Source organism: Haliotis rufescens, unplaced genomic scaffold (genome assembly GCF_023055435.1).
Source record: "Haliotis rufescens isolate VD_foot unplaced genomic scaffold, xgHalRufe1.0.p SCAF_2, whole genome shotgun sequence".
Taxonomy (NCBI): Eukaryota; Metazoa; Mollusca; class Gastropoda; order Lepetellida; family Haliotidae; genus Haliotis; species Haliotis rufescens.
Genome location: NW_025963890.1, coordinates 67,072,060 through 67,215,766, shown reverse-complemented (window position 1 = coordinate 67,215,766; position 143,707 = coordinate 67,072,060). Strand labels below are relative to the sequence as shown.

General features: G+C 39.7%; 2 protein-coding genes across 6 annotated transcripts; one reads left to right on the top strand and one right to left on the bottom strand.

Annotated features, from left to right (window-relative positions):
* Positions 1–20,685: 20,685 nt before the first annotated feature.
* On the bottom strand, positions 20,686–53,795 carry LOC124134587 (helicase with zinc finger domain 2-like). Of its 2 annotated transcripts, none has more exons than XM_048400435.1 (19): positions 53,689–53,795; positions 44,407–44,474; positions 43,123–43,341; positions 42,550–42,589; positions 41,987–42,132; positions 41,036–41,230; positions 40,253–40,289; positions 38,934–39,055; positions 37,860–37,991; positions 36,689–36,752; positions 32,135–35,990; positions 31,786–31,874; positions 31,471–31,608; positions 30,033–30,176; positions 28,936–29,531; positions 27,761–27,979; positions 27,222–27,378; positions 25,873–26,040; positions 20,686–25,649 (listed from the first exon to the last, which is right to left on the bottom strand). In XM_048400435.1, exons 2-19 carry the CDS (start codon positions 44,413–44,415, stop codon positions 25,486–25,488), a joined length of 6,495 nt encoding a protein of 2,164 aa, XP_048256392.1. In that variant the 5' UTR covers positions 44,416–44,474; positions 53,689–53,795; the 3' UTR covers positions 20,686–25,485. The 2 variants fall into 2 exon arrangements, with proteins under 2 accessions (XP_048256392.1, XP_048256391.1); XM_048400434.1 differs by lacking the exon at positions 53,689–53,795 and adding an exon at positions 46,386–46,936.
* A 9,893-nt stretch (positions 53,796–63,688) lies between these two features.
* LOC124134584 (tyrosine-protein kinase SRK2-like) lies at positions 63,689–136,143 on the top strand. 4 transcript variants are annotated; one of them, XM_046499493.2, is made up of 11 exons: positions 63,689–63,835; positions 94,423–94,758; positions 118,403–118,505; positions 121,357–121,452; positions 122,351–122,454; positions 123,436–123,585; positions 124,274–124,438; positions 125,869–126,128; positions 127,546–127,699; positions 128,613–128,744; positions 130,111–136,143. In XM_046499493.2, exons 2-11 carry the CDS (start codon positions 94,590–94,592, stop codon positions 130,311–130,313), a joined length of 1,536 nt encoding a protein of 511 aa, XP_046355449.2. In that variant the 5' UTR covers positions 63,689–63,835; positions 94,423–94,589; the 3' UTR covers positions 130,314–136,143. The 4 variants fall into 4 exon arrangements, with proteins under 4 accessions (XP_046355449.2, XP_046355452.2, XP_046355450.2 ...); XM_046499496.2 differs by lacking the exon at positions 63,689–63,835 and adding an exon at positions 71,666–71,687; XM_046499494.2 differs by lacking the exon at positions 63,689–63,835 and adding an exon at positions 81,002–81,148.
* The last annotated feature ends 7,564 nt before the right edge of the window (positions 136,144–143,707 follow it).

The window sequence follows — 143,707 nt, the reverse complement described above, 5'->3', positions numbered from 1 at the left end:
GAGGGTCGCATAATGAGAATTCAAAGCAATATCACGTGACTCCTTGCCTCTAGGAAACAGATTTTGCAACAGTAGGAAGATGATGACATTTTTATTGTGGGAGGTTCGGGTAAACAGTTGAGAGATACGCTTATCTGATGAAAGAACATTGGGCGTTCTGCCCCAGGATCGCACCCATTGACCCGAGTCACGGAGGTATAAGAATGACGTCACGCTAAAAATAGCTTACCAGCGTAGTAGATTACAGGTTGTGTTGCAATCTGGGAAAACCTTGGCTTAAGATAGACCAACGGTTATACATTCAAACATAGCCTAATCAGTATAATTAAAACTAAACAATAGTATTATAAAAATTCCTTTAAAATAGAAAGGGTGCAATGTTGCCAGTTCTTCTATGTTTACATTAGTTGCATAGGTAAAGGAGAATTGTTTTGTTACTGTAAACACGAGGACGAACTAGGTCACATAACAGTCTTCTCCACTGAGGCAAACAGTTGTGTAAACAAACCTTGGAGGAAGGCAGTCCTCTGTATCCACGGGTTAACATAAACACACAAACACATTTGTTATTGAAGGTAACCTAGGCCCGTCTCTGTAGTTATGATAGGCTATGAAGTGGATAAACATATAAGCTCTATTTACATCGTGTAGGCTTCATTTCTCGTGTAAGAATGCCTGCTGACGGATGGAAAGCATATTTGTCTAGTATTTATTTGAATCCCAAACACCCAGCCTCCTTTTCTGGGCCTGCTAAGTTGTATCACATTGTGAAAAAGGAGAGGAAATTTGATATTAGTTTGCATCACATAAAGAAGTGGTTGACATCCCAAGATGCCTATTCGCTTCAGCGACCTTTAAGATACAAGTTCAAGCGGAACAGAGTGGTGGCTTCAGGCCTCAATGCTCGATGGGATATTGACTTGGCTGATGTATGTAATATAGCCTCGGACAATGATGGTGTGAAATACTTACTCATAGCTATAAATGTATTTACACGTTTTCTGTGGGTTGAGCCCCTTAAAAATAACACACTAGATGCGGTCATTAAGGCCTTGAAGAAGATATTTTCCCGTGCTACCCTGCCACAAATTATACGATCAGACAAAGGGCGAGAATTTGAAAATAAGAAAATGAGGTCTTATTTAAGAAACAAGGGCATCACTTACTATGCCACACAGAATGAAACCAAGGCTTCTTATGCCGAGAGAGTGATACGGACCCTCAAGACCACGATGTACAGATATTTCACCTACAAACAAACGTATCATTATTTGGATATTTTACAAGACCTCGTCCGGGATTATAACCACAGACCTCACAGATCATTGAATGAAAGATCACCCTCAGATATTAATCAAACGAATGAAGCTCTGGTATGGAAAGAACAATACATTGACACTTTGACGAGACCAGTCAAATCAAAAGCTGAAATCAAACAGAAGTCAATGAAGAAACCCTTTAAATTTAAAGTGGGCGATCAAGTGAGACTCTCTCATTTGAGACATACATTTCAAATAGACTATCAAGAAAAATGGACTGAGGAAATCTTATTATCAGAAGAAGGTTCTATCGTGATGGTATGCCTATCTATCTGTTGAAAGATATGGCTGATGATCCGGTTCAAGGCAGTTTCTATGCAAATGAACTACAGAGAGTAGACAAGCCTGCAGACACTGTATGGAGAGTGGAGAAGGTTTTAAAGAAACGGAAGCGAGCTGGTGTTAAAGAGATGTTTGTGAAATGGATGGGCTATCCTAAAAAGTTTAACAGTTGGATCCCAGAGACTGACCTGGAAAATATATAAGGGTCTTCCTCTTATTCCAGTGTCAGTTGCATTTCTATCGTCATGGAGTCCACATCGTGTCCTGATTGTGGGAGACAGTTCTCTAGAAATGATAATATGCATAGACATAGGAGACAGATGCATTCATATCCTCCTCCTCCTCCTGGAACCTCACCTCCTCCTCCTCCTCTGGGAACCTCACCTCCTCCTCCTCCTCCTCCTCCTCCCACGTCTCCTCCTCCTCCACCTCCTCCAGCACTAAAAGAACAGTTCTACTTTACCATTCCATCCAATACTGTGTTGGTGGGTCCAAGTGGAAGTGGCAAGACTATGTTTGTGTACAACATTTTACTACAGAATCGCATCCAACCTGTACCCAATAACATTATCTGGTGTTATATGGAGTGGCAGCCTCTGTATCAGATAATCAGTGAACAGCTACCCTATGTGACGTTTGTGAAGGGGATTCCTTACAACCTGCACGAGGATAACTATCTGGATGCACGGAATAACAACATGATTGTACTGGATGACCTCATGTCAGAGGCTAAAGATGATAAACGCATCTCCCAACTGTTCACCCGAACCTCTCACCATAAGAATGTCATTATTTTCTTACTGTTACAAAATCTGTTTCCCAGAGGTAAGGAGTCACGTGACATTGCTTTGAATTCTCATAACGTGACACTGTTTAATTCCCCTGTGGACAGACATCAAGTCAACTTGTTTGCCAGGCGCATCTATCCAAACAATGCTGATCAGTTTATGTCTGTGTATAAAGAAGCTGTTGAAAAACCCTATGGCAATCTGCGATCGATTTGCGTCCTACTACCTTGGAATCAGGAAGACTACAACCTAATGTACTTGAAACAGTCATCACCCCACAGCCCATAAAAGAGGAGCAGGTTGTCAATCAGTATCATTTGAAGCCAGACACCAGAAGAGATCACATCTCAGAAGTAGCCGCTCCAGTGGACAGTGAATCAGAGGACGACACTGCAACTATGCCTTCCTGTGACGAGTGTGGTATTGTGTTTGAAAATAATCATGACCTTCAGCGTCATGTCAGATCATGGTGCCCTGAGAATGGAGGGGGACCCCTAAGGAAACGAGTTAAAATGGAGACAGCTGATGAAAGTGATGTTCTACAGCCTACAATGACCTCTAAATTCAGTGAAGCTGATAAAGAGTGGGAGGTGAAAGGCTTAGAATACATGTGGAAACACACTCTAAAGCACTGTCAAGATGATGTCTTTAAGAAGAAAGAGGAGTATGAAGATCAGGGGAAAAGTGAGAGATGGATTGAAAACAAGCTCAAGAAATGCTGGGAAGCTACCTTTCTAGATCGAATGGCAACAGCTATCCGATATGTGAGTTACTTTGGATATGGACCCCTCTTCAAGCCTATCCTGGAGAAAGTGAGAGCTATGGATCCCGATATTGATTCCAAAGGATTGTCTGCTAAAATCAACAAGTGGAGGAAACCTGTTGTCAAACAGCATTCACAGCAATGTTGACACAGTACATAGTTTTATTGCAACTGGGGAAGGTAACGTTTACTGTACTGAGGGTCTATGGACTTTATGTGATTAAAACATTATGTTGCTTGTTGTACCTTTGAATGACTTATATGTGAATAAATATACACATTAAACGTCGATTGTCTGTTATTTTTGTTGTTGTTGAACACTTGCTGAGGGAATTTCTTACTGCAATGATAATCCTACAGCTATTCTGTATCAGTTTCATCACAAGGATTGATGTAATTACATATGAAAAACAGACAGAAATGTAAAACTGTTAACACACGGTTTATTTCATTAAAACACAAAAATCAAATATTAAGACAATAACAGTAAAAATGTACATGGAGTGATTATTCAGTGTCTGTGTCATCATCATCATCAACATCTAACTGTTCACGCTCTTGATCTTCAGCCTCAGAAAGATCCACATGAGACAGAATGTCTTTGACAACAGGTTTCCTCCACTTGTTGATTTTAGCAGACAATCCTTTGGAATCAATATCGGGATCCATAGCTCTCACTTTCTCCAGGATAGGCTTGAAGAGGGGTCCATATCCAAAGTAACTCACATATCGGATAACTGTTGCCATTCGATCTAGAAAGGTAGCTTCCCAGCATTTCTTGAGCTTGTTTTCAATCCATCTCTCACTTTTCCCCTGATCTTCATACTCCTCTTTCTTCTTAAAGACATCATCTTGACAGTGCTTTAGAGTGTGTTTCCACATGTATTCTAAGCCTTTCACCTCCCACTCTTTATCAGCTTCACTGAATTTAGAGGTCATTGTAGGCTGTAGAACATCACTTTCATCAGCTGTCTCCATTTTAACTCGTTTCCTTAGGGGTCCCCCTCCATTCTCAGGGCACCATGATCTGACATGACGCTGAAGGTCATGATTATTTTCAAACACAATACCACACTCGTCACAGGAAGGCATAGTTGCAGTGTCGTCCTCTGATTCACTGTCCACTGGAGCGGCTACTTCTGAGATGTGATCTCTTCTGGTGTCTGGCTTCAAATGATACTGATTGACAACCTGCTCCTCTTTTATGGGCTGTGGGGTGATGACTGTTTCAAGTACATTAGGTTGTAGTCTTCCTGATTCCAAGGTAGTAGGACGCAAATCGATTGTCAGATTGCCATAGGGTTTTTCAACAGCTTCTTTATACACAGACATAAACTGATCAGCATTGTTTGGATAGATGCGCCTGGCAAACAAGTTGACTTGATGTCTGTCCACAGGGGAATTAAACAGTGTCACGTTATGAGAATTCAAAGCAATGTCACGTGACTCCTTACCTCTGGGAAACAGATTTTGTAACAGTAAGAAAATAATGACATTCTCATGGTGAGAGTTTCGGGTGAACAGTTGGGAGATGCGTTTATCATCTTTAGCCTCTGACATGAGGTCATCCAGTACAATCATGTTGTTATTCCGTGCATCCAGATAGTTATCCTCGTGCAGGTTGTAAGGAATCCCCTTCACAAACGTCACATAGGGTAGCTGTTCACTGATTATCTGATACAGAGGCTGCCACTCCATATAACACCAGATAATGTTATTGGGTACAGGTTGGATGCGATTCTGTAGTAAAATGTTGTACACAAACATAGTCTTGCCACTTCCACTTGGACCCACCAACACAGTATTGGATGGAATGGTAAAGTAGAACTGTTCTTTTAGTGCTGGAGGAGGTGGAGGAGGAGGAGACGTGGGAGGAGGAGGAGGGGGAGGAGGAGGAGGTGAGGTTCCCAGAGGAGGAGGAGGAGGAGGAGGAGGTGAGGTTCCAGGAGGAGGAGGAGGATATGAATGCATCTGTCTCCTATGTCTATGCATATTATCATTTCTAGAGAACTGTCTCCCACAATCAGGACACGATGTGGACTCCATGACGATAGAAATGCAACTGACACTGGAATAAGAGGAAGACCCTTATATATTTTCCAGGTCAGTCTCTGGGATCCAACTGTTAAACTTTTTAGGATAGCCCATCCATTTCACAAACATCTCTTTAACTCCAGCTCGCTTCCGTTTCTTTAAAACCTTCTCCACTCTCCATACAGTGTCTGCAGGCTTGTCTACTCTCTGTAGTTCATTTGCATAGAAACTGCCTTGAACCGGATCATCAGCCATATCTTTCAACAGATAGATAGGCATACCATCACGATAGAACCTTCTTCTGATAATAAAGATTTCCTCAGTCCATTTTTCTTGATAGTCTATTTGAAATGTATGTCTCAAATGAGAGAGTCTCACTTGATCGCCCACTTTAAATTTAAAGGGTTTCTTCATTGACTTCTGTTTGATTTCAGCTTTTGATTTGACCGGTCTCGTCAAAGTGTCAATGTATTGTTCTTTCCATACCAGAGCTTCATTCGTTTGATTAATATCTGAGGGTGATCTTTCATTCAATGATCTGTGAGGTCTGTGGTTATAATCCCGGAGGAGGTCTTGTAAAATATCCAAATAATGATACGTTTGTTTGTAGGTGAAATATCTGTACATCGTGGTCTTGAGGGTCCGTATCACTCTCTCGGCATAAGAAGCCTTGGTTTCATTCAGTGTGGCATAGTAAGTGATGCCCTTGTTTCTTAAATAAGACCTCGTTTTCTTATTTTCAAATTCTCGCCCTTTGTCTGATCGTATAATTTGTGGCAGGGTAGCACGGGAAAATATCTTCTCCAAGGCCTTAATGACCGCATCTAGTGTGTTATTTTTTAGGGGCTCAACCCACAGAAAACGTGTAAATACATTTATAGCTATGAGTAAGTATTTCACACCATCATTGTCCGAGGCTATATTAGATACATCAGCCAAGTCAATATCCCATCGAGCATTGAGGCCTGAAGCCACCACTCTGTTCTGCTTGAACTTGTATCTTAAAGGTCGCTGAAGCGAATAGGCATCTTGGGATGTCAACCACTTCTTTATGTGATGCAAACTAATATCAAATTTCCTCTCCTTTTTCACAATGTGATACAACTTAGCAGGCCCAGAAAAGGAGGCTGGGTGTTTGGGATTCAAATAAATACTAGACAAATATGCTTTCCATCCGTCAGCAGGCATTCTTACACGAGAAATGAAGCCTACACGATGTAAATAGAGCTTATATGTTTATCCACTTCATAGCCTATCATAACTACAGAGACGGGCCTAGGTTACCTTCAATAACAAACGTGCTTGTGTGTTTATGTTAACCCGTGGATACAGAGGACTGCCTTCCTCGAAGGTTTGTTTACACAACTGTTTGCCTTCAGTGGAGAAGACTGTTATGTGACCTAGTTCGTCCTCGTGTTTACAGTAACAAAACAATTCTCCTTTACCTATGCAACTAATGTAAACATAGAAGAACTGGCAACATTGCACCCTTTCTATTTAAAGGAATTTTTATAATACTATTGTTTAGTTTTAATTATACTGATTAGGCTATGTTTGAATGTATAACCGTTGGTCTATCTTAAGCCAAGGTTTTCCCAGATTGCAACACAACCTGTAATGTACTACGCTGGTAAGCTATTTTTAGCGTGACGTCATTCTTATACCTCCGTGACTCGGGTCAATGGGTGCGATCCTGGGGCAGAACGCCCAATGTTCTTTCATCACTTATCATCCTTAGCTTCAGACATCAGATCATCCAGTACAATCATGTTGTTATTACGAACATCCAGATAGTTATCCTCATGCAGGTTGTAAGGAATTCCCTTCACAAACTTCATATAGGGTAACTGTTCACTGATCATCTGATACAGTGGCTGCCACTCCGTATAACACCAGATAATGTTATTGGGTACTGGCTGCATGCGATTCTGCAGTAAACTGTTGAAGACAAACATAGTCTTTCCACTTCCACTTGGACCCACCACCACAGCATTGGAGGGAATGGTACAGTATAACTGTTCGTTTAGTGTTGGAGGAGGAGGAGGCGAGGTTCGCGGAGCAGGGGGAAGAGGGGCAGGAGGAGGAGGATACGAATGCATCTGTCTCCTATGTCTACGCATATTATCATTTCTAGAGAACTGTCTCCCACAATCAGGACATTACGAGTGGAGAGTAAATGAACATTTTCTCAAGAGGAAGATCCTTATATACCCTGAAGATCAGTCTCTGGGATCCAACTGTTAAACTTTTTCGGATAGCCCATCCATTTCACAAACATCTCTTTTACGCCAGCTCGCTTCCGTTTCTTCACAACTTTGTCCACTCTCCACACAGTGTCTGCAGGCTTGTCTACTCTCTGTAGTTCATTTGCATAGAAACTACCTTGAACCGGATCATCTGCCATAGCTTTCAACAGATAGATGGCTATACCATCTCTGAAGTTTCGTCTCCTAATAATAAAGATTTCCTCAGTCCATTTTTCTGATAGTCTATTTGAAATGTATGTCTCAAAGGAGACACTCTAACTTGATCGCCAACTTTAAACTTAAAGGATTTCTTCAATGACTTTTGTGTGGTATCAACTTTCGATTTAACTGTTTTCGTCAAAGTATCAATGTATTGTTCCTTCCATACTAGAGCTTCATTAGTCAGATTAATATCTGAGGGTGATAGTTCATTTAATGATATGTGAGGTCTGTGGTTATAATCCCGGACGAGGTCTTGTAAAATGTTCAGGTAATGATACGTTTGTTTGTATGTGAAATATCTGTACATTGTGGTCTTTAGGGTCCGTATCACTCTCTCGGCATAAGAAGCCTTGGTTTCATTCTGTGTGACATAGTAAATGATGCCCTTGTTTCTAAAATGAGACCTCATTTTCCTATTATCAAATTCACGACCTTTGTCAGATCTTATAATTTGTGGCAGGGTAGCACGGGAAAATATCATCTTCAAGGCCTTGATGACTGCATCTGGTGTTTTCTTTTTAATCGGCTCCACCCACAGAAAACGTGTAAATACATTTATAGCTATATGTAAGTATTTCACACCGTCATTGTCCGAGGCTATATTAGATACATCAGCCAAGTCAATATCCCATCTAGCATTGAGGCCTGAAGCCACCACTCTGTTCCGCTTGAACTTGTATCTTAAAGGTCGCTGAAGCGAATGGGCATCTTGTGATGCCAGCCACTTCTTGATGTGATGTAAACTAATATCAAATTTCCCCTCCACTTTCACAATGTCATGCGTTTTTACATGGCCAGAAATGGAGGCTAGATGTTTGGTATTAAAATAAGTACTAGACAAATATGCTTTCCATCCACCAGTAGGCATGGTTATATGAGAAATGAAGCCTAAACGATGTAAATAGAGCTTAAATATTTATCAACTACATAACCTATCATAACTACAGAGACGGGGCTGGGTTACCTTCAATAACAAACGTGTTTGTGTGTTTATGTTAACCCGTGGATACAGAGGACTGCCTTCCTCAAAGGTTTGTTTACACAACTGATTGCCTTCAGTGGACAAGTCTGTTATATGACCCAGTTCAACACCGTGTTTACAGAAACAAAACAATTCTCCTTTATCTATGCAAATAATGTAAACATAAAAGAACTAACTACATGGCATCCTCACTATTTCAAAGGAATTTCATACAAACTGTTCTACAGATTTCATACTGGTTAGGTCACGTTTGAATGTATAGCCGTTGGTCTATCTTTAGCTCGGGATTTCCCCGATTGCACCACGGGCTGTAATACATGCTTACACTGGTGAGCTATTTTTAGCGCGACGTCATGCTTTAGACCGTTTAACCGATCAGAACCTTCGGATCCTTCGGCTCCTGGGACATAACCGGCCTTCTTATATCATCAATTCGGGAACTGAACCCCCATGCTATGGCACTTAGGGAGTGAGAGGGCGGTCGTGTGTATTCAGTGTATACAAAATGAATACTTTAATCTTTAAAGGATTCTTACAAAAGTTTGCACATCGGTTTTTTCGATTCATACCTCAATGAACCGAGAAAGATATACAGTCAATGCTTATAATTAAATTCGACAACGTAAAACATGTTTTTATCTACAATAGTTTAACCCAAAACAGTTGCATATATCAAAACACAAAAATGACGACATTGATAAACATTCCAGGTGTAGGAATACAAACAGTGGCGTGACATGAATCAGGTGATCGTTTAATTTATGCACATAACTTGACACGCCTACACAGTCAGTAGCCAATCAACGGAGAGTGGGATTAAAACAATATTCATTGGACCTGTCAATTAAGGCAAGAGGCGAAAAGAACTGCAACAGTCAGACTGTAACGAACCGGAAGAAATATGTCCTAGAGAAGGTGGCTGTTTCAAATAACATGGTCATTTACTGCGTGATTCAAACATTACTTCCCTGATTACGTAAAACACAGTTGGAGAAATGCTAGTTAGAAATGAAACCCGAAGACATGAAAGTTGAACCGAGGCGAGCGGGAAAAAAACAGGCGAGCGAGCCTGCACGTTTGCTGTTTCATTCATTCTCGGCCTTCGGTTTCAAAGGGTAGTTTGGACAATGAATATGCATGAAAGTCGCTAAATGTCCTGTGCATGACGATCCACGTAGGCAGAAAGGGAATTCCCTCGACTGTGATATTGGGATTCCCCGACATTCCGCAGTAATAAAAGTAGTCCGCCGCGGTGGGCGTGGCTTAATTTTTTACATTCATTGGGAAATGAATGCAATAACACGTGACCAATTCAGCTAACCAGAATGCAGGATTTTCCATGAACACAACGAAAATTTAATTATAACTACATAAACCACTGATACCACAAAGAAGTCAGCGAGATATGTTAATGTTTATACATGGAAGGTGTGTGTGTGGTGGGGGAGGGACACAACTGTATTTTTGTATTGAGACTAGATATATTGTTCACCTGCAACAATTAAAACAAAAAGCCTTATTATTGTTTGAAAATCAAACATCAAACAACTATTTTTTTTGTGGCTGACAAATTCCCTTTTCGTCAATAGTCTGAAGCATAATTATTTTTATTTTAGCATTTACTGGCACAGTTTATTTCAATGCCACCCTCGAGCTCCCCAGCGCAACCCCCAGCCCAGCACAATCCCCAGCCCTCCTTAGAATATCAAATGGTAGGTCCCTTGGTGATGACAAAAATAAGACGTACCCATAATTGTTACTAAACCTGCTATCCAACTGCTATGTACATGGAGTGATTATTCAGTGTCTGTGTCATCATCATCATCAACATCTAACTGTTCACGCTCTTGATCTTCAGCCTCAGAAAGATCTACATGAGACAGAATGTCTTTGACAACAGGTTTCATCCACTTGTTGATTTTAGCAGACAATCCTTTGGAATCAATATCGGGATCCATAGCTCTCACTTTCTCCAGGATAGGCTTGAAGAGGGGTCCATATCCAAAGTAACTCACATATCGGATAACTGTTGCCATTCGATCTAGAAAGGTAGCTTCCCAGCATTTCTTGAGCTTGTTTTCAATCCATCTCTCACTTTTACCCTGATCTTCATACTCCTCTTTCTTCTTAAAGACATCATCTTGACAGTGCTTTAGAGTGTGTTTCCACATGTATTCTAAGCCTTTCACCTCCCACTCTTTATCAGCTTCACTGAATTTAGAGGTCATTGTAGGCTGTAGAACATCACTTTCATCAGCTGTCTCCATTTTAACTCGTTTCCTTAGGGGTCCCCCTCCATTCTCAGGGCACCATGATCTGACATGACGCTGAAGGTCATGATTATTTTCAAACACAATACCACACTCATCACAGGAAGGCATAGTTGCAGTGTCGTCCTCTGATTCACTGTCCACTGGAGCGGCTACTTCTGAGATGTGATCTCTTCTGGTGTCTGGGTGAACAGTTGGGAGATGCGTTTATCATCTTTAGCCTCTGACATGAGGTCATCCAGTACAATCATGTTGTTATTCCGTGCATCCAGATAGTTATCCTCGTGCAGGTTGTAAGGAATCCCCTTCACAAACGTCACATAGGGTAACTGTTCACTGATTATCTGATACAGAGGCTGCCACTCCATATAACACCAGATAATGTTATTGGGTACAGGTTGGATGCGATTCTGTAGTAAAATGTTGTACACAAACATAGTCTTGCCACTTCCACTTGGACCCACCAACACAGTATTGGATGGAATGGTAAAGTAGAACTGTTCTTTTAGTGCTGGAGGAGGTGGAGGAGGAGGAGACGTGGGAGGAGGAGGAGGAGGAGGAGGAGGAGGAGGTGAGGTTCCCAGAGGAGGAGGAGGAGGAGGAGGAGGAGGTGAGGTTCCAGGAGGAGGAGGAGGATATGAATGCATCTGTCTCCTATGTCTATGCATATTATCATTTCTAGAGAACTGTCTCCCACAATCAGGACACGATGTGGACTCCATGACGATAGAAATGCAACTGACACTGGAATAAGAGGAAGACCCTTATATATTTTCCAGGTCAGTCTCTGGGATCCAACTGTTAAACTTTTTAGGATAGCCCATCCATTTCACAAACATCTCTTTAACACCAGCTCGCTTCCGTTTCTTTAAAACCTTCTCCACTCTCCATACAGTGTCTGCAGGCTTGTCTACTCTCTGTAGTTCATTTGCATAGAAACTGCCTTGAACTGGATCATCAGCCATATCTTTCAACAGATAGATAGGCATACCATCACAATAGAACCTTCTTCTGATAAAAAAGATTTCCTCAGTCCATTTTTCTTGATAGTCTCTTTGAAATGTATGTCTCAAATGAGAGAGTCTCACTTGATCGCCCACTTTAAATTTAAAGGGTTTCTTCATTGACTTCTGTTTGATTTCAGCTTTTGATTTGACTGGTCTCGTCAAAGTGTCAATGTATTGTTCTTTCCATACCAGAGCTTCATTCGTTTGATTAATATCTGAGGGTGATCTTTCATTCAATGATCTGTGAGGTCTGTGGTTATAATCCCGGACGAGGTCTTGTAAAATATCCAAATAATGATACGTTTGTTTGTAGGTGAAATATCTGTACATCGTGGTCTTGAGGGTCCGTATCACTCTCTCGGCATAAGAAGCCTTGGTTTCATTCTGTGTGGCATAGTAAGTGATGCCCTTGTTTCTTAAATAAGACCTCATTTTCTTATTTTCAAATTCTCGCCCTTTGTCTGATCGTATAATTTGTGGCAGGGTAGCACGGGAAAATATCTTCTTCAAGGCCTTAATGACCGCATCTAGTGTTTTATTTTTAAGGGGCTCAACCCACAGAAAACGTGTAAATACATTTATAGCTATGAGTAAGTATTTCACACCATCATTGTCCGAGGCTATATTAGATACATCAGCCAAGTCAATATCCCATCGAGCATTGAGGCCTGAAGCCACCACTCTGTTCCGCTTGAACTTGTATCTTAAAGGTCGCTGAAGCGAATAGGCATCTTGGGATGTCAACCACTTCTTTATGTGATGCAAACTAATATCAAATTTCCTCTCCTTTTTCACAATGTGATACAACTTAGCAGGCCCAGAAAAGGAGGCTGGGTGTTTGGAATTCAAATAAATACTAGACAAATATGCTTTCCATCCGTCAGCAGGCATGGTTACACGAGAAATGAAGCCTACACGATGTAAATAGAGCTTATATGTTTATCCACTTCATAGCCTATCAAAACTACAGAGACGGGCCTATGTTACCTTCAATAACAAATGTGCTTGTGTGTTTATGTTAACCCGTGGATACAGAGGACTGCCTTCCTCGAAGGTTTGTTTACACAACTGTTTGCCTTCAGTGGAGAAGACTGTTATGTGACCTAGTTCGTCCTCGTGTTTACAGAAACAAAACAATTCTCCTTTACCTATGCAACTAATGTAAACATAGAAGAACTGGCAACATTGCACCCTTTCTATTTTAAAGGAATTTTTATAATACTATTGTTTAGTTTTAATTATACTGATTAGGCTATGTTTGAATGTATAACCGTTGGTCTATCTTAAGCCAAGGTTTTCCCAGATTGCAACACAACCTGTAATGTACTACGCTGGTAAGCTATTTTTAGCGTGACGTCATTCTTATACCTCCGTGACTCGGGTCAATGGGTGCAAAACGTCCCTGGGGCAGAACGCCCAATGTTCTTTCATCAGTAAGTGTGTCAGATATAACAGACGTTGATATTTGTATCAGGTAATGCGTTTCCATTTGATAGTGACTCATAAACACAAGCTTATGATACAGTCAGAATCGTTCAAGGGACTTTTATTGTAATTTGTTAAAAGTCATTCCTGGTTGTATCCATCTATAAGGCTTGCATATGAGACAATAGTGTAGGTGTGGTGATGTTAATGTCTGGGCAACCAGTCCGCATATACAGATAAAAATACTTATTGTATCACATATAACTGTACCTTAATACCGGCATGTACAATTAATACTTGTTTGTAAATCAAAGAGTACCTTAATGAAGCGACAGCCATTCTAAAAGTGATCCTGTTTGTAAAAGGAAGTCCTTGTTGACCTTAGCAAAGCGCCTACGTTGTCGCATAAGAGCTATTTTTAGCATAAGAGCTATTTTTAGCCATGACTATATCTGTATCACTTATTTATCTCGTGTTTGGTGTTTCAATAAATTCAAGGCGAGCCATGTACCCTCTGTGCGATCAGGTGATAAGTTGATATTGTTGTCTTGTTGAAACGACATTAGGAACGCGAGCCTTTTGTAAATGAATGTGAGAGGGTGACTTTGAATCAGCTCTTTCTTGCTTAACTGATTCCTGCCATAATGATGATGTACGCCTCTCCGGCGGGCCTAGATGGGGAGGATGTATTCCCCTGAACTAAATGCACATCGCCATGTTTGGGCTGAACGGCGAAACTGGTTCAAAAACTGGGTTACAGAATGCCAAGAAAAAATTCATCTTTCAACTCAGCCCAGTCAGCCTCCCTCCGGTATACTAGAGATGGGACTTGCCCCAGGGAGAGAGAGAGGGTGGGGGGGTGGGGGGGGTGGGGGGGTGGGGGGGCACAGAACCCATCCAAGAATATCATAGACGCAACAACTGAAGTCCATACTTCTTGAGTGTGCGAAAGCAACAGGGTGGCCAGAAATGCACGTGTAAACGGCAAATTGTTCAAGCAGCATTGAGACACAGCCATGCCAATGTATGCATTTCTAACAGTACAAAACATCCGTGACCAGCTCCGGCGCTCAAAATATATATGAACCTGGTGAGCTAACAGCCAACACTCGTCAGGCGCCTGTGCATGAACCATCAGTTCCAACAGTAGCAGGCCCGAAATTGCAGATGAACGTTGCATTATTCTCCCTCAATTGCCTGATGCTGTTGTCACTGACACATAGGCTCACGAAATGAAATTCCTGATGGTGGCCTGGAAGATTTTGAGTTTCTCCCGATTCTGACCTCTCTTCTGGCAGTGATCTGTCTGATGATACCTTGTATATTTTGTTTATGTCATTCTATTATCAAATCTGTGATTTACCGGTTGAGAAACGGAGACCCAGTCGTCCAAGGCTCCGCGATTCGCTGTGCAGAGTTGCATCCCTTGGGCACCACAGAAACCTATGATTGTTGGTTCGAAACCCGGTTCGCCCGGATAATGTTTCTAGGTTTGTCAGCACCTTACCCTTGCTCCTGGGTTTCACCAAATTGGTAAACGTCCGAGGCCTGCATCACTTCAGGCTTTCCTCCCACATTAAGCTGACATGTCGTGATATAACTGGAATACTGTTAAAAGCGACGTAAAACCGAACTCACTCACTCCACAGAATCAACTTGATGAATTAAGTGACATTATTTCTGTCACTATCAATGCGGACTGTTCTTTGCAGGACATTAACTGTTGCGTGTATGCTGCTGCTCGAACATTGGAGGAACTCCACACAGTTCCAAAGACAATGAACCACAAAAGGGTAATAAACAAAATTTTATACCAAATAAACCTTAATGAACCAAGGAAAAGTCAAAGCCACAAATACGTTTGCTTTACCCATCCTTTCGTATTCCTTTAGTGCTGTTGATTGGACGAAACAAGCATTCAGGGTACTGACACCATCACACGAAGAATCATGTCAGACAATAGATCCCACCACCCTCGTTCTTCCCTCAATCGCTTTTCTTTACTAATCGTAATGGGAGGGCGCGGGGGCTCTTCGTGATAGAATTGTAATGTTCACTTTTTCATGCATTTATTTGTCTGATGATCCTCTTGTGAAGCATGTCAAGACTCACGATGAAAACAAGGCATTCCACAGTTTTCTTAAACGAGCCACGGATGTGGGACATAATCTCAATCTCAATGTTAATTTTGTTGATGGTTCTGTACTGCTGGAAGGTACAGAAATGGGTGTCAACCAAACCAATGAAGCGCCAGACCCAGACTCAGTTTTTCAAGGAGAGGCAATCTGAACGACCACTGCATCGAGTTTATGAGCAGTGTGTTGAGAAGGTCAGCAACCCTACAGAGTCCTTCGCTTGGATGTGGTCGGCTGGTCTGCAAAGTGAAACAGAAGGCTTTCTGTTTCCTGCACAGGAACAGTCACTTCCCACTCGAAACCGTCAGTGTGTGATTTTGCATCAAAATGTAAATATGAAATGTAGATTATGTAATGAATTTAATGAGACTGTCCAGCACATTGTCATTGGATGCACAGTTATGGCACAAACACAGTATATTTAGCGACATGATGGAGTGGCTCGATCATTATATTACCGTCTTCGCCATGCTTGTTGTTTTGACACAGAGGTCCATCCATGGTACGACCCAGAATATGTGGAGGGCGTCATGGAAAATGATAAATACAAAATTCTTTGGAATAGGCCCGTATACAGCCTCAGATGTATCCAGGCCAACAAATCTGATCTTGTCCTTTTTGATAAATCCAATGAAATCATTTAAATAATTGAATTTCTGTCCTTTTTTACACCAATGTCATTGACAAGATTCAGACACATGGCAAATAAGCGGACCTCGCTTTCTAAATGCCACGCCAATTGTTGAGAATCGATCCACGCAATTGGCATACGATGACAGGTATCAATTCAGTCAGTGAGCCTGACCACCCGATCCATAAGTCGCCTCTTACGCCAAGCACAGTCGCCTCTATGGCTGGCATGGGTTGCTGAAGACCTATTCTACGCCGGATTTTTCACGGGTTATCCACATACAACCAGGTGCCTCACAACTAGGCTCTACAGCTCAAATATCCCTGGTCGCGATGACTGGGGCTGACACATAACAGTGGATGTCAGAGGACTTGAAGATATATTAGGCAGAGCACATATTCCGTTAGTGTGAAAGACACTTGCCCAATTTCCAGACTCAACTTGATTTTAATCAGCAGCTAGCGACCCCAGTGCCAGTTTACGTCCCATCACGTATTGTGTAGGCCTTAATAGATTATTTCTTGAAATAGTCATGCAATTTTATAGGTTTGTATGCAAAATATCTCACTAGTTATTTCGGAGCGTGACTGCATATTGTAGGGAATGTGTGGTGCGTGCACATATAGGGGTTATCACGCGAGTGTGTTTGGAGATGGTAAATATCCTGCATTAGGGACGTTTATTCCTAATACAGGATATTTACCACCCCCAAACACACAAGCGTGATAACCCCTTTATCATCTAATGTCATCATTCTTTAACTCTGTGCTTCAAAATCGCTTTTCCCCTCTCACAAACATTACCGAAACATTGCGTTTTCCAGGAATGCGCGCATTAATATTTATTACGTCATAGGGTAAGTGATGTGTCAGTCGGACAGTGACAATAGCCAATATAGTTCCAACTGAAATCTATTTCTTATCCACTGGCAAAGCAACTATACGCAAAACAACAATTGCTTTTTATTGCCTTTCGCGACCATCCATCGGTCTGTCCTCTAGAGTAACTGCCCTTTGTCAAAGGGAAGCTACTCTAACCCTAGTCTATGAGACGTCACGGACACAGTCAGACGTTGTTGACAGTCGGTCTGTCCTGTCATAACGTTAAGAAGTGCAATCTGATGTACACACAGCGACAAAACGAAACAAGGTAACAATTCAAATATATTTCGGCCAAATCCAACTATTTTAATTTGTGGAGAAGGTTTCAAGCCGCAGAGGTCTACAAGCACAGATATGGCTACTGATCCCGCTTGGCTAGGCCTAGCGCCCTCGCAAAATTGTTTCGAAATTTATATCTCCAAACTTGCCAAAACTTATAAAATGCCTTATCTACGTCACAGTTAGACACGGATTTTCAGTATATTAGACCGTTCTCTTGATAATGATAGCAAATATCCCTGTAGTTTATCCAGATTCACGATGGTTAATTCTGACTCGATCGCCGAATGACAAGGGCGACGCCATGTTTGTTTATAAACAGTGAAAGTAGTCCCTACTTGACCTTTGATATTTGCATCTCTATCCGCATATGACCCCAACGGGTATCGTTTTTATCCGTTGGCTTTATCCTGCCGAGAAACCTACCCATTATATGATAAAGGTTTGTACGCACAATATCCCACTAGTTATTTAGGAGCATGACTGCATATTGTTGGGAATGTGTGGTACGTGCACATGTAGCTATAGACACCTTGAACTGAACACAGGCGTTTATTATCTTTCTATTTCTGTCAATCAAATCGATACTAGATCATAAATATCAATATGCTAACACGCTGTTATAGGGGCGGTCGGGTAGCCTAGTGGTTAAAGCGTTCGCTCGTCAGGCCGAAGACCCGGTTTCGATTCCCTACATGGGTACAATGTGTGATGCCTATCCGGTGTACCTCGCCGTAACATTGCTTGAATATTGATAAAGCCGGCGTAGAACCATACTCATTCACTCACATACTGTTATACCAACTGCTCACTATTCAACACGACTGCTACGTCATCACAATTGCTGTATGAACACCTACGGTTATAGTTGATATTTTTAAAGATGCACTTTCATTGCTTTTTCTCTACCCAAATTCCAAAATATACTATGTAAACAAAACTAATCTATCAATAACTGATTATCCTCGTTACACAGACAAAATATCATCGTCTCATACAAGGTACTAATTGATGTCTAAGCCAGTATGAACATACCATGGAGAATGTCCCTTTAACAAAAGCCCCAGCTCTCATCTAAGGGTTCACATTGTCAACCGCCTCTGCATGACATGTGTTTGTAAACAGCCATGACGTTAGGGGTAAACATATTGATTATACAATGAGCGTGATATTTTAGATGTCCTGGTACTAGCAGCTGAAGCTATTCCGTGAACCACTATAATTGACTGAGAGTTGAATGACAAATCTATTTATCATTCTTTTGTCAACACAACACCTTTCACAACACGACCAGTTTCTAAAAGTCAGATAATACACGACAGCTTGCAGTGTATTTGGAATGTAGGGTGCGCCAGTCATGCAGGGGTCCAGTCTGCAGAAGGTTCGAATCCCAGGATTTCAGATTTGGTTCATGCTTCTATCTTTGGTTTGTTTGTTGATTAACACCGCACTCAGCTATATTCCTGCTATATGACGGCGGTCTGTAAATAATCGTGTCTGGACCAGACAACAACAAATCAACAAAAGTACATGCACATGAGAACAGTACAAATATTAGACCGTTCTCTTGATAATGATAGCAAATATCCCTGTAGTTTATCCAGATTCACGATGGTTAATTCTGACTCGATCGCCGAATGACAAGGGCGACGCCATGTTTGTTTATAAACAGTGAAAGTAGTCCCTACTTGACCTTTGATATTTGCATCTCTATCCGCATATGACCCCAACGGGTATCGTTTTTATCCGTTGGCTTTATCCTGCCGAGAAACCTACCCATTATATGATAAAGGTTTGTACGCACAATATCCCACTAGTTATTTAGGAGCATGACTGCATATTGTTGGGAATGTGTGGTACGTGCACATGTAGCTATAGACACCTTGAACTGAACACAGGCGTTTATTATCTTTCTATTTCTGTCAATCAAATCGATACTAGATCATAAATATCAATATGCTAACACGCTGTTATAGGGGCGGTCGGGTAGCCTAGTGGTTAAAGCGTTCGCTCGTCAGGCCGAAGACCCGGTTTCGATTCCCTACATGGGTACAATGTGTGATGCCTATCCGGTGTACCTCGCCGTAACATTGCTTGAATATTGATAAAGCCGGCGTAGAACCATACTCATTCACTCACATACTGTTATACCAACTGCTCACTATTCAACACGACTGCTACGTCATCACAATTGCTGTATGAACACCTACGGTTATAGTTGATATTTTTAAAGATGCACTTTCATTGCTTTTTCTCTACCCAAATTCCAAAATATACTATGTAAACAAAACTAATCTATCAATAACTGATTATCCTCGTTACACAGACAAAATATCATCGTCTCATACAAGGTACTAATTGATGTCTAAGCCAGTATGAACATACCATGGAGAATGTCCCTTTAACAAAAGCCCCAGCTCTCATCTAAGGGTTCACATTGTCAACCGCCTCTGCATGACATGTGTTTGTAAACAGCCATGACGTTAGGGGTAAACATATTGATTATACAATGAGCGTGATATTTTAGATGTCCTGGTACTAGCAGCTGAAGCTATTCCGTGAACCACTATAATTGACTGAGAGTTGAATGACAAATCTATTTATCATTCTTTTGTCAACACAACACCTTTCACAACACGACCAGTTTCTAAAAGTCAGATAATACACGACAGCTTGCAGTGTATTTGGAATGTAGGGTGCGCCAGTCATGCAGGGGTCCAGTCTGCAGAAGGTTCGAATCCCAGGATTTCAGATTTGGTTCATGCTTCTATCTTTGGTTTGTTTGTTGATTAACACCGCACTCAGCTATATTCCTGCTATATGACGGCGGTCTGTAAATAATCGTGTCTGGACCAGACAACAACAAATCAACAAAAGTACATGCACATGAGAACAGTACAAACATGTAAGCAATCATTGGATACAGACTTGCTCACACTTGACAGTTTCATTCATTTCAGATACACTTATGTAAATGTCCAAAAACTGCCAATTGCAAGAAAGAACAAAAGCTGCTTGTCATTGAACATTTCTGATTATTTTCGTCTGAACATTTCAGTGTTTTGCAACTTTAAACGTTAACATTTCCAGCAGAATGAAAGACGCCCTCATCCTACACCTACTCACTGAGTGAGTGAGTATAGTTTTCCAGCAATATCACGACTGGGGACACCGGAAAATGAACTTTACACATTGCACCCATGTGGTGAATCAAACTTGGGCGTGACGAGCCAACGCCTTAACCCACTAAAGTCTAGTCTACCCACTGTGAGTTACATGGTTACAGGGTTTCAAAAAACGTCTCAGATCTGCCTCACGATTTAACTGAAATACTGTTCAAGGTCGCATTAAACCAAACACATGTACCCACAACACAGTTATTGAGGTATAGCTGGACCAAGTTTTGAAATGAAACAACATGAAGATGAAAAAACTTTATTTCCCTTTGTGGAAACTGACAAACATATATAAACACATATAAGAATAATTATGGCACATATTTACTTCTCATTAAATAATAAGATCTCAAAGGTCAATGTTTTAAAGTCATAAAAGAAAATTAACTGTTGATTTACCGAATACTTTTCTGTGAAAGCATCGCCAACTGAGTAGTCAAAGCATGGCACAAAAGGTTGTTTCTTTACTTGATATTACAGCAAAGATGATTCACATCAAGGTGCTAAATGAAGGAAAAATCTCTAAAATAAACGGAATTTTTTTTGTTTACATACACAAACAATTCAATAACAAATTTGTTAACCAAACAGTGGAAAGAGTAGAGTTCCTCCAAACAAAAGTAGAGTAAAAGATGTTTGCGTCTTAAAGTTACTGTGAACGATTGTAGTGATACATAAATGTTTATTACCAGTGAGTATATATGAAGGTGCAAGGATGAATTCTTACCTCATATAACAGCTGTCATGTCACCTACATGTGACCACACACAGCCTTACTAACTGCTAATTGGCATAATTGTTTTCACGGAGATAATTATGTAGCTCTAACAAAAGAGTAATAAAAAAATTTAAAAAATAAAAATATTTGTTGAAGTAAACCTGTTACCTTATCTACATATAACAATAATTATTAATCATATAAGAGGATGATGCGGTATATCCCCAGAGAAGATGTGCATGTATGCAATACTACATGAGTCTTTTGTACAAAATATAAATGGACGGGTTCAAACGTGGACAATGCTGTCAATATCGGTGGACGATGACAGGGGATATACATGATGTGTATAATGGAATGTATTGGATGATTAACTATATCTAATCTGGACAAAAGATTCACAACACTTCAGCCCTTCTCTGATTGTTCGTGTCCATTATCACATGGGTGACATGGAGAATGTTTTATTGTTGGAGAAATATAATTTGAAATGTCAAAAGATTTTTGGACCAATTAGATATTTAAATTTACAATGTCTATGATGCATTTTCATGAAACATCCCTGTCAGACATGGTTGATGATGGAAGGAATTCAGATTTGATATACATGTAATGACAACTGAGGGACCGATTTAAGTACGAATAAATATTTTGCATCAAATTTAATTTTTTGGGCAAATTCTGAAACAGGATAAAACAAGAAATACGATTAGTGAAGAATTCCTTCTCCTTTTTTAAGAAATAAACATAGAATCTAAGGCAGTCATTTTCAACACAACAACCATCAAGTTTTTATGGAGCTGAGCTTGATACAGAGTGAGTGAGTTTGGGCTGACGCCACTTTGAACAGTATTCCAGTTATATCACAGCAGGTCAGCTTGATGTGGGAGGGAAGCCTGATGTGATGCAGGCCTCAGACATTTAACACTACCTAATGTAGGAACAAGATTCAACCAGACCTTTCAGTAGTGATAGGATTAACAAAATGGAGAATGGAAAAATCACAGTTTTTGTCATATTACATTATGATATGGTTGCATAACTTGAGTGTGACGAAGGTTAAAATGTAATAGTGAAAAGATGGCAAATTGGTTAATAAGTTTAATACTAATAACAGTAAGTGTATGTTCCTAAACAACATCACAATGATAAAAAACCAATGAGTGAATATGATGAGGGTAAAACTGTAACTAGTGAAAAGATTCAGTTAATAATACTAATAACAGTAAGTGAACAATATCTCAAATAAGAAACCCACGTGCATCCATCCTTATAATATTTTAGATATTTTAGATTTTAGATATTTTGAGTAGAGACAGGCAAGTCGTTTGATGTAATATCCCCAATACAAAGATTCTTCAGACATTAATGAAGATATGAGTCAATTTTCAATGTCAACACATTAAACACAATTGAAGGAATATTGATATTCGACACAACAAATAACAATAAAATACATTTCTACTGAAACATTTCCCATACTCCCAATGAAGATATGGAAGTAAGATTCTACATACTAATAGGAACTCATTTTGGCAATTTAATAGAGTCGTTCAAAAGAACAGAACACATGTTTTCGTACAATCCTTGTTTAACAAAGTAAGTAATGTCATCATAAGATTCTGAGTTTAGGGACAGAGTTCAGGGTCCAACATCAACATAGTTAAAATATAAATGAAAATATATACATATACATGTTGCACATGATAAACTCAGTGAGACACATCTAATATAATACACTGTGAAAGACATGCAAGTTGACAAAGCACACAAACATTATTGGCACATCCGAAGAATACAAACACATGGCACTACAGAAATGATGATTATTTTATGTTGCTTTTAGCAAAAATCCAATCAAAATCCAGCACGGGACACCAAGAATCAGCTTCAAATCCATGGGAATCAAACTCGGACCCAGGCCATATGAGCATTGCTTGACCCATCATCCTACCTTACCGCCTCCACAACAGATGTAAGTGCATCAGCTGCATGTATCAATATTATTAAATATGTATGACACATGTTAAAGACTTTTTACCAGATTGGACTACATAAGGGTCACATGCAATAAAGATCGATATCATAGTTATGGCCTATTGATATTATAGTAAAAAACCCAACATAATCATAAAACTTCATATCAAGACCAGCACTTTTTAAACTACAGCTGTTGGTCTTATAAGACATTTACGTCACACACACAATGGCATACATATGCTTCACTGACATGTTTCTTGCTCCAAATTAGTTGTGGTAGTTTAGAATCTGGTCACACAAACATTTGCTATCTTCAAGCTCATCCAGTGCAACACAGAAATTACCCATATTGAAACCCCATCTCGGTTTCACACTGGACACATAATGCAATGCCTACAAACAAAATTGTTTTTTTTGTCATTCTTTTTATTGGGATGCCAGGAGGAAAGAATGGTATCTGTACTGCGACAAGACTTTTGTCATTGGATATTTTACAAAAAGAGACATTTTTTTTCATCATTTTGTCATGGATTAGAACAAAGAATGAGTCTTGTCTTGCAGTGAAAGCATTATCATACATGGTGATGGACACACTGAATGCTTCACACTCTAAATAATTGTGGCAAGAGTGAGTGAGTGAGTATGGTTTTTGCAATATTCCAGCAATATCACGGCGGGGGACACCAGAAATGGGCTTCATACATTGTACCCATGTGGGGAATCGAAACCAGGTCTTTAACCACCTTTGTGGGAATAGAACCTACACGTTTGATCTGTCAAGTCAACCACTAGGCTATCCCACCACCCCGAGGGATGCTCATTTGGTACAAAATGTCTTTACGTCATGATTGAGATGATCACTTGGTACAGTGTATATATTTACATTTTGAGTGAGATGCTACAAAGATATAGTGAATATATTTTGGTACAAAACTATAGAAAGGCTCTGGAGGAATATACATATCTTTGAGCAAGATTGTTCATAGCAGTGTATGAAAACTATAAAATGTGGCCTTGCTTGAGGGGCTGACCATTCCTCAAGGGAGATTACAAGTAGGGATGTCACGATTCACTGATTGTACCAATGGATTGGTAGATAATTCTCACGATACAATAGGAGATACATGTAAATATATATTGATACAAAATTTTATTGAAATCAGTATCCATTTGTTCGCGTATCGATTGATTTTTCTATTCGAATCGAAATATCATCATATTTTCCGAATTTGACACATACGAAAATTTGTTAGTTTCTGACACTTGTTTGAATAAACAGAATCAACCTTTTCTAAGTATTATTATTTTACAAAATCATCAACTGATAGTGGTTAGAACACATAATTGTGAATGTGATATGTAATTAAAAAGGTTGCTTCTAAATATACGCATATAAAGTCGGTATTGCTGTATTGAGATACGTATCGTATCTTGACCTTAAAGTCCAGATACGTATCGTATCATGGGGTACCTGTATCGTGACAGCCCTAATTACAAGGATGGCAAGAGTCGTAACAAGTACCCACTAAGAACACAGATGGCAAGATCCAGTACAATAAGAAACATATGTCAAAATTATGTACAGTTACATCATCATCAGAGTCAACCAAATATTAAATGGTGTGACATCCATTTTCATTACAAAGGCTTTATGGTGTTATGGTGTTTACAAAAAGTTGGAATACATACATGTGTATATTTATATAAAGAAGTATTTTACAACAAATATTGGCCCCAAATGCATATGAAGATTCAACATGTCTAACAAAAAAACCTCAATCAATCATCCTGACGTAAATATTTCAGTCTAAATGATCAGTCATGCCTTTGAAACATTCTTCGGAATACCACAGAAAATAACTCTGTGTGTGTGTGTGTGTGTGTGCGTGTGTGTGCGTGTGCGTGTGTGCGTGTGTGTGTGCATGTGTGTGTTTTATTCTGGTTGCCAAGATACCTGACATACATGTGTCTACCATGTTCTCTAAATAGGCAAATGGGGCAGGCTTCTACAATACATGAAAGTTTACTCACAAATATACATATTTACACAACAATAATAAAAATTAAAATAAGTAAAATATATATTTTACAAATTGCATTTTGGACCCAAAATTGTCAGATGATATTCAAATCACTTGACATTCACTTGATATTTAAAACACAATAACAGTGCATACAGATGTTTGTATCGGTAATAGAAATAAAACAAATAGCACTAAAATGTTGAATACACTAAGACGAAAATTCGCAGTCATTGATAGCTGATTCACAACACAGCCATGAAATGAATTCTTTTTCATCCCAACAGGACTGTTTGAATGTTCAGTTCTTTCAACAAGTGCAGCACTTAAGCTGTTTTCCACTCCAATCCTGGAATCGGAGGTCGTCGTTTTTGATGATCTCGCCGGTATCTCCGCGGAAAGTCGCTGCAATCTACCAAACATCCCTGTTTCTCATACTTCTCGATCAGTCTCTTGAAGATTTTGTCACTTCGCAGCAAGTTCTCATTACCTGTAAATGAAGAAATCCCATCATTTTCTTTACATCACCTTGTGCATCTACTACATCTACTACAACTACTACTACACCAGCAGTTACATTTACTATTACAACTACAACCATATCCATTGTGTAAGATATAGGCAATATTCTTGTCTCAAAGTATGTGATTCATTCATTGACATTGAGTTCATTATGTCATAACATTCCTTCAAGTTTGAGATTTCATCCTTACCAATGATGATGAGTCCTCTACGAGATCTGGTGAGCGCCACGTTAATCTGGTTGGCATCAGTGATGAAGCCGAGGTTGTGTTTGCTCCAGCCGAGTGTGGGGTTCTTCTCTATCTTGTAATGGGGCAGAGAGCGTACCGTGCTGAAGATCACGTAGTCCCACTCACCTCCTGTGTAACAAATATGGAATGGGTGAGTTGGGCTTAATGCTGTTTCAAACAGTAAGGGATGAGGAAGTCCCCAAATGACGCTGGTCGTAGATATTAACACTTCACTGAAACCCATGAACCAAGTCATGGTACTGGCTTGTGTGTGTGGGGGGTGTCCGTCCATGGAGTCCTGAAACCTCCCTTTCTTTAAAAACAACATATATCTGTGATCTGGTATTTGTAGGCCCATCTTATCACTAAGCCAGTTAGAACATCCGAAAAGATAGACCCAAAGCTAATTCCTTGTCATATGACTTCAGTTCAGAATAATGTTTATGTTTCTGATAGCAGTAACCTTGACCTTGTCAACACCATCACTGTGCGTGTGTGTTTGTGTGTTAGGTACCATGCCACAGTTCAACATGGATACCCCACTCAGACACAGAATACCGACTCCGAGCCGACCAGTTCTTGCATGTATCAGGCAGGGTAACAACAGGGCACCATATGTTTTGCCACTCTATCCACTGGACAACAGAGGTGGCCTTCTTTCATTTAACTAAATATTGCAACTGGAATGGCCATTGATGGATTCATTTGATAGTGATTCAGAAACGCATGCTTATGATATTGTCAGAATCATGCAATGATTCCTATTAAAATCTTATGATTTTGGAAATTTACTAGGGCTGGGACGGGTAGCTCGGGTACTCAGCTCAGGTGCGTCCTGAGTAGTACCAACAGTACTACCCAGACCCATGGTTAGTCATGTGATATAGTATTTAATGACAAAAGTTACCCAGCACTCCATAGTTACATTACAAGTCACTTATGAGACTCTTTCTGATGATGTACACATTATTTGAATATAGACAAAGCTTTAGTCAACTTCACTGTATGCATAACCAGATCGTTTATACATGTATCTGAATACATATCTGAAAACAATACCCAAGCATACACTTTGAACCCAACTCTTGAGACCTACAGCGGGTACCTGGGTAGGGTCAGGTACTAGAGGGTAGGGTACATGGGTAGGGTCAGGTACTAGGGGTAGGGTACACGGGTAGGGTCAGATACTAGGGGGAAGGGTACACAGGTAGATTCAGGTACTAGGGGGTAGGGTACCCGGGTAGTGTCGGATACTAGGGGGTAGGGTACACGGGTAATAAATTTTGACTAGCCCCAGCCCTAGTATTTACCTTGGCTGGCCACAACAGTGTTGACGTTGAGACTCTGATGGTGGTACTTGGACAGAGCCTCGCGTATCTTGGTACACTGGGCGTTGTACTGCGACATGATGTTGATGTAGCGAGGGGAGATTCCACCCTTCTGAACCAGCCAGCTGAACACCTCAACCTGAACAACCAAGACAAATGGTTAAGTAAATAGAAAGTATCACTTCCTAGGTTCTTAGTTTACACATATGTGTAATTATTAAGTCAGAGCAATGACCACTTTCTTTGTCTTAAGTTTACAAATAGTAAGAAATGCACTGAACATTTCCTTTGTCTTAAGTCTACATGTATATAAAAAGGAAGTAATGCACTGAACATTTTTTTTGTCTTAAGTCTACATGTATATAAATTCGAAGTAATGCATAGAACTCTTTCTTTGTCTTAAGTTTACAGGTATATAAATAGTAAGTAATGCAGGCCACACAAGTAATTATGTAATTATTAAGTCAGAGCACTGACCACTTTTTGGACGTTAGTTTTGTCTATGAAATTATTGTACTGACCACTTTGTCCACCTCTGCCTTGTTGGACTTGGACTGTTCATTGCCCTCCTCTGTGGACACACTGAGGCTGTCCTCCACCCCCTCCACATGGCACAGGACATGGGGAACCTCCGGCACCGGCCACACGGCCAGGGGCTCACACTTCCATGTCCAAGATGGACCTGTGGTAAGTTTACCATCGTAGAACTCTTCTGATGGGAAGTCACAGAGGCGAGGGTGCTGTAACAAAACAAACACTCCTTGAGGGCATGTGGACAATATGACATTCTTTGGTTAAATATATATGAATTATGACTGTTTCAGGTTCAAAAAGGGTAGGCCAGATGATTCTGTGGTCAAACTATAAGGGTCCAGCACTATATTTGCTAAGTTCCATTTCTTAATAGGCCACAAAAATATAATAGTCTTGGTTCTCAGGCACCGCCTGCATTAAAACATTCACCGCACGTTTAGTTTTTATTTCCATTTTTTTTTTTTTTTAAACAAAAAAATCCTTAAATATTCCAAGTCTAACAGTGGTCAAATACTGAATTCCAGTAATATACTCATTAAGGAATACATCTATGTAGGGAGGCCCTTTCCCAGTTAATTGTATTTGGTTACACAACTGTCTATTTGGTTACATTAAAGTTGAATAACTAAGAAAAAAAACCAAAAGCACCGCCTGCCCGCAGCATGATTTCAATAGCCATTGCCGAAGAAGCAAGTCTTTTATTTTTTTAAGCCTTATTTCAGGATGTGCTGGTCATTGGTTTAAATCTCCGATGTAAATTGATGTACAGGCATCATTTATGGTTGTGAGTTTCACAAACCTCTACAACCTGACAAGTCATGACATGTACCAGACATAGTTGACACACATCTTTTTATGAGACCGCCCCCGTGGTCTAGTGGTAGAGCGTCCACCCGGAGAGCGGAAGTTCCGGGGTTCGATCCCCGGCCGAGTCATACCAAAAGACGTTAAAAGATGGTACTTGTTGTTACCCTGTCTAACGCTCGGCATTTAGGGGCTAAAACAAGGACTGGTCGTCTCGTAGTCAGTATACTGTGTCTGAGTGGGGTATTGGCTACAATAAAATAAGTTATTCAATTGTTGCCATGATGCAACTGGAATATTGTTCACTGCAGCGTAGATTTAACCATTTCTGACTCACACAGGTAAAATGACAACTTACCATCCTGTACTGAGTGTTGAGGAATGTAGCCTCAGTAGCAAACCTCTCAAACAGCGACTGATCCAGCCCCAATTCTGCAGCCTGCTTGCACTGAACAATTGGCCGCAGCTGCTTGTGATCTCCTATCAGGACAACCTGCTTGGCCTTGGTGGCAATGATAGGAATCATGCTTTGTGGTTCTGGACTCATGGCACTCTCATCGATGATGAGCTGGAAGATGCGTGTTGACTGGACCACCTTCCTATTCCCACCGACTGGGCAGGTACAGAGGATCACATCGCACTTCTTGAGTTCTTCACATGAGGCCATGTACACCAGCTTCCCATACTTCTTGATGTGGCCCGGAGTGACGGCTTCTGGATTGGTCTTGAACAATGCATCATACATCCTTATTTCCTCAGCATGAGGTTTGCCTGACTGTCGTATCATGTGGTGGAGAGACACATCGAAGAGTCTGGGGTCAGATCGCAGGCCTCGCATGCTCCTCTTGGACATGAAGTTGCGTTTGGGCACAGGGTAGTCCTGAGCCACGATGTTGCTGCCGTAGAGGCGGATGATGTTGGGACAAGCATCTCCAAGTCGACATAACAGCAGAACTAGGAATAAATGTTTCAATAAAATACTATTTGCACAGTTAAACAAGATATCAACAAAGAAACAACAAACATTTCCATTGTCATAAGAAATCTCTACTTAAAAGCAGAGTCAACTGTAGAATTGTACGACTATAGATCATAACATGTGTTCAAGATTCACTATCAAGTCATGAAGAGTTTCAAAATCATGAAGCCAAACATGAAAATTTGATATTTGTTTTCAGATGGAAAACTGGCAAGCATACACCTGATTTTCAGTGGTCCATTCATATAATTTTCACAGCTTTTGTGCCCTTAATGCCAAACGGAATCTGTTTTCGGCAGATAATCTAGGCTGGTTATTCTCTTGCATTGACAACTGATATTACCCAACATCAAAAGCATTAACTCAGTGTAAACTTCTCCCAATGCTTCATTAAATGTAATACCAGCATTTCACCTTCCATTAAAGAGTCAGTCTCATTAAGAAACAATAAATATATTTTTAACATTCTGACTTACATGCTACAAGATCCACAGCTTTGTTGGACGGACCACAGAAAAGCACCTGTTTCTTCTGGTCGTCTACACCCTCCAGGTGAAGGAATTTGTTGATCTTGTTGAAGAGGTACACCAGCTTGATCCCAGTGTATGTCTTACCTGTACCTGCAGGATATATAGCAACGCATGATTGGAGAAATCCAATGGTATGATCTGCTTTTTAATATACCAATGGTATGATCTGCTTTTTAATATAATGTGCTGATATAAAAAATATCTCAGAATCCGGTGGCAGATTGAGACAAAGACAGAAGTGACAAATAATGAAAACATGACAGCAAATGATGCAATGTCAGGAAGTGAGACCAGACAGGAAGTGTGACAAGACAGGAAGTGAGACAAGACAGCAAGTGAGACCAGACAGCAAGTGAGACCAGACAGCAAGTGAGACCAGACGGCAAGTGAGACAATAACAGGACGTGAGACCAGACAGCAAGTGAGACCAGACGGCAAGTGAGACAATAACAGCATGTGAGACCAGACAGCAAAAGAGACAATAACAGGACGTGAGACCAGACAGCAAGTGAGACCAGACAGCAAGTGAGACAAGACAGCAAGTGAGACCAGACAGCAAGTGAGACCAGATGGCAAGTGAGACAATAACAGCATGTGAGACCAGACAGCAAAAGAGACAATAACAGGACGTGAGACCAGACAGCAAGTGAGACCAGACAGCAAGTGAGACCAGACAGCAAGTGAGACAATAACAGGACGTGAGACCAGACGGCAAGTGAGACAATAACAGCATGTGAGACCAGACAGCAAAAGAGACAATAACAGGACGTGAGACCAGACAGCAAGTGAGAGCAGCAAGTGAGACCAGACAGCAAGTGAGACAATAACAGGAAGTGAGACCAGACAGCAAGTGAGACCAGACAGCAAGTGAGACCAGTCGGCAAGTGAGACCAGACAGCAAGTGAGACAAGACAGCAGGTGAGACCAGACAGCAAGTGAGACCAGACAGCAGGTGAGACCAGACAGCAAGTGAGACCAGACAGCAAGTGAGACAGCAAGTGAGACAAGACAGCAAGTGAGACAAGACAGAAAGTGAGACCAGACAGCAAGTGAGACAAGACAGCAAGTGAGACAGCAAGTGAGACCAGACAGCAAGTGAGACCAGACGGCAAGTGAGACCAGACAGCAAGTGAGACAGCAAGTGAGACAAGACAGCAAGTGAGACAGCAAGTGAGTCCAGACAGCAAGTGAGAACAGACAGCAAGTGAGAAAAGACGGCAAGTGAGACCAGACAGCAAGTGAGACCAGACAGCAAGTGAGACAATAACAGCAAGTGAGACCAGACAGCAAGTGAGACCAGGCAGAGAGTGAGACCAGACATGAATTGAGACCAGACAGCATAAGTAAGTGAGACAGCGTAAGGATGTGAGACAAAGCCGCCTACCTGGAGGCCCCTGGATGAGGGTGAAGCTGGAACTGAGGGCCCGGTCTATGGCCTCGTGCTGCTTGGTGTTATTGAGAGGCAGACCCTGGACTGGGACCTCTTTCTCCATCTTCTTGCCATAGTCCAGTCTGTCCTTGTCTGTAGTGATAAGAGTTACATATGCATTACCATTGGTTGCAAGAAAGGCAGTTGGAGCCTGATAGCTAATGGGTTACTGGTCAGTACCATCAAGGACAGTTATATCTGTGATATACCAATTGTAATAGTTTTCTTCTGTTTTTTAAAAGAAAATATTTATGTTTAATATTTACTCACCCAGTTTAGGAGGCCTCCTGTGCAATGCAACACAGCTTGCTAAATCTAACTTGTCTCCACTCAAGCTTTGTATCATTCTCATTGTACGTCTGAAACAGAGTTAACATTATTACTGACCATTACAGTCACTTGGTCATATACCTTAACATGCTGTGTGCATGTCACTTGGTGTCACTTGGTCATATATACCTTAACATGCTGTGAACTGAGAAGATTGCTGAGGCAGAGTAAAGCAATAATCACTCACTCATACACCCAAAGGACACTCCTGAAAAAGTCAGATACTGAAATAATTTATTGTGAAAACTAGTTACTGTTACAAATCAGAACAACACAATCATGTTCTTACCTGTCAACTTCTGACTTGAAGATGACCTCTACAGTGCCAGTACTCTTGGGAAAGAGTTCGTCTGGCACAGGACCACTGTTGGCATTTAAGCTGAATGTGACCGTCACATAATCTGATTCCATGTCCTTGTCTTTCTTTCTCCTCACTTTCATGATCTGAGCATGACCGACCCACGTGTAGGTGTCTGCCTGTGAACAGACATCAGCTCCACATCCTTCAGACACCTTCCTCTTCTTCAAGGCACACTCAACAGCCTCTGCTTTCCTCCTAGACCTCCTCCTTTCTGATGACTTACTCCTCTTTGAGGATTTCGTTTGCCTTCCTTCTTTTGTCAGTGGGCAAGGGACTTCAATGACCTTGTTTGAGATCTCCTCATCATAGGTTTCCCGTGACTCAGGTCTATTTTGGTCAATCTTGATTCGTATGCAGAGATAGTCAATTGAGGAGAACTCCCTTCGTCCAAAGTTGTCCCTTTCATCATCATCGTCGTCTCCCTCTTCTTTCAACTTCTCCAAAGGTTTGCCTCCAAACTCAATGCACCTTTCATGCACAAAACTAGAGGGAAAAGTGAATGTCCCTTTGTAGAAGGTTTTTGTTTTACCTTGGTTGCGTTTGAATTCGATGTTGACATTGTTGATGATGATGTTCTCTTCACTACGAACTGCCGATGTCGCAGATTCCATTTCCAGAAGAGGCAGCCATGTTCTCTGATACTCAGATATTGACTCAATGTTCTTTTTGGTCGATTCTGTAGCATACTTACTCAACACACCAACTGGATCTTCCATGTGACTGAGACACAGACTGAGGTTCTTGCAAACCTGAAACAATCTCACTTGTGGAGTGAGTAAACCCTTCTCTGGATTAGCAACCATCTGAACTTTGATGACACGTCCGGGTGTAAAGCAAAGAGTAAACTTGCAGTGGTGGAACTTGATGGAACCATCTCCATGCTCTGAGGTGACCATGTCCCTCACTGGTGCTCCAGTGGGCAAATCTTGTCCTTCTCTGGGTTGAATGTTGACCATTTTCTTCAATGCTTTGTGGTCCTGGCTGAACAATGCATTCAACATCTTTGCCCAGGTCTGTGTGTCCACAAAGTACACATGCTGATTAGGATTCACAATAGACACGACTTGTTTTGGCCGTTGCTTCTGTTTGAATCCTTGCTGCTTTTCCAGCATCTTTGAATACATCAGCTGGCTTGGACATCCAGTACAGTCATACAGCCTTTTCTTCCATTTTCCTGTGACGATTGTCTTTGTTGACCAAGGATCTTGTTTCTCCTCTGGTTTCTTACTGAAGTCCATCAAGTTGAAGGGTAATTCCTTGCTTCTGCTGGACACATGCTTCAAAGAGGGGATACAGAGCTCTGCTCCACTGTCCGAGACCTTGTCCACCACAGCATTAAATACCATTGGCCTCTGCGAAATCTTTGCAGCTCTCTTCAAAGCCTGGCACCCATTGCTGAAGTGTTTCTGTCTGGAAGTGGCATCATTGATATAGGCACAAATGTCAGCTATTTCTGATGATGAGTAGGGACAGGATTTCCCATCAAGAGCTGCATGCACCAGTCTGTGTACAACGAGGTCCACATATCTCCGGATAGGGGATGTGAAATGTGTATACATCTTTGTATTCAGAGAGAAGTGATTCAGCTCTTTTTCAGAGAGCATTGAACATTTGTATTCTGCAGATTCCATGATTTGTCGCCAGTGTTGAAGAGCAATTGCTTGGAAAGGGTGGACCTCATCTTTGCACATATTCCTTACAGCTTTAGTCAGGGTTTCATCATGAACTCCATCAAGAATCTGAAGCCAGATGTTCTTCTGGACTGGCAAAAGCTCTTTTCTCACTGTGTTGCCCTTGGCTACCCAGTTCCCTGATGCCACCGTCCTGCCAGGTAAGACTTCTCGTCCTTGCAGGTTCACAACAAGGTCCAGGAACTTATCCTCACTGTGGACAAACTTTTGGACATCCTCTGTAGATGGTGGAGACTGACATCTGATGGGGATGGAATCTGGGAACTTCTTTCTCAACCACTGAGCAATGGATGTATTGGCTTTGATCATGAACTCTTCAATGAGTGCATGGGCTTCAATATTCTGCTCTATGACTTCAGTCTCAATAAATCTTGGATCTTCAAATGGAACAGCAAACCTAGAATCTTTAAGTCTGTCCTTTCTCAAGTTCTGGGCAATTTCATGAAGCAGTTGGATATTGTCTTTCAGAGTTTGTGAAACATGATCCACTTCCTCATTTTCAATAACTTTCTGAGCATCTTCATATGACAACTTGCAGGAAGATTTAATCTTTGTTTTCATGACTGTTGGTTCCTTTACAAGCTTTCCTGATTTTTCAATGTGAAAGAAAATGGACAATGCAAGTCTTTCTTCATTTGGTAGCAGACTACACATGCCCTCACTCAGTGGTTCAGGCAACATGTTGTGAGTCCTGGACTCGCATGGATAGAAGCTTGTGGCTCTCTTCTGTGCCTCACTGTCAACAGGGTCCCCTTTCTTCACCACTGAGGCCACGTCAGCAATGTGAACTCCAATCAGATAGTGGTCATCCTTGGCAGAGATACTCAAAGCATCATCTAAGTCTTTTGAATGTGCAGGATCTATTGTGAAAACTTCAAGCCCTGTGCAGTCAACTCTGTCATCAGCAAGAACAGTGTCTCGCTTCTTCAGAATTTTACCAATATGAGTAACTGTGTCTTGAGAAAAGTAGGTCGGAACCTGATATTGCATTTCCAGGATCTTGAGACCTCCATTGAAGTCGGTGCCACACTCAATGATGTCTACCACTGCTCCAAGAGGGTACACATGGTGGATGCCCCAGGTGAGATAGACGACCAGGAACACATACCTTCCTCTAAGTCCTGGTTTCACATCAAAATATTTCTTGTATCGGAGTTGTCCATTCTCATTGATTTCATATGTATCAATCCTGTATTTGGACAAGGAAGGGTATTTCTTCTTTGTAACACCATTCAAGGCATGAATCTTTGGCACAGTTTTGCAAAGAGGATGCATCAGAAACCCTTCATCATCATCACACGTACAGGCCATGACTGTATGGCTCTCTTCCCTGAAGTTGCTGTTGAGGACACCAACAACACGTCCATACACCTTGTCATCTTCCTCAGCCCTCTTGTATATCACATGACCAGACACAGGATGGGAGTGAGGCTCTGACAGAACCTCCACACAAACCTCATCATTATTGAACGTCTGGCCACACTTGGACCTCCCGTGAATCTCAATATCAGTGTAGGTTTCCCCTCCTGACAACACTTTACACACAGCCTTGTGAGATGCCTCAAACTGAATCTTACACCGCTTGTACTTCTCAGGCATGGCTGCTATGAGTCGTCTCAACTCAAAGTCGGGTTCCAGGGGCCTATAGAAAGGAGCCCTGGTCTGTTGATACTGCTTGGCCTCGATGCTCTCAGTCTCCACATCCATCCCCATGCCACAAGTAATCTTTGTGTCCACATCACCATTGTCATACATTTCCTTACTTTCTTCAAACCATGTCTTGTCCGACTTTTCAGCCTTGACTTTGGTCACCTCTGGCTCTTTCTCTTCATGTTGAGAAGAGGGTGATCCTCGAAGCTCAAAAGCATCCTCAAGATCTGATCCATCATCCCCACTCGATGTGTCCCAGGCTGTGTACTGAAGAAGAGGGTTGCTGTCAACATTGAGCTGTGAGGGGTCCTTGCCTGCTTGTCCAGCAAAAGGAAGTGACAAGCCATTAGATGTTCGGTATCTTTGTTCACCCTTCTGCATTGGTCCACCTTTGAGCCAGTCAGTGTGACTAACCTGGATGGGTTCCACATGTTCTCGTCTTGCTGTTAAAACAAGAAGCGTAGAGTTATTTGTGAACTAGGGGTGAATCTTGTTCTAGTCTGCAATACTAAAGCTATATCAAGCAGCTTATTACAGTCCTACATAGAAAACAAATCTTGCAGCAGCATCAGTTTTAGTCCTAGCATAGTCTTCAGATAGCATGCAAATAATCAATCCTGGGAAGGCAAACCAGGGGTTGATAACATGAGCAACAATCCACTGAGCTGGGTTAGATGACACACTATCAGACAGGAATTACATTGTCAGCACTTAGTCATCATTAAAGTTGGCTCTAATGTCTCAAAATTCATACACTTCTACATATGTTTGTGATTGTCCTGTTGCCACGACTTTGTGTAAGTGGGCCCTTGTCTAGAACAAGCAAACCAGTGACTCCCAAGCTCCATAACTATACTACTTATAAAGAGTTAAGGAACACCTTACTCATTCATATAACTATAACTAACCTGTAATGACATCACAGATTAACTATAGTTATACGAAAGAATTTGGTGGTCCTTAACTTTTTGTTTGTCATATAGATATAAATCTATCTTCATTGTGCCAATATCTTATGGACAGATTATATGGCCGATATGTCTTCCTTGACAGGTCATAAAATACATAGAAGATACAAGGATAACAGTATGACTCTAAAGTTTCAGTACATATTTAGATCACAAAACAGTTTTAAACTTACGTCTGGAATGCCTTTTCTTCTTGACGTGAGCATTCTTGGCCTGTTGCGCCCGTGCTTGCTGCAACTGTAACACAAATATGTTCTGGTCATGTGACAACAATAATGAATTTGAGGATCCACAGGGGGTGCAGACACATGCAGACACATCATAGGTGAGCAGGTATACCATATTTCCTCCATTAACCAGTCAAGAAAGTTACTGTTTCTATAACATGAAATACTGCAAGGCAGTTTCCACACGACCACAAGGATTACCGACAATAGTGTGAAACACGGAGTATGGCTGCTGAGTATTGACTGACAGAGGAGGGACATCAGGTGGACTGACACCAGTTCATCAGTTCATGGCTCAGCTAGTCATACTGTTGTCGCAATGCTACTCAACGTTTAGTAGGGATATTGAGATGCTTCATACCATTGACAAATATAGTCTTTGATAGGCATTTAAAAGTTGGGAGAACATGAACATTGACAAATATATATAAGCAATCAGTTTAATGTATCAAGCAATATCCTTATCAATAGTTGAATGGTATATATCCAGTACACTACATTCATTATTGCCAAACAAAAACAGAATTACTAATCATATTTGCCCATTCGAACTCATCTTCAGGTATATCTAAGAAGATGTGGTCAATACTTGAGCATCATCCAGGTGAGGACCCATTTTTAGATTCCATATTAAATCATGTGTTTATCATCGCATCACTTGATTGAGTATTTACAGACTGCCGTCAAAAAGCTGGAATGTGCAGCACATTCATTAACATGTAAACATGTTTGTAAACAGCAGGGATGTGAGCAGGTTTTCCCCCACAAAGAGGAAAAGGCTAGGGGGGTCTGTAGTCCAAGTAGTCGTGATAGAAAACGTATGATGTCCGAAAACCTATGCTGCTGAAAGCTCTGATCGAAAACAGGATATTCTGTGCGGTTGTCCGGTTTTCGATCACATATATTCTGTGCGGTGGTCCCGTTTTTGATCATATTTTTTCGGAGAGTTTTTTTTAAAATCTTTGATTATAATTTACGAGGAAGATAATTTTTTTCCGAGGACTACTGTTTTTCAAAAAAGCAATTTTCCACGTTTCCGCATGGAGTTTCCACATCCCTGAAACAGACATGACTACAATCAGATAATTATGTTAAATGTGACGTTTAATATCATTACCTGTGTGGTGCTGATGTTGGTCCCCGTCAACCAATCAGCATCTGGCTCCATCGTCGGCTGCTGCGTAGAGGTGGACATCTCCTGGCGCAGCTGGTCCATGTACTTCTGAAGATGCTGCTTTATTTTCTCCTCCTGAATAAATGTCGACTTGCATTAGTTTTATAAGGAAGACTGAACATGGGTAAAACCTCCATATATCAGAGAACATCCAGAAAATCTAAATTAATCTTAATAAACATTATTTTAAACCTTACTGAGACACATGGTTGGCAAAGTTGTCAAAGGCCCTTCTATTCGCTGTGCAGAGTTGTGTCCCTTTGGTGTGCCAGAAACCTATGATCACGGGTGCGATTCCCAGAAAATGTTTCTAAGTTTGTCATCTCCATACGTATACCCGTACTAATTGGTTTCCCTCCAATATAAAGAAGACATATCATGACATAACTGGAATACTGTTCAATGTGTTTAACACAACTGGCCCACTTACACACTCACTCACTCACTCACTCACTCACCCAAACATCAGTGATTCATATGTAGTTTGAATCTATAAAAACAGAATTTTAGTAGGGATATTGCGATATCTGTCATAGAACTACAACAACAACCTAGGAGTACTTATAGTCACACAAACTTGAGATGAACCTGCTTCACAATGTCAATTTCCTATATATTCTTATGACAACATCGCCAAGCAATAAGTCACTTTCACCTTTACACCGAATATCTCTTTTAAATTTGGAACATATCTGAGTAAGGCTTAAAAAAATAAAAGAATTGGCTCTCAGGCAAGGCTTTTGAAAATATAGTGTGTGGGCAGGTGTAGCTTTTTGTTGTCTTTTGTTGTTATTGTTGTTGTTCAAACTAGTACGTAACCAAATAAACAGCTTGAAAAGAGAAGTAACTGCACGCCAGATTGGATCACATTGTTTTTAAGTATTGTCGCATTTCACTGCCGGGGTCATGTGTTCAAGACATAGTTGAGAATTTTTTATCCTTTTTTATGATGATGCTGGCTGTCCCTGAGAACCAAGACTATTATTTTTTTATACCTAACTTATGATGTAACTATACCTGAATACAGTCCTTAGCACATTCCACTTTGTCGAGTGCCGCTCTGTATTGTCCGTTCTTGTGAAGAGCTCGTGCCCAGAGCTCGTAGGGAATGTAGCTGCCGCAGTCAAAGAGCTCGCAGGCTGGAAACAGAGGACACAGGTGGAATAAACATGATATAACCTGCATTACATTACATAGGGATGCGACACAGCTCGCAGGCTGGTAGCAGAGGACACAGGTGGAATAAACATGATATAGCCTGCATTAGATTACATAGGGATGTGACACAGCTCGCAGGCTGGAAACAGAGGACACAGGTGGAATAAACATGAAATAACCTGCATTAGATTACATAGGGATGCGACACAGCTCGCAGGCTGGTAGCAGAGGACACAGGTGGAATAAACATGATATAGCCTGCATTAGATTACATAGGGATGTGACACAGCTCGCAGGCTGGAAACAGAGGACACAGGTGGAATAAATATGAAATAACCTGCATTAGATTACATAGGGATGTGACACAGCTCGCAGGCTGGTAGCAGAGGACACAGACAGGATGGACAGAGCCCAAACCTATATCCCCCTCCCACACTGTGACATGACATACACCGATACAACCAGCATACCACTGCATCGGTATGTCACACAATGTTGGCTCTGATGCTGGTTCCACCAACACTTATGTTTCCCCTCTCCCTATGAATAGAGACTGGTAGGTCTCAGTAGCAAGCTGCCTGGTACACATATATAGAATAGTATCCTTAAACTTGGTCTCTTATTAGTCAATATCCTTTCTCTTTATGGAGACATTTTTCACACTCAAAACATGAAAAAGCAGAGACAACTAATACTACATATACTATCTTATTTAACTTGCCATACATATTTCTTTGTCTCTGTCTTTTTCTCCAAAACATCATCACAAACAAATTATTTTATGTCTAATGTAAAATCTAAATGTTTTCAACCATTGTCAACTGTATTTCTTCCGAAAAAATTTGGCCTACTGGAATGTCAAAACATATAAAGACAAGTTATCTCCCTTGATCAGTTACAAAGGAACCTAATAAATAGCTGTTCCAGAAAATGTGTATTTGTATTATCAAATGACTGATTTCTGGCAAACTTCAATTTGCTTGTTTCTGTAGTAGATTCATATCCTGATTAAAATCATTTGGCATAAACACACACTACTCTCAGACGACATGTTAACAGCCTTGTTTGAGGTGAAGCTACTCAAATGTACAGAATGTCTTTACAATTTAATATTTTCAAACAGTCGGATTCCTAACAATTACAATTTGTGAAATCAGATTTATTTGAAAGGAACTTACCCTCTTTACAGTATCTGGTGCAAAGTCTGTACTGCCCCTACAACAGGCAAGCCACATAAGTTATTCATCCTATATTTCTCTTATAATAAACAAACATGAATACATGGGGAAAAATAGTTTTTTCATTTCTTTAGTAAACATTACATGATTTTATTAATGGAAATTGGGTTCAAAGTCGCGTCTAAGATTATTGCACTTATATAGCGGCGTTCATGTGTGTGTGAGTGTGTGTGCATGCGTGCGTGAGTGTGGGTGCATGTGTGGCTGCTTGTATAAGTCCGGACTGATGCAGATTTATAGTGCTTGCCCACTGAGATACCATAGCGCAGCATAACATGAATACCCTACTCAGATACAGTATATTAACTCCGAGCCGACCAGTCCTTGTTTTAGCCCCTTAATGCCAGGCACCAGACAGGGTAACAACAAGTATCATCTTTTGATGTCTTTTGGTACGACGCACCCGGATATCGAACCCCGGACCTTCTACTCTCCGGGCGGATGGTCAACCACTAGACCAAAGAGGTGGTCTTATCAGTATCAAAGAATAAACACTTTCAAAGTTTTGCACCTAGCCTAAAATTGGCTACTTGTATGACATCTGCACCGTCACTTAACATCCCCGCAAGCAATACTAAATGATTTATCCCTAAATCAGATTATTTCATCTCAAAAAGCTGCATCAGAGGGACTACAATTATTGATATTAGGATGTAAATATAAGTCTGAGGAAATTTTTTTTTAAATGATGTAACATCAACTTACACAATAGCCGTGACTTACCGCTTGGTAGCAGCACTTGGCCAGCAGGAGAATGAGATCGCCTCTTTTCCTTGTCTTTTCTTTTTGGGAGAACCAGCTTCTAATGAACATGTATGCTCGGAGAAGGTCGAGGCACAGAAAGTAGGAGAATGCTGGATTCACCTTCATGTACTCGAAAGCTAAATCCCTCAAGTCCTGCAGCAGCCCTTGTGTGCTCTGTTCAGTAATAATAATAATAATAACGATGGTGGTTATGATGATGATGATGATGATGATAATGGTGGTGGTGGTGATGATGATGGTGATAGTGGTGATGGTGATGATGACACAACTTATAGCAATATTCCTGATGGGAAACACTATGAATTGACTTCACACATTGACGCATTGACCCTGATCTTATCAAACTTTCTGTATCAAATCATAAAATGTATATCATCGTGACCATATTCAAAAAAATATCAGATATTACACTTCTGGGCTGGGACCAACAATCAAAGGAGCATGGATCGCCTAGGGAATCAACACTAGATCGTGAAAAGCAGCACTTACTACCAGCCCCTAACAATATTAATCATTTTTATAACATGGTAATTATTTAACCTAAATTTGATAAGGAGATAAACATACTGTGTTTTCAATGTAGAGCTAGGTTAGCTGTAGATTTAAACCCGCTAAATTGAATTTGGAACCGAACGCGCAGCGTGAGGTTTCAAATGTTAAATTTAGCGCGGTTATAATTATTTAAATATGCCTACCGACACTGACTGAAAATAGTACTATTCTATGAATATTAGCTTCCGCGGTGGTGCAGCCGTCAAACCAGCTGTTTCAATCAGAGGGGGTTTATTGTGATTAAATAGCCTCTGATTGACCAATCAGAATCGAGTAAATTCCAAATTCATGGTAGAATAATAAATTAATGTTGATTAAGCATGTGATGAAAATGTAAGGTGAAGTATTGTATATTACCGATTGATTAATGCTCCATATCTGGGTGTCAATGAACAGAGTCCTCCATAGCGAGGCTGCAGAATAGGCACAGGCCATGTTTAGAACCAGTTCTCGGCCAGGCTCTGCACCATCCAGGCAAGCAGTGATGTCCAGTAGAATCATGGCTGTAACACAAGGCACACAGGGTTACTGCAGTAGTATCTTAGAGTGCCTGAACTAAATGGACGCATCTGTCCTGTCAACGAACTTGACACTAGAATGTTTTCAAGCCAAGAAATGATGCTGTATACAACAAATAATCACCATTTACTTACATGTACATGCAGTAAATACTAACCAGGAATACATGTATCTAAGCCAAGTGACTAAAATCGGGTTTTATCACCTTCCAGACCAAATAGTTGAGTCAATGTACACAAAAATTAAAGAAACCTCATTTTTAAGCCCATGGGCTAAAAGGTGAAAGGAACCATTTACTTTTATAGTTTTATAATTAAAGTTATAGCAAGGTTAATTTGACAACTAATACATAAAGCAAGATTTAGAAATCTGTGGCTACAGTATTATACAATGTTACTTACTTCTATAGAAATATTGGAAGGCTTGAAACATGTCACACCCCTGAAAAAACACAAATACATTAGTTATCACTAATACCATAAATATGATAAACAAACCACTCAACACTTGCCACAAAGTTATGTACATATGAATATTTCATAAGTTTTGGTTTGGATTGTTGTTTAACGCCGCACTCAGCAATATTCCAGCTATATGACGGCGGTCTGTAAATAATTGAGCCGGACCAGACAATCCAGTGATTAATATCATGAGCATCGATCCACGCAATTGGGATCGATGACATGCTTCAACCAAGTCAGGGAGCCTGACCACCTGATCCTGTTAGTCGCCTCTAATAACAAGCATAGTCGCCTTTTATGGCAAGCATGGGTTACTGAAGATCCATCTACCCCAGAACTTCATGGGTCAGTACATAAGTATCCTAATCAAAGCTGAGAAGTATATAGTCACTTATTTTGAAAATATAATACTAACAACTCTGAGATTGTTTCCCACCCATTAACAAAAACTTTAGTTTTTACTCATAACAAAAGGCATGTCATGTTTTCAAGTCTGTGACCACGGTAACATACCTGTGTCAAGGCAAAGTCGGTGAAGTTGCAGGTGAGTATGATGGCCTGAGTCTGGAGTTCCGGGGATGGTGGAGTTCCTGTTGGACTCAGACAGAGTCTCATGGAGGTCACCAGTGTATTGCATTCTCCCGGGGTGAACTCTGAGTTTATGACCTTCTCTATCCCCTCCTGCAGGAGGGCGTTCATGTCCTTGGTCTCCGACATCATGTGCTGGATAGCCTGGCCAATAGAGGAGTCCAGTTAGTAGATGCCTTAACACTATAGCAGCAGCATCATAGCCGAGAATAACAAGTGTGTGAATGACAACTGTTAACAATATTTCAGTAATATTGGGCAGGGGTCACAACAGTTGGATTCACAAATGGTTCACATGTGGAGAATCAAACCTGGGTCTTTAGCTGGATGAGCAGACACTTGTACCACCAGGCTACCCTATCCCCAGACAAATGACAGGGAGGATCATTGTAACTCAGCTGTGTCACAGTGATAGAGTTCCACTTAGTATGTTCTATATATGACAGATGTGTTTTGATCTTTACCATGTCAACAGCAGCAAAGCACAATCCTTGCAAAATGTAAGTGAACCCTTAGCTGACAATCTTGTGGTTGAAAGCAAGAGCTTGTGTCTTGTCAGAGAGTATGGTTTTACACCACTTTTAGCAATATTCCAGCAATATCATGGCCGGGAACACCAGAAATTGGCTCCACACATAGTACCCATATTGGGAATCAAACCCGGGTCTTCGGTGTGACAAGCGAACGCTTTAACCACTAGGCTACCCCAACTACCCCCGACACACTAAGTCATCCAGAAGTGAGTGAGTGTGTCGTGATTAACGCTGCTTCAAACAGTATTTCACTTATATAGTATTTGATGGCAGTTTAATGTGGGAGGAAAGCCCAAAGTGATGTTCACCAGCACCACAGGTATAGTTGTCGATACCGATAGATCAAAACGGCGTCAGATTTGAGATTTGAACCAATGACTAGCAAACACTAGCATGGCTAAGGGGATGAAACACTTCACAGAAATAGGTGGCACCTGACACCACTGAGCACTTCACGATGCCATCATGTCCAGAAGAAGATGGTCTACAGACTGTTACTATCACTATGACCAACCAATCCACATTCAGTCTCACCTTATGACAAGTATACCAACTTGGTTATACTATAGCTGGGGATCGTATAACTGCAATATAACTGCCAGTGGCATAACGCCATAAACCGTCAACAACCCCTTTTTTTATTGATGTATTTTTGAAGGACAAGAGAAGGACCTACCTGCCCCATGATGCTCCCTTCTGGTGTGGCAAAAAAGGAGTGCAGCTGCTCAAGTAAAAGTAGAGGATCTAAAAAAACAAATTAAATAAAACAATTAGAACTAAGCAAATATTGACAGCAAATAACTAGGAAAGCATGGTCTGATGAGTTAAAATGGGGTTTAACATTGTGTTCAAGATTACTGCACTTACATAGTGACGCGTGTGTGGATGCTGTTAAGCTTGGAATAATGCAGATTTTATACTGTATTTATTAATAGGGCTAGCCCACTAAGATACCATGCCGCAGTTTAACATGGATACCCCACTCAGACACTCATTATAGGACTCCGAGCCGACCAGTCCTTGTTTTATACCCTTAATGCTGAACAGCAGGCAGGGTAACAACAAATACCATCGTTTAATGTCATTTGGGATAATGCAGCCAGGGATCTAACCACGGCCTCCTGCTCTTTGAGTAGACACTCTATTCAGTAGACCACAGAGATAGTCTATTAAATAACTAAACTGCAGAAAAATACAAAGTAATTAAGGGAAACATTAAATTAGAATGTACATATAATGTTCATTTACCAATTAACATGTACACATAAAGGGAAAAAACATTTCCAAAATCACAAGAAATTTCTACTTAACATGCTTACAGCAGAGTCCATTATACTGTTACATGAAGGGGACAATATCATAAGTATGTGTCTATAAATCACTATCTGATGCCAGGTGTTCTCAAAAATGTGGGAAGTCAATTAGACACACTCTATCCACATGATGTATATGCTGGATAATGTTTTATAGCCAAAAGTGCCTTAAATACCTTGATTATCAAAAAGGAGAACCTCTAGTGGACCTCCTTTGTGCTTAAAGGAATATGGGAGAGGGTAGCAATTAACCTGGTGTAGGAGAATGTCTAGTGAGGCACCAGTTCCAGAGAGGGTTGGGCCTTGATTACCCAAACTCACTGCAGGCATCTAACTTCTGGTGTTTCACTAACTTCACTATTTGGTGAAATAATATTCCTTGTGAGGGTAATATCAGGTTAATATAAAGAGCAAGAAAATAGTATCTTGATTTGTTTATTAGGCTTATCACAGCTAATTATTGTTTGTGTAATTAACACAAGAACAGGTCCAGGCCATGACAGAGTTGCACTGTGCATGTCAGTCTGGCTGATAGAATATACTGAAGTATGCGTAATTGCTATCCCAAACACACATAAACCACAAAAGAAGTCATACCAGCGCTTTCCAGCCTTAATTACATCATGTATATATTCTTACAGTTTTCACTTAGGCAGTTTACAAAATGCCTAAATATTTCAGTCATTTTACAAATTTGAATGAAAAATGGCCATTTATTGTATTCCAAATAATTGTATTTTGACGATTAATTTGAGCACACAGTGACTGAAAATGATAGGATTTAAAGAAAACGAAAGTCAATGTATATTTTTCTTCATTTTTTGGCTTTCTAATCTTAGCATTATAAGTCTATAGTTATGATTTATAGCCTGTTTGGCCTTCTCAATACTGTCCTGTCAAACTGTCAAATAAATGGACAGTTTTCTCTGTCGATTTATAAAATGAGAGAAATATTTAGGTATTTTGTAAATTGACAAAGTGAATCACACTTTATACATTAGGAAGAGAATTTATGGATGTCATCTTCTTTATTATGGTGTTCCTCATAATAAAGAAGTTGACGTCCATAAATTCTCTTCCTTATGTGTATCACTTCTAAATGCCTTTCAAAGACTTGACACATTGACTGTAACAGCCATGACATAGACATCTTGTTCATGAAAGGAATGGACCACAGTTCTCCCAGTTAGACGACAATTAGAACCGAAACAATAGACAAACTACAGCCGGAAACAAGTATGATCGTGATAAATAATATTATTATACACAACACTTGCTATTATATCTGAATGCAATCAGGTTCAGGGAATTAACACACATACATCGTTCCTGTCTTACTTACCCATTGCGTGGTGGGTTAATCTAGGCTTTTCATGCAGCTAGTAGTTGATGCTTACAACACATAGGTATCCAACGAATAACCGAACTCTCTCATTCAAACTGTTTAAGTGGCCGCAGTTCAGACGACTTAGCTTATATATACAATGCAAATGACATCGTCGCTATAATTATCTCACGCACCACATACATATAACGTTATTTTGCTTCATCAACAAATCAATGTCTAGTTGAACCAGAGGCAAAAATAGAAATACGGAAACACGGGAAATACCAGGAAACCCATATATTCGATGGACACACAATGCAAGGCTATCAGCTTGCTGGAATTGTGTTCTCCGTCATTTGAATGAAAGCGAAAGTAGGGGCCACTCCTCATCGATTGCTGACAGTATCGACAGGAATGTACAAATTTTCGCCATGTCAACACATGCGGAGGGAATATACGTGGCTTATACTACCTTACTTTGATCGAGCCTAATTTTGAACTGCCATTTTGCATGATATCCATAACAGAATATTTCAAGCTGAATGCACTTCCTGGTATCGCGTAAGAAAGGCATCTGCTGCTGCTATTTGCTTCGCTGCGTATTTTATATATTTTCTGAATCCGCTTCTAGTAATATCTTAGTCAACGTGCATATTGTTACTTGATAATTTAACTAATTTTCCTAGTTCTCTTTTTATAATTTGTAGAAGTATGTACTTATATGTTTTTACCTTTAATCAGACGATAACAGCGTATATATAGTATGTTAGAGATTAGTTGTAGACAAGTAGCACATCAAAAAGGTAAATATTTTGATTGCGTAATGTGTGCGTCTAAAAACGACTTCTTAGAAAGCGTTGTTTATTCATGAGAAATATATCAACACTATTAATACTCGGGTATTCCCGTCAGTTTCCGTCAAGCTACAGTGGAATGCACATGACAGATGATGTAGATCTATGTTTTGTTTGTTTGTTGTTTAACGTCGCACTTTATGTAGATCTACATGTACTAGTAGGTTGGCTGCACAGTGAGTGAAAAGATTTTTTAATACACTGCCAATGCGCAGATCTTCCTTGAAATAGCAGAGATAGATTAAAGGCTGAATTACTATGTAAGCTGTGATTTATTATATGAGTCTTTCATTGACTGATATCAAATTTCGAATTATTGACATGTAATTGTCGCGGCCATAAAATATCCGAGTCCTGTGATGGGAACCACGGACCTTCTGATCCGAGGTCGGATGCTTTGTCCACTTGACCAAAGAGATTAACCCCATCAGCAAGCTGACACGGTAAGGATGTCATCTGTGGGATGACTCCACGCCCTGCTACATAGCAGGCCATGTGGACAAGGCGTCCGACCTCGAATCAGAAGGTCCGTGGTTCGAATATTAAAATGGTTAAACCATTGCAACATAATATATATATTGATATAGCAAAATTATTTTAGAATTCAAAATTTTAAATATATTTAATGGTATCTGTAAGTGAGTCCTATATAGAAAAGGTAAAGTATAGTAAAAACAAGTCTAATTCAGTCAATATTAAAGAGCACGTGTGACTCTGAATCTGAGCTATATAATGACAATCTCTCATTATCGACATAATAATTTTTAGATCGATTAATGATTTAGTGTTATTTTTAACACTTTTTGATAACACCATAACACTTAACCTCAGTTGTAAATGCTCGCTAATTTACACGTCTTCTTTATAGACATTAGTACATGTACATTTGTATCTTTAAAAAAAGCAAGTTGGCATTTAGATGGGGGGGGGGGGGGGGGGGGGGGGGGGACACACATATCAACACACTGAAAATACACAGGGAACTGCAGTAACACAGATCTACTGAAATACCGTTTCATCCAGGGCTCCAGATACCTTTCTTGATGACTGTTAAACCAATAGGCAGACATTTTAAACTAATCCTGCATAAAACCTGTTTCAGATTACTTCTAATTTGCTTTTGTGAAATAAATTATTCACTGTAGTAAAAGATATGCAAAGATTAAAAAGAAAAGAAATATAGGTACGCAAGGTAAAAAAGGCTTATTCGGTCCATTTTCTATACAATTAAACACAGATGTCTTAAGCCACGTAGAATAAACCCCAGAATGATAAATATATGAACATGGCGACATTCTATTTAGCCTAAATTAAGTTTAATAGGTGTATCATTAAACATAATTGGCATTGTTCACCCAACCTAATCATAAATATTGAGGAATATGCAATAATAATGCTAAAATTCTTCCTTTGTCCTTCCTTTTAGTGGACTAAAAAGCGGTTGTTAGAAAGACATTATTATCACGATGAAATATTGTATATACATTCGCAAACCTCCTGGGTTAGTGAGGGAAATTGGTTTAAGATTTTAGCAATATCCCTGGGGGGACACGAAAATTGGCTCCACACATTTTACCCATTACGGAATAGAATATATCGGGTCTTCATGGCGCGCGGATGCAATAACCACGAGGCTACCACGCCAGCGTTTCTGTGAGAAGACTTGTGGATTTGAAATAACCAAATGTAGTTTACTACATGTATACTGTCGGGCAAAAGAAAGTACACACCCATGTGTGATGGTGACTAAAATGACACAAACAAGAAAAGGTTAATCGATGGTGATGTAAAGTAAGAGTCAAAAGAAAGAATACCGTTTAAAGTTTGTTTAAAGTATAGTTTGTTGTTTATGTAATTGCAACAGTTTGAAAAAAAGATAATCCGTCGTTTGGTATAATTTTGTGAAAAAATAAAAAGGTTCAATGTAGACTGGGATAAGAAATGAATTTACCAAGTTTGAAATGTTGATGTTTACCGAAAAACCAAATTGATAAGATAAGATGTCTTAGAAACCCATAAGCAGTTGTGTATTAAGCGAATTTTTGTTTTTAATTTTTAAATGTTTAAAATCAAAACCATTTAGAAGTATTCTTTGAGTGCTGACTATATAAGCGCCAGTGCAGTTCCTTTTAGAATATAATATCGCTAACTTAAGATATTTTCAATTGAACATCACTCATAAAAAATCACCCGAGAGACATAGTTTCCTTAGTTCCTCAGTTTATTTGAAATGGGTATTATTGTTGCGTCTCGGACCTTAACTTTGCAGTTTTTTGTCCGGCAGTTGATGTGTTTAATTGCTCAGTGTCTCACAGTGTCTCACAAAGTACGCGAATCCTGCCCCATGACTGTGGAATATATTTATTTTATGAAAAAACCCCAATTAAGACACATATACAAAAGCAAGTCTAGCCGGCTCTAGCTAGCTCTATTCCACATATGAAATCAGCATAGGGAAAATTTATTATTTTTAAATTTAGAGTCGAGAAGGTGATTTTGTGTAATATAACATTTCATAGACTAAATGTGAGTCTAACTGTTACCACTGCTTCTGTTAATGTACCCCAAGCAAGCAATAGACTTTAAGAAAAGATAGATTGTCATATTACGATGGATGATTTTAATTTTCAAACTAATTTATTCGTAACGGTGACAGGAAGGAAGGAAGGCTATTGAGGATGGCCAATATCTGATTGCTGAGATCACGGTGAAACAGTCCGTCTGTGCATTGTCTGACTATATTTACGTATGATCACTTACACCAGTAGGGTTAAAGTTCACGATGCACGGATGTTACGTGCTATTTATAGACCATTACAGATCTATGTAAGGCCACAACAAACGAATGACGCGTTTGTTAGACTGGTCTGTTAGTGCCACTGCGGTTTCAGGAACCTGTTTAAGTATTCATAGCTGCTTTGACAACACACTTTGATATATTTGCTTTTGTCGTGTTCCAAATAGGGATAACTGTCGTTAAAACACTCGATACAATTACAGTAACGAACTCAAATGGACAACTAAATTTAGTTTGTTATAACCGTAGTTCGTTATAAGCATATATACAGCATTTATACAACAAATGACCGGGACTAATAAAAAAGTTCGTTATATCGGTCAGTTCGTTATAAGCGTGTTCGTTATAAACGTAGTTTACTTTCACAATTTCAATTGTCTAGCTATCCACATGTAAATTGTTGCTGCTCGGATATTAGAGTGAATGTTGTTTTACATTTCAATCATCAATATCACGTACATTATCCACTATAGGACGGACAAACCAGTGGTTGACGACATGACCAACAGTCAATGTCGACAGGTAAGAGTGCGTTTGGTTTAGCGCCTTTTGAACTGTATTCCAGTTATATTACCGCGTGCCAGCTTGACGCAGAAGGAAAGCCTGGAGTGATTCAGGTCTCAGACGTTTACCATTTTGGTGAAACCCACGAGCACGGGTATGGTGCCATCTTCCTGAGGCAAGGGAGTTAACTGACTGTAACAGTCCAGTGGAAATATTCAGCTAACTCCCTTGTCTCGGGAAGATGGTATGGTACTTACAAACTCAGAAACATAATCGGGGCGAACCAGAATTCGGAACAACAATCTTTCCTTTTTTAGTTGAGTCCCGTCCGGGATTCGAACCCACACTGCCTCAGTGGGCTGAGTGGGTTAGATCGCTGACTTCGTGTGCTGGCGATTAGGTGCCTCACTCTGGAAGTGTGGGTTCGAATCCCGGACGGGACTCAACCCAAAAAAAGTACGAGAATCTGTACTAAGAAAGTGTAATCCCAAATGTAACATTTGTTGTATATAGTTTATGCTCATGTAGCACCGATGGTGGTTGTTTTTGAGAATACACCGAATCCGACTCTGATAATGGGTTAGGCTGATAGTGTCACAAAATGTCCTACACGAGAGATGACAAGATTAGTGCTGTTTGCTTGACTTTGACGGGCCATGTTGATAATTATGTTAGGGGGAGATATCACGTTTATACCGAAGCTGTTTTAGTTTCTTTTTAATGTTTGAACTAACTACTAATTTGTTTGTTTTTCAATTGTGTGTGTTCATGAGGTCACTGGCCCCTCTCCGCTGTTGAAACGTGTATGAGGATCAGTTTATACATAACTGGTTCTAGGACAGAATTTGTCTTCTGAGGGTTTTATTCATCTAATAAAACTTAGGACTAGCAGAATATGTTCGCTGGTGATGAGTTTCATAATATATTTGAAAGTGGTAATTTTGTAAATTGGCATTTATGTTATTTAAAGAAATACATGAATGTCAAACCTAATTATCATACGATGCAGCAAATGATTTGTATATACATGTATGAATAACGGCGACAAAATAATTTTCATAAGAAATCACCACTGAAACTGTTGACTGTATGGTTCCGACTGTATCATAAGCATCACCCGTCATAAAGACATGCAAGGGCAAGTCAATCGTTCACCTGGGAAAACATGGGGACATACGGTACAAGTAAAATATTTATAGTTCAGCTGGGTAAATCAGTGGAAGGGAATGGCTATTTGATCATCATTGACATTATCAGATCAACAAATATAGCAGATGTTTAAGCTACACTTCTCAGCCAAATTCCCTTGTATTGGTTTTGCCTATCCGAGCAGTAATTCCAATTCATATGCAGAGAGAAACAGATCGGCAAGAAGGGGAGAGCAATTGGAGCCCACGGAGATGCCTACTTCTTGCTTATATGTCTTATCTTCACAATTTCTCATAGATCTTGTCAAAAATAATAATGGTAGTAGTAGTAGTAGTAGTAGTAGTAGTAGTAGTAGTAGTAGTAGTAGTAGTGTATATATTTAAATATCAAGCAAAGTTACACCCTCCGGACCTCACAGGGCCTAAAAGACACTTTATATTTAGAACCTTTACATAAAAGCATTGAGCATTGAAAAGAAAGAAAGAAAAAAGAAGATTCGTGTACACTTCACACATACACAGGCACACCCATCCATCCACCCAAAAACTACCCCCATCCAACGCTATCCACATTGACACCCCTTTCATCTACGAGAACCAGATGACGTGGGAAATGTCAGTAAATGTATTTCTTGTATTTTCTATGATGTGATGTTTTAGCTATATTGCCTCTGCAGATATGGCGTAGGTGGTCCGTGTACCGCTGTGAGTGGTGTTTTGAACAAATGGAAGCAGGCCGAAGAAGGAGAAGAAGAAAAAAAGAAGGAGGGAAGGATGAGAGAAGGGGGAAGAAAAAGGAGAAGGATAAAGAGAAGGAGGAGAGGAGGAGAAGAAAAAAGGAAGGAGAAGATTTGTGATTTACTTTTTACTAGATATTTCGAGTGGGTATGTACAATGTCCGGCCAATATGCATACGAGCTCGAGGCTGTAGCGTCTTTAAAATTAAAAGGAAACACTAAAAATGTTTTTAAAAATCAATAAAAAATATCTCAATACAAGCACACCTAATCACACAACCCCATGTCCGCACGTCCTCCCATTTATCCTTAGTAATACTTATCAAACTGCAAACTAAAACACCTGCTACAAAAGCCACTAAAAAAATAAAAATCCATCATGAAACCAAAGAAAATCGACAGGGCAATAACCTAATTACAAACAGGCCACACTAAAAAAAAATCACACCTACATCAAAATATAAATCATCAAACTATTAAATGCATATATTGCAACCAAATAGAAACTCCAGAACACGTAATACTACATTGCACACATTACCAACAACATAGAACAACACTAAAGTCCACACTAAACTACAACAACCAAATGGCACTAGCAACACTAAACCCCTTAAAAAACTTACAAACTTATAAAGCGTGAGGCATCTCACCAAAACTGGCCAACTCGACCGTATTTTAAAAAAAAGAACAACAAAAACAACAACCCCAAAACCATAACAGACAAGCTACCAATAAAACATAAATCAAAAATCTATAAAAACACACAACCTCACAAACTCCTTAGGTTCCCCCTACTTATCAGCACAGATAATTTCAAAATTCAAAATTTCCGCCAAAATTGATTAAGCGACCACAAAGCCCCTCCAGGTTGCCTCCCCTTTCGGACATACCCTTTCGACCACATCAATAAATGGCCTGGTTAAAACTCAAACTAAGTAAGTAAGGCCAGGTGTGTGTAAGGTTCAACTAAGCTTCGCCACGCCTAACACAAAGGTATTCAACCATGATTCATAGCCCGTGATTTGTATAATGTGTAATAGAAAAAACCAACCTTCATGGTTATTTAAGGCTTGTCGAGTTAGATTAAACTAGAAACCAGCCTTTTTATACTTTCATGGCATGTAATTTTACTTCCCAGTCGGGATATATTGAAGTAAAAACGCAGCATAATAATCATACTTTATCTCCCCGTGCAACTGATCTCCGAATAACATCACAAAACGCACGCTCGCTAGCCTGATGAGGAGTTGGACAGTGCAGACAGTCTGTACATACCTTCTTTTACAACACCACGGCACGGACTTTCTGTATATGACTGAAGTGTACACGGCACGAAGAATATTTAGCATTCTCTTTAATAAGGTGTATATATATCCACAAAACTAACTCGTTGATTTGAGTAGAATCTTCTTGGCGGTTAACCTGAGTTGTGTTTATTTTTAGTTTCGTGTTATGTTGTGCACAGAAACAAGCATGGTGACTACAATACCGTGTATCTTCTAATAAATAGCTGCCTTGTAAACACACAATACAGCCGGCACTGTTAAGTCCGTGGAAGTTGATACCCTGGGGACAAATGTCTAGTTGCCAGGCTTCAGACTTACAACGAAGTTTGGTTTATCTACATAACTTCGTCCAACATAAAGGATGAATTGAACTGGGAATAACATATATATTATGTAGATAGCTGACAACTGACAAGAAAATATATACAATATATTTAGTACTTATACACCTGAAGAAATGAAATATATATATATTGACGTGGTTTTATGTCATGCGGGTTCGGACAGTCGACTATTGTGTTACAGTATGGTATGTGTAGCCTAATTCGGAGTGTTATATCAAATAATCAATATGGTCGTTTCTGTAATAACTACAGTATCAGTACTGCTTCTATGACGCTTCTAATGAGCTGTTTCGTGGTACTGTGAAGGATTCACTTTCGGAATATTGACACGTTTCTCGGAAATTATGTCAGCGAACTATATAAATATAGACCTGACTGCAATTTGTGGTTGGAACAAAGAAAAGCGATAAAAACGCAAAGTCAGGGTCCATTGTACGATTCCGACCCTTTCATTACATATGTCTTCGAATCACTATATAATAGTGATTATACCAGGTGTTTGCGAAAATGTGGGCATACCCTGCCTCACCGGTGACACCTAACACAAACATGCAAAGGCAAGTCAAGTAATGTATACGCGGCTTCTGATCATTTATACTACAGTTGACCCCTGTTAATCCGGACAGCACCGTTTCCAGTGTAAACGTATTAACAAGTGTACGGATTAACGTGTCCTGGTACGGAGTCATTTCCTTATAAGTGTAGACGTACCTAACAGTAAATGTACGGAATGCTGGGTTTCCGGAATAACAGGGTCCAGATTTACAGGTTACACTGAGCGTGTTTAAGATAATAGAATATCAACAATTTATACGGAAATTAGTTTACAGGGCAATATACACGATGTGTCGTGTCATCTTGTATTTGTATATCTCAATGGTATCCAACACAACCCCACAATTATACTTGGCAAATATCTTTGGCCCCAGGAAAATACGATAACAACCTAAAACTGTCAATACTTAACATGAGTGAAACTTTGTTGTTGACTATTATGTCATTAATTCGGCTATACACCGGGACACAATAAACTATATATTGCCATGTGAAATGACAGTTTAAAAAATCGTACCCTGTATATATTTTGTTGCGAAATACATATGTTGCTGGTTACAAAGTGACATGCACATATTGAAATAAAGAAACAGAAATAGCTTATTTTCTATCTATTCCTCTTTTGTGGACATCTTCTTCAAGGACATCTGAATACGTTGCGCCCTATAAATCAATAATTAATATTATTTTCTTATTCTACCTCGCCCTCTACTTTTCCGCATCATATAATATGATACGGTTGGTTTGTTGTTTTACGCCACACTCACCAACAATGAATATACACACATCTGTGGACACACACGATGATGCTGTGATGCATGTGGACATACTCCCATGAGATAAGACTATATACTTCCCAGGGAGCTGAAAACGCAATTTGAATGCTTTGTTTTTTGGTTTGTTTGTTGTTTAACGCCACACTCAGCAATATTCCAGCTATATGACGGTGGTCTATAAATAATCGAGTCTGGACCAGACAATCCAGTGATTAATATATTATGAGCATCGATCCACGCAATTGGGATCGATGACATGGATCAACCAAGTCAGCGAGCCTGACCACCCGATCCCGTTAGTCGCCTCTTACGACAAGCACAGACGCCTTTTCAAGAATGGGTTGCTGAAGACCTTTTCTACGCCGGATCTTCACGGGTGTCATCTGAGCGAGTCTTTGCAATGACATGGGGATAGTACGGCGTTCTTATACATATTGTCACCAAGTATTCTGTGGTATCTTAAACATCAACAAAAGTGAGGTCAAAGTCAAGAAATGTAGATACAATGAAGTTCGGGAAATATGGAACTAAAAGAGTGGTGCTTAACGTTTTTCAAGGTGTATATATTTGAAACCTACTTATCAAACTGTCGCAATAATATGCAGGATTCTTATCTTCATCAAATAGTATGGTGCAGACTTCGTAACTGCTATGTATAGTTGACGTCACTCTGTCACTCAAACATCATGCCTGTGTGAAATGGCCGGATTGTGTGGGCGGCCGATGTCTCCGTCGCTTACGTCAGTGGGAAACATATTAACACGTGATCAGTTACGCAAGTAGGGGTAAAGTTCACGAATGCTGAGTGTTTATTTAAAGACTGTTACAAACAGATCTATCTAAGGCCACAACAAACGAACGACGCGTTCCTTAAGGGGCCTTTACACAGAATGGCGACCTTTGTGCCTCCCGTGTGCGACCATAGATTTTGCCAGGTCGTCGTTGGAGACTCAAAGGAGGCAGAATGGTTGCCTAGGTCGTTCCAGTGTGGTACACAGGAGGTTCAGACATCGCCATGGACGCCATGGTCGCCCTGAAGTTTTTAACATGTTCAAAACAGTCGCACAAAGATCGCCGAGGAGGTTGGTTGCTCAAAGGTGGTTAAAATTAGGCAGAAGGGAGGCACAAACATTGCCGTTGTTGCAGAATGAAGGCACAGTGGTCGCCCAATGGTCGTCAGGTAATAGATGCGTTCTGCTGAAATATTGTCCTGTAAATCTGGGCGATGCTTCTGCCTCCCTTGTGCCTTCTTTGGGCGACCAACAGCGTGCTTTGAACGATGAGTATGGCGACCGCCGTGACTCCATTCGGCGACCACGGCAACACTTGAGACACCATGGCAATGCTTCTGCCTCTTTTCAACCTCCTACCTCTTGAGCTACCTGTACTGTCCCCTCAGCCTGCCCGTGAATATAGGGCGTGTTCCTGCAGTGTTTCATTGTGGTTGCAGACGCTGAACAACTCGAGCAGTTACTGCTGAACAACTGCTGGAGCAGTTACATAGAAACATGATTTTCTGGGTTTAGGCGACCATTGAGCGTCCTGGACAGTTTTTGATCGCTCGATGGTGGCACAAAGCTCGCAGCCCTGTGTAATGGGGGCTTTAGACTGTCTGTTCGTTCCCCTGCAGTCACAGGAACCTGTTGAAGTATTCAAAGCTGATGCATTTCCTACCTTGCTAAAACACCCTGGGAAATAAAAAGAAGGGCAAACCCATTACAGCTACTCCTTAAGAAGGAACTCCTACTATATTAACCAAAAACCTAAGTTTAAATATCATATATATTTGATATTTTATGCATTTAAATGAGAAATGACAAAAGTAGAGAGTTCAAAGGAAGTCCTATTGTCATTTCAGATAAAAACATCTGAAAATTCCTCAGTGGTGATCACATTTATTGCTGCCTAATGTTGATATCCTTATGATTAGGTGGCGTTGTGTGAGTCGATGTCACATTTTGTCATTATACTTAATGGGTATCCTATTTCTTCAAAGGCACGTGTTTGTGTTTTTACAAAGGCGGCGATTTCGACGAACAAATAAATAGAGGTTATCACGCTTGTGTGTTTGGGGGCGGTAAATATCCTGCATTAGGAATAAACATTGTATTTAGCGAGCCTTGGCGAGCTAAATACATAGTGTTTATTCCTAATACAGGATATTTACCATCCCCAAACACACAAGCGTGATAACCTCTTTATCATATAATGTCATTTTATAATTCTGTGCTTGAAAATCGCTTAACCTCTCTCACAAACATGACCTAAACATTGCGAGTTTTCCTGGAAAGGAAAGGTAACAATTCATACATATTTCGCCTAAATCCAACTATTTTTATTTGTGGAAAAGGTTTCAAACCGCCGAGGTCTACAAGCACAGATATGGCTACTGATCCCGCTTGGCTAGGACTAGTGCCCTCGCAAAATTGTTTCGAAATTTATACCTCCAAAGTTGCCAAAATTTATAAAATGCCTTAGTTACGTCGCAGTTCGACACTGATTTTCAGTGTATAAGACTGGGTTTTTTTAGTAATTGTAGCAATTATCCCTGTAGTTTATACAGATTCACGATGGTTAATTCTGACTCGATCGCCGAATGACGAGGGCGACGCCATGTTTGTTTATAAACAGTGAAAGTAGTCCCTACTTGAACTTTTGATATTTGCATCTCTATCCGCATATGACCCCAACGGGTATCGTTTTTATCCGTAGGCTTTATCCTGCCGAGAAACCTACCCATTATATGATAAACATTATTGTGGCTGGATTAGTGTTGACTGAGGTGTGCACCAGCATTCTTTCTCTGTTGTTTAACGCCACACTCAGCAATAGTCCAGCTGTATAACGACTGTCTGTAAATAACCGAATCTGGACCCGACGATCTAGTGATCGACATCATGAGCATCGATCTACGTAATCAGGATTGCTGAAGACTAATTGTAAGCCAGATCTTCACGGGACAAATGTGTATGTGATTATGAGAAGAATGTCTCCACTAACACAGCGGATCACCAAATGGTAATATCTATCACTCGTGTTTCGCCCTACGAGATAAACAGCACGTCACGACAGACTTACAAGGCTAATAATAGACAACGGTGTGGTAATGGGATTGGCAATTGTGAAGAAATAGTATAAGAATAAATCGCAATTACTAGTGTTACTTGATCACGAAAATTATATTTAAATATTTCAAATTCAGCTGCTGAAAAACACAAGTTTGAACATGCCTCTAAATTCATTGATATTTAGTATCAAGTGATGGGTATAAATCACCGCATTTAATAATATAAATGTGACCTAGATAAATGACATAATAAAAAGAAACTGTGGTTATGACTATATTTGAAGTAGTAGTCATGACGTGAATAATATGGAATTTATGAACGTCTTATGCTAGAAAATTCTTTGAAAAAGTCCTACCTTCTTCTCCGAAGCAACTGCATGTAATGTGCCACAACAGAAAACACAGAAAAGTAAATTTTACGTGCGCTTCATCATATACCTTCGCCGCCTAAATACATATCCAAGGGCAAAGGTTACTGTGGCATATGCTATTTTCTAACTAAGGTCGACACTGTGGAATGCAAAGTGAAGACAGAATTGGTTGATGATGCAGTTTTAGTAATATCGAAGATGCGTATCCCCTTTTATCTATTTGTCCATTTTATGGCGATACCAAAAACAACAATTAAAAAATGATTCTTTTTCAGCCATCTTCACTTGTATAATTTTGTATTACTCATTGAGGCTAAAAATACTGTCACAATTGAAAATGCGCAATGTTAATTTTCCAGGCTTTGAATCTAAGAAAGCATGCATTTACTCAACGACTAGATGTAATTTAACAGTTACCATGGTTATTGGTGTATATTCTATTGTACCCTGACCTACTTTGCATACAGGTACTATGTCCTAGGGCCTTCTCTATATTAAGAGTGAGTGAGTTTGGTTTAACGCCGCTTTTAAAAGTATTCCAGTTATATCACGGCGTGTCGGCTTATTGTGGGAGGAAAGCCCGAAGTGATGCAGGTCTCAGACGTTTACCACTTCGGTGAAACACACGAGCACGGGTATAGTGCTGACAAACCTAGACACAAAATCGGGGCGAACCGGGATTCGAACCTTCAATCAAAGGATTCTGGCGTGCCAAAGGCACGCAACTCTGCACAGCGATTCGCGGCGCCTTATACGACTGGGCCACCCGTGCCCCTCTCTGTATTAAGAAGTAAAGATTGATTGAACTGAGGGTTGATACAATTACTATGCTATGGACATACCGTAGTAATGCCTACCGAAGTAAACAATTAAATCTTACGGCTGTACAGATCACACAATTAGGCACAATTATATAACTTTTAAGTTTCTTTGAATTTCTTTCTTTAATTATTTATCTTTTAAATAAAAAAAAGTATATTTAAAGTTTAGATATCTATCAGTTGGTGGCAAAAGAAATATTCGGAGGAACGGAAAAGAACCAGATTAAAAAAGATAACTTTTGAATTGAATAGTAGGCAACACCTCTTATTGCCTACACCTATTTCTTTGTCAAAACTCTTAACTGTTATCAAAACACAATACTTAGTAAATATTTTAATTTTTATAACATACTAATTTTAGAGTTGCTCTTATTCTTGTTCAATCTTTTCCGTAACTGGCTTGTTCACTAGCAGTTCATGTGACTTAGATAGCAATAGCTTCACTGTGAACGCAACTATTTTTTCAAAGGATAAATAACTTATGAAAACGCACATTGAAGTTCCCCTTTCATCTACTGGGTGTTGATATATATGAAATATATATGAAATATATAAACAACAACAACATGATTCAAAGCATCTCACAGGCTTGTCCACAGAGAGTAAATTAATAATAGCATGCAAAATATTTTGACTAGTCTACAATTATTGTAAGGAGTGTATTTTTCATAGTGTTAGCAAAGAGCACTAAAACCATCTTAACCGGTCTACAGTTATTACTGGTACAGGCGAATAGAGATGGAACCGAATAGTAAATCATGGATCAAGATTCTGTCAGGTTATACACTCCCGTCTCAGGCTTGGCTGCAGTGATCTTAACGCCGACAAATTTGCCAAATTTATATCCGACAGCCCGAGATGTTGTTGTGGCTATCACACAGAAGATGCGCTTCATTTTATTCTTACATGTAACTTAAACAGTACATTAAGGCAAAATATGTATTATTTCGTAAAGGCTACGATTTAAATTCAATTCTAAATGGTAATTCACATTTAACGACTGTAACAAATCTTGAAATTTTTATTCTATGTTCTTGCCGATTTAGATATTTTGTCTGAGATGTTGTCTTCGCTATATGATGCTGAGTTGTTGTGCTGGATGAAAATAATAACGTAGCTGTAGTTACGAAAGACAATCCAGTCATAAAACACTTACAGAACAATAATTATCTTTAATGTCAATAATATAATATATGCTATTTCTCATATCACTTTCAATACATTGTAATTTGTATGTGTATCATGTTTGGGAGAGGCATTCAGATAAGCAAAATGTGCTTGTTTGCCAATCCCTCCACTTTATGGAAATACACATGTTTATATCAAGAATAGTATATTTGCAAATTCATAAATGTGGTCATGATCGAAGTCTTTATGGGCATTTACAATTTGGGAGAACATGATTACATGGCACGTTTTTTTATGGATAGCAACTTCTTTCATTCTTTGTAAGACGTTTCAGAGCTACTGCGTGCTCCTTCATCAAATGTTGGTTCACCTGACGAAGGAGCAGGGAGTAGCTCTGAAACGTCGTACAAAGAATAAGAGAAGTTGCTATCCCTAAACAGTGTCGTGTATTCGTGGTAATGCTCATATAGACGGGCCTGTATATAATTATGTACTATTAATGTGGTACAGTCTTCGTGCAATATGTGCCATTAAAACATTGCTCGCCTGTTAGTTTTCCTCTATTACATACTATACATTAAATAGTTTTGTTTTTCGTAGTATTTTTAAATCAGTCTAAACATTCAAACTTTCAAAACTGCCTAAAAAAACACAAGCTTGGACATTACTTTAGAGAGTTAATACCAGCAGTGAGTGGACTGGACTGTTGAACAAGTATATGTTGTCTCAGCTAATCCCTTATTGATCCTTTCTTCACAGTGTAACAAATGGGTGTGGAAGAAATGGCACATGACACAAATAGTAGATAACAATACAACTTCCATCTGATGGTCTAACTGACCTAAGTTTGCTACTATACTATACTGTTAAGCAATACAAAACATTGGCTCGTCCATCTGTATGGGTGTGGGTGTGGGTGTGGGTGTGGGTGTGGGTGTAGTAATATACAAAGTTACAACTAATTTTTCTTTTCTTTTTTTTAATATATTTTAAATGTACCATTATGTAATTAGTGTCTCGTAGGCCAACTGGCCGGGTGCTGTTTTTTAATGAAATGTCTATATGTCCATATATTTTGTACTGCAGCATGTGACACTCCAATAAAACAATTTTCTTCTTCTTCTTCTTCTTCTTCTTCTTCTTCTTCTTCTTCTTCTTCTTCTGTATGATATTGCATTCAAGATTGGAGGGACGGAGTTCGTCCCAGTTATATCCATGGGTGGTTGAAAAGGGTTTATCTAGCAATGTTCAGGTATATTCTGTCGGGGGAACTAAGAACTGACTTCACACATTGAACCTATCAAGGGCGGATCCAGCTTTTGTAAAAGGGAGGGGTCCAAAATATAAAAATCCTCTCTCTAGATTCTTTTACTGCCTAAAACATACTACATTTTGGTTTTAAAAAGGGTGTTGGAGTCCGGACCCCTGGGCCCCCTTCTGGATCCGCTTATGCCTGTGTTGGGGATGGAACTCGGGTCTACAGTGTGACGAGCAAACGCTTGAACTACCATACTACCCAATCACCTGTACAACACTCACAGACAGCGACTCTCACAATAAAGATGAAAACTTTAAAGATGAAACTGTTTTCACTGTATTGTTAATATATTGTGGTCCCAGTTTCATGAATGACATCTGCAAAAGAACCTTGCAATTATGTAATAATATCACTGTTTTAAAATTGACCATTATAAAATCGATAACAGTATGACGTATAAATGGAAGGAATAAAACAGAAATTAAAACAAAAGTAGCTACACCTTGCACACACGGAGTATGTCTCCCGATGTCATTTGCATCAGTAACCAGCAAAATAGTGAATAAATGTAGAAAAGCGAAATCACAAGTAGTAATCACCCAAAGCATATATGCACAACACACATATTATTACGATACTGTTTCACTTCTTTAGCTATCGACACGAATAGTAAATATATGTTAAAATGTTAATGCCAGCATATTAGGGGGGAAAATGTGGTTTTCTCGTCAACCTACGGGATCGGGTGGTCAGGCTCTTTTATGATGATTGGATGAACCATGTCATCGTATCCCAATTGCGTAGATCGATGCTCATGATGTCAATCACCGGTCTGTATGGCAATATAGCTGGAATATTGCTGAGTGCTGCGTTAAACAACAAACACACAATGTTTCTATGCTTCATGCTGTGTTCTAAAGGGAAGAAATACAAACTCTTTAATGTTTATCATAATATCCCCATCTCTAACAAGTATCACTCACTGGATTGTCTGGTCCAGACTCGATTAATTACAGGCCGCCGTCATATACCTGGAATATTGCTGAGTGCGGCGTTAAACAACAAACAATTAATGTTGTTTTACACAGTCATCACTATTATCACGACGGCATGTGTAAAATCAAACCTAGGACAGGCAAACCAGTGGTTGACGACATGAGCAACGATTTACGTCGTCGAGTAGGATAGAACGCAATCAGCCATGTCACATATTGAACAGCCCGATCCTCATAAGTGGTTTCTGAATTTCAAATGTGCGCCTTAATAAATAACAATCTAATGCAGCTGAAGTTGAAATGTACAACTGTTTCAATGTTTCATGCTATGTTATAAAGGAGGAAATTCAAACTCTTTAATTTTTATCACAACTTTCCCATCTCTCACAAGTATCAATCAGTGGAATGTCTGATCCACACTCAATTATTTACAGACTGCCGTTATATAGCTCGAAGTAAAAACACAGGAATTAAATGTTATTGTGTAATCTGATGGTAATTGTTTCAATTCCCAAAATTAATAATGCATTTTACAAATTTTAAATTAAATCGGGGTCATAAAATGAAAAATAAAACGTGAATCGAACGCAATATTCCGCAAAATGTAATATATTACTAAAACGCCTCCTAGTGACTCATTAGAGTTACTCCCCTTTGGATCAGTACCGGCTAGATGTCGCTTCTGCATGTCAATTTCACGTTCAGCCGCATGAGGTCAAAACAGAATCTACTTCCTGCTTTGAACGTTCGTATCGAGTTTCTGTCAGTATGTAACCATATCATTGGACATCTTCCCGATTGAATCGGACATAGATTGAGAGGTAAGAGCACTGATTTTATGCATTTCCTCGGTGTAGAAGTCGTCAGGAAACTTTTTACCACTGACGTATCTTTCAAAAACAAACACAGAAAATAAACAAAGACAGCGAAAAGTTTTTCCTAACTTTCAACATCCCTGTGCTAACACTAACACGGTGAGATGGCCCTTTTCGACCTGTCTCGGAGGCGTTGTGTTTGACTTCCTTGTTGTGTTGTCTCACACAGATATTAACAAACAGGGACAAATATTGGGATATCGGGGCTTCTCAAAACCCGTAGCAGTCACAACTGGGTTGATCATTGAATCAATAATCTTATTTTATTTTGAGTCTGTCGTCAGATGCCTGTCTGCCTCGGAGAGACTTTTCAGAACGGTTAATGGTGTAGTTATGGAGGTGTAGTATGGTCACAAGGAGGTAGAAAACGAAAGAGCCGATCTCTATATGGACCTACTGTTAAACAGGATTACCCAGATCGCAAGGCTCTTGATGGATGAATTGTTGGTAGCAGTGGTGTTTGTTTACCATGGTAGATTCAACATGGTATGTATAATAATGCATGCTCAGGAATCACAAGGTTCATAATTGAAGAGTTGGAAAGCAAAACAGCCCAAGTCATACTTCGGCTGTTTTTGTATAATGACAAAAATAGAAAGTATTCTTTAAGCTCTATTACCTAAATATAACATTTTTTCGGATTTAAATGACAAAAATAGAAAGTATTCTGTTAAGCTCTATTACCTAAATATAACATTTTTTCGGATTTAAATGCTTTTTAGCCTGAAACAGATAATTATTATCTCTTTCAGGTTATTTTTATTGCAGTAAACTATGGTTATGACAAACTCAAAGAGACCACTAATCTTAGTTTGTTATTTCCGTAGTTCGTTCTAAGCATATATATCGTCTAATGATACATTTTCAGATGGCAGTGTTTTATACTGATTATTTGCGCTATGACAAGGGGTGGGGCATCACACAGACATTGTAAATACCCAGACAATGGCTTGTTTTTTAGATAAGGTTTTCTTTTATGACTGAGTTAAATGTTTTACAGTTCTTGTTAGTGAGAAAACTATGAATGATTCATCATGTTCATATATAGGTACAGCAAATGTCTGGGACGAAAAAACAAGTTATTATGAGTGTGTTTGTGATAAAAATAGTTTACAGTACATATTTGTTTATCGTTAGCAGCACAATTTGCCACAATGTCATAGACATAGAACAAATAACCAATATATTGAACATTATGTCAGTATTTGGGTGTTTAAAACTGACAGTACTAGTTGCTGACACTAGTTAGTCCCATGACACCAAACATTGCATGTGAAAGAGAGAAGTAGGAGAAGATTTTGTTGAATGTATCTTCATGATCATTATTATTATGGACTTTCTGATGATTCAGTGAAAGTATTAAATTTTATGAATGACTTTTTTACACATATTCATTATAAACATGGTATTTAATTGAAAGGGACATGATGAAATATATTAGATTTAAGTTTGTTTAATGTTTGTCCTTGCAACCTTTGTTTATGTGTACCAGGGAACCTCAGAATGTTGTATTCTCATGGATTAAACTGTTTAGAAAGTCTGTTGTGGGCTGACATTGACAATTTGTCATTTTGTAATGGCAACCCTAATCAGTTAATAAATGCTCAACTCATCCTGTGTGTGTCCCTGGTCTCCTGTGTTTGATGCTTGATGAGGACTCACCTGTGAGGAATGCTAGGTGTGGATGTCTATTACCATGATTACACACAGGTGTTAATGGCAGACATCACACAAGCATGCATTACTGACCATGCAGTTGCACTTTTGTTGCAGCCAACTAAGGAATACTGCAGAATAATCACGGCAAGGTTTATTTAGATCTGCTCAGAGGCCGATATTCGGCCCCAAAGTATGCCGCAAATGTCAGTCAAAATTCCCAATTTTGAATTAAAAATTTACTAATTCATGTTAAGAGCGAGTAAGTGAGTATGGTTTTAGGCCACTTTTAACAATATTCCAGCAGTATCACGACAGGGGCACCAGAAATGGGCTTGACACATTGTACCCACGTCGGGAATCTAACCAGGGTCTTTGGTGTCATGAGCGAACGCTTTAACCACTAGGCTACCCGACCACCCCTCATGTTAAGATGGTTATAGCTAATGGTATGAGTTTGTAGAGGTGACTTGTATTTCACTGATAACAGGACCAATAAAATCTGGGCTTTAACACTTAGACTTACATTATTGCGCTGAATTCAATATTAATTATTAATAATGATTTTTTCCCAATTTGCCTGCAAGGGCACATAGTTTGGAATCCTAGATAATCCCTAGATGTGTATTGACAGTTAGTTGTTGATGTGGTTATACATAACACAGAGTATATTTATGTTAAGTGCTATCAATGTCAAACTGTGTGCCCAGTTTTTATTTTTTTTATTTTTTTGTGTGCAGGCCTTGCATCACAAAGTCACAAATTGTTTAGTTGTCCTAAGTATATGTTTGAAGAAACTGATTGGGTTTGTATGTGGTGTTGACAAAGTGCATGTGTTTTAAGGTCAAACTTTCAAGGATTGTCTTTCCCGGCATGTTTCTCCATATTAGCTGAGTGTTGCATTGATTATTGTCCTCTGAATGTTGATGTTGACACTTGAACATGAATGTCTAGAGGAGTTCTTGAAGCCTGTTAAACTTTCACACCTCGACTGTAGCACTTGTGGGGACACACCTACCTCAAACACCCAATCAACTTCCTTGTTCGCTGTGCAGTGTCTGCTTTATGGTAGCTCCTCAGTATCAAGGTTATGTCTTATTCTTGTACAAGTGTTGGGGATTGAGTATCCCCACTGACTGTCAAGATGGGGATTGGGTGTCCACAACCACTGTCAAGATGGGGAATAGGTGTCCACAATCACTGTCATTATGGGGATTGGGTGTCCACAATGACTGCCAAGATGGGGAATAGGTGTCCACAATGACTGTCAAGATGGGGAATAGGTGTCCACAATGACTGTCAAGAAGGGGATTGGGTGTCCACAATGACTGCCAAGATGGGGATTAGGTGTCCACAATGACTGTCAAGAAGGGGACTGGGTGTCCACAATGACTGTCAAGAAGGGTGTCACCACAGTGTGCTATGTTGCTGCTATGTCATTGTGACATTTATTGGAAGTTACTGTGTTGTTTATGCTCATTTAGATGCTGTTGTGTCTGTGTGTATTGTCTTGTGTGGCAGGGTCTTGAATAATCGGAATGATAATAACATAGATCTTATTATAATAATTATTGTTTGACTAAAGTGACTTATTAACAATGTCAATGTTGACTTTTCTAATCACGTCCCTTTTATTCTGCAACACAGATTCTGAAATGGATTTACTTCAGAATTAACATGTTTAGGTTTTACTGCATCAAAATATCTGTTTCACACAGTTTCAGAGTGATTGGCAGCGATAGAAAGTAACATTTTCAGTCCTTTAGTCCTTATGATGATAACATATAGCAAAACCCTTAAAGTAGCATATTTCTACTTGTCCTTATGATACCTTAACAACTGGGCAGTTTGGCAAGGACTAGAGGACTAGTGCCATTTTCTAACGCTGATTGGATAGTTCGATTATTTAGAAGATAAACAAACGGGATTTTTAGTCTACAGCATGTAGAACAAGGCTACCTGAAGATTTCACTCCCCCTAAATTAAATTTGGAACCACATGTCAGTTTCTGCATGTTTATTTATCAAGATCTTGACACTATGGTATAGGTATAGAAAACTAAACAATTCTGAAAATCCTAGAAATTTAATGAGAGAAATAAAAAAACAACAATGTCCTTATCGTCAAAATTCATATGTTTGCATAAAGTAACTGCAGTCTTGAATAAAACGAAAGTGTGCTTACAACTTCTAAATCATACCACTGTCAGTCAAACTAACAGCAACAGTGCTACAATTCCCATCGATCTTTTTTTCTGTTGTTTTGCGGATCCGCAACTGCAGAATTCTAGGAAAATGAAAAAAAATAGAAATCATTTTTTCTAGAATCTTGCAACACAGTTTGACAGTAACAAAATGACTTTGCCATCAAAATCTATAATTTAATCTGAAGTTAAGAGTAATATCCAGTACAGAAAGAATAAATGTGTTATTTTATTTAGTCACAGTTTAAAATAGCAAGTTCCATTGTCAGTCTTTAAGGGGCAAAGTCAAAATACAGGTATATGTCATGTCAGAATTCCACCACCTATTGCCAACTAAAACAAGGTGTCATGTGAAATTTATATTTTATTTCCCCTTGCCAAACTGATTTTTCTGATTTGAAAAACATTAAGTCTCAAGAGGTATTTCTAAACATATCAGACAATGCTCAACTCAAAACATCCCCCATGAAAAAAGAACTTCGTCACTTTCCATGTTAATCTGCTATTTATACCACTAGTTATACCTCTATCAATATACTAATAACCTGCTGTGCATACTGAGATTGTTTTTTGGAGTAAAAAAATACAACACTTCCTACTCCCATACTTACATACATTGCACATGTTTGCAGAATAAAAAAAAACATGATATAAGACAAGGATAGCTGTCTTCTTCCTCTTTGTGGGTGAAACCGAGGTTGAAGTCCAAACTAGAGGATGCACAAAAGCTGATGTTACAAGTTGACATCCTGCTATCATGGCTATTTTCGAGGAGTTGCTGCAGAATGTGTAGGTGGTTGCAGGGTTTCATGTTTTTGTCCAGGAAGTTGACTAGTTGTCAACCGTATTCATGTCATGTCTTATAGGCATTTTTTCATCTTAAGTAGGGCAGTCGGGTAGCCTTGTGGTTAAAGCGTTCGCTCGTCACGCCGAAGACCCGGGTTCGATTCCCGACATGGGTACAATGTGTGAAGCCCATTTCTGGTGTCCCCCGCCATGATATTGCTGGAATATTGCTAAAAGCGGGGTAAAACCATACTCACTCACTCACTCATCTTAAGTAATCATATGGAAGAATGTCCTTTCCCAAAGTGATAAAATCGTGAGAATGTCTAAATACCATTTGTTTCCTGCAAATGGTTGTTGGCAATCTTCTGAAGATTAACATCTAGTCTCAAAAGAAAACTAATTATACAAAAAACAAACAAACAGTTGTTAAATTATCTTCATAAAATATAATAAAAAGGAGTCGCGAGACTTTCTTCATTTTCAGCCTGGTACTGTCGTAATCTAGACTTGCCAACTATTATAGACTTGAATGATCTGTATGTGGTATATCTAAGTTTCAGGGTCTGTATGACAGACTAAGTCTTCTGCAGCCAGTCTGTCTATTGTTCTGATGGATATCTTCAGTGCAAGTTATAACACACATGATTATGTATCTACTGTTTGTATCTTGTTGAAAAACATTTTTGTTGAAAGGCAAAATAAGGCATGATAAGCATGATAAGCTTCAGAATAATCAAATTTAGTAATTATAATTGCAGATGCTGCATTTTGATTCATTCTTAGTCTTTAATCTTTGATTCATGGATACTTCATTCTCAGTATGTCAGTGTTAATGCAAAGAATGCAACATTTTATCCTAAGTTTTACTAATTTATGTTGGGAATGATTAGGAGTAAGGATTGATTCTATTTCTATTCCAACATTCCTACGATGACCCACCCTCCACTGTGGCTGGTATAAGGGGCGGGGGAGAGGGACATCTGTTCCTATAGTTAAGCACACATCCATCTCCGGTGTGATTAGTTCCTGCTCCAGGCTCTGCAGCCTCCATCTAGACTTGCTCTCTCTGTTTCACAAGTACTCCATCGCTTTCACTTCATTTCATCTGTCCACTCATCACTCATTTCCATGGACATGATGGAGAATTGTTTTACCTTTCTCAGCATGCTCAGGAAAAACACTTGTCTGAATAATGACATGTAGGCAAACTAATAAAAGCAGCAAATACTACTTCCCCTTGTACTACCTTCAACATGGGACTGTTTTTTGTTTGTTTGTTGTTAACGCCGCACACAGCAATATTCCTGCTATATGACGGCGGTCTGTAAATAATCGAGTCTGGACAAGACAATCCAGTGGTTAATATCATGAGCATCGATCCACGCAATTGGGACCGATGACATGCATCAACCAAGTCGGCGAGCCTGACCACCCGATCCTGTTAGTCGCCTTTTACGACAAGCAGAGTCACCATGTTCTTGGGCATGTTGGAAGAAATTGTTGAAATGAAAAATTCATCATTGTTGTGGCCATGGTGATATGTGATATTATTTATGTCTGTATTCATTGATCTATATGTTTGTATGGGTTGTTGTTTAATGCCACACTCAGCAATATTCCAGCTAAATGACGATAGATTTGGTCCAGACAATCCAGTGATTGACATCATGAACATCGATCAACGCAATTGGGATACAATGACATGCAAGCCTGACCACCCGATCCGTATGTCGCCTCTTACAACAAGCATAGTTGCCTATTACAGCAAGCATGGTTTGCTGATGACCTGTTCTTCCCCAGAAATTCAGGGTTTTGATCTTTATTTAGAAATATATTTGTGGTGAATATAGGTGAAATGTTACAGTCAACAGTAAAATGTTCTCTAAATATTTATTCAAATTTGGGAATAATGTCCTATCAACATTTTAATGATAATAATCATAATGGTTTAATGTCATTTGTTCGTAGCAGAGTCAGTGTACAATGTGATATAAACAAGTTTCATAAGGAAAATCTTTGTGAATAAATTTCAGTTAATGTTATGATTGTGAACAAGGTGCTTTTGTTATTTCATGTTGTAGTCTGGTTGCTTTTCTTGTCAGAATTATCACTATAGTAGCCATGGAGTTAACTGTTTATTTAGTTTGTGCAAAAACCCATGTACATATAATTATATACAGCTGTACCCGTGAAGATCCATGTAGAATAGGTCTTCAACAACACTTTCTTGTCGTAAAAGGCAACAATGCTTGTCCAGAGGCGATTACGGCATTGGGTGGTCAGGCTCGCCGACTTGGTTAATGCATGTCATCGTATTCCAACTGTGTGGATCAGTGCTCATGATGTCAATCACTGGATTGTCTGCTTCAGACTCGATTATTATTCAGACTGCCGTAGCTGGAATATTGCTGAGTGCGGCATTAAACAACAAACAAACAAACAAAAACAAACAAGCTGTAGCCACGAGGTCGTCGTCGTCGTCGTGGATGGTTGATCTGGCTAACTGTGTGTCACTGTACCCCAGTGTTGTGGATTGTTGATCCTGCTATCAACCACTGGTTTGTCTCGCCCAGACTTAATTTCCATGCTGTCATGAGTCTCGATGTTGTGTTCCCCTCATGTTGCGAGTTGGACTGATCTGATCACGAAAGCTGATGGTGGAACTACTAAATATAGCATCACTGACACCATGACACAGGAGGAGTAAAAATTACACAGAAGTGGAACGAAATAATTAAAGGTTTATTTGTTTCTTGAACTCATACGATTATGAATGTTCCAGGAAGATCGGCCATGTGTCAGTAATGCTTAGTGCGTCGCTCTGCTGAGTTGATGCCTTGCATCCTATTGATGTTCTTGTTCCTGGTGTCACACAATTCTAGGAAGAGATCAGCCCCAGTGACGCTGACACTCAGGAAGCAAGGATGTGACGAGGGTTTTAAAGTGCGAGCCATATGCGTATGCAAGTTTCAAGTTGGAGAAGACCTTAGTATGAGGATGTCTTATTACTGAAGGTGTTTTGTGCCCATCCATGTGTGGTGGAATAGTCTTGTGATCATTGTTTGTTGTGGAATACAGTTTTACCTGGAGTCGTTTCCGGAGAGTTGATGATAGTGGACAGTAGTACCTTGGTCATACAAGTTCCATAAGGTAATCAACCTTTACGCGATGAAGACACATGAAGCATCTCGTTATGGTTATATTCTATCAAGGTGTCATTTTGTCATTTATAATTTGTAACTAATATTTGGTGCTTTTTTCCAGAATTTGCCTTGTTTTCATTTGATTTGGTGATTCTTTAATGAAAATGCTTGATCCCATGATTCAGTGATTTCAAGAGTTTAGTTATGAGTGTGTTATGTGTAATTATGTGTTTGTTTTGAATGGAAGGACAATTAAAACAAACAGTTGTGATTAAAGTCTCATTTAAACCCGGAAAAAAATATCTCCAAAAGATCCTGTGCAATAATAGTTTGGCAAGAATGGATTTCTTCAATTTTAGTAATGAACAGATTCAGCAGTCCTTTCTAACATAAATTAAAAGACAATTAATGAAACCTCAAAATCTTGACTTGACCAATCCAGTTCACTTTTTGTGAATGAAATATGTTTATGAAAACCACAAAACTCCACAAAAACCTTTGTGTATTTCCATATAAGAGACCCAGTCATTAATAAACACATGTTAGTCTAGATAAGACTGTTGTTTAAAGTCTTTGGGAGAAGCATGTCAGTATATATCATGCCAGAATCCTTTGTTGTGAAACGTCGCTATATAAGTGCAATAATCTTGGACGCAACGTTAAACCCAATTTCACCTCACCTTTGTTGTGAAAATGTGAAGATCCGGGGTAGAATAGGTCTTCAGCAACCCATGCTTGCCGTAAAAGGCGACTAACGGGATCGGGTGGTCAGGCTCGGTGGCTTGGTTGATGCATGTCATTGGTCCCAATTGCATTGATCGATGCTCATGTTGTCAATCACTGGATTGTCTGGTCCAGGCTTGATTATTTACAGACCGCCATCTTATAGCTTGAATATTGCTGAGTGCGGCATTAAACAACAAACCAAACCAAACCACTCGTTGTGATGCTTTGTGAATCATAACATACCTTACTATTCAGGTAGCATTAAACACGTTTTCAACTGTTACACTAACTCGTGATGAGTGGATCGGCCAGCCTTGAAATAGTCCACTAGCACATGCTTTTGTTCTCAGATCTGGTTGATACAAGGATCGGATGGTTACAATGTGAGACCCCCATTTGACAAAACTATGGAATCATTTTAACTGACATTAGTCTATATCAAAGTATTGGAGTTATGATCATCGTAGGGCAATGAATGCTTTGAGGAGTGGGGAATGGCTGATTACGCAAACTTATGCCAAGTTTGTTTGTTGCTCATGCTATCAACCACTTGTTTGTGTGACAAGGACTTGATTGTTTACACCTGGGTCAGTGACTTGACTGATTGCTTTTCACTGGTCCCCAGTGTTGTTGACCTTTGTTCATGTGTTCCCTGGCCTGACCAAGACTGGATGGTTATCAGGTGACTGTTATGTAGCTGGAATATTGCTGACTGTAGGTTTAGGCAACAATCAACCATCTCATGGTGACAGGAAGGTGTGTGTGTTGTGATATGCTGGAATATTGTTGACTGTAGGTTTAGGCAACAATCAACCATCTCATGGTGACAGGAAGGTGTATGTGTTGTGATATGCTGGGCTGCTGTTCCTCAGAAACACCAAGTAGCCATGACTCAACATCCCTGACAGGTCGGTTGTCCAAACTGCCACAATCAAGTTGCGTCCTTAAGTGTGCCAGCACCCTACGCATGTATATGGTTGTGGGTTTGAAAATCGGTCTGTCCTCTTTATGTTTCTATGTTTGTCAGCACCATAAGCACCGGGAAGAGTCCAGATTTACTACCTGGATACACAACCCCCTATTCCCCGACCCTACCCGGGTACCGACTGTAGGTTGGGTTCAAAGTGTACGATTGGTAATTGTTTTACCATAGCCCTGGCAAAAACTTTTTAGATGCATGTGTCAAACGATCAGATCATGCATACGCTGAAGTTGTTAGACGCTTTATCCTTACTCGAACAGATAAATGTCAGAACGAATGCTTGCATAGTCAGAAAGAAATGGAAGCATTAGCTATACTCGACGTCGTAATGTAACCATGGAGTTTTATTGTTAATTTCATTAACCACGGGTCTGGGTAGTTGTGTGGGTACCCGAGTCCTACTCAGGACACATCAGGACACATCCAATCAGAAAAAACCTGGGTTTTTTTCGACCTCAGATCTTAAATAAATGCAGTTAATATACAAAATATGTAAAAATTCAAACAACTAAATTAGTACTAATTGGGCCGTGGCACAAATACAGCGTACAGAGTACTTTAGAGTTACCCATCCAGAACCCTAATAAGCATTATCAGGCGTTTCACCTAAGTGGCAGCTTCACTTGCTGACATTCTGTTAAAAATGTTGTCCTTTACCAATGGTGTTGCATGTGACGAGATGAGACAAGGCGTGACACCAGGAATCCCTCACATAAAGCTCTCAACTTCAAAAGGAACCGAAATATCAGAAATGTCACACGGGACTTTATGACTCAATATTTTCCTGAGGTCAGAGATCAGTGTTTCCTTAGTAGGAGAGGGTCAGTTTGCTTTGCATGCTCAAACACTGTTGATATGGTATAGCCTGGTGCAACAATCAAACCTCCTACAGGATTTATCAGAAATATGATTTTGTTTGATATGGGGAAAAACTGTTTCCCTTGCTATCCAGCAATGCTTGTTTGATGTCTTGGCTGTTTGATGACATGGTGGCGTGGGCAGCCTCTCATCCCTGGTGAAGTACAAGCTCCTGGTTTGGAGACATGTTTCGTAAATAATGTTTTGTACATTTTGAACACCATGGTTATACAATATCTATACATCATGATACATTGTTTGACTCGGATTTTAGAGGTTATTCAAAATAGTTTATCACCTGCAGCAGAGCTCCAGATAAGCTGCGTATCTGCGTAAAATACGCATCAGAAATTGAGAAATAGGCAGTAAAATAAAATCCAAGCGTATCAAATACGCAACGAACATTACAGATGCGCTACAAAAATAAAACTTGTGCGTATCATCAAAATATTGTGAAGTAACCCTGCGTATTCGATTAGCAAATCAGCAACTTATTTTGAAATTATAAACGGGCATTCCGTCAACCTTGTCAAACTCCACGGTGACAGTTACATCATGATCATTTGCCAACACACTTTCTTGTGGAAGTTTCGTGGTATTTTTTAGTCCAATAAAGCTCTCGAACCCACACGACACCAGTTTGCAGGGACTAGATGAATAGTGTTTTTAAATATTTAACTTAAATACCCACATGTGTAAAAACTAGTGGGTAACAGAAATTTGAATACCCAGATAGAAATACTGATACCCAATGATTTTAAAATGTATGGGTAAAATACCCACAACACCAAAAACTTATCTGGAGTTCTGCTGCAGGTTTTCTTATTAAGCAAATTGTAAACTTTAATAAGAATGAGTGGTTGTTTATTGAGAGATGGTTGGAATTGGGGTGTGGAAATGTTTAGGATCCTAATAGTTTTGTCAGTATGACCTGATGGAATTATGATCGAAGTGTAAACATACCGACGTATTTAACAAACTGTATTTTTTGTCCCGTCCATAAGCTGTGTATGTTATATGTAATTTATGGAGATGGAGATGGAGATAAACTTATAATGACATAACAGATATAGCAAACTCACTTTGTGGTCACTTCTTTACTCTGTCAATGACAATGTTTATGTTTATAACAGACTGTTAATCTCTGAGCTCCTCCGGTGACACAATCAGACATATTGATGCCTTGAAACCCTCCTGTCTTACAGTTTTGAGAATTTGGATGAAAGTGTTATGAGTTATTGTGTCCTATCTGTTTGACACATGTTTGACACATGTTTGACTTCATGTTGGCACAGTGGGTTATTTCACTGTATAGTTGTAAGTGACCACTGACTACCATATTTTCTTGAGTATAGTGCGCACCCATGTATAATGCGCACCCCCCTCTAGCGGATTCAGTATTTTTGAGAAAAAAAATAATTCGCTTATCAAGCGCAGAAAATAATTACATTGTACCCCTTCAGCGAAGTCCGGTAAACGAATGGGTGCTGAGGAACTTGGTCAGTACAAAATCGAAATTGGAGATAAAAAATCACCAGACATGTTGATTTACCGTTTAAATTGTATTTTTTGTTCTGCTAGGCATTGTTTTCCATCCAGGGATTAAGATTACCTTGTGTATTTTCTCGTAAACTAAGCCGGAAACAGCAATCAGCTGTACAAACGTTTTCTTGGAATCTACCGGTGATTCGGTCAAGACACACCAAATGATATATTGATGAATAAGCAGTGTTAGAAATTAGCTGGAGTCCTTTATTTGTTTAAACCTTCAAATTGGAGCTGTTCCAAATTCTTCATTATGAGACAAATTGAATGCACCATACACACATTTACTTTTGTTTGAAAAGTTAAGCCTTAATGTAAACAATAAAAATCTAAAGGAGATCTTATCAACTAGTGGGCATGGGTGGCCCAGTCGTCAAAAGCGCTGCTATTCACTGTGCAGAGTTGTCTCCCTTTGGCATTCCAGAATCTTATGATTGTGGGTTCAAATCTTGGTTAGTCCTGATTTTGTGTCTTGGTTTATCAGCACCATTCTCGCGCTCATTGGTTTCACCTAAGTGGTAAATGCCTGAGACTTGCATTACTTTCCACCTACATTAAGCTGACACGCCATGATACATCTTGAAAACTGTTCAAATTAGTGTTAAACCCAACTCACTCACTCTATTATGTACAGTTTACTGTCGGACATCCTTACATTTGCCGTTTATTGTATGAGCAGTTGATAGTCAGCAGGAAAATCCTATCTTGTAAATAATAAAAAAACGGACTCAACAGCAGGAAGTGTTTTACAAATGTATACTTGCACAACACAGCACAACTGTGTGAGCTTATCAGTGATTGACACCTCTGTAGGCGTACGATGATAAGGTCTTTATGGGAGCTGAATCCTACATACAAGCTTTTAAGTTGACTTGAATAGTTTGCATGATCACGTTGTAGAATATTGGCTATGGCTTTTTAGATAGAAAGGTTTGGGGTATTTGGTGTTAATCAGGTTTAAATCCAGTCACTACATGGTTATAGTGCCATGGATGAATAAACATCACAATCAGTTTGCGTTGGTTATTCAATCAGACAGAAGCCTTCAAAAAAGTTTCATCTAAATATAGTGCCACAGTGGTGACAGTGTAGACTAACATCTCGTCTCCGATTAACATATTTTACCGATGAAAACAGTTGTTAAATTATAATTAAAAAAATATATTACAAAGGAGCCCAGAGACTCTCTTCATTTTCAGACCTGATACTGCAGTTATGTAGACTTGCCAATTATTATAGACTTGCATGGGCTGTATTGGCTATATTTGTTTCAGGGTCTGTATGACAGACTTGTGACAGGGGTGGTTTGGAACAGGATTGACTGCAAGTTTGTGTTGTCAGGAAGGGGTATTGATTACAAGCACTGCTCCATGTAACAGATACACACATGTGCACACAGTAATCTGTATTCAAGCATTTATCAGGGTGAGAATCGCAGGTATATCTTTTGAACTTCCTAGTTTGCCACAGGAGACTCATATGCGGTGATAGATATGTTGAGGAAGGACGTTTTTGCATTGTTTACCATGTTAATATATGATTTTAAGTGTCCTCTTCAGCATGGTCGGGGACCAGGAACTAAATATATGTCTTTACTGTGCCATTGGGGCTGTAATACAAGGAACCCTTACAGACTGGTACCTGGGGTACAGACTGGTACACATTGATACACCTGCACACATGGATACACCTGTACACATGGATACACCTGTACATACACCTGCACACATGGATACACCTGCACACATGGATACACCTGTACACATGGATACACCTGTACATACACCTGTACACATGGATACACCTGCACACATGGATACACCTGTACACGTGGATACACCTTGACACATTGATACACCTGTACACATGGATACACCTGTACACATTGATACACCTGGACACACTGATACACCTGTACACATGGATACACCTGCACACATGGATACACCTGTACACATGGATACACCTGTACACATGGATACACCTGCACACATGGATACACCTGCACACATGGATGCACCTGCATACATTGATACACCTGTACACCTGGATACACCTGGACACATTGATACACCTGTACACATTGATACACCTGTACACATGGATACACCTGCACACATGGATACACCTGTACACATGGATACACCTGCACACATGGATACACCTGCACACATGGATACACCTGCACACATGGATACACCTGTACACATTGATACACCTGTACACATTGATACACCTGTACACCTGGATACACCTGCACACATGGATACACCTGTACACACTGATACACCTGTACACATTGATACACTTGGACACACTGATACACCTGTACACATGGATACACCTGTACACACTGATAACACTGATATTGATGCACTTATACACTCTTGTACACTGACACATGTGTACACATGAATGCACCTGTAATATTGATGCACTTATATACTCTAGTACATTGACACATGGATGCACCTGTAATATTGATGCACTTATACACTCTAGTACACTGACACATGGATGCACCTGTAATATTGATGCACTTATACACTCTTGTACACTGACACATGTGTACACATGGATGCACCTGTAATATTGATGCACTTATACACTCTTGTACACTGACACATGGATGCACCTGTAATATTGATGCACTTATACACTCTTGTACACTGACACATGGATGCACCTGTAATATTGATGCACTTATACACTCTAGTACACTGACACATGTGTACACATGGATGCACCTGTAATATTGATGCACTTATACACTCTTGTACACTGACACATGGATGCACCTGTATTATTGATGCACTTATACACTCTAGTACACTGACACATGTGTACACATGGATGCACCTGTAATATTGATGCACTTATACACTCTAGTACACTGACACATGGATGCACCTGTAATATTGATGCACTTATACACTCTTGTACACTGACACATGTGTACACATGGATGCACCTGTAATATTGATGCACTTATACACTCTAGTACACTGACACATGTGTACACATGGATGCACCTGTAATATTGATGCACTTATACACTCTTGTACACTGACACATGGATGCACCTGTAATATTGATGCACTTATACACTCTTGTACACTGACACATGGATGCACCTGTAATATTGATGCACTTATACACTCTTGTACACTGACACATGGATGCACCTGTAATATTGATGCACTTATACACTCTTGTACACTGACACATATGTACACATGGATGAACCTGTATTATTGATGCACTTATACACTCTTGTACACTGACACATTGATGCACCTGTAATATTGATGCACTTATACACTCTAGTACACTGACACATGTGTACACATGGATGCACCTGTAATATTGATGCACTTATACACTCTAGTACACTGACACATATGTACACATGGATGCACCTGTAATATTGATGCACTTATACACTCTAGTACACTGACACATATGTACACATGGATGCACCTGTATTATCGATGCACTTATACACTCTAGTACACTGACACATGTGTACACATGGATGCACCTGTAATATTGATGCACTTATACACTCTAGTACACTGACACATATGTACACATGGATGCACCTGTATTATTGATGCACTTATACACTCTAGTACACTGACACATGTGTACACATGGATGCACCTGTAATATTGATGCACTTATACACTCTTGTACACTGACACATGTGTACACATGGATGCACCTGTAATATTGATGCACTTATACACTCTTGTACACTGACACATGTGTACACATGGATGCACCTGTAATATTGATGCACTTATACACTCTTGTACACTGACACATGGATGCACCTGTATTATTGATGCACTTATACACTCTAGTACACTGACACATGTGTACACATGGATGCACCTGTAATATTGATGCACTTATACACTCTAGTACACTGACACATGTGTACACATGGATGCACCTGTAATATTGATGCACTTATACACTCTTGTACACTGACACATGGATGCACCTGTAATATTGATGCACTTATACACTCTTGTACACTGACACATGTGTACACATGGATGCACCTGTAATATTGATGCACTTATACACTCTTGTACACTGACACATGGATGCACCTGTAATATTGATGCACTTATACACTCTTGTACACTGACACATGGATGCACCTGTAATATTGATGCACTTATACACTCTAGTACACTGACACATGTGTACACATGGATGCACCTGTAATATTGATGCACTTATACACTCTTGTACACTGACACATGGATGCACCTGTATTATTGATGCACTTATACACTCTTGTACACTGACACATGTGTACACATGGATGCACCTGTAATATTGATGCACTTATACACTCTAGTACACTGACACATGGATGCACCTGTAATATTGATGCACTTATACACTCTTGTACACTGACACATGTGTACACATGGATGCACCTGTAATATTGATGCACACCTAAACCGCGTAGACACACAGATACACCTGCACACACCTGTACACATTGATGCACCTGTTATATTGATGCACTTATACACTCTAGTACACTGACACATGTGTACACATGGATGCACCTGTAATATTGATGCACTTATACACTCTAGTACACTGACACATGTGTACACATGGATGCACCTGTAATATTGATGCACTTATACACTCTAGTACATCTACACCGCGTAGACACACGGATACACCTGCACACACCTGTACACATGGATGCACCTGTAATATTGATGCACTTATACACTCTTGTACACTGACACATGTGTACACATGCATACACCTGCACACACCTGTAATATTGAAGCACCTATACACACTAGTACACCTACACTGCGTGGACACACGGATACACCTGTAACACCCCAATTGCGTGGACCGATGCTCTTGATATCAATCACTGGATAGTATGGTCCAGACTCAATTATTTACAGACTGCCGTCATATGGCTGGAATATTGCTGAGTGCAGCGTTAAACAACAAACAAACAAACAAACAAACAAACACCTGTGACACATACAGTGGTTCTCCATAATCCTGCTTACAAAGTGTTCTCAGTGCCAAGTCATTCATTAGCCCATTCATTCCTTATTGTGACTTTACTGCTACTAGGAGTGGGTGTGTCCCAGTTGTTCGCTGTGTACAATACATGCCCGCACACATGGCTGTCAGATAGAACCTGTACGCAGTACGCCTGTTTTATCCTTGAGGACATGGCAATCAGGAAGTAATCGTGTGACCTACATATGCATAGATTTGGTATATGCTCGACACTGTTGAGAAGCAGTATGGAGCGTACCGATTGGGGAGCACAGTTGTGATCATTGTCATCAGAGGTAATCTCTATTTCATAGTTTGGTCACAAATTGTATTTCGCGATGTTCATGACTTCACTATTAGACAAGTGGCATAGGTGCCTAGTCGCCTAGATACCACAGTTTGTTGTGCACTTGGGTTTTCAAAAGATCTAGGATCATAGGTTCAACTCCACACCCTGATTAAGTTTCTCGGTTTGTCAGCAACTTACCTATGCTCAAGGGTTTTTCCAATGGGTAAATGTCTAAGACCTGCGTCACTTCGGGCTTTTTCGTCCCACATAAAGCAAACACGCAAATATATGAAATTCTTATCCAAGGAGGATTAACCAAACTAACCACTCGCTATCAGGGCATTTCATGTTATGTACTAAGTTGAATATGTAGCTATTACTGTGTTTTCTTGTGGGCACTTGGGTATAATGTACACCCAAAATTACAATTTTCGGAAAAATGCTATTTCGTGTATTGTGCACTGTCAAAGACTCCATCATAATGCTTCAGTGAAATGAACAGAGGAAAACTAACTTTGTCAATGAAAATGTGAAATTTGCAATAAGACATCAGTAGACATGATAATTTACCATTTCAGTTTTATTTCCTCTTATCATGCTTATGCTTGGCTTTGTATTATCATGATTATATGCAGAGATTAAGATTACCGCAGTTATGTTTATAACACACTGTTGTCTTCTAGAAAAGATTTCGAATGTGTAAAAGTGCATTGTCATAGAGAACTATTTTGATTGGTCAATAGGTGGTGAAATATTATGTATTTCAGATATTATGTATTTCAGTAATTTTTTTATTTTCCCTGCTTGAGGACAAGTGAATATTTTATCCAATTCTGCTGCCTTTGACATTGATTGATTTCGCCCAAATAAAGCTTGTGGCTTAAACCTTTTGGGAAAATTAATATAAGTATGTTACGTTTAAAGTGATGAGTTAAATATAACAGGGTTCAAAAACAGAGTAAAAAATGGCATCACAATCATCTCAACTTATATATTTAAAGGACATTGTTTAGTTGGTTTGTAATAGATCTGAGGTCATCCTCATAGGTCAAAGGTCATCCAAGTTTTACTGGTATGTTGCGGTCAGAGCAATGATCAATAAGTATGGTCTTGTTTTACTGGGTGATCTTGGTGCTACAATACTTCTATACCACTGCGTACTTTAATAAAAACATATATTGCTCAAAGTGCTTAGCTATGTGAAACAAAGCTAATTTTCTCAAGATATCAAACTACATGTGTGATAGTATCAGGAAAAGTAACTATTATCTACTGAAATATTTATGAATAAGAAGTCATTATTGTAGTCTGACAGTCACATTTTTTCTGTTTCCTGTGAGTCAGAGTCACGTTTGCCTATTGTCAGAGACTATTCAGAAATCCCTTCATGACCTTTGATGGGGTCATTCAAGTTACAGGGAGGATGTCACTCCTATTGTCTAGTTGACTCGTACATTGCTGCTGCTTGACAGACGGTCCCAGTCATTACTTCCTGAACAAATTGACCCTACATCTCAGAGTCAGATCATCAAGAATGAATCCATTGCTTTGCATTTCTGAAACATGGCTGATCATGAAACAGCCTGATGTAGATAGAGAAGCGCTACGGTTTTGTATGATGTCAGATTGATCAAACTTAGTGTGGGGACCTAGGTGCGAGGTTTTTTACCGGTGTACCGAGATTTGAAATGCTAATTAATGCATATCACAATACATTTTGAAATATCGGTATACATGCGTTACCCCGCAATAACCAATTTATCGCTATATTGAAGGGCGCAATAGCAAGGGAACACTGTATTGCTTTTTTCAGGATCATGGATTTTTTCATCTTATTAGCAAAGTAGGAAAACGACAATTAGAATTAAAATTATGAAACTGAGAAAATATGCAACTAGATTCCCATGATTGAAAAAGCGAAACTTTTCGCGATCCAGCTAATGTGTCTATTATAAATGCGATGTAACCATAGCAACATCCAATAAAATGGCTTACGACAAGTAAGTTGTTTAAATTGTGTGTGGGAAGACTTCTTGTTGTTTTAACTATCTAATGTCAAAACATTGATTTTGTGATCAAAATAACAAGACGACTGCCGAAAGCCTCAGACTGTTCCATACATAAAATATATGTATTTTAATTTTATTTTTTACAGCATGTATAGTAAATCAGCAACTAAAATAACAAGATATGAGAATGTTTTGTCTACAATTTGAAAAGTTGGAAGAATGATGTTGGATGATAAATATAATCTCACCCTCGTGTCTTTTGATTTCAAAAATATATCAACACCAGTTGATAAAAGTGGAAAAATTCCGAGGCTTGCCTCGTGTTGATATATTTGATATCAAAAGACACGAGGGTGAGATTCTCTATATTCCAGAAACAATAATAGTTTCAGGTACTTCTGATCATTCAATTAAACTTCTTTTCAGTAAAAATATCTTGTTATTTTTACTGAATCACTGGTAGAGTATGAGGGAAAATGTGTACATGGTGTAAACAGATGATTGCTATTTCAAGCTAATTTTACGAGACAGTTACACCATGTACACATGATAATCTTAATCTCTTTCTATAAATAAAACAATGACTAGCATTACAGGAAATACAATTGAAATTGTAAATCATTATCTCTAATGATATTTTATCTCCAAGTTCACATTTTCATTGACCAACTTTGTTTTCTTCTTTTTGGCCTCTTTTTTGATATTCTGTTTGGGCCTGGGTATATACTAAAACGTTTTGAGAAACCTAATTATGCTTCATATTGTTGGGGAAAAAATAGAAATTACCAGCCACAAAAATTGCATTGTTCATGTTGTTGTTTTTAGGAATAAAATATTTTTGCTCATAGTTTTAATTAAAAAATATCTGGTTTTGCAGCCATAGCTGAAAAAAATGTATCTGGTCTCAATACAAAATACCAAAAACAGTCTCTCAAGTGTGCAAGAAATTTATACACTATGCAAATGAAAATATGGTATGCAACAGTGCATAGATCTTTTGTACTAATGGAAGTTAGAGGCTTGAAATCACACTGTAGGAGACATGGTTCCACAGATTGAAAGTGTCTATCACTGTTTGATTAAGCTCCACTGCATTGGACATGTGTTTACCCAAACAAGCAAGATATTTTTAAACAAGAAGAGTTACTTTATCATTAAGGTAACTGGAGGTGGGGAACTTTCAGAGTCATGTCACATGTTTGATTATCCAGGGTATTGTGTCTGCATTCTGTCATGGACCCTGTCGCCAGCCTAGTTTCATTTCGGAAGAGATGTAACCACCTCCATCCCTCTTATCACATGTCCCTTGAAGACCCGGGTTAGAAAAGGTCTTCAGCAACCCATGCTTGCCGTAAAAGTCGACTATGCTTGTCGTAAAAGGCGACTAACGGGATCGGGTGGTCAGTTACTCAAAGTTCCGGACTGATAGACAAGTGGCTATGTCTTATTGAATCCTTGCCAAGTCACAGACTCCGACCACCCAATCCATTTTCTCGCCTTCTTCAACCAGCACAGATTGCTGGGGACCTACAGGGTGGGTAATGAAGCAGTGATATTGCAGTTGCCAAAGTAACAAATGTCAGTTTAAATCACACTGACATAGTCGTGACTTCCTAATCAAAAGCCAGGTTGGTAGGAGTGTAAATACAGATAGTTTGAATGCATGTTTGCACACATGAATTGTGTGTCTTCTTTTCAACACAACGCCAACATGGTTCATTTTTTATTGACCAAGGTAAATACCGTTAAGAGTTATTGATAAGAGGATATTGGGGCGGGGTAGACAAACTGAAGCAGCTGAAGTTGAAATGTTTTACACAAGCTTATAATGGTTTACCTGAGCTCTAATCTGTGGAGACCTGTAAAGATTCCGGGGTAGAATAGGTCTTCAGCAACCAATGCTTGTCGTAAAAGACGACTAACGGGATCGGGTGGTCAGGCTCGCTGACTTGGTTGATACATGTCATTGATCCTAATTGCGTAGATCGATGCTCATGCTATCAATCACTGGATTGTCTGGTCCAGACTTGATTATTTACAGACTGCCGTCATATAGCTGTAATATTGCTGAGTGCGGCGTTAAACAACAAACCAACCAACCCTTGAAGATCCGGGTTAGAATTGGTCTTCAGCAACCCATGCTTGTCATAAAAGGCAACTAACAGGACTGGGTGCTCAGGCTCGCTGACTTGGTTGATGCATGTCATCGTATCCCAATTGCGTAGATTGATGCTCATTGTGTCAATCATTGGATTGTCTGGTCCAGACTTGTTTATTTACAGACCACCGTCATATAGCTGGAATATTGCTGAGTGTGGCGTAAAACAACAAACCAACCATATTATATTATATGATTGGAAAAGTAGAGGACGAGATAGAATAAGAAAATTAGTAATAAAATTAATGATTTATAGAGTGCAACTTATTCAGATGTCCTCTGCTCAAGAGCGCTCAGTCATATGCTCTTTTGAAGAGAATGGTCCGTGTAAACTGGACGCTTCTGGTGGCCTTGGATCTCTTTTTCAAAAGAGGAATAGATAGAAAATAAGCGATTTCGGTTTCAGTATTTCAGTGTGGGCATGTCACTTTGTAAACAACAAACCTATTGTGGCGTTAAACAGCAAACATCACACATCACATCTTATCACATAGTTACCACATAACTTCGCTCGGTCATAAGGATGAAACCAACAACCAATCATAATGCCCCTTCTAAACAGAGGTTGGCAGAGATCAACATTTAGACTCACTGCCTCATTCAGAGAGCTCTCTTCTTAATCGAATCAAAAGACTGTTTTTGCTTGATGTTTCCGGAGGATGAAGACAGTGATGGATGTCCTTATGCAACAGGACATTATAAGTTGTATCAGAGTTGTATCGGAGATTCAGCAAGGCAGGTTGAGTTCTGGGAATATTGCTCCTTTCAGACTTGAAAAACCAAAGTGTGTTGATTGCATGGCTAATTTTAGCATTGTGTCAACCAAACTGGACTCCAAATTAAACTTATGATTGTGGTGAATGGATCAATGGAACTGGCATATACTACTCAAAAGAAGTTAAAGGACACTATAGTTAATCTGTCATGCAATGACAACTTAAATGATATGAAAGAATCAGCCAATCACAGTGCCTGATACACTGAATAATTGAGGATAGTGTTGCCTTCAACCAGGAAGTACATTCAGGTGGGTTTTTTTCAGGCTAACTAGAGCCATTGTACTTTATGCATTGTATGGGGTTGTAGTGGAGTATATGTGTTTTCCTAGACCAGTGATGTCTGGCTGGAAGTGGGTGGTAGGTAATGATTTCTGGCACCAGAAGGAAATGGTGATGAAGAGGCAACTTCTGTTGTACTTGCAAGCCATTTTCTAGTTTTCACAGGAAATTGGTCACTTGACCCGAAACTTGACCAAAGCTTGACCCATTTGTATTGAATCAATGTGTTTGACTGGGTGTCTGACTTCCCTTGTTGAATCCTGCGTTGTGATTGGCTGTGTGTCACTCCTCTCACTGCTGTTGAATCCTGTGTTGTGATTGGCTGTACGTGTGTCACTCCTTTTTGCTGCTGTTTGAGGGTGGGGGCAGCCTAGTGGTTGAAGTGTTTCGCTTGCCATGCCAAAGACATGGGTTTGATTCCCAACATCGGTACAATGTGTGAAGCCCATTCCTTGTGTCCACGGCCTTGATATTGCTGGAATATTGCTGGAATATTGCTTAAAGCGATGTAAAACCATACTCACTCACTCACTCACTTCACTGTTGTTGAATTAGGCACTATGATTGGCTGTGTGTCATTCCTCACTGCTGTTGAATCCTCCATTGTGATTGGCTGTGTGTCACACCTGGTAGCTGTTGAATCCTACGTTGTTATTGGCTGTGCGTGACTGCTCTTGTTTCTGACGAGTCCTATGCTGTGATTGGCTGTATTACCCGTCTTGTCTCTGTTGAATCCTGTGCTGTGATTGGCTGTCACACCAATCCCGTCTCTGCTGAGCCCTATGCTGCTGGATGTGTATCCCTCTTTGCTATGAATTCTGCAAATAATATTTTGGTACCTTAATTGTCATAATAAAGGTCCCCCTGTAGACTCTATCTGTCCATGTTCAATGACTGGTCTGTTAAAAATGTTTATACATTGTGATGCAGCAGAATTGCTATGCAAAGCTGAACATCCTGAAAGCGACCGTAAACTGTTAGAAGTATTTTTCTCAGTGTAAGTATTGTGTGATGATCTCTATTCAACACTTAACACTACTCAAGTAACTTGAAACTTTTATGTTATCATGGTAGGTCTCCATGAAAGTTTTCTGCTTTTGGAATGTTTATGATGACATTACAGTTTAAGTACAGACTTTTGAAACAATTGTATGTTTTCAGATCAATAATGTGTTGCTTTTAAAAAGGGATTTGTATGTGTTAGAAAATAACTCACTGCAGTTTGGTCGGTTGGGCAAGTGGGTAGGTGAGTGAGTGAACCTGTAACCATGGTAACAGGTGACACCAACCCAAAACAGATAAGATTTAGGCAACATATGATAAATAGACACTTCTGTATGTCTCTGATTTAAAACATTTGAACCAATTAACCTGAACTTTTCTGTGATCAATTTGCTTCGGTGTTGTCATTAGCTTTAATAGAAAAAGTGTAATTGAACTTATGTTTCTGAGTTTTGGTCAGACTTATATATAGTTTCACCGTGCCAGCATGATGGAAACTAGAGTATCATCATGATCACATTACACCAACCTCATTATCAATAGACCTGTGAAGATCCAGGTTAGAATAAATCTTCAGCAACCCATGCTTGCCGTAAAATGCAATTATGCTTGTCTTAAGAGGCGACTAATGGGATCGGGTGGCCAGGCTAGCTGACTTGGTTGATGCATGTCATTGTATCCCAATTGCGTGGACTGATGCTGATGATATCAATCACTGGATTGTCTGGTCCAGACTGGATTATATACAGACTGCTGTCATATAGCTGGAATATTGCTGAGTGCAGTGTGAAACAACAAACAAACAAACAAACAAACATCAATATTTGAGTCAGCATATAATACTTAAGATTATTTAATTTTTTTCTGAAATAGGTATTTCTCAAAAAATTAATATATAACCTTACTGCCCAAATGAAAACAGAAAGGGTTGTGTGATGTGATTGAGCGAGGCAGACTACCACAGTTTTTACACATTGTACTGTACAGACATTTGAGGAAATTTTTCACCATGTTCAGTTTCACATTTAAGTATTATCATGATAATTAATAGTTATCACTTTTTTATAATATTTCAACCACAGGGAAAAACACATTGAAGAAATCACATAAATACTGATATATTGGTGTTTGATATTTCGAAAATCAATAAAAACATGCACATTTACAAATCAACCTCAATGTATTGTTTGGAATTCAAAGTCAAGGGGTAGATAAATCATGTATACATACATCATAGCAAAATGTGTGTGGTGTGTTGTGACACCTTAATAGAACTGTGCCAAAAGTACATTGTTTTAGATGCCTCAAGGATTCAGAATTGACACTCCAAAATGAATAGATATCTCTGTGTTTCAACTTGAAAGACAGTTTTGTCACTTACTAATTGTTTGAAACATGATAAACTTCAATATGTCATGATTTATGTTGACGTAAGAGCGCATGCCTTTAGCCATCGCCTCAACTACATTTCCAGTGTGACAGGGACGGTTCGGGAGAAATAGTAAGACTATTAACAGTTTATAAAGATTGTTAGTCCTGACAGATTTAACCTGTTTCAGCAAGCAGTGCGAGATGTCCCCGTCAGTTCAGCCGAACCGGTTACCTGATAATCAAACACTGAAGCTCGACTGCCATGTGTGCGTTGTAGCAAGCTGGTGATGTGGGGGTTGTAGCAAGCTGGTGATGTAGGGGTTGACACATATCGGGGAGGTTTCTCTGGGATTAGGAATTTAGAGGTTTTTCATTCTCCGAGCTGGTGAGCTTCGGATGTTGTTATAGTCGAAATGTTGGATTTAGCCGTGAAGGATGTCACTCACTGCCAGTTTCTTTTGTCACTGTTGAGGAGCCATGTTGCAGAAAATACTGCTGTTGTTTTTATCTGGTCTAACCTGCATGATAACATAAAGGTAGGATATTAAAGTTAATAATTGTTAGTGATCGATATTGGCTTCACTTTCATATGGCACTTTATTGCAATAATGATAAGTGCCACGATATATTTCAAGCTGCACTAGATTGCATTTTCAGTTGATGATGTTAGCGTATACATATGCGTCATTAAATTTGTTTTTTCTGCTGCGTATTTCACAAAAGAGTAACGGTGTTTGCACACTACAATGTTATCGTTGCTTTTTGGATCATGTTTTCTTCTCTTAAATCAAAAATAGACCCGTATATGAAGTTCATTGTGACAACTTCATAGTCTTCCGCCATTTTGTTGGATGTTGATCACAACACATGCGTAATAGACACATATGCAGGAAGCTGGTTGCGAATAGATAGCTTTTTTATCACAGGGATCAAGTCCTAATTTCTCAGTTTAATAACTTCTATTCAACTTGTCACTCATGTAACAGTGATAGAAACTAACAGTTTTAGTCCACTAGTCCTTATAGTGATACCATATAGCAAAACTCATCGAAATGGCAAATGTCTACTTGTCCATATGATACCTTAACTATTGGTAAGTTGGGCAAGGACTATAGGACTACTGCCAATTTCTATCACTGCTGTAAACTTGCCTAGCATTTATATTTTAGGTGCCTGACCTAAGTTTTTAGGAGCCAACAGGCATCTTAAACAGATATTGTCGCCAGTTCTGTTTACTTGAAGGTAGCCAAGTTACGAGCAGTAGATAAATTTATGTTGCCAATCATAGATTTACATCGCATTTGGCCACCAAAATGGTCGCTACTTACAAGGCTGATTATGATATGTGATCATTAGTATTTCAATCAGTGGTATACTGCTAATACCTCGCAGTCGCACCTCTAATAATTCACTCACTTGCAGCCTGGGCTTTTACATGGGATCCATCTTTCTTATGAGTGAAACTATGTTTTTGTTTTAGTGATGCAGATTGCCTGGGATGCAATGGACCCTTGTTTAAAACAAACGACTTGTCACTCTGGGCATGGTGGGTCGCCACTGTGTTTTCAATACCTGGGCCACAATGTGATATTAGAGCAATGACAGTATTTCAAGCAATAGATCAGCTATATCAGTGTTGCAGACTTATAATATATTTCCCCCAGACCACAGGACTAGATACTTGAAAATCTTACCAGTCCTTGTCCAAAGTTGCCAGTCCCAATTTTATGCATATCATTTTCTGTTGTCTATTACTTCGAACTTGAATTAGGGTTGTTTAGTTTTTGTACACAATGGATATCATTGAGATATGTATTACTATTTGACAATAAAAATATGACCGTCCACAGGACAGGTGGACTTTATTTTACCTGTCCTTTGTGAAATTAACTTGTCACGGACGGTGGGATAGGCTATTATTTGCAACACTGACTGTATGATGGCGGCCTGTAAATAATCGAGTCAGGACCAGATAATCCGGTCACAATATTGTAAGCAACGATCCACGCGGTCGGGGTAAACATGGTAAGAGGACACGCTACTAACCAAGCAGGGTTAGAGTTGACACCATTGGTCATATCCAATGATTCCGCAGCATATTTTGGACTAGTGGCTATGTAAAACAACTAGAGTTTGTAACAAATGTTATATTTGGGATAACACTTTCTCAACCCCCCAAAAGTACGAGAATCTGTACTTTACTAAGAAAGTGTTATCCGAAATATAACATTTGTTACATTTGACCACTTTCTAAATGGCATTGTGTATTCATAGCTTCCGGCCATGGGAGCCGTGCCAATTTACACTTGTCAGAGGGGTACTCAAAGTACGTGTTCTAGACTACCAGTTGTCGGACTTTCATTTTGTGGAAGCCTCGGTGGCTGAGTGGGTTAGATTGCTGATTTGTGTGCTGGCGATTAGGTGCCTCCGGCATGTGTGGGTTTAAATCCCAGACGGGACTCAACCCCCAAAAAGTACAAGAATCTGTACTTTACTAAGAAAGTGTTATCCGAAATATAACATTTGTTACATTTGACCACTTTCTAAATGGCATGGTGTATTCATAACTAGAGTTTGGTTTTAAAACAACCAGTCCGTCTAGAATCTAGATTGTTACTCAAAGTTCCGGACTGATAGACAAGTGGCTATGTCTTATTGAATCCTTGCCAAGTCACAGACTCCGACCACCCAATCCATTTTCTCGCCTTCTTCAACCAGCACAGATTGCTGGGGACCTACAGGGTGGGTAATGGAGCAGTGATATTGCAGTTGCCAAAGTAACAAATGTCAGTTTAAATCACACTGACATAGTCGTGACTTCCTAATCAAAACCAGGTTGGAAGGAAAGTAAATACAGATAGTTTGAATGCATGTTTGCACACATGAATTGTGTGTCTTCTTTTCAACACAACGCCAACATGGTTCATTTTTTATTGACCAAGGTAAATACCGTTAAGAGTTATTGATAAGAGGATATTGGGGCGGGGTAGACAAACTGAAGCAGCTGAAGTTGAAATGTTTTACACAAGCTTATAATGGTTTACCTGAGCTCTAATCTGTGGAGACCTGTAAAGATTCCGGGGTAGAATAGGTCTTCAGCAACCCATGCTTGTCGTAAAAGACGACTAACGGGATCGGGTGGTCAGGCTCGCTGACTTGGTTGATGCATGTCATTGATCCCAATTGCACAGATCGATGCTCATGACATTAATCACTGGATTGTCTGGTCCAGACTTGATTATTTACAGACCGCCGTCATATAGCTGTAATATTGCTGAGTGCGGCGTTAAACAACAAACCAACCAACCAACCAATCTAATCTATGGAAACTTGTTTGTATGCAATAATAAAGTGTTGTTCAGCTGATAATGATTATCATGATTATACACTCAACCAAAGCTTGTTTAAGAAACTGTGTCACAAGATATGAAAGTTTTGTTGTCAGTATGAGGCAAGATTAAGGATAATGTTCTATTTGCCTTATTTCTTGATTTAGAGTACAAGGACGTATAAGGATATACGAAAAAGATTCCTGCGTTGGGTTGTATGCCAAGGTTATAAACATCGATCTGTCTCAGTAACAGGATATTATTACAGAGATTAAAAATTGCGGCAGTTGTGTGTCATACTGATTTTTCAAAATGAATATCAGTATTTGTATGTTTCTGCGGAAGCAAATTAGTAGAATATACTTAAAAATATAATAATCTCTTTATTATTCTACTCTGTACACCTCCCCTCTCATTTGAAACTTGCGCAGACACGCGCATGCAAACACATACACATGCAGACATGCACACGCATGCACACATGCAGACACACATACATGCACAGGCATTGAAGATTAAGTTCATAATGTGAATAAAGGATTTTAAAAATGCTTGAATCTCCGGCCAAAAGCATGAGAGTTTGCAGGTACGCACCTCACATAAATCATCATCACCATGACAAGGGAAGCAAAAGTCTGTCCAAATATATTATAGCATCATAATGAATATAAGGTAATAATAGTTAAGTATCCTAGCTTACCCTGGGGCATATAGCAGGTACTATTAAGCCCAACCCTAGGGGTCATTGTACTTCCTAATAGGACTCTCCCACTATGGCGATCAGACTGCAACAATCATGACAATAGCCAGTAGAAACATGGGGGAAGAGTTAAATTACCCTATCAGCTCACAGGATCTCCTCAGAGGCCTATATCAACTGATAAGATTAGTGAGGCGGAGGAGAGTGAGTGAGCCAGCAACAGGGATGTTTGTTTTTGTCATTACTGCAGTGATGGAGGAGTAGAAGGAGTACTGCCATGCCTTACACCACCATATGTTGTCTGCATCTTGAGGGGATCTGCCCTTCTCTGACTGAAGGAACACATGGGTTGTTAGGGAATCATTTGGAAGTGATGTGGGACGTATTGTCCAGGCAGGTAACAGTTCTGTAACAGTGGGGATGATTTGGAAGTAGGTGTCACGTTGTCTCAGCTTCATTTCAAGGATTGATACAGTAGGGGGATGAAGGATGGAGGATGGAGGATGGTTATTAAATGTAGCCAAATTCTTCAGGTTAATTGGTGGTAGGAAATAGTTAAGCTGAAGAAGATGGCTTTCAACATGTAAGATGAGGAAGGTGGAATTCAGAAAGAGTAGGAGGAATATTTATGAACGTAGCATTTACAAAAGTGCATCGTTCATAGAATATATTGTAGATTTGAGGTTGTGTAGACAAGGTTATGGCTTAGGTTACCAATGGCATCAGTGCTATCAACATCAACTTTGTCTCATCTTTTCTACATCTCTTGAATTATGGAATAAAAATGTCTAGTCAGTGCTCAAATTTGTGGATAACAATTTCTGGAATAAAAATGTCTGCTCAATATTTTGTATGAGATTTTGGCATGACTTATGAATACAAGTCAATGTTTGATCTTAAACTTCTGGGTGAAACTGAAAGTCATTAGGTCGTTGTTTAAGATAATAAATTTTGGGGTTTTAGATGATGTTATTGAGAACATCTCCAGGTTTTATACTGCAAGTTCTGTTCACATGAGCCATGTCTTCTACCACATGACTATCCATGCATAGTGTTACTGTATATATTTTGTATGATGATTTATTATCATTATTTGAAAGATTTATTTTTACAGATTGTTGTAATTATATGGGATAAGATAGCTACAAGTGTCAAACACTCTTATGGCAGACACATTGTCAAATGTCATGCTGTTTTGACCAACATTTGTTTTGTCTGACAATCTGAAGAATCGCTCAAATATGTGTTGTTCAATGCATTTGTATCCTGCATGTTACATGCAGCAGTGTTGAGGAATCTAATAATCATTGAGGACACTCAGGACAGATGATCTGTCGAATAGCCATTAAGTTCTTTTAGAACAAAGAGTGTTTCGAAAATGAATCTGAAAGTCAAAGGATTTTTATCATAACCATGCTAATTTTGTATTTAATTATTCAAGAGGTCCCTATATTATCAATTAGGAACAAGACAGCCCTGGAAGACACCACAATCCTCTTTACTTCTAACATTTGTTATCAGTAGTACCGTTAAGTTAACAGGTTTTGCAGGTTTTAAATAAATTCAGATTGAATAAGTAATATTAATTCTCAAATAATTGTTTTGTTTTGCATCAGTGAATTCATCTGCATATCAATCAACCATCTTGTTTCAGAAAGAACCAACATGGCTCCAGACAGACAAGTCCGGCACTGAATGGTGACAGCCAGACAGGGACCACCAGCAGGACTGTTGACACCTGCTAACCTTGTGCGACCTTGACCTAATTAAGTGACCTGTGAACTTTTTGCATGCCCAGGAGGTAATCACTCACAAATCAGTATGGGGTGTTTACAATCCACACCTAAAAAAGACTTTGACGACCCCTCCAGCATTGGAGATGGGAAAGGGATGGATAATCTCGACAAGCAGAACGACAAAGGGAAGAAGAAAGCCCGGAACAGCTATGATAAGGACCCCACCAGCCTGCGAGTAAACCCATCAGCATTCAGTAAGTACAACGCAATCAAAACTTCTTCGAATTCAATGTATTGGCCTTGACCTTCAATGACCTTTCTAATAAACTTGTATTCGTAAGACTCAATTTCAGTACTTTAAGGTCCACATTGTCCATATTGTGCCTTCAAATGCTGATAATGGTTAAAAAGACAAGTTACGATAAGTATGTCTTGTGCTAATCTCTGATCACACAACACCTGACTAGCCTACCTGTGCGCTGTGCTCTGCATGAAGATCAAATGGAAAGGTTTCCAGTAGATGCATACAGACACAGGCTGGAAAGTCTTCTGGCTCAAGTAGTGATATGACCAAGAGAAAAAGGGTTTGTTTGTTACTACCTTATCTAAGGTGGGGAAATATGTTTGTATCAACACGTTGATTTTTGAAAGCATAACAACCCCAAATCAGAAATCAGTTTTCAGCCCTGAATAATCCGTTTCTCAGCAGACACAGATTATGGGCAGTTATTACATACTTTGTATATTTTCATCATTTCTGATAATGACAGGGTAAGCTTAACAATATCACTAACCTGTAAGAATGGTACACGAGGTATGGCAATGCAGTTGCGGGGAATGCCGAATGTAATAACTTGGTCAGTTAATCCGAGTCATCGTCAGGATAGTGAAAAGTCCAAGCTCTGAGACAGAAAATAACAAACATGAAATGATAAAATGGCTGACATGCCCTGAGGATATTATGAGACAACAGATTTTCACATTTCTGCCACAAATCAGTGCCATTGGAAGTATAGTGAGAAGTACCCAAGCCCAGAGATCAAGAAAAGGGCAAACAAGAAAATCCTCCTTGGGATGGATGACATCACTTAATGATGTCAGAAGACAACAGGATTTTTATTTCTACCACAAATCTGGAAACTCACCATAGTTCCAAGGCAATTCTGTGATACCGACCCTGAAATAAAAATAATCCATCACAGCCCATGCAAGTCTATAACAGCTGGCAAGTCTAGATAATGCAGTTTCAAGAAAAGGAAGAGGTCTCTTGGCTCCTTTTTATTATGTTTTATTAAGATAATTTAACAAATTTTTTGTCTGTAAAATAGTTTAATTTCCGAGACTAAATGTTAATCTATTCCAAGTCCAACCCATATGTTTCAAACAGTTTACAGCAGATGGTATGGTTATAGATCCCATAGGGAATTCAGTGTTTAGCCATTTGACATCAACTGGAACACCTTGTTAGACGAGGGCTGGGTCGTCTCCGCTTCCACCTTTCTGTGGTCCCTGCACTTAGGGAACATGGCGTTCCACATCTGGTCCCTTGACAAACACTCCACCAGGCCAAGTGAAGCTGTTCTTCATATGGGTTGTAGTGGAAGTTTGTCATCCATGGCATAGGCGATGGAATGGATATAGCATTAGGTGGATGGGAATCGGTTTCAGATGTTGATTACCTAATTTCTAATAGAAGGATTGCCAGTGGAGCTGCTGTGTAAGTGGTCCAGTGATGACTGATGTAGCAAGAGAGGACATACCACGTGCAGAGCAATGTGATGCAATTTCATTGTGCTTATATCTCCTGGGAGTGGAAGAAGCAGTAAACTACAGTTGTGATGAACTCAAAGGGACCACGAAATTTAGTTTGCTATGACTGTAGTTTGTTATAAACATATACACAGTAAACTACGGTTAAAATGAACTCAGACGTTGATTTTAATTTGTTTGAAATGTAGTTCATTATGAGCATATATACAGCATATATACAGCATATATACAGCGTATATACAGCATATATACAAGCAAATGGGAGGGGTTCAAAAACAGTTCGTTATATCTGTCAGTTCGTTATTAGCAAATGGCTGGGACCAAGAACAGTTTTTTTACATCCATCAGTTCATAATATGTGTGTTTGTAAGATAGTTTATTGTATCTGGCTTGAGCTGACCCATGATTATATATTTTGAGTGAGACAGACAGACAGACAGACAGACAGATTTCTCTATTTCCTGAGAAAATGAAATATTAGCTAACAAGATTGCAATGTATTCTGATTGTACCCCCTCTCCACATGGGTACTATGTGTGAAGCCTGTTTCTGGTGTCCCCCACTGTGATATTGCTGGAATATTGCTAAAAGCAGCATATAACCATATTCACCCGCTCTAATACTATTTGCCCATGTATGTTGAATTCAAAGGTTTCAAAATATCAAATAAGCCAAGTTTGTTTTGTGTTCCCCCCCGCATCAAGTGATGGCGACACTGGCTTACTGAATACACAGTCACGTGGCTACCTTCCCAAATCCAGTTGAGACTACAAGATGATTGCTCGGTTGTTCATAGAGTAGGTGATTGATCCAGGTAGGAGTGACCATGGGGACTGGCACTGTCATTGATAGGAACTTAGTAAGTTAACGAGATTATCCCTCTTTGTAGTGTGAAAGTCATTGATTTGTTGTGAGGCAACCGCAGGCGAATCAACTTGTTGGCTAGATACAGTCAGGGGAATACAAGTACTTAAATGGTTTGTTATGTGTTACAGTCACAATGAGATTAGGGAACGACCATTTGATGATATTTTCAGGGAGGGAGGCTGAGATTTTGTATGGAGACTAAATATTTTTGCGCTACATTTGCTGAACCAAATATTTTATTCATTTTATGTTTATTTAAAACTATGAGCCTAAATATAAAATAAAAACAGCTTTAAGACAATTTCTTCTTTTTTCAAGTCTGAAGCATAACTATTATTTTTCTGGGACAATTTTTGTTGTTGTTGACTAATCAAATTGATTGGTCCTTTTGTGTTGTTTGATGCAAAACTTGAGTGTCTGACATCATGTTGCCATGGTTTCTAGATAGTTACTGGAAACAAGAAGCAAAGATAGATCACATAGTATGTATTCTATGGTTCCAAAGACATATTTTTGAATTATTAATCAGGTATGACTATTTTAGTTAGTCTTTCAGAGTTTTCAGATATCTGATTTATTTCAAACAAAACAACTATGCCATAGAAGAACAAATTCTCAGCTTGTTCCAGAGTAGGGGCAGGTGGTTAAAGTGTTCAATTTCCAACATGGATAGTACCGGTACGTGTTTCACTTTCCTGTCAATATCTGGGTTAGAATTGGTCCTCAGCAACCCATGCTTTTTGCCAAAGGAGACAACAGCATCGTGTGGTAAGCCTCACTGACTTGGTTGATGCATGTCATCGTATCCCAATTGGTAGATCAAGCTCATGATGTCAGTCACTGGATTGTCTGATCCAGAGTCAAATATTTACAGAAAGACATCATATAGCTGGAATATTGCCGAGTGTGGCATTACACAACAAACAAAACAAAACAAACACTTAAAGCTTCCTATTGCACTTTCATGTTCTGATAGTCTCTATCCTTGAAGGTTGAACAAAACAAGGAGACTGCAAAACTTTAAAATCACTGGTTGTGATTAATGTTTACTAGCATTTGTGTAGTGTGTGTTGATGTTTGTCCATCCGTGCTACATGAGCTTACACTGATAGTCTGTATCATCTGTCACTGAATGAAAGTACTTTCCAGCCATGTCCTAACAGTTGTTTGTGTCATGATGACACAGTGATATGTCATACCAAGGTGTGATGTCAGTTTTAACATTCTGGCTTGTAGGGGGCAACGTTCAAGGCCGATCACAGTTGGAAACTTCGATCTTGTTGACATTGGATAAACATTTTTCCTTTAGAAATTTTCATTTTCATTAAAGTCATATCTTGTAACTTCCTTATATTGTCAGTTATTGATTGTAGTCCTCCTGTCATGCCTATTTAAAACAACACGATTGAAATAGAAACTACGTGTGCATGGTACTTGTCATTCAGAAATCTAAGAATCAACATCGCGAATGTTTGTTTACGAAAGTTAAGACACCTTTGATCCTATTTTCGGAAAAAAGGGGATTAATAGATACATGTTTAATCCTTGAGAATGTGGCTTGGGGTTAAGTTAGGAGAATGAAAAAAATAATCAAAGTTTGGAAACAGTCACCACGGTCGGATGACAGTCAGCTACGTGCTACACCCCAGTCACTTCAAATTAGTTGAATCAACTAGTCACAATATCTTTGGTGGCTAAACTAAACCTGCTGTTTGTTCCACTCTTGCTTGAACATGGCCGCCTGTTGGGGGCGTGTCTGTGTTTGTTTGTTTGTTTGTCCAGCTGATGACCACTAGTAGACTGGTCAACACAGCCAAGTTAGGACAGGCTTGTCTGTCAAAATCAGTTGGATGAGCCGAATATCTCCTGAAGATTTTGAGGACCTTTTCTGTGTACATTGACTATGAGCCAATCAGTTTTGGAAAGCTGTAGAAAGGTCATGCTGTCACTATGAGCACCGACTGGAGCATGGATTGCTGGTTGGAATAGGTCCCTTCAAACTATGCTTGTGTGACTTTGTTGACTGCATGTCATAGTACATCATGGACCGTTGCTCATAATATCGATCACTGGTTTGTCTGCTCCAGTCCGTTGTCATATTGCTGGAAAAACTGCTGTTTGCTTGAATATCCAACAAACAAAACATATACAAAAGATTTTTGATTTTAGAATAGCACTTGATCATTATGGTGAATAATGCTTTTACTGAACAGTGTCAGATAGTGAGGTTCTCTTTGAGTATGTTGGAGTTTTTGCTGTAGTGGCAGTTATGCAGGTAATTAGTATTGCAACATTGAGAGCACTTAAATCTGTTTGATAGGTCTTCAGCATCCCATGCTTGTCGTAAGAGGAGACCAATGGGATCGGGTAGTCAGGCTCACTAATTTGGTTGATGCATGTCAACGTATCCCAGTTACGTAGATCGATGCGTATGATGTCATTCACTGGATTGTCTTGTCCAGACTATATTATGTACAGACTGACATCATATAGATAGCTGGAATATTGCTGAGTGCAGCGTTAAATAAACAAATAAACAAATCTTTTAGACTGTCATTCACATATTGTATACTGGGATGGTCATGCTAATCTGTTACCCTTTAGACGACATATGATAATTATGATACTTACGTATGATACTCCTCCCTTCATCCTGCCTCTCCCATCCCTCCTCCTGACCTCCCCAACACCTCATGAAAGAAAACAAATGCTTTTCTTAGGTTAACAAATGGAACATGGCATATAGTTTGAGTCAGTAGGTTTCCAGTTTAATGAATCATCAGTGGTACAGACAGATGTCATCAAGATGTTTCCATCAGTGAACTCTGACAAGTGGCATTGCTTGACTATCAGCATCTTCCTGACGCAAGGGAGTTAACTGACTTAAGTCCAGTTTCCACCCTTGCTGAACAAGGCTGGAATTCCTGGGCACGAGACCGCCTCCGTGGTCTTGTGGTAGAGCGTCCGCCCGGAGAGCGGCAGGTCCGGGGCTCGATCCCCGACCGCGTCATACCAAAAGACGTTAAAAGATGGTACTTGTTGTTACCCTGTCCGGCGCTCGGCATTAAGGGGCTAAATCAAGGACTGGTCGGCTCGGAGTCAGTATACTGTGTCTGAGTGGGGTATTCATGTTAAACTGCGGCATGGTATCTCAGTGAGCTAGCACTATAAATCGGCATCAGCCCGGACTAGTACAAGCAGCCACACAAACACACACACGTACATGCACGTCGCTATATAAGTGCAATAATCTTGGACGTGACGTTAAACCCCATTTCACCTCACCTCACCTGGGCTCTATCGTAGCACCGCCAGTGGCTACTACGAGTTTGTCCCTTCTAAGACTCTGCTATAGACCAATCAGATTCCACCTCTTGTATCAATTGCATTTGCTTCAAACCAAATGGTGGAGCCCAGTCAAGGTGAGCTAATCGATAATCAAGATCTGTATTGTGATAAAACGTCGTGAAGTGCATCAAATCACGTGAGCACCCTGATTAAAAGCATGAAAACATTTGGAAAATAACTGTTGATAACGAGTTGGCGGTGCACATGTTTTGCAAATCCTGCAATTGACCGAAATCTGCACAACAGTTTACAAACTGGATTTCTATTTCATTGCGCTATTTTGATTGGACAATGCATTGACTCGTTAGTCCAGTCGAAATGCAACTCCATAATACAAGCCTAGTTCGGCAAGGGTGGAAACTGGACTTATATAGTCAGTTACCTCTCTTGCCTCGGGAAGATTGACTTTTATAGTCAGTTAACTCCCTTGCCTCGGGAAGATGGACTGTCAGGGTTTCTATATATCGCTAAAGTGACCTTAAAATTTGAAATAATCTGTAATCCCTGATCGAAATTCGGAATAAATAAAAGACCACTTACAAGATGAGAATTTGGGTTTTTCCTATATGTTAAAATCACAATAGCTCCTTGTCAGGAGTCTGGTTTCATTTTCCTCCCCCAAAGCTAATTTTTTATCTGCATATGTTCTTGATTTGTTGATCTTTGGTAAACACCAATATTAACATGATTAAGCATACGAAAAAAAGAGTAAAAAAAGAAACTGAGCATGCTAAATGTCATATTTAATCATGTTTATGGCTGCAGACACATGTTGTAAGATGGATTTGTTCTGAATCTATATCCGTATGACAAGGTAATATTTTCTGACCCTTTGTTCGAGTTGAAACTATCATTTAATATTAGAGCAATTTATGAAGATGAGGTCATGTGACCAGAAAACAAGATGGTGTCCGTTTGATTTTTCTCTTTAACTTGGCCATTGAAGTTTCAAGAGCAGCGAGCATCCAGACGGTTTTGAGTTGTGGTTGAGTAATCATCTGTGGACATTATACATGGTAGAGAATGTCTGCAGCCGGATATCTCACTATGTGCTTAAAGGATATGAAAACAGCATGATCAAGATTCGTATTTCCAACATCCTGACAAAGTCGCAGTCCTCTAGGGGTTTACGCAGAAAAGCAAGCCGAAGGAACAGAGGTAAATGGATCAGGTGGTTGTACCATATTTTCCTGAATATAGTGTTCTCTTTTTTAAAAAAAATACAGCTGTATGGAGGGGGTGCCTATAAGCAGATTACTATTTCCTCCTTTAAGTTTCAGAGACAAATACACACAGTAATCTGAATCTCCTGCTCCTTGACCTTAGGCAATACAATGTAGTTTTTGGCTGTGCATAATATTATACTCAAAAAATCGTTTCTTCCAAAATACTGCATCCCCTAGAATAAGGTGCTCATTTTGCCTTGGTGCGCTCTATAGTTAGAAAATACAGTATGTTAGACAAAGGGCTTTGTTTTGTCTCTGACATATCCAGCTGTTGATGCTCACTTGTTGAGGTCACTTGTTGAGGTCACTTGTGACAAGTTTATTTAGGTCATTGGTCCTTGTGATGAGTTGTTGAGGTCACTGGTCCTTGTGATGAGTTGTTGAGGTCACTGGTCCTTGTGATGAGTTGTTGAGGTCACTGGTCCTTGTGATGAGTTGTTGAGGTCACTGGTCCTTGTGATGAGTTGTTGAGGTCACTGGTCCTTGTGATGAGTTGTTGAGGTCACTGGTCCTTGTGATGAGTTTGTTGAGGTCACTGGTCCTTGTGATGAGTTTGTTGAGGTCACTGGTCCTTGTGATGAGTTTGTTGAGGTCACTTGTGATGAGTTTGTTGAGGGCATTGGTCCTTGTGATGAGTTTGTTGAGGTCACTTGTGATGAGTTTGTTGAGGGCATTCGTCCTTGTGATGAGTTTGTTGAGGTCACTTGTGATGAGTTTGTTGAGGGCATTGGTCCTTGTGATGAGTTTGTTGAGGTCACTTGTGATGAGTTTGTTGAGGGCATTGGTCCTTGTGATGAGTTCGTTGAGGGCATTGGTCCTTGTGATGAGTTGTTGAGGGCACTGGTCCTTGTGATGAGTTTGTTGAGGGCATTGGTCCTTGTGATGAGTTTGTTGAGGGCATTGGTCCTTGTGATGAGTTTGTTGAGGGCACTGGTCCTTGTGATGAGTTTGTTGAGGGCATTGGTCCTTGTGATGAGTTTGTTGAGGGCACTGGTCCTTGTGATGAGTTTGTTGAGGGCATTGGTCCTTGTGATGAGTTTGTTGAGGGCATTGGTCCTTGTGATGAGTTGTTGAGGTCACTGGTCCTTGTGATGAGTTTGTTGAGGGCATTGGTCCTTGTGATGAGTTTGTTGAGGGCATTGGTCCTTGTGATGAGTTTGTTGAGGGCACTGGTCCTTGTGATGAGTTTGTTGAGGTCACTGGTCCTTGTGATGAGTTTGTTGAGGTCACTGGTCCTTGTGATGAGTTGTTGAGGGCATTGGTCCTTGTGATGAGTTGTTGAGGTCACTGGTCCTTGTGATGAGTTTGTTGAGGGCATTGGTCCTTGTGATGAGTTTGTTGAGGGCATTGGTCCTTGTGATGAGTTTGTTGAGGGCACTGGTCCTTGTGATGAGTTTGTTGAGGTCACTGGTCCTTGTGATGAGTTGTTGAGGGCATTGGTCCTTGTGATGAGTTTGTTGAGGGCATTGGTCCTTGTGATGAGTTTGTTGAGGTCACTGGTCCTTGTGATGAGTTGTTGAGGTCACTGGTCCTTGTGATGAGTTGTTGAGGGCATTGGTCCTTGTGATGAGTTTGTTGAGGTCACTTGTGATGAGTTTGTTGAGGGCATTGGTCCTTGCGATGAGTTTGTTGAGGGCATTGGTCCTTGTGATGAGTTTGTTGAGGTCACTTGTGATGAGTTTGTTGAGGGCATTGGTCCTTGTGATGAGTTTGTTGAGGGCATTGGTCCTTGTGATGAGTTCGTTGAGGGCATTGGTCCTTGTGATGAGTTGTTGAGGTCACTGGTCCTTGTGATGAGTTTGTTGAGGTCACTTGTGATGAGTTTGTTGAGGGCATTGGTCCTTGTGATGAGTTTGTTGAGGGCATTGGTCCTTGTGATGAGTTGTTGAGGTCACTGGTCCTTGTGATGAGTTGTTGAGGGCATTGGTCCTTGTGATGAGTTTGTTGAGGTCACTTGTGATGAGTTTGTTGAGGGCATTGGTCCTTGTGATGAGTTTGTTGAGGGCATTGGTCCTTGTGATGAGTTCGTTGAGGGCATTGGTCCTTGTGATGAGTTTGTTGAGGGCATTGGTCCTTGTGATGAGTTTGTTGAGGGCATTGGTCCTTGTGATGAGTTTGTTGAGGGCATTGGTCCTTGTGATGAGTTGTTGAGGGCATTGGTCCTTGTGATGAGTTTGTTGAGGTCACTTGTGATGAGTTTGTTGAGGGCATTGGTCCTTGTGATGAGTTTGTTGAGGGCATTGGTCCTTGTGATGAGTTGTTGAGGGCATTGGTCCTTGTGATGAGTTTGTTGAGGTCACTTGTGATGAGTTTGTTGAGGTCACTGAAGTCCTTGTGATGAGTTTGTTGAGGTCACTTGTGATGAGTTTGTTGAGGTCACTTGTGATGAGTTTGTTGAGGTCACTTGTGATGAGTTTGTTTAGGTCACTGAAGTCCTTGTGATGAGTTTGTTGAGGTCACTGGTCCTTGTGATGAGTTTGTTGAGGTCACTGGTCCTTGTGATGAGTTTGTTGAGGTCACTTGTGATGAGTTTGTTGAGGTCACTGGTCCTTGTGATGAGTTTGTTGAGGTCACTTGTGATGAGTTTGTTGAGGTCACTTGTGATGAGTTTGTTGAGGTCACTTGTGATGAGTTTGTTGAGGTCACTGAAGTCCTTGTGATGAGTTTGTTGAGGTCACTTGTGATGAGTTTGTTGAGGTCACTTGTGATGAGTTTGTTGAGGTCACTGGTCCTTGTGATGAGTTTGTTGAGGTCACTTGTGATGAGTTTGTTGAGGTCACTTGTGATGAGTTTGTTGAGGTCACTTGTGATGAGTTTGTTGAGGTCACTGAAGTCCTTGTGATGAGTTTGTTGAGGTCACTTGTGATGAGTTTGTTGAGGTCACTTGTGATGAGTTTGTTGAGGTCACTGAAGTCCTTGTGATGAGTTTGTTGAGGTCACTGGTCCTTGTGATGAGTTTGTTGAGGTCACTTGTGATGAGTTTGTTTAGGTCACTGAAGTCCTTGTGATGAGTTTGTTGAGGTCACTGGTCCTTGTGATGAGTTTGTTGAGGTCACTTGTGATGAGTTTGTTTAGGTCACTTGTGATGAGTTTGTTTAGGTCACTGAAGTCCTTGTGATGAGTTTGTTGAGGTCACTGGTCCTTGTGATGAGTTTGTTGAGGTCACTTGTGATGAGTTTGTTGAGGTCACTTGTGATGAGTTTGTTTAGGTCACTGAAGTCCTTGTGATGAGTTTGTTGAGGTCACTGGTCCTTGTGATGAGTTTGTTTAGGTCACTTGTGATGAGTTTGTTGAGGTCACTTGTGATGAGTTTGTTGAGGTCACTGGTCCTTGTGATGAGTTTGTTGAGGTCACTTGTGATGAGTTTGTTGAGGTCACTTGTGATGAGTTTGTTGAGGTCACTTGTGATGAGTTTGTTGAGGTCACTGAAGTCCTTGTGATGAGTTTGTTGAGGTCACTTGTGATGAGTTTGTTGAGGTCACTTGTGATGAGTTTGTTGAGGTCACTGAAGTCCTTGTGATGAGTTTGTTGAGGTCACTGGTCCTTGTGATGAGTTTGTTGAGGTCACTTGTGATGAATTTGTTGAGGTCACTTGTGATGAGTTTGTTTAGGTCACTGAAGTCCTTGTGATGAGTTTGTTGAGGTCACTGGTCCTTGTGATGAGTTTGTTGAGGTCACTTGTGATGAGTTTGTTTAGGTCACTTGTGATGAGTTTGTTTAGGTCACTGAAGTCCTTGTGATGAGTTTGTTGAGGTCACTGGTCCTTGTGATGAGTTTGTTGAGGTCACTTGTGATGAGTTTGTTTAGGTCACTTGTGATGAGTTTGTTTAGGTCACTGAAGTCCTTGTGATGAGTTTGTTGAGGTCACTGGTCCTTGTGATGAGTTTGTTGAGGTCACTTGTGATGAGTTTGTTGAGGTCACTTGTGATGAGTTTGTTTAGGTCACTGAAGTCCTTGTGATGAGTTTGTTGAGGTCACTGAAGTCCTTGTGATGAGTTTGTTGAGGTCACTTGTGATGAGTTTGTTGAGGTCACTTGTGATGAGTTTGTTGAGGTCACTGGTCCTTGCGATGAGTTGTTGAGGTCACTGGTCCTTGCAAAGAGTTGTTGAGGTCACTGGTCCTTGTGATGAGTTTGTTGAGGTCACTGAAGTCCTTGTGGTGAGTTTGTTGAGGTCATTGGTCCTTGTGATGAGTTTGTTGAGATCACTGGTCCTTGCGATGAGTTGTTGAGGTCACTGGTCCTTGTTATGAGTTGTTGAGGTCACTGGTCCTTGTGACAAGTTTGTTGACTATATGTATGTCTAAGATAGCTACTCGATAAATCACAAAGAACAATGAACATGATGAAGAACGAAGCGTGGTTTATTTCACGATAAAACATTGTCCTAAACATGATGACATTTCTGGAGATCCAAACATGATGATGTCATATACTGGATGACAATTTAATTGAGAGGGAAGTGTTCCCAATAGATGAAGCTGGACTATGCAGATAAACGCAGTGGCCGAACAATTGCATCCAAACCTGGGAGATATATGACAAACGGTATTAGGAGAAAAGGTACAGATAATCGATGTGAGGATTGTGAGAATATGCGAGAAATACCAAATTTAACCCACCTGTTTGTAAAATGGACTTGCACACCTCATGGTTTATTCTCCCTGCAATGTTTTATTGTATGATAAACAATGACCATGAGTCGTTTTCTTTTACAGATATTTTTTTACTAAAAGTCCAAGCAAGTCTAGATCAAACTGAACCAAGTCTAGTTTCCATGATAACAGCAGACGAGAAAAGGTTCTTTTGAAGAAAATAAATTACAATTATTTTAAAGAAATGTTTTCACAGACTAAGTGTTAGTCAAGTGGAAGACATGCCTCAGCAGATTCTTCCCCTGGGAATGTTTGCCTGTGGACCAACTCACTCAGCCCTGTGTTGCTTCAGGTTATTTCGAGATGATGATCCAGAGGTTTGGCTAGAATCAGCTGATTGTGGTTAGCAAAGTTACAAGAGCCTGTTGGTAAACAGCTGGACAGAGAAAATTTGGACGTCTCAGACATTGGATGCCTAACAGTTTTCCAATGTTTCAAAGTTATTTTGGTACTAAATGTTTAGTGATGTTTATTTTTGTGAAAACAATGGTCAAAGGCAGCTTGGTAGCTGAGCAGTTCATGTGTTGGTTTGATGTCATGCGTTGGCTTGATGGCATGCGTTGGCTTGATGGCATACGTTGGCTTGATGGCATGCATTGGCTTGATACATCGGTGTACCGGTGGAACGTGAATTTTCATGTGATGATACGATACACGATACATTCTTTTCTGTATCGATACAAGACGATACACTTGCTGAAATAAAACTGACTACCCGTTTAATCATGTTTAATTATACTGGTGTTTCTGTCAGTCAGATATCGCAAAATATGTTGTGATTAGCATTTCATGTTCACTACTAAAAATAGTCGCTACAAACGTGTGTCTACAGCTAGCTTTTCCTTTTGAACTTGCTCTAAAATATTTATTGGAAGTTTTGATGCGAATTGATTTAAATATGCGTATCGCGATACACATTGTATTGTGTCCTATGTATAGTGATACATATCGTATCGTGACCTTGCTGTATCGTTTCACCTATAAGTGGTACTGATGGTTCGCTGTGGCCCTGGGCCCTGTTCCTCAAAGCGATCATAGTGTTACGACTGTCATGAGTCTATGTTAAAGTATGGGAGTTACGATCGTCATAGCCCTACGATCGCTTTGTGGAATGGCTGCCAGGGGCCCGTTCCACAAAGCTATCTTAGGGCTCCGTTGATCGTAAGCCTATGATAAAGTATGGGAGTTATGACCAACTTAGGACTAAGATCGCTTTGTGGAATGGGCCCCAGAACAGTGTCTCCACCTGCAGCTCTGCCTCATGCCACGTCTGCTTGTTCTTGATTTAACACACTGGTTGTACAAAACCCAGGCGTACTCACTCAACCTATAAACATATCTGTGATGACCTGACGGCTGCCTCCCCATCCAACACTGTCAATGTTTAATTATCATGCAATGATATATAGGATAATCACTCTTTTATAGACACTACTACTCTGAAATAATATCTGTGTAGCGCCTGTATAAGGCCAGTGGTCTCGTCATTGCAGGACAAACATTGACTAGGGTTATACCGAGATGTTTCTGTATTGTTCACACTTTCCTTTTTTTATAGCTTACCAGCTGATAAAAGTGATCATTTTCCTCCTGAATTGTTATAAATGACAACAAAAGTATCTAGACATAATATATGTATATCTGCTATATCAGAGCTATAGTTATGATAGCTGTGCCTGAGGAGAGAACACATACCGTATTTGACGTAATAAGCCACCCCGCTCTAATAAGCACCCACGACAACATTTGCTAATATATAGGCTAGTGAACAATACCAATTAGCTCTCCTTCCGATTGATCAATGTACACAAGACTTATTTATTCGCGTATAATACGCATTCGTGTGTTATATGCACCCTAATTACAGGCTATTAGATGCTGGAAAAATATATCTGAAGTACATAAACATTTCAGGCTGTCAGCATAAACCACGAAATTTATCTTTCAACTCTGTTTTTTTCTCACCAAAATAATATTCTCATAAGAGCCCCCTATTTCTAATTTTGAGAGTGCCCTGGGCGCTTATTACGTCGAATACGGTATATGATTATGTGCAATTTCAGAAGTATGATTCCTGGGGAGTGATTAACTTAAATTTAGTAGCCAAGTACTCATTGTAATTCATCTGTTCCTTATACAGCTGATAAGATTGTTCTTTAGTATGATGAATATTTGACCTGCTTTCCAGACACATTAGGAAAATAACACAAAATGACTCATGTGTCATTATATAAACGGATACAAATGGACTTTGTTTAGCAATATAAATTTTAGCAGAGACTCCTGATTAGGTTGTGTGTGGATGATGATTTATTGGCAATTTACATGATACTCCATATTTTCCAGTGTATATTAAAGATTTGTTTTACAGAAATGTCATGTTGTGGGGGCGGAGTGGGCAAGTGGTCAAAATCGCCAGGTGCTGAGATCGTATCCCGCTAGTGACCAGGTTGTTATTCAGCCTTGGGACCAACCATGTTTACAGGTCTTTACAGTGTTGTCACTACCCCTAGTGTACAGTACATACACCCTGTGCACTCAAAATGGCCACTCATCCGACGGTAGACGACCAGATGATGGAATCACGAATACGTACATATACCCGAAACAAGTGTCAAAAACATTGTGGTGTCACCCTGTGAAGTGACTTAGTTCACAGGTGTCTCGGTACCCAACAGGAAATGGGTACCCGATATGTGAGGTAGATGTAAAAACCTTCTGGTGCCCCAAGGCAGCTTGGGTTGTATACTCCCCAGGGAGTGGAGAATGATAGCTGGAATGCAAATGGATCCACTTGTCGGGGAACAAAAAAAAACACATTTGAGCAGATACTTGTACCTGGATACCTGTGGTATATAATTTATATATGGATTATATAATAATAATAAAACAGGGTTTTAAAATAGTTGCTTTGTAACTATTATCAATTTTTTTAGTTTCATCAAATTTTGAACTCTGTTTGTTCACTGAAATGATCTCAGAAAACAGATTTTACTCTTTATGTGTGGTATTAATAAGCTCCCCCTTTTTCAATTTTCTAAGTGCCCCGGGTGCTTATTAATAATATTATTGTGAATATGGTAACTGAAATAATGTTCAAGGTGGCGTCACATCTACTCCATGGCTGTTGATGAGTCCAGTATCGCTTAATCAGCTAGTATCCCTTCATATTGTTTAATCAGCTAGCATCCCTTCATATTGTTTAATCAGCTAGTATCCCTTCATATTGTTTAAGGGGGCACAGGTGGCCCAGTCGTCTAAGGCGCCGCGATTCGCTGTGCAAAGTTGCGTCCCTTGGGCACGCCAGAAACCTATGATTGTTGGTTCGAATCCCGGTTTGCCCCGATTATGTTTCTAGGTTTGTCAGCACCATACCATACACGTGCTCGTGGGTTTCACCGAAGTGGTAAACGTCTGAGACCTGCATCACTTCGGGCTTTCCTCCCACGTTAACCTGACACGCCGCGATATAACTTGAATATTGTTAAAAGCGGCGTTAAACCCAACTCACTCACTCCCTCAGTTACTGTCAGATTGTGACACAGAGGCTTTAACCCTAGTCCCATAAGCTGGGGCCCACTTTCTGTTGACTGCACACATCCACTCAGCTATTGCACTGTATTTCTCTAGTGCTGTGTTGCACTGGGCAACTGTCATGGGTGTACTTGACTTGAAGCATGATCTCCAGTCTGTCTTTACCCTCCCCATCATTGAAAATCCCCTCTCACATTCTGCAGAAGAGACTGCACGTACCAGACTAAGTTTCAACAATTCCAGGATGTTGCTGTATCAGTTGTAAACTCTGTCCTGTTTGATCATTCTTGACCACATGTGCAATACAAGGTATAGCTATAACATGAGGTACATCATGTTTCAGTTTAGCTGTAACACCCCCTTTCTTCCATCATAACTGAAGCCCCATCTGAAGTAAAATCCACTTACCTATTTCTGTTTAATTTTCATTGTTTACGTAATTGGAAAATCATTTTAAGAAGAATTATAAATAGTTTCTGTCATCACCCATTTCCCGATAACAGCGGCTGTCCGCTCAGTAACATGAAGAAATACCCCCATTTTCGAGGCTTCGTATGAATAACACGTTCGTCGAAGAATGGCATATATGACACATCACGAAAAGCAAATTCCTTCATCTACACGCTCATAACATCGCCTTGTTTTTTATCGTAGTTATAACAAGCGATTTCATTTCATTAAAATTGGTTTCTAATGACGCTTTCTTGCAGAAATCTGGTACAAGTTTCGTGATTGGTCAATTTTGAGCACGTGACATAAGGCAGCCAATCAAATTACAACTGTGATACCAAGTTCATGTTTGATGAATTTCAGAAGTTGGCGAAAGATGTTTGTTAAATCGTGTTATTCTGAACGTTTTAAGCAGGAAATCACGATATATATTAAAAATATGGAACTTTGTAAATGTATCGTGCTAGGTTACGAGCTGTGACAAAGATTTTTCATGCATATATTTTTACATTAAACATCGTGACCGAGCTGAGAATTCAAGGCGACGAAAGCCGAGATGTCATTTGACTTACATTACACGCGATCGCACGAAAAGATGGAAATAATAACTTAGATGTAAGTTTGATGACATTTAGATATATTTTTGTTGATTATATTTATTACTTTGTATAATAAATTTAAAGATTTGTTTAAAACGTCTTTATTTTGCTCTTTGACATGTTCGATGTGGACCCGTTGTCGAAATGTGTGTCCGAGAATTTTATTTTCAATAACATCGCGGGAAATAGTGAATATTTTTTTTAATTTATCAATACAAAATGATAAATTGAAATGGAATACGTATTTCAGACAGTATGAAATGTGACAGATTTAATAAATGAATGTTATTACAGGTAAGTCCACAAAAATATATACTATTTTGACGTAACTACGGCTTGGCCGGTTAACCGGTCTACGGTGTCTGGGGGGGACTCGATGCTTCTTGGTCGGAAAACCGGCCTACGGTATTGAAAGAGTTAATTTATTGCTGACGAGATTGATATTTATCATTAAATTATGCCTTATATGGCAAAGGTAGGTTATTAATTCCTATTTTCCAAGCGTGCCATCGAGGCACGAAGATCATGATTTAGCCGTGCCATTTTCATTTTAGGCGTGCGATGGCACGCAAAATACGGTTAATTTCGAGCCCTGTAGAGGCAGGGGACTCAGCCTGGAGTAAGGAGGTCTTTATGGAGACAGGTCTCTTGAACAGGGAATGGGTTGACATGGTTGTCATCTCGTTCATTTTTGTCAGAATTACTTTCCATACTCAACTTCATAAGGTTTGTTACCATTACTCTCCTAACATATTTAATGTTACACATTTTAGGTCTTCAGCAACCCATGCTTGTCGTAAGTGGCGACTAATGGGATCAGGTGGTCAGGCTCACTGACTTGGTTGATGCATGTCATCGTATCCCAATTGCGTGGTTCAATGCTCATGATATCAATCACTGGATTTTCTGGTCCAGACTCGATTATTTACAGACCGCCATCATATAGCTGGAATATTGCTGAGTGCGGCGTTAAACAACAAACAAACAATACCCCTCGATACTTCAGGGCAAACTAGGCTCCAGCTACCTTGTTCTTTCCATAAAATCGAAATTGATTTCAGATTGTTTTTCATACTTTTTGCTGGATATGAATAACAGGTCATCATGTTTAAAGACACTTGCTTGGACAATCATAGTTTAACTTCTTCTCAAATGAATCAAATAGATTATTATGGCAATTGACAAATACATGACTTTATTGCCGAAATCTTGATCAACTAGTCTGTAATGAGTTATTGTTCAGATCAAAGAAGCTCCAGTATTATGTCTGTATTTATAAGTTATCCTTTGGGAGAGTAGGCATTGAAATAATACTCCTGTATGTTGTCTTTACTTAGGTGGAAACAATGAGTTGTTACCCCTGACGAGCTGTACGATTACTGCAGCAAAATATACCCATGCCCATGCAGGGACAGCATTAGGTCCATCCCGCTCACCTGCTGTCCCGCTCTCTCACTCACCTGCTGTCCAGCTCTCTCACCCTCCAACTGGCCCACTCAACTACTCTCCCACTCTCGCACTGGTAAAAGGTGACTAACAGGATCGGGTGGTCAGGCTCACTGACTTGGATCATGCATGTCATCTTATCACAGTAGATTGATGCTCATGATGTCAATCACTGGATTGTCTTGACCATACTTGATTATTCAGATGCCATCCGATAGATCACTCATTCACTGGCCAACTCTCCCACTCTCCCACTCATCCACTCTCCCACCCATTCACTGGCCCACACTTCAACTCACATACTAGCCCACTCTCCCACCCATCCACTGGCTCACTAACCCACTCCCCCACTTACCTACTCCCCCACTCACTCATCTACTAACCCACTCAGTCATCTACAAACCCACTGGACCACTCTCCCACTCACCTACTTTCCCACTCTCCAACTCATCCCACTAGCCCGCTCATCCACTGGCCCACACTCCCACTCACCTACTGGACCACCAACCAACTCACCTACTCTCCCACCTACCAACTCACTCATCCCACTAGTCCACTCTCCCACTCGCCTACTGGACCACTCTCCCACTGACCCACTCACCTACTCTCCCATTCACTAATCCACTAACCCACTCACCTACTGGACCACTCTCCCACTGACCCACTTACCTACTCTCCCATTCACTAATCCACTAACCCACTCAACTACTGGACCACTCTCCCACTGACCCACTTACCTACTCTCCCATTCACTAATCCACTAACCCACTCGCCTAACTGACCACTCTCCCACTCACTAATCCTCTAACCCACTAAACCACTCGCCTACTGGACCACTCTCCCACTGACCCACACACCTACTCTCCCACTCACTAATCCATTAACCCACTGGCCCACATGCCCACTCACCTACTGGACTACCAACTCACTCATCCCACTGGCCCACACTCACACTCACCCATTTTCATAGGTTAAGCTTCAGGTGTATTATATCTACATTCTGGGGCGGTCGGGTAGCCTAGTGGTTAAAGCATTCGCTCATCACGTCGAAGACCAGGGTTCGATTCCTGACATGGGTACAATGTGTGAAGCCCATTTCTGGTGTCCCCCGCTGTGATATTGCTGGAATATTGCTAAAAGCGGCATAAACCATACTCACTCGCTCACTCATATCTACATTCTAGTGTGGTAAATACCCTGGAAAATAGGAATTTAGGTTATCATCAATACAAGCTGTTTTTCCTGATTATATGGTGTAAATGAGTATTCCACTTCCTTGTATCGAGTCGTGTTGTCCAGAACTTTGACTGCTTTTAAAACGGAAACGCAATTGATAAGTGCAAGTGTAGTGTGTTCTGAGTCATCGCTGATATGGAATGTAACACAATGATCTAGTCTCTGTTTCCTCCACAGGGAGATAACTATTTGAGCTGATATCACTTTCTGTGTGTCTCGGGGAACTTTTCAATTTATTAATTTAAGATGTATATATTTTCTCTACTTTATGTGTGCTGTGTATGAAATTTCTTCATGTTCATATTTATCTTGAGGAATTTTCTGGCCTTTCAAGGATAGGTCTCATTTAAGTGATGATAATTTTCATAATTTTTGCAACTGAATCAGTAGAAGAGTGACTGTCATCGTGAAGATTTCGGTTAGAATTTATCTTCATCAGCTCCTGCTTGTCGTGAGAGGTGACTAACAGGATCGAATGGCTCAGGCTCCCTGACTTGGTTGATGCATGTCATTGTGTGCCACTTGCATAGGTCGATGTTCATGATGTCAATCACTGGATTGTCTGGTCCAGACTTTATTATTTACAGAGCACGGTCATGTAACTAGAATATTGCTAAGTGCAGCGTTAAACAGTAAACAAACAGTATGTCAGCTGATTATCCTGTAAATAACCAAGTAAAAGATAATGCAGTGGTAGGCCTGATGACACACAGTGGTACTCCAAAGCATGATCACACACTCAGACTTGTAAAGATCCAGGTTAGAATAGGTCTTCAGCAACCCATGCTTACCATAACAGTCAACTAATGGGATCGAGTTGCCAGGCTCGCTGACTTGGTTGATGCATGTAATCATATCATAATTGCATAGATCGATGCTCATGATATCAATCCCTGGATTGTCTGGTCCAGATTGTCTGTGTCACAATAGTGACGTGTGGTGTAGATCTTAGCTTAGCAAGGCTTACTTTGTTTTTTTAGGGGTTGCCCACTTCATGTTGGTTTAGGAAACTGATATGCTTTGCTTTCCATGCCTGTTATATATTCAGTTTAGTTGTCGTGATGTTCGGTGTCCAAAATAGCTGCTGCTCGTTATCCCGTGCTGGTAACATTTTTGGTGGGATAGTTGTATTTAATTCCACTCGCTTACTGGAGACAAGAGCTACTGTTGTGATTACGAAGCTGTAAATGTGTAAAGCACAGATCAAGTAAAGTAAATCTGAAAAAAATGACATTGACCATCTTCTATAACATGTATTCACAAATTCGGGCCTGCAATTTTCAAGCCCGTGTCTCCAACCAGCCTGGCTTTTGGGGAATAATAACTATTTTAGACACTATTGACACAAGTTTCAGATAACTATCCTGTCTGCACGGAGGAGCAAGTAGATATGTTGTCAGTCAGATCATAGAAGGCCTCATCTTTCTCTTATATTGGTACAGCCAGCCTTCTAGAAACTATCACCTCAAGAATATACTCGATTGAGGTAGTCTGTCCCGGAAGTGAATCAACAACTGTATGTTAAAGCTCCCCACAGCAAAGCTCTATATACTGGATAGATAACGAAGGTGTCTAGCGCTGGGGCGGAGCTTGCAATCACAACAGCAAAGGGAGGTCACACTATATTAGGGATGGGTATTTAAATTGGAGGTTTAAAGTGCTTCACAATATTTTGTAATACACAAGGCCGTATTGCGATACGTATCACGATATATTGTATAATTCTAAGTTTTTAATTCAGAAGCAATCTGATACATTTAGGTATGAACTGAAGTTCATAAATGGAACAAAACAAGATGCTGGTTCTACATAATGTTTACTCATTCAAAAAAATATGCAGCCATCTTGGGGCCCCAGATGCTCGCTCCTGGGCAGTGAAGGTATTTAGTAAGTATGTATTTAACACATGATCAAAATCCCAATTTGAAATCACCCGATATATCGAGCATGGAAAAATGATATTGTGATATGTATTGTGGAAAGAATGAACCCAAATTTACCGCTATACCGGTGATACCTCACAACCTTACACTATATATAGATGAGCTGCCATGCACCACTTCTAGAGCTCCAGATATTATGAGCGCGTCATTTGCTGCCACTAACAATCACCAGATATATATATGACCGTGTCATGGCTCTTATTTTCTCCTTGTAAGCTGTTCTACTGCCGTGAGCGTATGATGTTAGTTGATAAAAGATCCTACTCATGAAGTTCTTGATGTTGTCATTATTACGGCATAGTTAGTCCACAAGAAGTGTTGTAAGTAGAGGTGGCTGAAAAGATTGATAATCGGAATTATTGTCGATTGGAAGAAATATTAACGATTATTGATATGAAATTGTTGTCATCGATGATAACTTACATAAACTATTTAATGAAATAAAAGTTTACATTTACCGAAACAGATTGTTATTGTCAATCATGTCAATTGTCGAAGACTGTTTTCATTAAGTCTCAAATGTCCACAAAGTAATCTATGCATAAATGTGTGTTACTGCTCACCAGTGGTGTGAAATATGTTGATTTCTTGCCAGGCTTCCTTGCATATTAGCTTAATGTTACTTATCCGATATTTATCAATAATTAAGCGGTTATCAATCTCTGTGATCTGTATCGACAACCAGCCCTAGTTGTGAGTTCACAAAATCTTTAACTCGTAACATTTGCTTACAAAACTTTGTATCACATGGCATTACAAACACCGATTTAGTGATGTTTACCTTGTCATCCATTATTTCGCACCCACTAAATTGTAATTTCATTTTGAATTACTTAAGATTTTTATCAATCAATGTGATACGATAATCAGGGAATCACTTTCCAAACTATGCGTCCCTGCCGATGTTTTCAGTATGCTATCAGCTCTAGTCTGACTCAGTCACTGTGAGCATTTCAATACCACTTCCTTCTCATTGGATCGTAACATTTGAATTGTGCTGGTTTCGTGTTGTGGAGATCTGAATGTGTAAATGTATATACTGTATTCGACGTAATAAGCGCCCCGCTCTAATAAGCGCCCACGGGGATATTTGCTAATATATTGGCTAGTGATTAATCCCAATTAGCACTCCTTCCGACTGATCAATGTACACAAGACTTATTTATTCGCGTATAATATGCACTCGTGTGTTCTATGCACCCTTAATTATGGGCAATTAAATTCTGGAAAAATATATTTGTCGTATATAAACATTTCAGGCTGTCAGCATTAACCACGAAATTTACAATCTTTCAACTCTGTATTTTTCACCTAAATAATATTCTAATAAGAGCCCCCTAGTTCTAATCTGAGAGCACCCTGGGCGCTTATTATGTCAAATACGGTACCCATAGACACAAAACATTTGTCCGGGGACTGACTTCAGAAAGGCTGATATGTATACTGTATATTGTGCCTCAGTAGACTGTGTGACGAGACTCTTACTAGAGGGGAATGATCACTTCCTGGTTTGCTCAGCCTGTCTACCCAATGTATTCAGATAACACAGCTACATTCCACTGTATAAACTGGGATCTGAATATCACCAAGCACTTCGACACTGTCACACCCTGAAGTGAAGTGATGAATCTATTAATAGATACAGTGTCGTATATCTCTGTAGTCCGTGATACACCTATGTAATATTACAGAACTCCCTGCTTTAACTGTTATGTATATTAGATAACACCTATCAGTAGGCTTCTATGCATATTTCTTAACATGGCTGGCATGGATATGTTGCTATGTCTATATCAAGGAAGTGATTGAAGTAGTTTGTGAAATGAGCTAAAGAGTCTATTAGCTCCAAAATGGGGAACTATTATGGTCTGGTCAGGGTTAAAAACACTATTTTCACTAGTCTGCAAACATCTGCAAGAGAGATGCCATCTACCTACTCATATGGTACAAGTGATAGTACACAAGGAAATGTCTCTGGTCCTTCCTGAATGGTCTCAGAATATAGGACTTACCGTATTCGACGTAATAAGTGCCCGTAAGCGCTCTCAAAATAAGTAATAGGGGGCTCTTATTAGATTAAAATTTTGGTGAAAAATAAACAGAGTTGAAAGATCGTAAATATGGGGTGCATATAACACACGAGTGCGTATTATACACGAATAAATAAGTCTTGCGTACATTGATCAATTGGACTAGGTGCTAATGGGGATTGTTCATTAGCCAATATATTAGCAAATATCGCTGTGGGCGCTTATTAGAGCTAAGAGCTTATTACGTTGAATACCGTATGTCAATTTCAAACATTGTTGGTTCACTACACCCAAATCTGTTTTAGTTTAATTTGAACATGTTATTTACCTGTAGGCTGTGTCAGAATATCATTTGATAATGTCAAATATTCACTATTGCTTTAGTTTGTAATAATTTAAAATAATAATATATAATAAAATATTTGTCAAGTTACTGCTGTTATGTTGGTATGGTCAGTAGCTCCAATGCTGTAACGTAGCACGAATATGAAGAGATGCTTGTCAAAACCCATTGTTTTTACGCACAAATTTAAAACGTGAGGATTCCCCTTTTTCAACACTCTGATGTATGTTTTTTAATATGAAATCAGACAGGTGAGATGCATTATTATGTACAGAGAAGCTTGTCTCTCAAGTATTTGCAATTGATTGATTTAATAATTAATGTCCAATTATTGCTGTTCTATCAGAAGAGCAAATTAAGTTTATTGATGTTTTAGGACATATCAGAATAAGCAGGTGAGCTACAAAGCATCTGTCTGTATTTAGTACTTGACGTCCCCGCTGTTGTTGTAGGTGCCACAGCGAAGCTGTTGACAGCGCTGTACGACTATGAGGCCCGGTCTAATGATGACCTGTCGTTCAGGAAGGGGGACCAGATGGAGCTGCTTGACGAAAGGTAGGGTTGGTGGTGAATGAATGCTTGACAACAGGTAGAATGAGTGAGTAAATGCTTGATGGCATGTAGGGAGTGATTGAATGAGTGGCAACTGGTAGAGTTAACGACAGGTAGAGTGAGTGAATGTTTAACGACAGTGAGTGAATGTTAAACGACAGTGAGTGAATGTTAAACGAACGACAGGTAGAGTGAGTGAATGTTTAACAACAGGTAGAGTGAGTGAATGTTTAACAACAGGTAGAGTGAGTGAATGTTTAAGGACTGGTAGAGTGAGTGAATGTTTAACAACTGGTAGAGAGAGTGAATGTTTAATGACAGGTAGAGTGAGTGAATGTTTAACAACAGGTAGAGTAAGTGAATGTTTAAGGACTGGTAGAGTGAGTGAATGTTTAACAACAGGTAGAGTGAGTGAATGTTTAACGACAGGTAGAGTGAGTGAATGTTTAACAACAGGTAGAGTGAGTGAATGTTTAACACCTGGTAGAGTGAGTGAATGTTTAACGACTGGTAGAGTGAGTGAATGTTTAACAACTGGTAGAGTGAGTGAATGTTTAACAACAGTGAGTGAATGTTAAACGACAGGTAGAGTGAGTGAATGTTTAACAACAGGTAGAGTGAGTGAATGTTTAACAACAGGTAGAGTGAGTGAATGTTTAACAACTGGTAGAGTGAGTGAATGTTTAACAACAGTGAGTGAATGTTAAACGACAGGTAGAGTGAGTGAATGTTTAACGACAGGTAGAGTGAGTGAATGTTTAATGACAGGTAGATTCAGTGAACGTTTAACAACAGGTAGAGTGAGTGAATGGGTGAACACTGGATGACAGGTATAGTGAGTGAGTGAGTGAATGCTTGATGACAGTGAGTGAGTGAGTGAATGCTTGATGACAGGGAGTGTGAGTGAGTGAGTAAATGCTTGATGACAGTGAGTGAGTGAGTGAATGCTTGATGACAGTGAGTGAGTGAGTGAGTGAATGCTTGATGACAGTGAGTGAGTGAGTGAATGCTTGATGACAGGGAGTGTGAGTGAGTGAGTAAATGCTTGATGACAGTGAGTGAGTGAGTGAATGCTTGATGACAGTGAGTGAGTGAGTGAGTAAATGCTTGAGGACAGTGAGTGAATGCTTGATGACAGTGAGTGAGTGAGTGAGTAAATGCTTGATGACAGTGAGTGAGTGAGTGAATGCTTGATGACAGTGAGTGAGTGAGTGAGTAAATGCTTGATGACAGTGAGTGAGTGAGTGAGTAAATGCTTGATGACAGTGAATGAGTGAGTGAATGCTTGATGACAGGTACATTCAGTAACCAAAGGTCGTGAGACAATACATTCAAAGAACAATTGGCCATTACATCTTTTGGGCTAAAAAAGGAAATGTTCAATATATGAACTCAATGAACTAATGAATGAACTAATGAATCAGTACTGACAGTGATTGGCTGCAGTTGATCTAACAATGTTCCGACTTCACATCCGGAGACTACGACAAGCAGGTCCTATAATACTCAACTTTCCACTTGGTATATCTATTGTTCCATGATTCATCAATCACCACTTATGATAAATATATATTAATAAACTGCTCACAAAACACAATCACTGGATTGTCTGGTCCAGACTTGATTGTTTACAGACTAACGTCATATAGCTAGATTATTACTGAGTGCGGCATTAAACAACAAACAAACAAAAGACGCTTAGTGCATGTAGACATAACTCTTAGGTTGCATTTCTATAAAAATTGGTTGAAGTGTCGCATGTTTTAAATAGCTGAATGGAGCCCTGATGGTCTAATTAAGTGGTTATTAGTATTTACACATTGTTTCCTCTCACCAGTCCTAATTCAGACATACTCTCAAAAAGCTTACATGTGTGTAGTGCACTTCAAAGAAACAGCCACTTCCTTGTCGAGTTTACACAAATTTCAAATAAGGAAGTAGTGATTGTTTACTTTTTTTTTGCGCATAACATGTTCTTGTAGCTAGGCGGCTCTTATGGGAATAAAATTTTGGTGAAAAAAAAACAGAGTTCAAAGACCGTAAATTTTGTGGTTTATGCTGACAGCCTGAAACGTTTATATACGACAGATATATTTTTCCAGGATTTAATTGGCCATAAGTAAGAGACATATAACACACGAGTGAGTATTATACACGAATAAATAAGTCTTGTGTACATTGATCAATCGGAAGGGGTGCTAATTGGGATTGTTCACTAGCCAATATATTAGCAAATATCGCTGTGGGCGCTTATTAGAGCGGGGTGCTTATTACATCGAATACGGTATATTTTTTTATATTTTTTATGTGTGAGTGTAGAATTATCAGGATTAGAAATTAACATAAGTCTGCTATTCTGAGACAAGTTAACTTCAGGAAGGACAAGTGGCATTTCCTTGAGTACCTCCAGTTTTACCATTTAGTAGATCTATCCATAGCAGACAATTTTTGCAGACAGATGAAAATAAAAGTAATTTTCTAACCCTAATTTTTATTCATGATAAACAAAATGGTCAGCTTCCTTGGAGAGTTTAATGTGTTGAGTGTAGGTGTTATTTAACAGCACTTTGCAGGCAAAATAGCCATGATGGAAATAAAAAATGTATCCAATGTATTCATGTAAACTCGGGTCTGGGCGTATAAGCAAGCGCTGCTTGGATCCACTGACTGGGTTAATTATGATGTGAATGGAGCATGCTTTGGGGTGTGGATTTGACTCATTATAGATATGAACGTTGTTGTTGTTGTTGTTGTTGTTGTTGTTGTTGTTGTTGTTGTTCATTTTGGTTGGCTTCAATTACATGCTCCAAGGGTATGATACATGCTTCAGTCCAGGCTGCATGATGTGTTTCAGTGATGGAGACTGGTGGCTGGCCAAGCATGAGAACGGTCAGGAGGGTTACGTCCCAAGCAACTACGTGGCCATGGAAAATACACTGGAGTCTCAAGAGTAAGTGCTGGATGAATTTTCCAATATTTAAGAACACTGTATACATGTATGTACCAAGGAATGCTATGGGGTATATTCTGATAACTGAGGAATACTATGGGACATATTCTGTTATTGAGGAACACTATTGGACATATTCTGATGTTGAGGAACACTATTGGACATATTCTGATACTGAGGAACTCTATGGGACATATTCTGATACTGAGGAACACTATTGGACATATTCTGATATTGAGGAACACTATGGGGTATATTCTGATAACTAAGGAACACTGTAGGACATATTTGGATATTGAGGAACACTATGGGACATATTCTGATAACTAAGGAACACTATGGGGTATATTCTGATAACTAAGGAACACTATGGGACATATTCTGATATTGAAGAATGCTATGGGCCATATTCTGATACTGAGGAACACTATGGGGTCTCTTCTGATAACTAAGGAACACTATGGGACATATTCTGATATTGGGGAACACTATTGGACATATTTTGTTATTGAGGAACACTATGGGACATATTCTGATACGAAGGAACACTATGGGGTATATTCTGATAACTAAGGAACACTATGGGACATATTCTGATATTGAGGAATGCTATGGGCCATATTCTGATACTGAGGAACACTATGGGGTATATTCTGATAACTAAGGAACGCTATGGGACATATTCTGATATTGAGGAATGCTATGGGCCATATTCTGATACTGAGGAACACTATGGGCCATATTCTGATACTGAGGAACACTATGGGCCATATTCTGATATTGAGGAACACTATGGGCCATATTCTGATACTGAGGAACACAATGAGACATATAGTCTGATATTGGCAACACTCTGAGTAACACTGTGATGTTTTGATTGTGTGATTTTGTGTTTCAGATGGTTCTTTGGGAAGGTCACAAGGAAGGAAACGGAGCGTCAGCTGCTTCTTCCCGGGCTTCGCCCCGGAACCTTCCTCATCCGAGAAAGTGAAACATGCCCAGGTGAGCCCCTAGCATAGCTTTGTGAAGCACCACCAAACCACTACCCCACCAAACCAGTACCCCACCAAACTGCATCCCACGTGAGAGCCCTATAGCATAGCTTAGCGAAACCCTCCCAGGTGAGAGCCCTATAGCAAAGACTAGTGAAATCATCCCACGGGAGAGCCCTATAGCATAGCTTAGCGAAACCCTCCCAGGTCAGAGCCCAATAGAGGAGACTGGTGAAATCATCCCACGTGAGAGCCCTATAGCATAGCTTAGCGAAACCCTCCCAGGTCAGAGCCCAATAGAGGAGACTGGTGAAATCATCCCACGTGAGCGCCCTATAGCATAGCTTAGCGAAACCCTCCCAGGTCAGAGCCCTATAGCAAAGACTAGTGAAATCATCCCACGGGAGAGCCCTATAGCATAGCTTAGCGAAACCCTCCCAGGTCAGAGCCCAAAAGAGGAGACTGGTGAAATCATCCCACGTGAGAGCCCTATAGCATAGCTTAGCGAAACCCTCCCAGGTCAGAGCCCAATAGAGGAGACTGGTGAAATCATCCCACGTGAGACCCCTATAGCATAGCTTAGCGAAACCCTCCCAGGTCAGAGCCCAATAGAGGAGACTGGTGAAATCATCCCACGTGAGCGCCCTATAGCTTAGCTTAGCGAAACCCTCCCAGGTGAAACCCCTAAAAGCAAAGGCTAGTGAAACCCTCCCAGGTGAGAGCCCTATAGCAAAGACTAGTGAAAACATCCCACGTGAGAGCCCTATAGTAAAGACTAGTGAAATCATCCCACGGGAGAGCCCTATAGTAAAGACTAGTGAAATCATCCCACGGGAGACCCCTATAGCGTAACGTAAATTGGCCATGTGAATCCCGGCTTCACCCTCGAGCCCTACTCTCCTGCAACTCTCTTCCCTTGGCTTTACACTCCAAACTTATCTATCCTACATGCGTGGGGAAGTAACTCCTTACTGTTGATCTCTCTCTACAGGTGCGTTTGTGTTGTCTGTGCGAGACAATGACGCGGCGAAGGGGAACTGCGTGAAGCACTACAAGGTGCGCAACATGGACAGCGGAGGCTGCTACATCACCCCGAGGAAGACCTTCACCAACCTGATAGAGATTGTCAACCACTACCATGGTAACAGCGGTTTGCTCTCAGTTTGCTTGCATGTAAAGGTAGCATAACCATGCCACTGTTGTCACAAGCATGGACATCATGTCAAGATATGGGAAGTGATGGTCCCCAAGTGATATTTCAAATAAGAATTTAACAGGGACAGACTTGTTTTATGTGTTCTTAGATTTCAGCCATGGGAGCCGTGCCAGTTTACACTTGTCAGAGGGGTACACAAAGTACCTGATCTAGACTACCAGTTGTCGGACTTTCATGTTTTATTGTGATTTAAATTCAGCCCTTAACCAAGGTGAATGAGATATTTTGTGAGTGGAACAGTATAAGTCAATAGTGATATTCATCTACACCATTCTTAGGAATAGTGTATTGCTCTGTTGTTAGAGAGATCTGTAAAAGACCTTGGTTAAATTTCGTGAATGTTGTTGGTCTGACCTTTGTGACTCGGTAGCTCTTACTTTGTGATGAGATAGTTCACTCTTGTATCATGTTCATCTGAGACCTCAGACAAGTTCCTACTGAAAAATTTGGAATATTTTGCTTGTGATAAACCTTTTGAAATCTTATTGTGCTGGGACAGAAGAAGATTGGGTCTTTAAATGAGAGATGTTGGCAAAGCATGTTGTGAGGAGATGTTCAGAGAAACTGCTTCTACATGGTTGCCTGGCCTGACCCATCAGATTTGTCTTTACAGATAATTCGGACGGTCTCTGCCAGAAACTGACTGACTCATGTCCAAAACCAAAGCCTGTGATGGAGGACTTGTCCCGGGAAACCAAAGACACCTGGGAAATTCCTCGTGAATCTTTGACTCTCGCCAAACGTCTTGGTGCTGGTCAGTTTGGAGAAGTATGGAGAGGTGGGTATTGGGGGTCGGGATGGTGGGCGTCAGGGCCAAGTTGGTTCATTTTGTGTTTTGTCACCTCAGAACCTCACCGTTGTGATTGAACTTGTGATTAGAATGAGTTGAATATATAATTATGTTTCCCGTACAAGCAAGTGATGAATGGTTGATTATATAATTATGTTTCTGTTCAAGTAAGTGGATGAATGGTTGAATTATGTTTCAATACAAGCAGGTGGATGAATGGTTGAATTATGTTTCTGTACATGTAAGTGGATGAATGGTTGAATTATGTTTCTGTACATGTAAGTGGATGAATGGTTTAATTATACCCCTGTTTACGAATTAAATCGGGGGTATGTAGCGTTCCGTTCATCCGTCCTTCCGTCCGGGCTTTCGTACAGCCCATAACTTTTTAACCATGCACCCTAGCTTCACCAAACTTGCTACACACATTTACCACAATGAGTACTTGTGCCTTTTGCTAGTTTGAAGATTCTGAACTTTTTAATTTTTGCCGTTTCCATGGAAACATTAGGAACTTAAACTTTTAGGGTGGGTGTTTTGTACGGCCTATATCTTTTTAACTATGCACCCTAGCTTCACCAAACTTTCTACACACATTAAACACAATGAGTACTTGAGCCTTTTGCTAGTTTGAAGATTCTGATTTTTTTTTATTTTTGCCGTTTCCATGGAATCATGGTGAAACATAAATTTTGGGTAGAGTTTTTGTACGATCCATGTTTACAATATTATGTATCCTAGCTTCAGCAAACTTGCTACATTAACCGATATGGTTTGTTTTTTTATCTTTTATAACATTCTGAAAGTTTTGTCTTTTGCTGTTTTCATGGAAACATGATGGAATTTAGAAGTTTTGATGACTGGTTTTGTATACCTAATATATTTTCAAAAATTGTTTCCACACATGTAGATCATCATAAGTATTTGTGCTTTGTGATAGTTTGAATTTATGAATTCTTTACCATATCTGTTAAGGCTAGATGGAAATTATGAATTTATTGATTTTCTTATATGATATTGTTCCATTTTTTATGTGTTTTTATATCAACAACTTTTGGTCCTTTTGATAATTCTTCTTATGTAACTCCTCAATCAAATTTTTATTCAAAGGTGTTCATGGTGATCTACTTCCTCGTAGTGAACACTGGTGACATGGGAGATTTGGGGTGGGGGTGGGGTGGGGTGGGGTGGGGTGTCAATTGTCACTGGAACTCAATCTTAGTTTTTAAAACATTGAAGTTAAATTCAGTTAGAAATGTGTAATATTTCATTAATTAACAAACTATTTACTATTTGTTGTTGACCAGCGGGTATAACTGGGGTATGTGAGCTTTGCTCGCTTCTTTCTTGTTATGTTCCTGTAAGCATGGTAAAAGTAAGTGATGAATGGTTGAGTATATGATTATGTTTCTGTACAGGTAAATGGATGAACTCGACCGATGTTGCCATTAAGACCCTGAAGACAGGGACAATGACATCGGAAGCTTTCCTGGCTGAGGCCGCCATCATGAAGATGTGCAAGCATGACAAGCTGGTGCGCCTGTACGCTGTGTGCACCAAGGAGGAGCCCATCTACATCGTCACCGAGCTCATGAGCAACGGTGCTCTGCTGGAGTATCTGCGAGAAGGTGACGGCAAGACCATGGATATGATGCATCTTATAGACATGGCGGCACAGGTGAGGAGAACCTTCATTTTACTGGAAGAGAATATATGGATGTCAACTTTTTTATTATGAGGAACACAACGTTTCGGAGTGAATGATTGATGAAGGAGTAAGCATATGAATGATTCATTCACCTGATGAGGGAGTAAGCATATACTCTGAAACCTTGTCTTTCTCATAGTAAAGAAGTTGACATCCATATATTCTCTTCTTTATGTATATCACTTCTAAATGCCTTTCAAAGAGACCCGTGAAGATTCAGCAACCCATACTTGCCGTAAAAGGCGACTAACGGGATCGGATGGTCAGGCTCGCTGACTTGGTTGATACATGTTATCGCGTCTAATTGCATGGATCGATGCTCTTGATGTCAATCACTGGATTGTCTGGTCCAGACTCGATTATTTTACAAACCTCCGTCATTTAGCTGGAATATTGCTGAGTGCGGCTAAACAACAAACAAACATCAAAGACTTTCATTTTACTGATTATATATTACTCAAGAAAGGTTAAGGACCACCCGATTCTTTCATATTACTATAGTTACTCTGTCTAGTCATGGCATGCCGATTCTTACATATTACTATAGTTACTCTGTCTAGTCATGGCATGCCGATTCTTACATATTACTATAGTTACTCTGTCTAGTCATGGCATGCCGATTCTTACATATTACTATAATTACTCTGTCTAGTCATGGCATGCCGATTCTTTCATATTACTATAGTTACTCAGTCTTTTCATGGCATGCCGATTCTTTCATATTACTATAGTTACTCTGTCTAGTCATGGCATGCCGATTCTTTCATATTACTATAGTTACTCAGTCTTTTCATGGCATGCCGATTCTTTCATATTACTATAGTTACTTTGTCATGTCATGGCATGCTGATTCTTTCATATAACTATAGTTACAGATTAACTATGCTGATATGAAAGAATCGTGTGGTCCTTAACTTTTTTGAGTAGTGTATCTATGGAACTTGTGCTGGGTGCATGGGTCACCTACTTTTTGTAGAAAATTTATTGACTGGTGAACTGGGGCGTGGTATACAGCATGGATACTTATTGCCTCACAAAAGTTTTTGTAATCTTGATCTGCACCTTAGATGGTCGGTCCAGAAAGTGATAATGGTGGATGTTACATTTTGTCATACGCCAAGGTTTTCAGGGTTAACCTATTGTTGGCATAATTCTTGGGTGCTGTTTGCATTCATTAGAATAAGAACAAATATATTTCAAATTTGATATATTTTCATTGGAGTCATTGGAATATATAAACCAAAAAGGAAGTTATGCCTAAGCTTTTGTTTTTGTTTCAGATTTAAAATATGTATGTTGGTGAAAACTTATGCTATTGTAAACCTTTGTTTGGGCAGTAGAGCTAGAGTAGGTTTTTAACACTGATCGGTGTCTTCTGTATATTCAGATTGCCAATGGTATGGCGTTCCTGGAAAGGATGAAATTCATTCATCGAGATCTGGCTGCCAGAAACATCCTGGTGGGAGACAACAACATCTGCAAGGTCGCCGACTTTGGCCTGGCCAAGGTCATTGAGGATGACGAATACAATCCGAAACAAGGTGAGAAGAGACTTCATAAAACACCAAGGACAAATATGTACACAGACCAACATATGATATTGTTGGTTCATCGAAGTGCACCATATTCAGTAATTGTAGTCAGGTTTTTTTTATCTGCAGCAAAAGAATAAGATACGGCTTAGTTTACGAGAAATTACACACGGTAATCTTAATCTCTGCATATAAAACAATGCCTTTGAGAGCAGGAAATACATTTTAAATGGTGAATCATCATGTCTAGTGATGTTTATATCAAATTTCATACTTTTATTGACCAAGTTTGTTATAGATCTATCTGCTTATTCACCTGAAGCGATACAATGTGTTGGTTTTTTTAAAGCGCATGTTATAAACTCTGAAATGTGCAACATAGATTGTGTTAGGTAGGCAGAGCATATACTGTTTTGTTGGTCATCTACCACCTACGACTCAACCTTCGTTAAACCGCTGATCATCTATAACGCTCATCAATTATTTGGACCCCGAAGGTAGCGTTGTAGCGAGGGATGACTGTACATAAGTTTCTGGCACACGGACCAACTCATCATTGCAACCTTGAATTAAGTAGTTAATAAAAAATGACATGAAATAAATAATAATAAGATAAATACCCTTCCTTCTTATCCTTAGTTCAGGTCATGTTGGCTTTGACTTTTGGGGGGGCACATATAGGACTGGGACGAGTCCAAATTTAGACGCAGGTTCTCGATCCCCAGTACCTGACCCTACCTGGGTACCCACTGTAGGTCTCAAGAGTTGTGTCCATTTGGGAATTGTTTTACTGCGGCCCTGGGAGCTGACTCTGTATGGAGCACAGATGCAGTCAGTGGTACTTTGCTCTATCATGCTAGTAAGACACGTATAAGAGTGCCATTATTTGAATGAAAGACTAAAATGTGTTCATTGTGCACAGGAGCTAAATTCCCCATCAAGTGGACTGCCCCGGAAGCAGCACTCTACGGCAAGTTCACAATAAAGTCAGATGTGTGGTCATATGGTATACTACTGATGGAACTCATCACACGAGGACAAGTGCCTTACCCTGGTGAGTTGTCTCCCCTTATTCCATACTCTGAAGTTGTATCAGCCAATCACTGCTTGCACTAAAGTTTTCTCCCCTGTGTCTTGTATCAACCAATCGCTGCTTGTACTAATGTTGTCTCCCCTCTGTCTTGTATCAACCAATCACTGCTTGCACTAAAGTTGTCTCCCCTGTGTCTTGTATCAACTAATCGCTGCTTGCACTAAAGTTGTCTCCCCTGTGTCTTGTATCAACTAATCACTGCTTGTACTAATGTTGTCTCCCCTCTGTCTTGTATCAACCAATCACTGCTTGCACTAAAGTTGTCTCCCCTGTGTCTTGTATCAACTAATCGCTGCTTGCACTAAAGTTGTCTCCCCTGTGTCTTGTATCAACTAATCACTGCTTGCACTAAAGTTGTCTCCCCTGTGTCTTGTATCAACCAATCGCAGCTTGCACTAATGTTGTCTCCCCTCTCTCTTGTATCAACCAATCACTGCTTGCACTAAAGTTGTCTCCCCTCTGTCTTGTATCAACCAATCACTGCTTGCACTAAAGTTGCCTTCCCTCTGTCTTGTGTCAACCGATCACTGCTTGCACTAAAGTTGCCTCCCTTGTGTCTTTTATCAACCAATCACTGCTTGCACTAAAGTTGTCTCCCCTGTGTCTTGTATCAACCAATTGCTGCTTGCACTAAAGTTGCCTTCCCTCTGTCTTGTGTCAACCGATCACTGCATACCCTTGTGTGTTGTATCATCCAATCACTGCATACACTAAAGTTGTCTCCCTTGTGTGTTGTATCAGCCAATCACTGCATACACTAAAGTTGTCTCCCTTGTGCCTTGTATCAGCCAATCACTGCATACACTAAAGTTGTCTCCCTTGTGCCTTGTATAAGCCAATCACTGCATACACTAAAGTTGTCTCCCCTGTGTCTCGTATCAACTTATCGCTGCTTGCACTAATGTTGTCTCCCCTCTGCCTTGTATCAGCCAATCACTGCATACACTAAAGTTGTCTCCCCTCGTGTCTTGTATCAACCAATCACTGCATACACTAAAGCTGTCTCCCTTGTGTCTTGTATCAGCCAATCACTGCATACACTAAAGTTGTCTCTCTTGTGTCTTGTGTCAGCCAATCACTGCATGCACTAAAGTTGTCTACTAAAGTAAACAGCAATAAACAGTCTTAATTGTAAAAGTACAGCTAACCTGCTTCAGTGGCAGAGAAATTAGTGATGTCATAACGGTGAAAGTAACCATAACATCACAATGGTCTGTAAATTTCATTGCAGCAATACTCCAAGGAGAACTTGCTTGATCTCACCCAAGCAATATTACCAGTGAAGGCAAGATTTGGATGATAAAACAAAATGCCTCCTCTATTTCAGGTATGAGCAACCGGGATGTACTGGACCAGGTGGAGAAGGGCTACCGCATGCCGAGACCGCGACTTTGCCCTGAAGGAGCATATGACACCATGTTAAAATGCTGGGACAAGAAGGCTGACAATAGACCCACATTCGAGTATCTCTTCACATACTTTGACGATTTCTTCATCTCGTCAGAGGGAAGCTATAAGGAGACAGATTAAAGACACATCCTCTTAGGATGTCTGCTATTCAACCATTAGTGCTTCGTTGATGTTAAACAAAACCTGGCACTGAAGACATTGTGTTTGTTATGCCATGCGTCAAAGATGCTGGTGTATTTGACAAAACATGTTTTGTTTTTTATCCCATTACTGTAACAGTATATGTGGGATCTTTGTCATTTTTGTAATGAAATCATACAAGGATCATCCTGTTCAAAAAGAGACTATGTTTTGTTTTTACTAACACGACAAGTGAAGTGACATATTGAATTTTGCGAATTTCCTGTAACTTACAGTTATGTCAATTCCTGGGATAATAAGTAGTGTGACATACTAAACTTATTTATTTGTAAATTTGAATATTTTGGAATCGATTGACGCTTTTCAATTATGTCTTCCTGTTACAACATGAACGTGTCTCTAAATCTTGCCATGGATGAGTTTTATACCACAGTTGTCTCAAGGTAGGGCTTGTATTCACGACAGGAACCAACTCCTGGAACATTGTTCTTTTGGTGAATTTTGTTTTGCAAAACTGATGCAATGCCATTTTGTCACGTTAGAAAGTTGACATGAAGATCACAGGTCAAGGACCACTTGCCGTGTGCCATGCCTATGACCATGTTAATACTGTTGGGAACTTGGGAGAAGATTATGTTTAGAATGACCATGATATATCCTGAACATTTTTTTAAATATTATTTATCAACATTGTATATGCAGAAAGCTGAAGATATTTTTACAAGGAAGGTATGGAAACCTATGGAGTTTTAGGATATCAGATGGTGAATATCAGAACAAAGTTTGAGATTGTTTATTTACTGTTGTATCATGTATATTTCGAGTGTATTCGGTCAGACATTTTAGTTCATATTTCAACTTACTTGATAATTACAGGTATTTTTTTGTTGATTTATCATGTTTATGTTTACACCTGCTTGATGTATACAAACCAGTCAACTCTTCTAGTTTGTATAAACTTCTCACCTATTTTCACGGAATGGTTTTCTGTCTTTTCAAGTATTACCACAAGCTTTCAGTACTTTGTGCAATTCATTATGTTTGTTGAGATTTGATAGTAAGGGATGACTTCATTTTTTCAAATTATCATTTGACAATGTCCATTTTTGTTGTTGTGTAAATCTGATTTCAAGCAGGCTCTGATTCAGATTCGAACATTTTGAAAAAGTTGTCTATGGATGGATGTTGCATTTTGCAGCATGAAACAGCCTACACTCATTCCATAAATGAAGGAAGGCATGAAATTGTCGTTTCACATTTCTATTTGATGAATAACGCCAACTCTCAGTTCAACTTCAGCAACTTAATGTATCTGCGAATCACCATGAAGTGTAGGTCTTTTTAGGATCCACCATAGTGCTTGGCGATAAGGGAGATAACTTCCCAAATCACTAATATGCATGCCACTAGAAATTACACTAATGTCTTTTAAGGCCTATGGAGATGAAGGATGGTAAAGTCACAAAACTGAAAATGATTTTGAATATTATGAACCATGTGAGACCTCTTACTGTGCTTTATGTAAAATATGGGAGAGATTTCAAAGGATATACAGGTGCTTTTTGACAGAAATGAAGCAAGCCTTATTTCAGATGTGGTTGTGGCCTTTACTCTCTCAGGTATGGCGCAAGAACTTCTAACATTTTCAGCCTGTGTTGCAAGATGGGACGATTATTGACTCTGAATGTGATGATTTTATGAGATTGGATTGTACAGAAACAAATTGAGTTTTGTCGGTACCAAATATTTGCCATACTCGCTAACTATTGAAGCAGTCAATATTCATTGTGCCGTTTCTGAACAAAAGCTGTCTTAATAGAAAATGATGCAATTGTTCATGTATGCAATCAGACGTTTTAAACATCATGTACACTTATGATCTTTGGTAGATCTCTACAGGTTTTATTAAACAATACCAGGAGTGAAATTATTAATTCATAATTTAAATTGCATATTTATGTATTTAAAAAAATATATTTTTGAATTACTAAATCAAAAGGAACACTATAGTTCAAGTTCAAGTATTTTAAGTGTCATTGAACTCTTTACATCTGATCTATCAAATACCTTATTTTGAAGAGATATATGATTATTATGTCCTACGATTGTACTGTGTTTTAAGCATTTCTTCAAAGCAGAGCTATTTTGAGGATTAGCTAAGATCATTTGGTAGTAAATTGTCTGTGGTTTTAATCATTTTCAAATTTCATATAGCTGTGGCCACTTTATGTGTACATTGTGAATTTATGCTAATTTTTAATGTACCATATATATTTATGTTTTATCAAGTAACCTATATTTTAGAAGCACATTGTTTTTAAACGGGTATAAGTCCCAAACTACTTAAACAACCACAAACTCTAGCATTCCCGCTTACAGTTTCCAGCTGTAGTCACGTACGGATCAATCACATCTTTATAGATCTTTTATTTTGACAGACAGTTGTATGTTTACATTTTGTTGCCACTGTTTGAAGATATGATTATTCCCCTTTGTAGCCAATCCAGTCAACCTGAAACAACCGAAGGGGCGGTCGGGTAGCCTAATGGTTAAAGCGTTCGCTCGTCACGCCGAAGACCCGGGTTCGATTCCCGACATGGGTACAATGTAACATGTAACATGGGTAACAACATGTTAATTCATTTTATTTCTGTTTGGGATAAAACAAAATCAACTTCAACAGCTTACGTACCATTCTTATACACATAAGCAGAAAATAGAAGTTGTTATTTTATTGCACCCATTTGCAAAATACATCATTGCAACTTATCCTTTTCATAGATGTATTTTGATTGTGTCAAGTGCCTAGCTATATTTGAAAGCAGTTGAGCAGTTATTTTTTAGGTATTGACCAACCTTTCTATGATATCTGATTCCCGACATGGGTACAATGTGTGAAGCCCATTTCTGGTGTCCCCTGCCATGATATTCCTGGAATATTGCTTATATTGCTGAAAGAGGCGTAAAACCATACTCACTCACTCACTCACTCGCTCTTGGCAAGCTTGTAAAGATATTGTCATTGTGAGTGAAGCAATAAATTTAGTGCTCATCAATGATAAACTTTAATTGTAATTGTCTGTAACAATTGTTTAAGGTGCCTGAAATAATTTTGAAATATAATTTTTATAATTTATGAGAGAATTGATATATGATCTGATGTGTATGAAATTTGTCATATTTTTCCATACATCGAAACAGCATTCTTATACTACAAGGACTGGGATGGGTAACTCAGTAACTCAGGTTGAGGGTGGAAGAGAGAGAGAGCGTTGGGGTGTACCAACACAACTACCCTGACCTGTGGTTAGTCACTTGATATATTTTTTAATGACATTAGCAATGAAACTAATATTGCTAATATTCACATTTCTTTCTGACTATGCAATCATTTATTCAGACTTTTATATGTTGCCACATATAGGGCTGGATAGTAGGGTATCGATGAGGGTACAAAGAGTCACATTTTTCGGTTTGAGTAAAGTGCAATTTTTGTCAAAATAATTTTGTTTGTCCAACAAAGAATACATTTAGGGTTTAGTCAGTCATAGAAATACATGTCAAGAATAATAGAGTTACCTGCCCTTGTCATGTTAGAAACCAAGCTCCTCACAGTGATAGTACGTTCCCGGAGCTCTCTATACTATCGAGAGTGTAACGAAGGTGTCACGCGCTGGGAAGAAGCTTGGTTAGAAACTGACATGGTGCAAATGAGAAATGGAGACTTTATTTGGCCTCATAACAGAAGGACCCTAACTAGCATGAATCAATGAGTGATGGTGTGAGTGGAGGTCGAAGCGATTTCTGAAGTACCATCAGTACGACTCTAAGATTCATGTCTACAGTGTAATACAGATACCGTCAACCCTAGGACCTGGGTGCCATTGTACAAAGGGATCTTAGTGCTAAGGCTATCATAACTCCCATACCTTAAGGAAGGCCTAGGATCATCGCAGCGCTAAGGTTGTTTTGTACAATGGCGGCCCCGTTTCACAAAGCAAATTTAGAAGTAAGACGATTGTAACTCCAGTACTTTAATATAGACTTACGACAATCATAACGCTAAGATCAGGGCCCTTTCCCCCAAAGCGGTGTTAGGACTTCACTTCATGTTATGGTATGGGCGTTATGATGGTCATGAAGCTAAGGTAGTTTTGAGGAGCGAGTTAGCAAACTCAGGTTGTTTGTATCTGTAGGTTGTCATTCGGTCGTAGTATTGACTATTGGGGTCACAAATGGGTTGTATGTACTCAAGCAGCATTGATATGTCAGCTATATTTCACTGAAACGAGAAACCTTAATTTATTACATGAATTTACTGGGTCCGATTGTTATTGGGGCATAAATGGGTCAGTATATAAGGTGGGTTTATTTGGGTCCGATTATTATAAAGCGTGTTTTTTTAATATTTGTTTTACGTATCTACTTATACCAATTTTACAAATGTGCCATCATAATTTTGAGTCTCTTATTTTTTCTCCATCAAATCTGTCAACTATTTTGTTTTAATTAGATGAAGAGAAGTTTTCTTTGACTTTCATTGAAAAAATGTGTTTGATTTTGTTCTTTTCTATTTCGCCTTTTCAACAATTTGTTTTTAGAGATTACTTAATTTAATTCCTTTTTAGACTGCCGAAGGTTTGGGAACAGATATCCGTAAACCAAGCGATTAAAACAAAATAACCTAAGGACTCAAATGGTCCAATTATAAAAAGGGCTGAATTAGTGGGGTTATAAGAAAGGGATTAACGGGGAGTGGCGTGTTAATATACAGTCATGACTAAATGCGGTATAAGCACATCTGCTGGGTCACCAAGATATACAGTTTCTACTCCAGCAACACATATATATAGGGCAGAGAACAAACTACTTGTGTTTTTCTGTTACATTTCTGTACATAGTTGCCTCAGACAATGAAGTGAAGTTCTTTCCATCAGTGTGAAGAACTTAAGAGAACACTGTTAATATTCTTGATCTATTTCTGTCATTATCAATAAAGGCTGAGACGAGGAAAATATCTGTTTGTTACCTAACATGATTTTGAAACCTAGGAAAATAAAAATAACTAAGTGTTATTGATTCTGTTTGAGTCTTAATTTATCAATTGCAACTTGGACAGTAATATTGTACACTGAATCATGTTGAAAATATCATCTTTTAATATAAATACAAACATCTACCCAACAAGAGAGGGTACGGGCAGAGCAGATATCTTTTACGATGGCCTGGTCTTTATTCCACATCAGTGACAGGAATTATTGTGGACGGATGCATGTTGACAGTGTTCTTTTAATTACCATTGAAATTTTGCTTGTAAAGGATCATCTTGCCAAGGAAAGGTAGTAAACTGACTGTAAGAGTCCAGTTTCCACATGGAAACTGGACTTTTGTGGTCAGTTGTCTCCCTTGCTTCGGGAAGATGGTAATGGATCCATGGTTGACATGGATGAACCAGCTGGTTAGCCAAGGGTGTACAATTTACAAGATTGTCATCCAGGACTCTGTAGTGTGGTTTCTTATGCTCAAACTACCTTGTACATATAATATATCTTTCCAGGTTCAACCACAGACAATGATAAATGTCAATGTAATGTTTTTTTAATATACAAGTATTTGTCTTTTTAATTTTGCTTTGTTAATTTTATAGATTATTTGCCTGTAATCAGAATTGTTGACGTTTTTTATAATGATTTATGCGTTTTTCTACAGATAACAATCTATTACATGTCTATGATGCATGACTACGTTTTGATACCTTGTACATATCTCAAATTCATCCTCAGTCTAAATAAATACAAAAACAATGGAATTTGGTTGGGTTTTATATTTGAATAATTTTATTGCAAGATAATGCTCATTAAAAAAATAGGGGGCACGGGTGGCCAGATCATCTAAAGTGCCGATTCGCTCTGCAGAGTTGCGTCCCTTGGGCTCGCCAGAAACCTATGATTGTGGGTTCTGATCCCGGTTTGCCCCGATTATGTTTCTAGGTTTGTCAGCACCATACCCGTGCTCATGGGTTTCACCGAAGTGGTAAACGTCTGAGAGCTGCATCACTTCGGGCTTTCCTCCCACAGTAAGCTGACATGCTGTGATATAACTGGAATACTGTTAAAAGCGGAGTTAAACCAAACTCACTCACTCACTCTTTAAAGAAATAAATTGTTTGATACTCCTTGGGGGCGTTGGGGTAGCCTGGTGGTTTAAGCGTGCACTTGTCACGACGAGGACACGGTTCGATTCCCCACATGAGTACAATGTGTGAAGCCCATCTCTGGTGTGCCCTGCTGTGTTGTTGCTGAAGTTTGTTAAAACGGCGTAAAACCATACTCTCTCTCACTTCTCCATTTGTTGTTTGGAATGTCAGCCACGACTATGCCATATTGTTACATGATCGGTTTGCCTGTGCAATATTATGTAATCCTGAAATCTAGAATCGATTCATTGATATCATCATTAACCTCTCCCAGTGAGTCCCTTACCTATGTAGGGTAGGAAATGCTAAAAAAAATGATTTTTGACTGTTGTTATTGAAATATCGAGTAACTACCGATCGACCTACCTGTGGTTTGAAGTATTTCAGTCACAAGGAGTCCTATCGACAAGTTTACAGGAGAAAAATTCGAACGAAAACAGGAAGTTCAATGATGGCAGTCTGAAACGGGCTTAGAAATATGCGCACGTGACTCTGTTATAATGATAATAATGTAGTCTTCATAAAACATCTAATCCACACACACAAATTATTTTGAGAAAATTCTAGATGTGCATCTTCTAAAATGACAAAATGACGCTGTGTTTGTTTTGTCAACACTGCTCCCATGATGCATGTTACATCACACTTGCATAGCCATAGCCATAGTACACGACATGGAGTCTACGAGGAAATGTTTACAAGTTCTGAATACTTTAGAGAGATAAAAGAAAAACCATTTATTAATTTAGATAGGGTGAATTACCCAACTGCCCAAGCTATGGGTCTTTTCAATTCATACGATCAAGTGTACGGTATGATAAATAAAACAAAACAGGTTGGTCTCAAAAACAAAATCGGGACGTAAAAGGATTTTAGACAGCTTTGATACTGGGTGATTAGGCATATAGCGTACAAGCTTTATGAGCAGAAGGTAACCCTGACTTGTAGTAGAATTTGGGACGAAATTAAAGATACAATTAATGTTTCCCTGCACAAACTGTGGTACCATCAGGTAAAGGTAATCTTGTCATTGTTTTGCACGCTACAACCTATGATATGGAGCTTATTGATGGATGTGTACTAGTTTTCGCATCGAAAAAGAAATCTGATGATTTCTTTAAGGAAATTATAGGTGGTGATGTGTTCATAGACTGGTTGGAACATCAGCTATTGCCCATTTTAAACAATGTCAGTGTTATTGTCATGGATAACACCAGTTAATATAACGTCCGAGAATCAGATACTGTCGCCCCAACCATGAGCAGTCTGAAGGCGACCATACAGGAATATATGACATTGTCAACTTCAGACCATCTGAAACGAAAGTTCAACTCATGCAGAAAATTCGGCTGAATAAGAAACCAGTAAAATACAAGACATATGTGCTGCCGGCACAACATGGTCACGTCATCTTACGCACGCCAGTCAGACATTGTGAGCTCAACCCTGTTGTACCTATCTTGGCTATGTGTAAAGGGTTCGTGGCAAGACATAACACAACATTCAAAAGTACAGATTCATATATGTCATCAGCGGAGATAAATGCTACCTCAAGAAATAGTCTGTAGAACAACAAATACTACTTGATTCCAAAACCTCAACCTTCCAATACTCATAGCTCTTAACTAGTCCATCATGTTTCCAAGCAAATATAATGCAGTACACATCCAAAATTGCTGCTTCTTCAACGCACATGTCAACGCACATGTCAATTAAGTACAATAACAGCAATATTTTGAGACCAACCCCAACTCAGGTGACATTTGCACCTGTGAGAATGCACGGGACGGTGTGAGGTCATCAACTCGGGACAGGTGTTAGGTAATTACCTCAGGATATAGTCCGTTTCATACATGCATGACAACACACAAATATTTTCTAAGTTTATCATCATTTTACCTGTAAAAGCACATTTTAAGGGCAATCACTATGTCAGTAAGGACAGTCTATATTAGAACAATTCGTGTTATTTTGATTATGATCTTTTTATAGTCCTATGAAGCATTATTTATGAAATTAAACCAGAAAGCATTTTTCTAGCATTTCCCACAGTACTTTAATCATGCCTATTACTACCATTTTCTTGCTACTGTCATGTATCGTCATGCCATGCTGCCTGCTGTTACCAGGCAACAGGCAGAACCGGTGGCTAAACCGTCTACGGTGCCACAATTTGCTGTGCAGAGTCATGTCCCATAGGCACGCCAGAAACCTATGACTATGGTTTGAATCCCGGTTTTGTTTCTAGGTTTGTCAGCACCATACCTGTACTCATAGGTTTCACCAAAGAGGTCAAAATGTCGGAGACCTGCATCACTTCGGGCTTTCCTCCCACATTCAGCTGACCCGCTGTGATATAACTGGAATACTGTTCAAAGCAGGGATTAAACCCAACTTACTCACTCCCAAATTAAGCTGAAACACAGAGATATAACTGGAATATTGTTCAAAGCAGCGTTAAACCCAACGCATGCACACCACACAACAGATCTATCACACTCCTACATTACAAAGTAACAAGATCTCAATCATGTAAACATGTTTACTGTATGCATTTTCTGTAGAGATGATGCATTTGGGTACATTCAACTAGGTACTCATTGCAGGTTCATGAATAATTAAATGGGACCACTACACAAACTGTTTCTTATTACTTCTCGTGTTCCTATATTTCTTTCCACTCGTGTGATCCTATATTTCTTTCCAAATAGTTTATCTTCCACATAAATAGACCGCCTCAGGTGTCCAGTGGATAGAACATTTGCCCGGAAAGCCGAAGGTTAATTGCGGCTTGGTATGTCAATTGGCAAGCACAAGTTGTGACTAGTACAAGCAGCCACACATAGATGTTCATGTATGTTGCTATCGAAGTGAAATAATCTTGAACATGTTGTTAAACCCCATTTCACCTTACCTCCATATAGATACATGAATGCCATGAATTTTAGAAGACCTCAAAATAAAGATCTGATTCAAAGGTGTTTTGAGGATGAAATGTACAGACTTGTGAGTGCTGAAGTAAGTACCATATAAACTTGTTCCTGTCCAGCCACAGGTAAACTTGTTTCTGTCCAGCCCCAGGTAAACTTGTTCCTGTCGAGCCACAGGTAAACTTGTTCCTGTTTTGCCACAGGTAAACTTGTTACTGTCCAGCCAAAGGTAAACTTGTTCCTGTCAAGTACCAGGTGACTTGGTTCCTGTCAACCCCCAGGTAAACTTGTTCCTGTCAAGTACCAGGTGACTTGGTTCCTGTCAACCCCCAGGTAAACTTGTTCCTGTCAAGTACCAGGTGACTTGGTTCCTGTCCAGCCCCAGGTAAACTTGTTCCTGTCAAGTACCAGGTGACTTGGTTCCTGTCCAGCCCCAGGTAAACTGGTACCTGTCAAGTACCAGGTGACTTGGTTCCTGTCCAGCCCCAGGTAAACTTGTTCCTGTCAAGTACCAGGTCACCTGGTTCCTGTCCAGCCCCAGGTAAATTTGTTCCTGTCAAGTACCAGGTCACCTTGTTCCTGTCCAGCCCCAGGTAAATTTGTTCCTGTCAAGCCCCAGGTAAACTGGTTGCTGTCAAGCCCCAGGTCACCTGGTTCTTGTCCAGCCCCAGGTAAACTTGTACCTGTCCAGCCCCAGGTAAACTGGTTCCTGTTGAGCCCCAGGTCATCTTGTTCCTGTCAAGTACCAGGTAAACTTGTTCCTGTCTAGCAACAGGTCACCTTGTTCCTGTCCAGCCCCAGGTAAACTGGTTCCTGTCGAGCCCCAGGTCATCTTGTTCCTGTCAAGCCCCAGGTCATCTTGTTCCTGTCAAGCCCCAGGTCACCTTGTTCCTGTCCAGGCCCAGGTCATCTTGTTCCTGTCAAGTACCAGGTCACCTTGTTCCTGACAAGTACCAGGTCACCTTGTTCCGGTCAAGCCCCAGGTAAGCTGGTTCCTGTCCAGCCCCAGGTAAACTGGTTCCTGTCAAGTACCAGGTCACCTGGTTCCTGTCCAGCCCCAGGTAAGCTGGTTCCTGTCAAGTACCAGGTCACCTGGTTCCTGTCCAGCCCCAGGTTAACTGGTTCCTGTCAAGTACCAGGTCATCTTGTTCCTGTCAAGTACCAGGTCATCTTATTCCTGTCAAGTACCAGGTCACCTTGTTCCTGTCAAGTACCAGGTCACCTTGTTCCTGGCAAGTACCAGGTCATCTTGTTCCTGGCAAGTACCAGGTCACCTTGTTCCTGTCCAGCACCAGGTAAGCTGGTTCCTGTCAAGTACCAGGTCATCTTGTTCCTGTCAAGTACCAGGTCACCTTGTTCCTGTCAAGTACCAGGTCACCTTGTTCCTGTCAAGTACCAGGTCACCTTGTTCCTGTCAAGTACCAGGTCACCTTGTTCCTGTCAAGTACCAGGTCACCTTGTTCCTGTCAAGTACCAGGTCACCTTGTTCCTGTCCAGCCCCAGGTAAGCTGGTTCCTGTCCAGCCCAAGGTAAGCTGGTCCCTGACGAGTGAACAGCTGGAATTCCAGGTAAATTTAGGAAGAGATCATGTCTTGAATATACAACAAAAGACAACCTTTTCTGTTCATCTGGTATATTTAAAAAATAAATTGGTTTGCTTTTATAAAGTAAAATAAATGGATTACATTGCCATTACATGTAGGGGTGTAACGATACAGTGATACAATATTGTACCCTGATGCGAGTCCCACACAATTGTATTAAAATCAGATCTTAGATCTTGCTACCGATAAACAAAGATCTGAGGACATCCCATCGCGGGTCATGTCAGAATGACCTTTCATCCGACCAATCACAGCGTCGCTAATCAGATCAGGAAAGTGACAGTTGGAAAGTGTTTTCTAATCATGTTTTCTCAAAAGACTTAACACGGGGTATTTTGAATGACAGATACGGGCTTTATGACTGAATTCATACAATCTAGGTCATATATTAGCCAATCGAGAATTGAGAATTTGTGAAAAAATGTTTCAAAGCGTAGTCGCCAATTCGAAACTAGTACCATAAAGCACAAGAAAGCTGACTTCTGATTGGCTAATGTCGTCTTCTTGTCAAGCATTCCATTGGTGGGTCAATGTTCGCAAAAGGTCGGTCTGATGTAACCCGTAATCAGATGTCATCAGATCTTTGTTTAGCGGTAGCGAGAATTATAGGACCTGATTTTAATGAGATTGGCATCCCATGATACAATATATCAATTTACAATCCCTGTATCACGATACATATGATACATTACATTACAAGTAATATTGGTGTAATAACAGAAACTGTTCAACAACCAACTTACACATACTCTCCAGTATTGATATGTTGGCTATAAATAGCATCATCTTCACAGCGCCATCCAGCATATATATTTCTGACTACAATACCCCATGTTTGATCTCTGAAATTTACAAAGGATTCAGAGTTGTGATTTATCTGCAGCAAGAAAGAATATCAACTTAAAAATAATGTATTGGGATACGAATCATATTGCCGACATATTATTGGGATACATATCGTATCGCGACCCCACGGTAACGTTACACCTCAGATACCCTGTATATCAGATCAACGCACAAGTTACATACTGTACATAAGGCTAAAAAATAACAGTCTTGATTCTCAGGCACCGCCCACATCGTCATAAAGTCTGCCGCACATTTAATTTTTATTTCCATTTTTTTTTAAATTAAAAATCCTAATACTTAAAAAAATGCGATCCAAGTTACTTCCCTTTACATGCACACTGCTTTACTGCGCATCTCGTGTTATTGTCATGCCGGAAATAGGAGCTTGAATGCTTGTTTAAGTATGGAGGTCCTTTCCAAGATTGATGGTACACAGCTGTTTGTTTGGTTACAAACAACTTTGAACAAGCAAAACAACAACAAACAAGAAAACAGCATTATCACTATCCCCCGCCATGAGGCACATTAGAAGTTTATTTGTTCATATAGTAGTGAACAAAAACTATAAAAAAAGAGCCCCATGAAGCCTTAAGAAGCGATAAGCACTGGGGCCGCTTTTTGTCATCAGAAAAAAAAGATTAAATGTGAATTTAATGCACATAAAAGGCCCTTTCTCAGGAAAAAATAAGTCCATCTTGATAAGTATCTCTTTGATAAGCTAACTTTAGTTTCTGAGAAAACTTGCCCCCATTGCACAAATAACATGGATTGAAGGCCGTAGCTCTGTAAAGATTTAATTGACGGGACCATTTTTCGAACTCAGTCTTGACAAGTATCTTTTAGATAAGCATGCAAACTTTCATTCTTGTAGCTTCAGTAGTTTTTAAGAAAACTTGTCCCCATTGCAAACACTATGCACTAAGTTGAAAAACACAGGGCAAGGGCCATAACTCTGTAAAATAATATTTGACCAATTTTCAAACTGAGTCTTGACAAGTATCTCTTAGATAAGCATGCAAACTTTCATTCATTTAACTTCAATAGTTTCTGAGAAAAATTCATGGCGGGGGATAACAAATGCCCGCCCGTACTATATTTTCAAAAGTCATTGCCTGAGAACCAATTCTTTTATTTTTTTAAGCCTAACATAATTCATCACAGAATATAAAAAACTCATCACAGTGCAAATAATTAGACCTTGATACAATAACATACGTCAATGACTTAGACTATAAAGAAACATTGGGATACATCAAATACATCTGAATTATCGTTTAAAACAATGTGGCCCCCTAGGCCAGTTCTTCCCCTCTCTTTGTTTCCCCCTAGGCCAGTTCTTCCCCTCTCAATGTTTCCCCCTAGGCCAGTTCTTCCCCTCTCAATGTTTCCCCATAGGCCAGTTCTTCCCCTCTCAATGTTTCCCCATAGGCCAGTTCTTCCCCTCTCAATGTTTCCCCATAGGCCAGTTCTTCCCCTCTCAATGTTTCCCTATTGCAGGGATGTGAGCAGGTTTTCCCGAAAAAAGAGGAAAAGTCTAGGGTGGTCTGGGGGTATGCCCCCCCAGAAATTTTTAAAACATTTGATTGCATTTTAAGCAATTTCATGCAGTTTGGACAACATTCACACCAAGAAATGTAATAAGTCAATGGCAAAAGTCAATAAGTAAAATAAACAAGATGGCAGATGCAGTAAAATTTCGAAGTTAAATCAGTACTTTAAAAAAATCGGGCATAGCTTTCACGCACCTGGCTACCCGCCAGGTCTGGGAGCAATACTGCCATAAACTTCAACCCC

Excerpts from the sequence above, each read along its gene's own strand:
- LOC124134584 (XM_046499493.2), top strand. The coding sequence starts at position 94,590 with ATGGGGTGTTTACAATCCACACCTAAAAAAGACTTTGACGACCCCTCC. Across the intron at positions 122,455-123,435 it reads AGAAAGTGAAACATGCCCAG|GTGCGTTTGTGTTGTCTGTG; the intron begins GTGAGCCCCTAG and ends CTCTCTCTACAG. Across the intron at positions 126,129-127,545 it reads TTATAGACATGGCGGCACAG|ATTGCCAATGGTATGGCGTT; the intron begins GTGAGGAGAACC and ends CTGTATATTCAG.
- LOC124134587 (XM_048400434.1), bottom strand. Across the intron at positions 42,590-43,122 it reads CCGACTTTGCCTTGACACAG|GGGTGTGACATGTTTCAAGC; the intron begins GTATGTTACCGT and ends GTGTTTTTTCAG. Across the intron at positions 36,753-37,859 it reads CCAACATCAGCACCACACAG|TTGCAGCAAGCACGGGCGCA; the intron begins GTAATGATATTA and ends TTTGTGTTACAG.